This window comes from Ochotona curzoniae, unplaced genomic scaffold, assembly GCF_017591425.1.
Source record: "Ochotona curzoniae isolate NIBS_2020 unplaced genomic scaffold, NIBS_Ocur_1.0 contig_2861, whole genome shotgun sequence".
NCBI lineage: Eukaryota > Metazoa > Chordata > Mammalia > Lagomorpha > Ochotonidae > Ochotona > Ochotona curzoniae.
The window spans coordinates 2105964-2236674 of NW_024465620.1; the positions used below are offsets into that span (position 1 = coordinate 2105964).

A 130711-nucleotide genomic window follows, 5' to 3' on the forward strand; every position below is an offset into this window, starting at 1 on the left:
GTAGCCGGGCACAGGGGTAGCCGGGCACAGGGGTCGGTTGGGAAGCAGAGGGTGCCCGGGGGCATCAGTGAGAGAGACCCAGGTGAGAAAAGGGGAATTCGTGACACGTGGGCTGGGGGCAGACACAGCAGCTGGGTTGGCGGGGGACACGGGAGACATTTGGCACAGACGGATCAGGGCTGACAGATGGACAGGTGTCGCCCCGGTGCGGCAGGCCAGGACCCCGAGCCTGGCATGGTTCTACTCACCTGCGCTTATCCCTGCCGGGTCCTTGGAAGCAGCTGAGGCGGCGGCTGGCGGCAGCCCATGGGGGTTTGCAGGGCGGACAAGGGGCTGCAGACCCGTCCCCACGCGCCGGAAGGTGAAAGGGGGTCTGAGCTGAGGGCCGACGCTGGCAGAACGGCTCGGCTCAAGCCTCATCACATCGTGCCCCACGCTGCCAGCGGCCCGACCTCGAGCGACCCCCGGGGGCGTCCAGCAGCCCCACTCCCACCTGCGGTCCCCCACCAGCGCCTGTTAAAGCTTGGAGACTACAACTCCCAGCAGGCCTCGCGGTCTCACTGCTGCGGTTTCATAGACCCGATGCTGCAAGGGCTGGTGGGAATTGAAGTCTTTAATGCCTCTTCGGGCTGCAGAGAGGACGGGTTTCTTTCTTTTTTTTTTTTTAAGTGTGTGTGTGGGGGGGCGGGTAAGATGCCAGGGTCCCAAGACGCTGCAGGAAGAGGGGGACGGTGGGGGACCTCAAGTGGCCGCAATGCTGCGTCCTTAGGGGCCATGGATTGGATAAACGTGCCCCACGCCCTGGGGAAGGGTGGGCGAGGGGCGGAGTACACCCAGGTGTTTCGGGAACCCACCCCCACCTCAGCCGCCACTTCCAGGGCCACGTGCCCCTCCCCCGAGAGCGCCGCAGCGCGCCGGCTCCCCGCTCCCCGCGAGCCACGCGCCTCTGCAGCAGCTAGCTCCGCGCCCGCGCTCCGGGGCCGCCCGCACCCCCTGCACCCGGGGTCGGCCTGGCAGGGGGAGGGGAGGAGCGGACTCACCCCGAGCCGCCGCCGCCGCCGCCGCTGCCACCGCAGCCCCGCGCGCCCGCCGCGGTGCCACCCGGCTCCTCCCCTCGGCTCCTCCCCCTGCACCCCTTCCTCCCTCCCCAGCCTGGAAGGAGGGGAGTCCCCGGGACCCGGTGCGCCACCTCTCCTCCTGGGGCGGGGAGGGAGAGGATCGGGAGGCCCCGCTTGTCCCAGATGTGTGTGTGTGTGGGGGGGTCGATCCAAGCCCCCAGAACTCCAGGTGCGCCGACCTGGGATGCTCTGAGCGCTGGAGCGGCAGGAAGGAGAGGGCCAGGCTGGGCTGCGCAGGCACCTGCAGGAACCTGGATCTGAACCCTGTCTGGGTCACCCTTGTTCTGAGCCCCAGCTTCGGCAACAGCCAAAACGCAGTTGATAAACTTTAATTCCTAAAGGGATATGAAGTTGGAAAAAAAAAAAAATCCGCCTGTATAAACAAAGCCTTGGCCGAGCGCCTCTCCAGAGAAGCGAAGTGGTGGTTCTCGGGATATTAATAGCTCGCACTGCCCCTGACGGCGGCTGAGAAGTGGCCCTGGACGCAGTACTGCCCGTGTAGTTTCTCATTCCATCTCCGCTTGGGCCTTTGGAGATGCGTATGCTTATGCTTCTCCTGTATCTCGGAGGAGTATGTGGAGGTATTGGTTCGAGTGGGTTTGGCAGGGACCCCTCTGCCTTCCTTCCCCCAGCTCTGCTCCCCAAGCACCAGCTCTGAAATCAATATCGTCTATAAGTAAAACACAACTTCTAAAATAATTATTCATGTAGGTATGTCATTATTTGAAAGGCACAATTACAGCAAGGTCTTCCATCCACTGGTTCACTCCTAACCAGAGCCAGAAGCCAGGAACTTCTTCCGGGTCTCTCCTGTGGGTACACAGGTCCAAGGACTTGAACCATCCTCCGTTGCTTTCCCAGGCCATAAACATAGAGTTGTACGGGAAGTGGAGCAGCCAGGACACAAACTGGTGCCCATATGGGAAGCTGGTGCTGCTGGTGGAAGTGTGTTGTGCCACAGTGTCGCCTCCCTTCTTATTATCTATTTATTTATTCCAGGACGACAAGGGCTTGAAGCATAAGATTTCATCCCACTGAGCTGTTTTTGAGGATTAAATACAATTCATAGGACGTGCTGAGGGGGAAAAAATGTTCGGTATTGTCCAAAAATAGTAATTGCATGCATTGCCCCGTTGAATCTTTAACCACATCTGAGGGTGAGGGAATTGAGACCCGGGGAAGCGTGGGGGCTCAGATGCTCTGAGCCTGGAGCCTTTGCTCTGTAGCTCGAGTCCAGGATGCCCTCGCCGGGAGGGCACTGGACAGGGCAGCAGGAGAGGGAGCCCTCCCCTTTGGTCGTGTTCCCATTGAGTTGGTGCTGGCTACTTTCTGAGCACCCACTGTGCACCAGGCATGCTTCTAAACACCAGGGTTCCACTGGGAACAACACAGACAAGACTTCCAGCACAGTGCAGTATGGGAGGCAGATGAGCAATGAACCGACTGGGATGAAGGAAAGTCCAGAATGCTGGGGGGTCTGAGAAAGTGCTGGCCGACAGTGTCTGCTTGGGCTCAGAAGACTGAGTGGCCATGAATGGCAAGCGAGGGGAAGGCTCCGAGAAGAAGGAGTAGCTAGTGGGGGTCCCAGGGCAGGAGGATCCTGAGGACTGCTGGGCACACAAGCTCCACGAACGTGTCCCTGTGTTGTGTCCTTGCTGCCTAATACAGTGCTTTGGATGTGACAGGTATTAATAAGTGGGCAGATGGGGGATGGATGGGTAGATGGATGGGTGGGGTGATGCAAGGATGGATGATGGATAGATGGACAGATGAACAGAAGGGTGTGAATAGGTGGGTGGATGTATGGATAAGTGGATGTGTGAATGGATGGGGGAGTGGATGGCTGGGTGGGTGTATGGATAGGATGACAGAAGGATGGATGAGTGAGTGGGTGGGTGGATGGATCATGGATAGTGGAAGAACAGATAAAAGAATGGATGAATGAGAGTGAATTAATGAGTTTGGAGCAACACCCATGGCTTCACACTTAAACACACCTGCAAGTCAAGGCAGACACACCCAGAAACATGTACACTTGCCTGTTAACATAGATGTGTGCCCCTTCTGATGCTCACCCTGGCAAGAGCTGGGCTGAGCTGGGAGGCGGAAGGCAAACCCCTCAACCAGGGCTGTGAGCACATACACACATACCCCCCCACCCCATCACCACTGCAGCAGAACTGGAGGGAAAATGCTGACTCAGGGATGTGTGTCCCAAGCTGGGCACCAGGCCAGGGAGTGAGACTGAGACGGCCAGAGAGAAGGAGTGAACGGCCAAGGAAGACAGGGGTACAGTGCAGCAGAGAGACAGGCGAGACCAGGGGGAGAGAGACAGAGACACAGAGTACAGAGAGATGGGGATATAGAGGGATGGAGGCAGAGGCCAAGGGAGAGATGGACAGAAGCTCACAGAACAGCATGGAGCTGCAAGGAGCGGCAGGCACACACAGGCAGTGACAAGGCAGGCGCCTGGCTCACCAGTCATAACACGGTGCTTGACCTCAGGGTGACCCATCCACTGCCGCTTCCTGACCGCAGATCCTGCCACCGCCGATCCTGGGAAGCAGTAGGGTTGGCCCAAGTGGGTGGAGTCTTGGCTGTGTTCCTGGCTCCTGGCTTTGCTTGACCCAGTCCTAATCAGGCTATTGGGAAGCGGGTGGAGGGCTGGGATGGAATACACCAGTGGACGCAGGCTCTCTGTGTTATTTCTGCCTCTCTGATGAATTAATAATTGAATAAAAAAAAAAGTACAGAGATACGTGACACAGTAGCTCAGATTCAGATGCATGGAAAGGTGAGGCTGGACCTTGGGAAGGAGGCAGAAGCGTGAATAAGACAGCAGTGGATGCACACAGAGGAAGAGACGCAGGCCACAAACGAGCTATGGAGGAACCCTTTCTTGCCAACCCGGGGAGCGTTTCCCGCTGACACTCCCACTGCCCCAGGCTGGTGTTGCGGGGTTGTAGAACCTGACTTCTTGTTTATTTGAAAGACAGAACTATAGAGACAGAAAGACAGAGAAGGGGGGAGGTCTTCCATCTACTGATTCAATTCTGAAATGGCCACAACGGAGGCCAGGAGCTTAGAACTCATTTCAAATCTCCTAGGTGAGTGGCAGAGCCCATAGTGCTGGCTGGGTCAGCTTGCACTGCTCTTTTAAGCTGCATAAGGAGCTGGATGGGAAGTGGAGCAGCAGGAACTTGAGCAGGCCCCTCTATGGGATCCCAGGGCTTGCAAGGGGAGGATTTAGCCCATTGAGCCATAATGCTAAGCCCTCTTTTTATCTTTTTATTTGCTCAAGAGGCAGAGAAAGAGCATTCCCACCCACCGGTTTGCTCTACAATGCCCACAATAGCTGGGGTTGAAGTCAGGACTTGGAAATTAGACTCAGATGTAGCAGCACTCTCTCTCTCTTCTTGCAGACATGGAATGGAAGGCAAAAACATTTCCCTCTCTCCCAGTCCACTCCACCCTGGTCATGCCCATATGCCTCCTTCCTCGTCTTTTAAATAAACTACGAAATAAGGCACAGCTGTGAGGGCTGGCAGTGGGGTGCAGTGGGCTACGTGGCCTCTAGGGAACCACAGAGCAAAGCATGAGTGCCGCGGGCTTACCATCCAGCTTCGAGTGGCACACCCAGGAGCAGCAACAGATGGTCCAAACACTGGGGCACCCGCCACGCACAAGGGAGACCCAGATGAAGTTCCTGGCTTTAGCTTGGCCCAGCCCTGGCCATTGTGGCCACCTTGGGAAGTTGGGAAGTGACTCAACAGATGGAAGATATTGTGTGTGTGTGTGTGTGAGTGTGTGTGGGTGAGATTCTACCTTTCAAATCAATCTTTAACAACACACAAGGTGGCACAGGCCCTGGGTGGGATGGGTGGCAAAGAGTAGATAGGCCAATCTTGGATGCTTGTTCAGGACCTAGGCCACTGTCCAAGGTGCTGAAGGGTCTACCTTGACCCAGGAGGCTGGTGGGCAGGCAGGCGGGAGAGGTGAGACCTCCATGGCTGCTAGGGACTCTGGGAGAAGAACAGAGAGGAAGAAGTGCAAAGAGGGGAGAGGTGGCGAGACAGATGGGCGGCCTATGACCGTGGCAACCACAGAGAAAGAGTCGACACTAGAAACAGATAGGGGCTGCTTGGAGAAAGAGGGGGAGGAGAGAGTCCCAAGAGGGAAGCAGGACCCAGAAAAACTGAGTGGGACTTTTCTAGGATCTAGGTGCTGCAGCTCCATGTTCACCGCCTTTTTAAAAATTTACTTTTATTTCAAAGTCAGATACAGAGAGGAGGAGAGACAGAGAGGAAGATCTTCTGTCTGATGGTTCACTCCCCAGGTGGCTGCAACAACCACCGGTGCTGAGCCGATCCGAAGCCAGGAGCCAGGAACTTCTTCCAGGTCTCCCACGCGGGTGCAGGTTCCCAAGGCTTTGGGCCGTCCTCGACTGCTTTCCCAGGCCACAGGCAGGGAGCTGGTGGGAAGTGGAGCAGCCGGGATTAGAACCGGTGCCCATATGTTCAAGGTGAGGACTTCAGCCGCTAGGCCACTGCACTGGGCCCTGCAGCTCTGTGTTCTTCAAGAAGTGTGTGTAAACTTCCACTGCCTGGATGGTGACCTGGCGGCCTCCAGCAGCTTCAGCCTGGGCTACGGACACGTCAGGTCCTGAACCTGCCCACCCTGGGGACAGGGTGCTGAAGCTTAGTAGGGCAGAAACGGCAGAGAAAAGAGAGAGGCGTGGGGCTGACAGTGGCCCAGAAAGACGGGAAGACAGATGGACGGGCTTGGGGCACATCCAGCCCCCTCACTCACGGCTCTGGCTGGGAGCCCACGGTGGGCTCCCCTGCTTTGGAACCCCAGCCCCTCCCCCACCCCAGCCGTATCCCAGCAACCGGGTGCCTGCTCACCCAGAGCCCAGTTTCTGTTTAAATCTAGCCTGGGTCTACTCCCAGTGCCTGCGTGAGACAGGGCTGAGTGGAGGGCAAGTGGGACTAGGCAGGGGATGGCAGAGGGCAGGGGAGGTGGCTAGGAGAGGAGGGATGGAAGAGGGGGCTGTGGAGAGGGAGAGAGGCCTGGCTGGTTACGGCGAGGCACAAGGCCATGAGAGGGAACGGGGCACGGGGCTGGGGTGGTACTGGGGGAACTGATGGAGAGGGAGATGAGTGAGATGGAGCTAGCAAGCAGAGAAGCAGGGAGGAAGAAGGCAGAGAAATCAGACAGAAGAGGGGAGAGATGGGAAGAGAGAGACACAGAGAGATGGGCAGAGCAGTGGGGCGAGAGGGAGGCAGCGAGAGGGGAGGAGCAGTGGGGAGAGAGGGCTGGGGACAGGGGCTCCAGGAGGCAGGTGGCGTCACCAGGCAGCAGGGAAATCAGGCAATGGGAGGGCAGCAGCTGGGGTGGGCTGGGGTTCCCTGAGGTCAGGGGCACCCGCATGGCCACGTGGCCACAGCCTTCCAGCCCGGAATTTCCTGCCCCTGGCTTCAAAGAAAAGGAGGCCACAGCAGGGAGACGGAGCAGGGGCGGGGGCCTCAGCCACAGCCTCTCCGGCCACCCTCCTGAGACCTACCCCACCCGCCTCTCCAGGATGCAGCAAGAGGTGGGGACACTGGACTCCTCCACCCAGGGCGCCGGCTTGCACAGGGAGGCAGGTACTGAGCCTGGGTGAGTGGGTGGGGGACGCGTTCATCCAGCCATCCTGGCCCTCAGCGTGGCCTTGAGTCAGTCCCTCCCACGCCAAGTACCAGCCACTTCATGCCCCGTTGACAAGGTTCCTGTCTGAACAGAGACATCCGGAGGTGACCCTTCATTGGGCTTCAAACTATGTTTCCCATGAATCTCTGCAGAGATTTGGCCAGTATGCTTAAGTCAGAACTACATTTCCCATGAGCACCTTCATTTTTCCCCGGCCAATCAATACGCTGAGGCCAGAACTACATTTCCCATGAGGCTCGAGAATCTTAACTCCGTGGCGGCCAGATGGCTTCACTGACCTCCTACAAGCTGCTCGCTACCTCCCGCGTTTATCTGAATCCAACGGCTCATTGCCAACCAATCTCTCCTACCTTCCGTTAGCCCCCATCTTCCTGCCCTCTGCCTGGCTCCTTGGAGCCCCAGCAGGGTCCCACAGTCTCCTCACTTCCTGGTCTCCCATTTCAACCCCTTAATGGATTTGCATGATGATTTTAGTCAGAGATCCTCAACTCGGGCTGCACAACAAATAGAAAAAGGTGAATGGTTATTATTATTATTATTCTATTTTAGCAAAAAAAAGTATAAAACAACTTAAGCCTCAACCTACCTTAGATCCTACTTAATACGAATCCCAGCTAGAGGCCCCAGTTAGATTCCTCCCTCTCTTCCTCTCTTCTCTTCTGTATTTTTTATTTGAGGGGCAGCGTGTCAGAGCCTGAGGAGACAGGGAGGTCTTCCACCTGCATCTGATTGGCTCTCGGATGACTACAGTGGCCAGGGCTGGGCCAGGCTGGAGCCTGGAGCTCCATCTGGATCTCCCGTGTGGGTGACAGGGCCCAAGCACTGGAACCATCACTGGTGCCTCCCAGGACATGCCTCAGCAGGGAGCTGCAGCCAAGAGCTGCGGTCAGGAGCTGTATTGTAGGGTTGGGGTGTCAGCCAGCTCCTTAACTGCCAGGCCACGTGCACATCCACATGGGTGATTTTGTATCGCTTTGGAGGCTCTTGTCTAAAGTGGTTCCTGGTCCCAACTGGGAATGAGGCAGTTCCATGACTCTACCCTCTTCACAGACTGGAGGAAGGCCTCCCATTGGGGCTGCCAGAGTCCCAACAATTTGGACCACCCTCTGCTGCTTTCCCAGGCCATAAGCAAGCAATTGGATGGGAAGTGGAACAGGTGGGACATGAACCAGCAGCCATATAAGATGTTGGTGCTTGCAGGATTAGCCAGTTGAGCCATCACACCGGCCCCTCAGGTCCCTCTCCGTGATTGTAAAAACATCTCTCCACATTGTCTGCAACCCAGACTGAGGGGATTGCCCTCTCACATAGGCCCCAAGAAACTCAGCTTCCACATAGCTCCAGAAAGGTGGCATGGGGCTGGGCGGACCCATCGGCTGGTCTCGATGTACATCTGTGTAGCCGTTCTTTGTGTGGGCTGCAGGTCAGCCTGGGGGTCCCACACATCCATGTACACAGCCTGCTGTGGGTGAAATGATCCAGCCTGCTGTCCTGGGGGGGGGCGGGGCGGGGCGGGAAGCTGACGCTGTCTTACAGATGATCCATGGCCCAGGGATGCAGAAGCTGGGGATGGGGCGTCTGGTCACATGGGCTCTAGCGGGTGAAAAGCACTTTGGACTTGGCTTGCCCTGAGGACAAGGAGAAGCCCTGGGAAGGTTTTGGGGGAATGGGAGGAGGAGCACAGGATCAGATCGATCTCACCAATGGGGTGAAAATTCACCGTATTTATGTGAAAGGGGTGGGTTTCCTGGGAGTTAGCAACTGATGTCTTTTTTTTCCCCTTACATGGTCACGGCTGTAGGTTGGCATGGCAACGCTAAAGTGCCCTGCCATGAGAGGGGGAGTAATTTTCCCTATGTTAGTACACTGTGTGGAGGACATACATGGGTTCCAATCCCCCTGAGGTCAGGGCAGGTCCAGCTAGTTCGAACTGGTTCCTACGTGGGCACCTTGCTCTTCCTGTGCAGTTGCTGGGAGATTCTACTTTCTGTCTCAGATCCAGATGTGGAGTTCGACCCTGACCTTGTCATTGTGAGCTGTGTGACTTTGGGTACCCCCTGGGCCTCTTGTGGGGGACACCCTCAGTTGGACTTGGCCCCAGTTTTTGTGAGAGAATTTAAGGAGGAGGAGGCAGAGAGAGATGAGTGGAAAAGCAGGATTAACTTGAAAGCAAAGTGAAAGTGCACCTGCTCTGAGTGGAGTGCGGGCAAGCTTGGGTCAGAAGAAGCTGCAGTTTGCAAGATTTGGGGTCATGCTTTGGTATGATGGGTGGTGTCTGGGGAGATGCCTCACTGAGTACTCGGAAGAGGCAAGATATTTTCCTGAAATCGTAGAAGTGATGGGGACTGAGTTGCAGGTGCATGATGGGAGCAGGACATGCGTGGCTTGACCGGGACTGAAAAAAATAACAGGAAAAGAGAAGAAGGTTATAAAGAAGGGAAAGCCCTCTGGTGTCCATGCTCTGGGCACAGACCCCAGGGCTGTTATAAAGGAGAGCTGGAACTAACTGCCAGGTGCCAGGGAGCCTGCTTTGCTCCAGCATGCCCCACCGCACACTCTCCAAGCCAGGGGGATGTCAGTGTGCGCTGCTGTGCTGGGATGTGGCCATATGACAGGCACTTCCCCACAGAGCACCTAGGTCACAGGGGCAGGGCAAGTCCCTGCTACGGAGTCTTGGCTCCACGTGGCTCCTTGCCTCTGCTGGCATCTCCCATTGCATGGAGGTGGGAATCGACAGACAGAATGCACAGCAGAGACAGGAACCTGGAGAAGCCGAAGGTCGACAAGGTGCCCCGATTCTGCCTCCTGGCTGGCTCACCAATTCCCTTGTGGGGACAGGAGACCTCTGGCTAGCCTTGGTTCAGGTGTGAAAGGAGAAGGTGGACATAGAGCTGAGGGGAAAGGCAAAGGGAAGGTATTCATGTAGAAGTGTGGGCAGCCTCAGGATCAAATGAGCTCTAATATACAAGACACAAGGTTGTCCTTTTAAAGGCTTGGGTTGGTGCCTGGAGCAGCACTTAACTGAGTTTTCAAGAGAGATGGGGTTTGTGGCAGGACATCAATAACACACTGTGTCCCTTTTAAAAAAATCACAGAATTGTACTGTGATCTGATGCACAATGGGCATGGATACACCTGTGGTTTATGATGGGAAGTGAGGCTCAGGTGCATGATGGGAAGTGAGGCTCTGATGCATGATGGGGAGTGGGGCTCGGTGCATGATGGGAAGTGAGGCTTCGGAACATGATGGGAAGTGAGGCTTCGGTGCATGATGGGGAGTGGGGCTCAGCTGCATAATGGGCATGAGGGTGCCCATGGTGTATGACAGCGGCTGTTCCAAGGCTGCAGCCATGTTGGCGTTTTCTATATTCCAGCAGCTGTTTTTGCACAGAAGGTAATATGCATGGGACATTTATTTACTGCCACTATATGAGACAGAATCTTCCATCTACTGGTTTACTCCCCAAATGCCTCCAAGTATCAGGGCTGCTCCAGGCCAAAGCCAAGAACTGAGACCTCAGTCGAGGACTCCCATGTGGGTGACAGGGACTCACAGACTGGACCCGTCACTTCTGTCTCCCAGGAAGCTGGATTGGAAGTGGGGCTCAGGAAATCAAGCCAGTTCCTCTGACTGTGTGTGTCCCCAAGCAAGTACCTCGGCCACTGCACAGATGCCCACTCCTTGTCATGCTACCTTGGAAGGTCACCACGAGGCTGCAGTGGACAGTCCTTTTAAAGGCTGGTGCCAGAGTTGCTAGGGTATGGACAGATGTGAGAAGGTGACTGGGTTAGAGAGGTGGAGGCTGGTCTGGCTGCAGAAACACAAGTGGGGTCCATGTGGCAACTTCTCATAGACTCTGGGTGTGACATGATGGCTCAGTGGCTAAATCCTCACCTTGCATGAGCCAGCATCTCATATGGATGCTGGTTTGTGTCCCTGCTACTCTGCTTCCCAGCCAGCTCCCTGTTTGTGGCCTGGGAAAGCAGTGGAGGATGGCCCAAAGCCTTGGGACCCTGCATCCATGTGGGAGACCTGGAAGAAACTCCTGGCTCCTGGCTTTGGATCGGCTCAGCTCCGGCCATTGTGGTCACTTGGGGTGTGAACCAGCAGATTGGAGATCTTTCTGTCTCTCTTTCTCTCTGTATATCCACCTTTCCAATAAAAATAAAGAAATCTTTTACAATAGAAAAATAAAATGCAGTAGGTCTGGGCTGAACCAGAGGGTGCTTCATTTTTTTTTTTTTAAAGCTGCGAGGGAGGCTGAGGACTGGACCCAACCTGACCAGATTGACATGATGGGCCAAGCAGGGAGGCTGAGCTGAGCGTCCCGCCCCCGTGCCCCCTCCAGGCAGAGCCAAATAGGAGTCCAGCAGAGCTGGCTGGCAGGCAGGCTCTTCCTGGGGAGGGGCGGGAAGAAGCGTGGCTGAGTGAGTTCTCCATCCCCAGGAGCCCTCCTTGTGGACCCCGAGACCCCAGAAGAGATTCAGACCCGGAGTCTGGGCAGGCCCATCAAATCCTCGTGAGTAGCTCCTGGTCCCATGGCCTCTGCCCTCAACTCCCTGCAAAGATGCCCCACAACAGAGGGCACTGCCCCCACTTGCTCCCTGCTCCAGGAAGCAGTACCTGCGGCAGGTTATTGCTGAGTACGAGGCGCTGGACCGAGAGCTGCCTTGCATCCGCAAGTTTCCAGTGCCGCCTACTGCACAGCCCCTCTGCCTCTGCATGGAGACCTCGGTGAGCGCCCGCTCCCCCACGCCCCGCTCCCCCAAGCCCGCTCCTCCACGCCACGCCCCTTGGCTTCTGCTCAGCTTAGGGCCGGGTGCTGGGGAGGCCAGGGCTCCGCAGCTGATGGATTCAGCAAGCGGGCCATTCAGTGTCCTTCAGAAGGAGGTCTCTGTCAGGGTCCCAGGCACACAGGTGACCCATGGTCAGGCAATCCTAGCCCCCACCAAGTCGCTTCAGGGACCAGCCTCTGCAGTAAGGGACCGTCCACTTCCTTCTCACCCATTCTAAGTAGCACTGCCACCGCGCTGCTCAGCCTGGGGACCTTACAGGGTGAAGGCGCCGCGCCGACCCACCTCTCTGACCCCTGCCCTTCCTCAGGAGGATTTTACTCACCTGGACGTGCTGCAGGCGCTGGAGGCCGAGTTACCGGGGGCCATGGAGAGTGGGCACGTGAGCAGCATCCGCTTCGAGAACATGAACGTCATCTGTGGGACGGCTGGCCGCCGGGACCGGTGAGCCGGGGGCGCTAGGGGTGGGGCGGCCTTGAACACGGCCGAGGGGAGACGGGAGACCAGGCAGGACGCGGAATTAAGTGGGGAGGCGGACTCGGAGTGTCGGGGAAAAGCAAGGTAGAGTGTGCGTGTGTACCGAGCCTGGACAGGCAGCAGCTGCGAGGCGGCAGCTGCGAGGCGGCAGAGTGGACAGAACCCAAGGGAGGCACAAACTTCAAGGGATCGGGTGGGAAGCGCCCAAAGTGCAAGCGAGAGGGGCCTGGCACAGCCGCTGGGTGGGAAACTGGACAGGGCGTGATGCTGTGAACAGGCTGAGCGAGGCCAGAGCCTGCAAGGAGCCAGGCGGAGGCCAGGACTGACCTCTCACGGGCTGACCTCGTGAGAGGCAGGCTGGATGGGCGCAGGTTTGGCCATCAAAGGCTGGACTGTGGCCACCTTAGAGTACCCCCAAGCCCCGCTCCTTTCCTCTCGGCCTCGCTCTCTTGCAGGTGGCTCATCATGGTCGCGGACTTCCAGACGCGGTCGCGCCTGCTGCGCTCCGGGCTCAGCCCCCGCGGGCTCGCGCACCAGCTCGTGCGCCACGATGAGTTACTGCTGGGCGACTACCGCCTGCACCTGCGCCGCGCCTTGGTGCGGCGGCGCATGCTCGAGGCTCTGGGGGCAGAACCGACCGCGGAAGACTGAAGCTTGGGCCGGGACCGGGTGGGATGGGGTGGGGAGAAGAGGCCCCCAGGCTGTGCCTGCGCACCGCTCCATGGGCTCCGGAGAGACCCCCCCTCCCCTGCCCCCCAAAACCCCGAAGGGGAGCGGGCGTGGCCTCCCCAGGAAGGAGGCGGGGCCGGCTCGAGGGGGGTGGATACTGTGAGTTTAATTATAAAGAATGACCTGGTACAAAAGCCATTTCTCTCCGCAAAATCTTGGTGGGGAGTCGTGGGAGGGGGAGGGAGGTGATGGGGGGTAGGGACGAGCCCCCATGTGGTAACCCCGCCTCCCCAGTCATCAGCCCTGCAGATGGACGCCTGGGCCCCACTCCCTTGGATAAACTGAGGTCCGCGGAAGGGAGGACCCAGGCCTCAGGGCTTTTCCAAGCGTGCAGAGCCCCACTTGGACAGAACCAAACGCTTCATCCTCTTCTTCCTCCCTCCCCCCCCTTGGAAGACAATTCTCGGGCTTTTATTTCAGGTTTTTTTTTTTTCTGGATTTGTGAGTGTGTGTGTGTTCTAGGGTTTTGTTTCGTATTTTCATCTTTTGTTATCGTTTCTCTTTTTGCTTTGTCTCTCCACCCCGCGCCGCCCCCCCTCCAGACCCTCCCCCTTCCCTCCTAACCTCTCCTCCCCCCTCCCTGCCCCTTCTCCCCTTCCCTGCCCCGCGGCACCCATCCAGAATGAACAAGCCCTTGATAGACAGGCGCGCGCAGGCCCCCTGCGGACCGGGGGGCTCCGACAAGGGGGAGGGGGCGGGGAGGGGCTCAGCACGACCTCCGCTCCTCCCCTGGCCACCCCTCCCCCCTCCCGCAACCCTCCCACAAGGTTCCCCGCAGATCCCTGACGTGGTGAGGGGAGGGGACTGTCCCCTCCCCTCAAGGACTAAGCGCCCCCCCATCGGGGGTAGGGGGCAGCTGAGGAGGAGTGGGTTGGGGGAAAGGAGGGGAGCTCCCTTCTTTGGCAGCTGAACATGGATGGGGGACCTGAGCCCCCCTTGACCCACAGCAGGAGAGGGGTGGCTTCAAGTTCCCAAGCCCTGGGAATCAGGGGAAGAGGGAAGCGTGCGGGAGAGAGAGCCATGCGGGAGAGAGGGCGTCCCAGAGAGAAGGATTAGTCGGGTGAGGCGGTGGGTCCCCTGGCCCAGGGGCCGGCGGGTGGGGGGCTGCGGCAAGGACAGCGAGGGGGCGCAGGCGTGCCAGAGGGGGAGTGAGTGTAACAGGTGAGAGCAGAAAGGGGGACAGGGAAAGACTGGCTCGGCCCGGCGCAGGGAGGGACCCCAAGGTGTAATGAGTGGGGCACAGGAAAATCGCCCCGGAACTGAGGAGCCAGCGTGCAAGGGGGTGCAGGCGAGGGGTGGCGCGGGAGGAGGGGCGGGCCTTTCAGAAACGGTTCTGGGAGGCAAGTTTGCCCGAGGTGCGGCGAAAGTGCCAGTGCAATGCGATAGGCTCGCTGTGGGAGGCAGGGAGGGGCGGGCGCGGTAAGGAGTGGGGGTTTGCTCCAAGGCGAGAAAGCGGAAGTGAGCGCAGGTCCGCAGAGCGCAGGAGCGAGCAGGTGCGCCAGGGGCGGCGAGGGGTGGGCAGGGAGACGGGGATGGGCAGTGTGTCCCACGTGTGTCTGCAGCATGGGTCCAGAGAGAGCAGGGATGAGGGGAGGGGTATATGGAAAAAGACAGAGGGAGGAGGGCCCGCGGTGGAGAGGGTGGCGGAGGGGCACGGCAGCGAGAGTTGGAGCAGGGGTCCTGAAGCGAGAGAAGGAACTGCAGTGTGCGTGCGGGGTCGAGGACACTAGGGCTCCGCACGCTGTGAGCGAAGCGGCGTGTGCGAGCCAGCCAGAGAGCGAATGTGTGCAAAACTACAGCCGGGGAGGTGGGCAGCGGGAAGGGGCCAAGGCCGAGCGTGCCAGGAGCTGGGCAGCTGTGTGCGTCGGGCAGCAGGGAGCACGCAGGGGCAGGAGGAGGGAGCAGGAAGGGCGGCTGAGGGACGGCAGGTGGTGGAATGTGAGGGCACCCCCTTCTCCTGTGACCTGGGGGGGCGGTCCCCGTCCAGTCAGGCTCAGGGCTGACCCTCTATGGCTCTGTCTGTCCGCTCCCCCCCCAAACCACGACCCCTTCCTCCTCCTCCACTCCCCTCTGCTCCCAGACACACACACAGTCTGGTGTCAGCTGCCCCCTCCTGCAAGGTGCGAGTGTCCGGCCTAGATGAGGCCACCTGGTGACCGCAGGCCTGGGAGACGAGGGCAGGGCAGGGCGCAGTTTCCACAGAGTCCCTGGCCCCGGGAAGAAGTAGTGGGGGAAGGGCGGGGGCGTTGAGAGATCAGGAGCCCAGCAGGCTGCGGGTCCGGTGGCACGGGCTGGTCCGCCCAGGCCAGCCATCACCTCTCCAGGAAGAATTTGAGAGCCCGGTCGATGTTCATGCGGTGGCCCACCCTGGTCACGCCCAGGTCCACGTAGTCGTCCTTGGTCAAGGCGGGCAGGTGAGAGCCGTCAATCTCATGGTCCAGGAACCGGGCTCGGTGCTCAGCTAGGCCGAGCCACTCCAGCCAGTCAGCCACGTCGAACTTGGTCCAGAACCCCAGAGGTTTAGCGCCAAACGGCTTGTCGGGGGGCAGCGACAGCAGGCGGGTCGGTGAGAGGGAGCGAGAGGCCCCTGACAAAGCTCCTCCTAGCCCTCCGGAGATTCCGGGGTGCGGTGGCACGAAGACAGGGGCGAAGGGGTCTGCCGAGCCTCCCGCGCCTCCCGTCGGGGAGCCGCGGATGTCGAAGAGCCCCGGGTAGAGGGGTCCGGAAGGCAGGATGGGCAGCGACGAGGGCCTGGGCGCGGGGCTGACCTTGTGCTCCGAGGCGGGCAGCAGTGAGGGGCTCGGGGCCCGGCGGAGCAGCGGGGCCCGCATCTCAAACTCCACGCCCTGGAGGTGGCGAGTGGACCCCGAGGAAGAGGAGGCCGAGGGGGAGGTGGCCCCCGGAGCCGCTGCGGCAGAAGGGGAGATGGCGGTTCCGGTGGGGAGTGCTGGCAGAGGTGGCTTGGACCAGTTCTGAAAGAGGCCGCTGACTGGCTTGGACAGGAGTGAGGACTGGGAGTCTTCGGAGAGTCTGGAATGTGGTAAGGTTGGAGGGGAGGGGAAGGGCGGGTGGAGATGGCAGCAGGAGGAGAGGGTGGGGTGGGACGGGCCGGCAGGGGTGAGAAACAGGCGGGCGGTGAAGATACAGGGAGAGTGGCAGAGAGGCAGAGGGTACGGGTGGAGAGCATGGAGCCCCCGCAGATGAGGCAGGCGAGTGGACAGGGACAGGGCGACAGTTGAGAGAGATGAGAGAAAAAGAGACATTAAGTGAACAGAACCATCATCGCCACCACTCGCTGCCGCTCACGCGTGCCAGGCGTGCCAGGCATCGTGCTAAAGCGCGTTGCGTTCCCCCACGCCAGCCCTGACCACGTAGGTGACCCTTAGCAGTCAGCACAGAGAGCTGAAGTGACTTGTCTAAGGACACACAGCTAGGACGTGGCAGAGCCTGGGGTCACAGGGCCCCCGGATCCGAGCTCTCGGCCACTATGCTGCACCGCCTTTGGGGTCACGGCCAGTCGTAGCGGTGTGGGAGTCGGGCGGGCGACAGGGAGAGAGGAGCAAAGAGAGGGTGCGCGTCTGGGGGAGGGGGCAGAGAGATGGAGGGGGGGTAAGGGACACAGAGAGAGAGATGAAGAGAGGAAGATGAAAGAGAAGAAACAAGGGGAGAAGACGGTTCCCCTCATCCCTTGACTGCCTGGCCGTGCGTGCCCCCTGCCCCGTGTGCCCCCCTGCCCCGTGTGCCCACCCCGGCTGGCTGGCTCCCTGCACTGCTCCTTAGCCGGCCCTGCCTGCTGCTTCCAGGATGGTTTGCAGTGCTTTCCTCACAGACCCTTTTTGCTCTCCAGCACTGTGGGGGTCTCTCTTGCCCCCCATACACACAGCAGGGGAGAGTCCCAGGAAAGCACCCGCCAGAATACTCCAGGGTGGGTGGCAAGCCACGCCTAGACACCCTTCCCCACGCCAGGCCCCAGGAGCCTGAGTTCCAGCCAGAAGCACAGGCTGCCAGTTTCCAAGAGGGCACGGTCCACCTGCACGCTGCGCTCATGGGAAAAACCTCTTCCCTGCTCATCTCCCACATCCCCAAGCATCCACTACCCCCCTCAAGGTCTACAAAGAGCTGGGACGCCCCACTTTCCCATCTCCAGGGTGCTGAGGTCTCCTAGAGTGGGAGACACCCCGGTTTCCATGAAGATCTCTCTAGATTTTACCCATGTCCCCCACTTCCCAAGGACCCTAAGCAGCCTGTAGGGAACCCACGGGGTCTAACTAAGCCACTTCTGCTCTGGTGCTCCCGTCGCTAACAGCTCTGTGCTCTCAGCCAGTCTGTGGGGCGCCCTAGGGACCTGGCAGGGAATCAGGGAATAAGGGAATCAGAGGCAGTTTGGGGAGCCCTGTGCTTGCACGCATGCACGCCAGCTTGCCCTCCTTTCTCTTCTGCTGCCAGAGGGGTCAGGTGTGGGGAGGGTGCCCCGGCGCCCCCTCACCTCTGCCGCTGCAGCGAGGAGGTCCTCTCGGGGACGTAGCTGGCTCCCGTGTGGTGGCCGTCCCCGCTTCCCCCGCCGCCTCCCCGGGACCAGGGCAGAGCACCGCCGGCTGCTGAGGCGCCCCCGAACTGCTGCAGCTTGGAGCTGAGTTCGCTGATGATGCTGGCTTTGACGGTGGCCAAGGCGGAGGCCTGAGGCTGGGCCAGGGGTCCCGGCAGGGGTGGAGGCGGTGGGCCCGGGCCTTCCTCCCAAGGCAGCAGCTTCCGGGGCAGCGAGGAGGCCGCCGGCAAGGCCACCGGGGGCACTTCGGACTCCACGGCCACTGGACTCCCGACCACGCCCGCCGCCGAGGGTCCCGAGCAGCCGGTCAGGGCCAGCAGCCCCTCGGTTCCAGCCCCTGTCACCGACACGGTCGGGCTGGTGGGGGTGACAGGGTCGCGGAGGCCCCCCGTGGGGCCGGGCCGCAGGCCTCCGCCGGCCCCCAGTGCCCGGCCCCGCAGCTTGGAAGGCGTCATGAGCTGGGGCGGGTATGGCGGACCGGGGGTGCTGCCGCCCCCGAAGGCCTGGCCGTCCAGGTACGCCACGTAGGTGTCCAAGAGCTCGGGCCCACTGGCCACGCCGCTGCCCCCGCCGCCCGTGCTGCCGCCGCCGCCTTCCGCGGACAGGCTGCTGAGGGTGGACGCGCTGCTGATGGTCTCCAGCGGGTGGTCGCTGCTGCTGCGGCTGTCCACTTCTTCAATGCCCGAGTCGGTGCCCGGCGGAGGGTCCGGCCCGGGTTGCGGGGCGGGCGCGGCGGGCGCGGCGGGGACGGGCGGGCCCGGCGGGGGCGGCTCCCCGGGGGCAGCGGGGGCCCCCTGGGTCAGCGTGGCCACCTCGCTGTCGTAGGAGGTCAGGCTCGAGGCGGTGGAGTCCAGGGCGGGTGGGGCGGGGGCGGCCCCGGCCGGGGACGGCGCGGGGGGCAGGGGCGAGGCTGGGGCCGGCGGCTCGGGCAGTGGCAGCGGGGGCCCCGGCGTGAGCGGCGACTCGGGCTTCTCGAAGCTGTTGGAGAACTCCAGGGGCGGGGGCAGCGGCTCCACGAAGAGGAACTCGCCGTCCTCCACGTCCACGGAGGGTGCGGGGGGCGGCAGGACGAGCAGCGGCAGGCCGTTCTCCTCTCCGCCCCGCGGCGACGTGGGCGACGGGGGCACCGACCGGCGGGGGCTGGGAGGCGGCGGGGGCGCCCCGGGCCCGTCCTCGGTGGCCGGCGGTCCCCTGCCGCTCGCCGTCGGGGCGCGCGGCTGACAATTCTCCAGGAAGCGCACGTGGAGGGGCAGCCGCTCCGGCTCTTCGGGGGCCCCGGACCGCCAGGCCTTGCTCACGGCGGGGTGCGGGGTGGGCGGCTCGGGCCCCAGCTGCAGCAGGAGCGGCCCGACCCCGGGCCCGGCGGGCGGCAGGCGGTGCAGCAGCGAGCGGCGCGCGGCGGGCGGGCTGGCCGGGAGCGCCTTCTCCACGCCGCCCAGCCCTGCCCGGTAGCCCAGCTCCCGGCGAGCAGGGTCGGCTGGTGAGGCGCCCCAGAGGCGCAGCACGGGCTCGTGGTGGGCGTGGGGCGAGTGGTGGTGCGGCGTGGGCGGCGGGGCGTCGTAGCGGGGCGACGGGGGTCTGGCGGGGGGCTGCGGGGCGCCGCCGCCCTCCGAGGACTCCTTCAGCGCCCGCTCGCGCGCGGCCAGGGCCAGCCCGAGCGGCGAGGCCGGGTCCAGGGCCTTCCCCGTGAGCGGGTGCACCAGGGGCCGCGGCGGCAGGAAGCTGGTGAAGGCGCTGCTGCCGCCGCCGGCGCTGCCCGCGTAGGCCCGGCCCGCGGCCCCGTAGCCCGTGTAGCCCGCGCCGCCCCCCGCGCTCGCCGACTCCAGCCGGAGGTAGGGCTCGGCCGAGAACATGCCTTCGTCGATGGACTTGGAGTGGCGCAAGCGGGGCCCGGGGGGCGCGCCCGCGCCCATCCCGTCGCCGCCGCCCTCGTCGTCGCCCGCGTCGGTGGAGAGGAAGAGCGTGGAGCGCCGGCGCGCCTCGTTCTGCCAGCCGCCTTCCCTGCGCGCCGCGCCCACCAGGGCCGCGCCGAACTGGCTGGTGAAGTCCAAGGTGGCCGGGCCGCTGGGCGACGCGGGCGTGGGCACGGGCGACGGCGACGGCAGCGCGGGCGACAGGACGGGCGCGGGGCTCGGGGCGGAACCGCCACCTCCTCCTCCTCCGCCCGCCACCTCGGGCTGCGTGGGGGGCTCGGCCTCGGTGCTGCTGCCCTGGCTGCTGCGGCCGCTGCTGCTGGTGGACGGGGCCTTGATGATGATGGTGGGAATGGGGATGGAATTCTTCTCGGACGGCGCGGCCCCGGCCGAGGGCGTCGGCTGCGGGGACGCGGGCGAGGAGGGCGGCGCGCCGGCGCCCGGGAGGCCGCCCTTCTGGGGCTCGCCCTCCACTTTGGTCTGCTTCACCAGCGGGCCCTTGCGGCCGCGGCCCGAGCGCGCCGGCACGTACATGGCCGCGCTGGCGGCCCGCGGGGGCAGCTGGAAGTAGCGCAGGGCCGGCGCCTGAGGGGAGCCGCCGCCACCGCCGCCGCCTACCCCCGCGCCACCGCCGCCGTGATGCGAAGGCGACGGCGCCCCCGGGCTCGGGCTGGGCCCGCCGCCCCGCCAGCCGCGCAGACTGGGCTGCGGCCCTAGGGCCAGGCGGGGCGGGGGGTCGTCGGGGGCGCCGCCCGTCTCCATCTCGGGCGGGTGCGGGGGGTGCGCGTGGTGGTGGTGCGGGGGCGGGGGCGGCGCGTGGTGGTGGTGGTGGTGCGGCGGGTGATGGTGCGCCGGCGGCAGGGGCCCCGCGTGGTACAGGCTCTTGTCTCGGCCCCCGGCGGCACCGCGCACATCCGGAGGGGAGGGTCCGTCGAAGGACGCCGGGGAGGAGGCGGGCAGGGGTGTGTGCCCCGAGCTGGGGTTGAAGGGGCCTCCCCGCGGAGAGGGCGTAAGGCGGCCCGAGGAGGAGGGTGCGGGCGGGGTGCTGTAAGGGGGCTCTGGGGGCGACGTGGTGGGCGGCGGGGGAATGTCCTCGGAACCGGGCACGGACAGGCTGCGGCTGAACTTCATGGCTGGGGGCGCCAGGTAGGGTCTGTCGTCTTCTGCAGCCCCTGTGGGTGGTGGGTTGCGGGGGGAGATGGAGAGGGATGGAGAGGGAAGACGAGGGCAGGGAGGGCGCGTCACCCACCCCCAAACCCCGCGCCCTTCTCGCCTCTGCCGCACACCGCCTGGTTGACAGAGTGCCGGGACGTGCCAGCCAGGGGCTTTTAAGGAACCCAGCACGGCCAGGGCCATCCGCCGACGCAGGACCACGAGAGGGCGCCTTCTTGCCACCGCACCGAGGCGCGGGTTTATCTGTCTCTCTCCCAGGGCAGGTGTGAAATGCGGTTAAGAGCCGCCCTCGGTGCGTTACACCTGCGCCCGTCTAACCGAGGCTCTCGTTTCCAAGAGGGAGCCCGGGACGAGAGGGGGTGACGGCAGGTGGTTCTCCCAGAGGTGGGGTGCGGGCGGCTATGGGGTGCAGGGGCCGCAAAGCTGGGAGCAGTGGGTCCCGCAGCTGCGTCTGAGCCGCCTGGGCTCAGTCTCCAGACCTGGCCCGCTTCTGGGTGCCCTCCACCCGCACCCGCACGCACGCACGCAAGCACACATGCACCTGCTTGCGGGCAACGCACAGAATGCGCTCAGCCCAAGAGTGTCTGGGCTGCATGGGCAAGGCGGGGCAGGTGCTGTGCCCGACTCAGAAGCCCCCTGGGGGCTCCCGCGGGACCCTCGCTTCCCGGACGTTCCCTTCACATGCAGGTGATGCCAAAGTTTTCCGGCAGGAGGGCTCCTATGTTCAAGGACGCAACAAACTCCGTCCAATGTTTCCCACTTGGCCTGAGGCCCCAGGGACATGGGGGCACACACAGCCGGGACAGAGAGCAGCCAGGGCTCAGCTACCCAGCCACCCAGATGCACAGGTCCCACCTGCCAGGCCCGTGGCCTCCCCCTGTCCCCTACTCCCGCCCCGCCCCGCCACCGCTGCCGCTGGGACCTACCAATTGACTTCTGCCTGAGCATAAGTCCAGGTCCGGGAGGGAGGAATGAGGGGCGCTCGTAGCTGGGCTGGGAGCGGTGGTGGGGGTCGAAGCTCGACTTGGGGGCGGAGAGAGGAAACATGACAGAGGGAGAGAGCTCAGCCAGGGCCAGAGAGCCTGGCCTGCACACCCGCTGCCTGGCCACAGCCCCAGCACACCAGAGACCCACGCTCCTTTTCCTGGCTCTGGGCGGCCATGGCCACAGGAGGTGCAAGGCAGGCGGACTGTCCCCATGGGGCCAGGCAGAGGAAAGGCCCTGGTAGGCTCTCACTTCTGCTCTCCCCTGCTCCTTCAAGCCCTGGGTGCCACCCTCCTTCAGGCAAGCCACCTGCCCGCCCCAGTGTGAGCCAGCCCTGCCCTGCTGGAATCCCTCCCTGCTCGTGCCCTGCCACTGTCCACTTCCCCACATCATCTTGTAAGGGCAGGCGTTTTAGTGTATTAAAAACACACACACACACACACACACACACACACACACACACACACACACACAAGAGAAGAACTGGCACTGTGGCGTAGCAAGTTAAGCCCCCTGTGGAGTCAACATCTCATATGGGTGCCAGTTCCAGTCCCGGCTGCTCCGGTTGCAATTCAGTTCCCTGCCAGTGGCCTGGGAAAGCAGTGGAGGATGGTCCCAGGCACCACTCACATGGGACACCCAGCTCTAGCTCTGGCCTGATTGTTGCAAGTGTCTGGGGGGAGTATACCAGCAGATGGGAGGTCTCTCTGTCTGTCTGCATTTTTTAAAACTTTTTTTTTTTTTTTTGTATATTGGAAAGGCAGATTTACAGAGAGAAGGAGAGAGAAAGATCTTCCATCAGGTTCATTCCCCGACAGGCTGCAACAGCCAGAGTTGAGCTGATCAGACGCTTCTTCTGTCTCCCACGCAGGTGCAGGGTCCCCAGGCTTTGGGCCATCCTTGACTGCTTTCCCAGGCAACAGGCAGGGAGCTGGATGGGAAGTGGGGCTGCGGGACATGAACCGGTGCCCCAAAGGGGGATTCTGGTGGTTGAAGGGGGAGGATGAGCCCGGTGAGCAGAGGACATCTGGCACCACAACAGAGGACGAAGGACAGAACAAATCAGTCCTCTGCCCCAGCCATGTGTTGGCAGTTAAGAAATCTGGGCAAACGGAGACTTTACGGTGGATTCTGGAGAGATTCATCATGCTGGGAAAGCTGAGACTGGCAGCAATTCAGGACTGCTGAACTATCAAAACCACTTGAGGAGTGCTCTCGGAGCGTGCCCCACGTCGGGGACCTGAGGGGGACTGGGTGGGGCTTCTCCCTTTATCTCCCCCTTTACCCCAGATACAGAAAAAAATGTGGAAACAATGGTCTTACCCACTTTCCTATAGCCCTTGACTCTTTGTGTCCTAATCAACTATGTAAAGATTATCAAAATAAAAACATAAAAAAAATTAAATGAATATAATCGTGCCTAGGTTGTAGAAACATAATCATAAAATACACATTTTGGGGTTTCTGTTTAAGAAACTGCTTATAAGCACACAGATATGCAAAAGGCCCAGGCCTCTGGCGTGGGCAGCAGATGTGTCCAGCCTTGCTCCTCTGGGAACCAAGTACCACACAGCAGGTGCGTGACTCTCTCATCTCTCCCTCCCCACCGGAGACCCTGGGGATGAGACCCCGCCCCCGTGGGGTCTGGCACAGTCTGCAGCAGCTCCTCTGGCAAGGGACTGTTCTAGATGCTGCAGACACAACAGATCACACACACGCATCCTGGCCCAGGCGGAGGGCACACACTAGTGCAGGCGCTTCAGCGCCTGCCAGCGACACCTGCTTCCCATGTCGGAGTCCTGGCTGCTCCGCTCCCCACCCGGCGCCCTGCTAACGTGCCTGGGAAGGCAGCATAGTCCAGTACCTGAGCCCTTGCTGCCCCCATGTAGTAGGCCAAGATGGCGCTCCTGGCTCCTGCTTTGGGCCTGGCCCAGCTCCACCTGCTCATGGCCATTTGGGGAGCAAAGCAGTGGATGGAAGATCTCTGCCCATCCCTCTCCCTCTGTCAATCAGCCTTGAAAATAAGATTTTTTAAAAAGATTTTTTTTTATTTATTGGAAAGGCAGATTTACAGAGGGAAGGGATTGCAGAGAGAGAGAGATCCTCCATCGGCTGGTTTATTCCCCAAGTGACCGCAGTGGCCAGAGCTGAGCCGATCCGAGGCCAGGAGCTTCTTCCAGGTCTCCCACACGGGTGCAGATCCCAGGGAGGAGCTGGAAGGGACGTGGAGCAGCTGGGATACGAACTGGCGCTCATGTGGAATTCTGGTGCATGCAAAGCAAGAACTTTAGCCGCTAGGCCAGTGTGCCGGGCCCAAAAATAAATAAATCTGGGCCCGGCGGCATGGCCTAGCGGCTAAACTCCTTGCCTTGAACATGCCAGTATCTCATATGGGTGCCGGTTCTAATCCCGGCAGCTCCACTTCCCACCCAGCTCCCTGCTTGTGGCCTGGGAAAGCAGTCGAGGATGGCCCAATACTTTGGGAGTGTGCACCTGCGTGGGAGACTCGGAAGAGGTTCCTGGTTCCCAGGTTCGGATCAGCGCAGTACTGTCCGTTGCGGCTCACTTGGGGAGTGAATCATCGGACGGAAGATCTTCCTCTCTGTCTCTCCTCCTCTCTGTATATCTGACTTTGTAATAAAATAAATAAATCTTTAAAAGCAAGCAGCAGGCAGACGGACTGTGGTTGTGCCACGCGGCATCCCACAGGAGCAGGCTGGGTCCTGGCTGTCCCCCTGCTCATCCAGCTCTCTGACATTGCATTGGAGAAAGCAGATGCAGATGTCTGAATGCTTGGGCTCCTCCCACACGGGGACCCAACAGCAGTTGGAGACCTGGGAGAAACTTCAAGCGCTAGTTTTTAGTCTAAAGCAGCCTTAGTCATTGCAAACATCGGGGGGGGGGGTAGCTGCCTTTTAAATAATTTTTTTTATAGAATGGAGTGAGATGGAAGAGATATTAGTTGCATAAACTCCTGAAGGTGGGGGCGAGAGAGCCGTGCAGCAATGCAGGGGGAGAGGATTCCAGGCTGTGAGAGCAGCCGGTGGGGAGTCCCTGAGGTCAGCACGGGGTAGGCGTGACCAAGCAACAAGCAGGAGGACACTGAATCCAAGGCCAGGGACCCAGGGGCTCAGAAACTGGCAGTTGGCAGGGGATGGGGATAGTCTGCAAGGTTCTGCTTTAATTGTTATTATTATCATTAGAAAGGCAAATCTATAGAAAGAAGGAGAGACAGAAAGATCTTCCATTCACTCCCCAAGTGGCCACAACGGCCGGAGCTGAGCTGATCCGAAGCCGGGAACCTCTTCCGGGTCTCCCACACGGGTGCAGGGTCCCAAGGCTTTGGGCCGTCCTCCACTGCTCTCCCAGGCTGCAAGCAGGGAGCTGGTTGGGAAGTGGAGCAGCTGGGACACGAACCAGAGCCATATGGGGCCCTGGCTCTTGAAGAGGAGAGGACTGGCTACTGAGCCGTCACGCCAGGCCCAAGGTTCTGGCTTCTTACAGATCTGGCCCCAGCATTTCCTCCCCAGAGAACACCCTCCCTCTCATCGCCTCCTACTGGCCTGGCGGACGCTGGCTTGGGGCCATCAGTTATTCGCTTGCCTGCTGGCTGCCGACTCAGCACCCGAAGTAGACGGCACAACACCCACTGAGAGCCTTCCCTGCCGCTTCTCAAACCTCCCTTGCAGCTAGGTCTGACCACACGCGGGATGGGACGTGTTGCCGGTCACTGCCCGGAAGTCTCATTCAAAGTGGCATGAGAGGATAGTGAGGGACATCGTCTCTCGCCTTCTCGACGTTCAGCCCTCCTTATCCCTGTGAGCTGGCTTGCAGTGCAAGAGCTGGAGCCCCAGCATCCATCTTGGGCCCTGAGGTCCCTTGGCGGCAGGACACCCCAGAAGTTCAGCAGGGTTGTACCCCAGAAGTTCACCTCCATTGGGGCGTGCTGTGCTGCCGGAGGATCCCCACCCCACAGCACTGCAATACAGTGAAGAACCACAACTCTTGTTCAAGCTGCTCTTGTCTGAACAGTTCCCTCATTTACATCAGAACCCAGTTTGGCTACAACCCACCCACCCCAATGTAAATTCACTCAAAGAAGAGGCCTCGTCTTTTTGATTCACCTGGACCCCCTTCAAGCAGGTGCAGCATCCGGCAGGTAGGACATGGGATTGGTATCGTGGCAGAGTCGATTCAGCCATCACCTGCAACACCGGTATCCCATATAGGCACCGGTTCAAGTCCTGGCTGCTCCACTTGCAGCTTCCTGTTACTGCATGTGGAAAAGCAGCAGAGGAAGGCCCAAGGGCTCGGGCCCCTTGCCACGCACAGGAGATACCCAGAAGAGACTCCTGCTTCCAAGCCCAGCCCAAGCCACCTCAGCCATTGGCAGAGTGAGCCAGAGGATGGAAACTCTCTTCATCTCTCTCTCTGTAACCCTGGCTTTCAAATAAGCAAAGTCTTTTTAAGAAAAAGAGTTGGAAGCTGATCAAGACACTGACCAGATGTGGGACGACCCCTGAGGGCACACAGCCCCAGTCTGCCCGCCGCCCCCCAGCCCTATAGCGCAGCACAGGCCGGTTCCCAGTGCACCTGCTCAGCTCAGCCTCTGCCCTTCTCCTATTTTGCTCTCCTCTCCTCCCCTTCTCCTTAAAGCCCAAGCAAGTCCCCTGCTCTTTCTCTGCTCCTGCCGCAAACCAATCAGAGCACACAGTGTACCTGATGTCACCGGCTGCCAGGCAGATGCTGCCTCGGCTGGAGGGGTGCCTGGAGGCTGACCTGGAGGTGGTGACCCAGTGGCCCCAGGGCCAGGGCCGGAGTCTGGAGTGTGAGGCTGGGTATCCAGCCCTAGACACTCTGTGGACCATGGGTGTCTTAATGCCAATGCCCGCTCCTAGGCACATCTTTCCACTGCATTTTCCACCAACTCTTGGAGACAGATGGAGAGAGACAGAGAGACAAAGAGGGGCTACAGTGCTTGCTGGAGAGGCAGAAGCCTCGGGCAGAGTAAGGCCAGATAGCGGCTGGGGAGCTAAGAGGGCGCCAAGGGGAAGGCGGCTGGGCCAACACCGCCCCCAAAAAGACCTCGGGAGCAGGGAGTGGTGTGGAGCTGGGGCCGGGGGTGGAGTGGAGGGCTTCCTGGCATGAGGCCTTTTCCATGAAGAGCAGGGTAGAGGGTGGAGGAAGGCCTGGGATTTAGGTCACACCTACTGGCCGGCCAACAACAGGATTACAATATCAGCAGACAGTGGGGACGCTGGGGTGCACGCAGGGCTGGCCAGGTACCTCTGTGGGGTCTCTGGCTCCTATCCCAAGGGGCTCAGCATCCTTTATACGCCTACTGAGTTCATCTCACTTTCTCCTCCTCACAACTGGGCCAGGTCAGCCTTAGCCCCATTTCTGTGTCCTGGAAGGGGACAGGAGAAGCTGAGCGTGAGGAAGATGGGCTCACTGCTTCACACTAGGGCTGAGCCGGGCCAAGGCAGGGCTGGGAGGTCCATTCCTGGGTGGCCCTTGAGCCACTGCCCCTTCTGCCTCCAGGTGCATCAAGCAGGGAGCTGGAGCGGAGGAAACCAGGAGACAGGGACATGAAGTGATGTGGCTATCACAGAGTTTCCGGGGCACACCTAACCCTAGGTGGGCAGGGGGAGGGGACTTGCAGCCCCTAGGAGAGTCCAGAGAGGAGAGGTGGGATGAGAAGGAAGAAATGGGACTAGCCCGGGCTCCCCCTGCCCAGGCCTCTGGAGTGAACAAGCGATGACCACAGGGGTGCTTCTGCCCTGGGAATGTGGGGGCTGATCTGCAGACAGCCTGGGACCAGAGAACAGACGCTGCCGGACAGGGAGGTGGTGAACTGCCAAGCACAGGTGTCTCCCACGGCAGGCAGCCATGTACCCGTCCACCCAGGCACAGCTGGCTGTCCATTCGCACAGAGCCTGTCCTGTGGCTCTGGGGACCTGCTGTGTCAGCTCACACCTGGGCAAGCCAGTGTTTGCAAGGAGAATCAAGCTGACCTAGCCCCTGTCTGTCCCTTCGGAACCACCCGCAGGAGCTGGTGTGACGCCAGGGGCTGCTTGAAAAACAAAGGTATGAAGATGCCAGCCCCGTTGCCAAGGCTGGAGGGGAGGCAATGGGAGGGGGATGAAGGAAGATGGAGCTCAGAAGGAGAAACAGAAAAAAAAATGTGCAGTGCAGGGAAGGCAGGGAACTTTCTAGAAGCCAGCATGATGGTCCAGCAAGGTAAGCTACATCCGCTACCCTAGGATCTGTTTCAGTCCTACTGTGCTTCTGATCCAGGTCCCTGCTAATGGCCCAAGTACGTGGACCCGTACCACACACATGGGGAACCACACCAAGTTCCTGGCTCCTGCATTCAGTGTGGCCCGGCCATTTGGTGACTGATGGAGCAGATGGAGGATCTTCCTCCCTGTTTCTCACTACTGTGTCAGATTGTGGAGAGAGAGAGAGAGAGAAAAAAAGAAAGAAAGAAAGAAAGAAAGAAAGAAAGGAAGGAAGGAAGGAAGGAAGGAAGGAAGGAAGGAAGGAAGGAAGGAAGGAAGGAAGGAAGGAAGGAAGAAAGAAAGAAAGAAAGAAAGGGAGGGAGGGAGGGAGGGAAGAGAAGAGAAAGGAAAAGAAAAGAAAAGAAAGAAAAATCGTGCCCAGCATGATGTCTCAATTAGCTAATTATCTGCCTTGCAAGCACCAGGATCCCATATGGCACCGGTTCATGTCTCGGCTGCCCACTTCCCATCCAGCTCCCTGCTCGTGGCCTGGGAAAGCAGTGTAGGACGGCCCAAAGCCTTGGACCCTCAGGAGAACACGGGCATTCAACATGACTCTGAGATTCCCCAGGATTTCAGATTCCCCCAGAAAGTGGTGCCTAGCATGGGATTAGTACCACTGCCACTGCCAAGCCCAGGAGGTGGCTGGGGACCGCTGCCTCTGATAAGGCTAGGAGCTGGGAGTTGTGGGTGAGAAATGGGACTCCTAACGCTGACCCCAAAGTTGTAGACTAAACCTTCCTTGGGGGCATGGGGGTGGACATACTTCAGGGCCTATAGGCTCACTCATGGAAAAAAATCAGTGTCTTAATGATCACTGCCTTTGATGGCACAGTGGGTTAAGCCACCTGCTGTGACACTGGCATCCAATACAGACACTGGTTCAAATCCTGGCTGCTCTACTTCCCATCCAGCTTCCTGCTAAGATGCTTCAGAAAGCAGTGGAAAATGGTCCAAGTGTCAGGGCCCTTGCACCCAAGTGGGAGCCCCGGATGGAGCTTCAGGCTCCTTACTTCGGCCTGGCCCAGGTGTGGCCATTGTGGCCATTTGGGAAGAAAAACAGTGGATCAAAGACAGAGCTAATCTCTCCCGAATTCTGACTTTCTAATAAATAAATCTTTGAAAAGTTTTTTTTTTTCCTACCCTCCAACAACACCAAAAATCTTCTTTCCATTTAGAACACAGGTCCAGCTGTGTCCAGCTCCACTAGACCCAGCAGAAATTGCAAATACTTCCACACCCCGAGCCACCACCAGGGCCTCTGTGCCAGTGTGCATTCCCCACGGAGCCATGCTCTGTCTGAGTTTCAACTCAGAGCAGCCAAACCCTGCTGTCAGCCCGTGCTAGTGCGCCACGGAGAGGCTGTGACCGCACACGGTGGCACCCACGGTCTGCTCACCACAGCGCTGACTGGCTTGGGTCCCATAGTGATCTGCCGTGCCATACCTTAGGCACAGAGAAGCACCATTTTGACACAAGGAAGCCAAAGGACCCGGCTTTAGAGGAAGTGGCCCCTTGGCCACGAGGTAACCGGAGGACAGGCCTGAACAGAGGCACACCACTCAAAGGAGAGGCAGGGCAGGGGATGACAGCAATGGCCCAGTCCAGCATTGCCCAGAGAGGGGACGACGGGGTCCCACAGAAAGGCCAGGAGCTGGGCTTGATGGGACATTCAGGCACTTGACCACCTAGCCACCTACTTCTCTCTGTCCTGGTTTTGTCTCTGTGTCTCAGCCGCAACTTTCCCCTCTGCAAACGGGCTACCAGCCATGCACGACAACCAGACAAAACAATCCACCCAAAACAGCACCCAAGATGTGGCCTGTGCTCCCCCAGACAGCAGCCCCTGGTGTAGACGGGAAGTCGGCAGAGCGGGGACGGACAGCCAGTTTCTTTAAAACCACACTTGCTCTGCTGAGACACACAGGCCTCTGCTCAGGACGCCACCCAGCCTTCCCTGAGAGCCCTGGGGCAGGGCCGAAGGAGGTGGGGACAGGGGAGCTGGCGTGCGGAGGAGCAAGGAAACAAGAGAAGCGAGGCTTGGGGTGAGAAGAGGAGGAGGCAGATGGGCAGAAAGGAGGGCGGCGTAGTGCCTGGCCAGGAGCCGCTGCAGGCTACAGGGGACAGTGACGCGGGCCCAGCCCACCCACCCCCGGACGCCTACCTCGGTGGCAAAGAAGCCTTTGGGCCGGTGTTTCCCCAGGGATGCAAGGCCACCAGGCCCAGGGCTCTCACTGGCACTGATGGTCTGTTGAGCGGCGGCCAGGATTTCATCCAGTTTGTCTTTAAGAGAGGAGAGGGGTGGGAGTGAGGATGGGGGGCGGATTTGGGGCCTCCATCCTGGTGTTCGCCTCTTCCCCTGAGTCTAGCAGGCAGAGTTCTGCATGGCAGGGGTGAGGGCCACGGGGCTGGGAAGGTCAAGAGCCCACAGTAGGCTGGGGGCAGGGGTCAGCTTACTGAGAGCCATCTGATACACGGTCCGCTTCTTCTCCATGCTGGGTACCGGTGGCGGCTGCTGCTCGTATTCTGTGGGCAAAAAACACGGATGAAGCCTGGAGGTACCCTTGGGTGGTGGGGCAGAGTGGGTTCAGCCAGTGGGCATGGCCAGCAGGTGCAGGCCTGTGGGCATTGTGCATTGCCAGTGGGTGTGTGCACAGGTGTGAGTGGGACAGTGAGGGGCCCGGGGTGGGGTTGGGGAGGGGCGAGTCTGCTGGCAGCATTGGGAGCCGGGGCGGGGTGGGGACCCTCCCACCAGTCCTGTGCCCACTCACCACCACTCTTCTTCCTCCAGGGGGAGACTAGCCCGGGGGGAGGCAGGTAGAGGAGCCAAGAGTTAGGACGTCAGGGGGAGGTGAGGGGCCCCTCTCTGGAATGCCCGCCTCCCTCAGGGCCCTTCCCCGGGCAGGGTGTGTGTGTGGTGGTTGCCTGCTCTGTGCCCTGGATCCTCCATGTCCCCTCGGGCCTGTCTGTAAGGAAGGACTAGCCTTCTTCTGTTACTGAAGGTGGGGAGGGGGAACCTCAAGAGAGATGGAGAACAGGATTCAGGCAGCTGAGCCAGATGCAAGAAGGAGGAGACAGCAGCCCGCAGGGGCGGGGGACACACACAGACCCCCGGGGGAGCCCCCCGACAGAGAAATGAGACACAGGAGGACGAGCCACCCTGGACACACATCACACAGGCCGCAGAGCGCGACCCGAGGACTGGGGACAGCAGAGGGACGAACCCCCTGGCCACTGACGACATTAACAAGCCCAGGGAGGGTGGCCCAGCCCCCTCCCCTCGCCCTCCTCGGCCTCCCTCCCCGCGGGCTCACCCATCTCCTCCAGCTCTGAGGTCATGGACTTGGAACGCAGGGAGATGGCTGGGGGCGGGAGCCGCTTGGCCTGCTGGGGTGCTGCAAGGCGACGGGAGGCTTCAGCACCATGGAGAGTAGCCCCGGCCCCACCCGCAGAGCCGCCGGAGCAGGCGGGCAGCACGCCAGCAGGCCAAGCCCTCCCGGCCTGGGAGAACGGCTGGGGCAGGGGGCAGAGCGGGATGGGGGCGGTCTCCAGGGCTCCCTGAGGGTCACTGGCCTCTCGTGGCCAGGAACGCAGTGTGGCGGGGGGAGAGAAGCACCTTTCTTGTGCACGGTCTCATCCATGTCCGGGTGCCTGGTGACCATCACCACCTTGACTGTCAGCGTGTTGCCCCCCTGGCGGATCATGTTCACCACCTGGCGGTGGCCGACCTTCACCACGTTCTGCCCGTTCACCTGCGGCACAGGTGCGAGGGCGGAGGGGTTGGGCTTCTTACCCTGCACTTCCCGTGGCTGTCTGTGTTGATCTATCTTCCCCCCCCTCAAACCCCACCCCAGCCCCTCCACACCCCTCCCTGTAACTGCAGGCCCGAGGGCTGGAGGAACAGGATCCTGTCTCTCTGTCGTCCAGCGGTCTCTGTGTGCACAAGAGTGCCTGTGTGTGCGCGTGTGGGGACATGTCCATGCTTTCCATGTGGGCATGCGTGTGTGCGCTGTGTGTACACCCATGAGCGTGGACATGCATGTGTGCGTATGGAGGCTCAGAGCAGCTCCTTGCCACCCCTTCAAGAGACTTTGTAAAGGCCTGTGAAGGGAACTGCTACAGAAAGCCAAGGACGGCTGGTGGCAGCCAGGAGGCCTGGAGCCAGGCGCGCCTGCGGTTTGCCACCAGCGTTGCGGGGAGGACGACTCACCTCGATGAGGAAATCTCCCATCCGCAGCCCTGCTCGCCATGCCACGCCACCCTCGTCCACCGACTCGAGGTACTGCAGCGCCGGGAAGGCCGGGGTGGGTGTGAACTCCTCGATGGGGGTCTGCGCTGCAGATGGGGAGGGGCCGGCGGGGTCGGGCCGGGGTGGAGGGGAAGGAGGGCGGAGAGGCCGAGCAGGAGATGGGGCTCAGACCCAAGTCACAGAGGCCTGACCCACGTTGAGGGCCCAGTGCCCCGGCTGGGCTTGCCTCCCCCGCCCTCGCCACCCCGGCGGCCACTCACCCTTGGCCCCCCGGAGCACGAAGCCGAAGCCCTCGCTGTCCTTCTTCTGCAGCAGGACAGTCTTCTCCTTGATGATGTAATCGCTGGCGGGGAGGGGGCAGGGAGGGCGTTGTGGGGGAGAAGGAATCATGAGACACAGAATTGGGGGCCCCTCCTGAAGCCTGCTGAGCCTGGCCCCCATTCATGGCACCTCCCACACCCAGGGCCTCGCCCACAGACCCTCGGGCGCTCTCTCCCACTCACTCTGCCCTCATTCATCCATTCACCCAGGCACCCAGCAGCCAGCCATTCAGCAAGCTGGCACCCAGGGCATCAACAAACCACCCGGCTTTGTCCCTCCACCAGGCACTTTCTGCTGTGACCTTGAGCTTGGAGCTCTAGCTTCTTGCACCTCAGTTTGCTCATCTATTGAGGGGTACGGTCACACAGCTCCGTGCTTTGGTAGGTACGTGCTGCAGGGGTCACACACACACGCAGCAGGCGCCTGGCCCATGGTTCCAGCCCAGTTGGGTTCCCTCACTGTCCTCGGCTCGACACAGAAAGCCAACGGGTGGACACACATCCCACAACTCACCATGGCGTCGACCACAGGCACACCCGCCCAGCCCGAGGCCCCCAGCCCTGTCACGACACTGCCCATTCTAGCTACTCTGAGGAAATGTCACCAAAATCCAGCATACAGGTCCTTAGCCACAGCGGCTACCCTGCTTCCCCTGCGCCCAGCGGCCACACGTGGACAGAGCGGCTTCCACACCACAAGAATCATTCCTGTGGCCACAGGGATCCCTTGGCCTCCACTGGGCATCTCCTGGATGGCCCTGGGATCCCCTCAACATGTGTGGCCGATGCTGTGTGTTCAGCAAATGGTCATGATGCCCCCTGGATCCCAACCCCTGCCAGCAGACACTCTCCAGGTACACGGCAGAAAAGCAGCTCTGCTCCCTCCCAGGCACCCCACTCCAGGTACACGCTACAGTGCTGCCCCCGTCCCCCGTGCATGCCCCGGTGAGCCCCACGTGGGCCCTCACGTATGCCAATAATAGCCACGCGTGCTCCCCCAATTACCCACCCCCGGAGACTCAGCACGGCAGCCCTCAGCGGCAAATACTCCAGTATATTTCGGTGACGCCCCCGCACATCCCAGTATGCGCCAATAATAACTCCCCCGCACTCAGTTCTCTGTCTTCTCGCATAGCACGCCCCCTGAGCACCTCCCGGCACATGCCAATGATACCCAACCTGCTCCCTGCTGCATCTGGGAACCTCCCCCCACCCCAGTGCACACACACGCGCGCTAGTGTACACTGCCATGCCAGGTCACAGGGTGCTGCACGCTCTTCATCTCTGTCCCAGCAGATTCCCCCCGCAGCTGTGTCCCTGTGCGCTGAACAGCACGTGTGTGCATCCAGAGGTCACCGCGGTCCAGCTGATACAGCCACAGCACCCTCATCTGCCTCTCCCTCCAACCACCAACCCCACCCTGGGAAGCTTGGCCACGGGCAGCTGGCCACCTTGGCAGCTGGATGGAGCAAGGACAGAAAGGCTTGAAGGAAGGGAGACTGGGTGCCAAGAAGGTGCCCCAGACAGTGGGCAGGGCTAGTGGCGAGTGGTGGTGGGTTAAAGCTGCCTGCACCCCCATCTCTGTTCCATGCCACGTCCCTCCCATCGCCCCATGCCCTGCCTCGCCTCTCCTTTCCAGGTCTCTGGCCCCGCCCCCAGGCCCAGCCAACCATGCCCTTGATCTCCCCTTCATCGCTCACTCGCTGCCAGCTCACTTTCCCTCGGGCAAGGCCTTCGAACCTGCCCTTCCCCCACCCCAACCGCTCCCCCTGCCCCGGGGAAGTCTGTTAGCTCCACAGCAGCCTCACACCCCATGCACAAGCCTCTGCCCCCTCCACTCAAATGGACATGGTTCCCCACGCATGGCCCGCCAGGACTCCAGCCTGTGCCACGTGCGCCCGTAGGATCTGGAATCCTTGCCTGGTTCCCAGGCTCTGAGGAAGTGCCTGCAGCATCCTATGCCATGCAGACAAGGGAATGGGGGCATGCACAGGTGAGCTGAGAGGCCCAAGGTCATACAGGAAGGTGTGTTCTTCCACAGTCACCTACAGAAAACCCGCCGAGTACACATGCAGCTGCCCCATGACACGCGGCAGCAGATTTCACTCTCCTCGCTCTCCACCACCAGCGCCCAGCACACAGCAGCCACCACACGGGTCCGCTCCGCTCTGCTGCCAGCGCCCAGCACACAGCAGCCGCGGCCAGCCCCTGCACGGGTCCGCTCTGCTCCGCCGCCGCCCAGCACACAGCAGCCACGGCCAGCCCCTACACAGGTCCGCCGCCAGTGCCCAACACACAGCGGCTGCTGTGTGTCCCCTCAGAACTTAGAAGAGCTTCCCTCCACACACACCTGGTTTCCATTCCACAGCTGTGGAAACCGGGTCACAAAGAATCTACTTTGGGTCATGCCAGCTGGGGGGTGGGTATCAGAGCGAGTAAGACCCCTTCCTCTAGCGGCCGGCACACCAGTGTGCCCCAGAGCACCCCAGAAGCCCGTGCAGTCTGCTCTCCCCCCCCACCCAATCTGTCCCTGCTCCTCACTCCATCCAACCCACTGCCCCAGGGTGCCTCCCCCCTTCCCTCCACCTGCCCCCGCCCCCTCCCTGCTGTGTCCCCACAAGCCCCTTCCACCCGGGCTTCCTCTCCTCTCCCTACTTTAGCAGCCTCAACTCACTCCACACACGCAGCCTTCACTCGCAGCTGCATCTCATTACAGCCTCTGCATCCGCTCTTCGCGCTCCCGGGCACTGGCTCTATGCTGCCCAAGTCCCCGCCCCCCAAGCCCTCCTCGCATCCCCTGCACCCACCCCTCAGTAGCCCCCACTCTCCCAGGTTACGCGCTGTCCCTCCCCCCACTCGGCAATGTTCCCGGTCGCCCACGCGGCACCCCATTCATGTACTGGTGCGGCTACCTGCCCTGCAGAATCTTACACCACGCTCTCCCCCACGCCATTCCCCGGGCTGGCGGCCTTGGCATGCTCAGTGCCAGCTCTCATTCCCTGGATCCCACGCGCGCACCAGGGACCGCAGCGGCCGGCGTCCACTCTCCCCACCCCCCATCTGATTGTCCCTCTCGCACCCCCAGGAACCCACAGCCCAGAGCCTGCTGTATTGAACGCGGCGTCCTCCCTGTGTACCCAGCGCCTCAGCCTGCAGCGCACACCCCCACCCCCTGCCGCTGCCAGCACAAAGTCAGCCCCCTCCCCAGACACACACGAATCAGCGGAGAAGGCGAGGGCAGAGCCAGTGGACCAAGGTCCCTCCAGTAGGCACAGACGCCCATGGCGGCAGGCACTGTGGCACAGGGGACCGAGACGCGCAAGGATGGGGGAGGGACGGGCCAAGCACGAGAGAGTGGGTATTGGGAAACACAGCCGCAGTCTCCTGGACAGACCCACTCCATCTCTCTCTCTCTCTCTCTCTCTCTCTCTCTCTCTCTCTCTCTCGCACACACACAAACACACACACAAACACACGAGCGCAGCCTCCAGCCAGCCTCACTGGGGTTTCCAGTCACACACACTGCCAGCCACGGGCACCCAGGGACAGCAGATGGACCCTACTAGGGGGTGGGCTGTGAGCCCCCCACCTCTGTCTCTGTCTCTCCTGTCTTTCTCTGTCTCTCTCTCACACACACATGCCGCTGCAGACAGTCCCATAGGCGCAGCCACACGGACACACGCACCGCCGCACAGTGACACGCAGCGGAAAAAGGAGGAGAGGGGAGGCGGGGGGGGGGGGGGCGGGATGCGTGTGTGATGGAGGGATGGCTGTGAATGGGAGACGGGGCATGAATGGGGGAACGCGCAACTCCGCGAGAAGGTGTGTGTGCGGGGAGGGACGTGCGCAGCAGAGGGACGCGGCCTTGGGTGCGCGGGCCTAGGGCCCCCCTCCAACCGTGGCTCGCCTGGGGTGGGGGAGGGCTCCACAAGCCAGCCAAAATGGGGAAGCGGGGAGGTGTGGGGGGCAAGGTTTCGGTGCTACAGCTGAGAGGGTCCTGGCGGAGACCAAGGAGAGAGGAGGAAAAACCCCCAAGCCTGCGGTGGCGGTGGGGGCGCTCGGGGAGAGGGGCTCGGGCGGCAAGGCTTGAGAAGAGGGGGTCCGTTTCCCGGCCTCGCCAAGCAGAGGAGAGGGGAGGGGGCGCCTGGGGGAGGGGGAGGAGCCTGGGGGGGCGGCGGCGGGGGAGGGTCGCCCGGCGCAGCCCCGGCCGGCCGCGCGCTGCGTTTACCTGTAGATGTACCAGACGCTGCGCCGCCGGGGCCCCAGGGCCGGCCAGCTGGAGGAGAGCGCGGGGGGCGGCTGCGGCAGGGAGCCCCCGCCGCCAACGCCGCCGCCGCCGAGCGCAGACAAAGCCATCGCCGCCGCGGCCCCGGCCCCGGCCCGGGTCCCGCAGCCGGCCGCCCCCGCCGCCGCCGCCGCCGCCACGTCCCCGTCCCCGCTCGGCCGAACCCCCGTGTCCGGGCCCCCAGGCCCCGCCTCATGCTGACCCGCGCCGGGAGGGGGAGGGGAGGGGGCGCGCACCCCCCCGCGGCAGGGAGGGCAGGGCCGGGGGGCTCACATGCCGGGGCTGGGGGGCGCGGGGGCGCGGGGCGCGGGGTCGGGCCGCGGCGGGAGCGCGAGGACCGCGGACGGCGCTGCTTCGGCACCGCGGACAGCTCCGGAGGCGGGCGGGAGGCTTAACCCCTTGGCGTCCTGCGCCGGGTGGCGGAGGGGGCCGGGCAGGGGGGAGGGGAGCGCGGGGGCCCCCTTGGCGGGAGAAGGGGGAGGGGCGAGGCGCGGGGGGAGAAGGGAGGCACTTCCGGTCTGCCCCCCCCCGTTAACGCTCCTTCCCCCCCCAGCCCTCCCGCGCAGGTGCAGAGCGATGGAGAGCGGGCAGAGAGGGACGCACGGCACAGGGGATGCCTCGCAACCGCGTGCGGGGACGCGCGCACCAAGCCCATATTGCGAGCGGGGCCGCCACGGGTGAGAGGAGGCCCCCGGAGGGTCCACCCAGCCCACAGCCCCCTGCCCCTTTGCCCCCAGCCCCCCGCCCCCGCACGCCACGCACCCCAACACAGCCTGGAAGGGCCGGGGAGGGAGGGAGGCCCAGGCAGGCCCTGCAGCGGAGACATACCCCTTCTTCCCTGCGGCTGCCCCCCACCTCCCCGGGGGTGCAGGGACGAGGCCAGCCAGCCGGAGGAGGCATGGGTGCTGGGGCAGCCAGGGTGAGGGAGGGTCGGGGGAGGGGGGAGGGGGCAACACGAGGCCAGACAGCAAGCAAGGTGGTGGTGGTGGTGGTGGTGAAGCTGAGCGCAACCGGAACTGCCCTCCCCCCCAGGTGTCACAGCAAGAGACTACCCCAGCCCCCCAGAGCAGACCACAGCCACGAAGAGACCCCCGAGAGCCACGGATCAACACGAGAAGCCACAGCTAGGCGGGCAGGGCACCTGAGGGGCCCCGGCTACTCACCTGAGCCCAGAGCCTGGACGCATCAGGTGAACTCCAACAAGGATCAAGCGCCTCGGACCCTCAGGGCGCAGGGTGGAGCCCCTGCCCTTCCACCCGCCCCTGGCCCTCTCCCACAACAGCCCTACCCCCCTCCAGTGGCCAGAACACACACACACAGGTTTGGACACATTTAATGCGAGGAGCAGGAGGCTACGGACGGACAAGAAGAGCCTTCCCTGGAGTGGGTGCGGGGGCGGGGCAGTGGTCATCGCTCAGACAGCACAGTCCGACCCTCTCTGCCCCCAGCCCCCCACAGCTCTGTCCGGTTGGAGGCCCTTCACCCCAGGATCCTCCCCTTCCCTCTGGACATCCATGGTCCTGAATTCAGATCAGTCAGACAAATGCAAATGCATGCACCCCTGCACCCCCGCACCCCTGCACCCGGCACCCCTGCACCCCTGCACTCCGGCACCCCGCACCACTGCACCCCTGCATCTGACACCCCTGCACCCCTGCATCTGACACCCCTACACCCCGGCACCCCTGCACCCGGGACCCCCGCATCCCAGCACCCCTGCACCCCGGCACCCCTCCACCTGGCACCCTTACACCCCAGCACCCCAGCACCCGGCACCACTGCACCCCTGTACCCCGACACCCCTGCACCCCGGCACCCCTGCACCTGGCATCCCGGCACCCCTGCACCCCTGCACCCTGGCACCCCTGCACCCGGCATCCCGGCACCCCCGCACCCGGCACCCGGCACCCCGCACCCCGGCACCCCCGCACCTGGCACCCTGGCACCCCTGCACCCGGCACCCCTGCGCCCCAGCACCCGCACACAGCGACACACATGCACGGAGACACCCCTGCCCTGGACTGTACGTGTGAGTGGACACACGGACACTCTGGTCACGCTGACCCACAGAACCGCATCAGTCATAGCCACACATTGAGCAGGGGTGTCTGCCTAGGGGCCGCCTTAGGGAGACCCCACTCAGCCCACCTATGCATCCCCTTCCCCCCCTTCCCATCCTGATCCCGCCCCTCACACCTCCCTAGGCCAATCCCATTCATCAGGGTTCCAAAGCCAGCAGCCAGGGAGGGAGGGGAGAGGTGCCCGGGCTCCCTGCTCCCCCTCCCACCCCACATGCCCCACGACGTGCCAGCTGTGGGACACACACGATTCTGCTGCTGTGTGGGACTGCACGGGGACGGGCCACCTGGGGCCACGAGGCCGCCAGCAGCCAGACGCACCCTGACCCTACTCCTACAGGGTCTGCAGCCCCTCCCTTCCAGCACACCCGGCCCTAGCCCTGGAGGTCTGCAGCTCCTCTCCCCTCCCCAGCCGGGCTGTCTGCAGTGGCTGCCATGGACGATTCCAGGTGAGGCTGCCCCACCCCTGGCTTGCTCTGCCTTCTATCCCACCCCAAGAAGTGAGTTTTGAAGCGGCTGATGAGCCCAGAGGCTCGGAGGAATAGGAAAGAAGACACAGGAGTGCGAGCTTGGCGGAGGAGACCGGGCAGGGATCCAGGATGGCAGGGCATTTACCTGGGGGCGTCGAAGCTGTCGTAGGAGCCCACGGTGTAGTGCCGGAACAGCCTCTTGGCCTTGTCGCTGCGGCTTTCTGCTGTTGGGGGGAGGGGGCCTGACCTTGAGCCCTTGTTTCCAAGACCACCAGTCCAGCCAGCCCATCCTCCTGCCAGCACCCACTTCGTGCCCCCAGGGCCCCTCCTCACCTTGCTTGCCCTCCTGTGAGCGGTTGGCCACTTCCTCCAGGCAGTCCGAGGGGAACCAGCCGACGCGACCTTTGACCTGCCCCTCCCAGAAGCCTCCTTCTCCGATGCTGAGCACTGGAGGTACAGAGATGCAGCACTGTCTCCGTGGAGCCCCCCACCCTGACTTCCCGTGGCTCCCAGCCCCTGGGGCACCTCTGGGAAATGCCTGAGGAGTGGGCAGGAGGCTGGCAGGGGACGCGCAGCCCTGTGGAGGAAGGGGCGTGTCCTGTTCATGACACACACCTCCCAGAGTGTGTGGGGGTTCAGGACAGGTCAGTATCACTCTCCTCAGGTCTACCATTCTCCCTACACCGCTTTCAGGTTAAGCTGTACCCCGCCCCACCCCCTCACCTCTGCCCTACCAGCTCCCAAAGTGCCCTTGCCACTTAATCCTGGTTCACTTGCTCCCAGACCCCTCCCCTGGCTCAAGGATGGAGAGTCCAACCTCCAAGCTGTGTCTGTTCCCCTGCTCCATGTCAGCCATTTAGCAAGCCACATGCTTAAGCCAGAGGTGGACGAAAAGGCTAGTTGGTGTTTATCCAGCCCTGTGCTTGGCGCGGGCTGTGTGGAGAGAGGGTGGGCACTTTCATTATCTCCATTATAGAGATGGGAAAACCAAGTCACTGGGAGCCAAGGCCATTTGCTCATGGTCGCAGGGCTGGGAGCCGGCAAGCCCCAGTTAGCATGCAGCCCAAGCTGTTTCCAGACCATTCCCTACCCCAGGGCAGCCCTGAAGGCGTGCATGTCTGCTTCTCACATTTCCCCTGCCTGCCCCATCCTCAAGCCTCGCCAGGAGGCACCTGCTGGAGATGAAGCAGCTGAGGCTGACACACAGCAGTCCCGGTGCTAGAGATGGCTGAAGCCACCCACAGGGTGCTTCCCCCACTGGATCTGGGGAGGTGTTCTAGGCCAAGGCCTGCGTGCGTGGCTGTCTCTGCCACAACCGGCTGAGTTCACTGGTCGGGAGCCCACTGAACACACGCTGAGTGGGTGCTGCTCAGAGAAGTCAGGTCCCAGGGCGTCACTGCCCAGCACAGCTCTGCCTTCAGGGATCTCCTGGGCTGGCAGTAAGTGGAAGTGTGACCAGAGCAGGCCATCTACAGAGGATCAGCTGGGCAGAGGGGTGCTGGAAGGGGTGCCACCTGGTCCAACACCTAAGGGTCCCAGGCACCAAAAGCAAGAAAGGGCTCTGGCAGAAGGGACAGCAGGTGTGGGAGCTTGGGATGTGGAGGCGCCAAGAGGACAAGGTGGAGGTGAGAGCAGACAGGTCAGAGGTGAAAATGGGCAGGTGGGGGTGGGCACAGGTGAGAGCCAGCAGGTGGAGTGACAGTAGGCAGGTGGGGGCAGGCGGAGGTGAGAGCCATTTGGGGGCTTGATTCTGGGTGCAGGTGGCAGTGTGGGACTGGGGCCCTTTTAACAGAAGGGTGGCAGAACGGTGGGTCAGGGTGTCCCCTGCCCATGTGACAGTGCTGGGTTCATGGCGTGTGGGGACGCCGTGGCCTCAGTGCCCCCCCAACCCTGTGTTCCTCTCTCCAGGGGTGAGCAGCCAGGACACAGATCTGTGCTTGGCTCCCGTGCTGAGTTCCTGCACTTGGTCATCCTGCTCGCTCACTCAGTCCCTCCCTCAGCAGGTGTGCGCTGAAGGTGAAGGTGCTAGATTTGGGCCCGGGGAACATAGAGACCTAAACCTTTGCTTGCAAGAGAGACCACATAATACACGCCCCCAACCCTGAATCAGCCCTTCAAGCCTCCCCCCCAAGGCTAGGTGCGTCCCCCGCACCTTCTCTAGGCGCCAGCTGCAGGGCAGCTGGTGGCAGGACACCTGGCCCTCGGAGGCCAGCAGGGGCCAGTGGCTTCTGTAACGGGCTCCTCTACAGACCAGGTCGCCAAGGCCCAGAGAAGCCATGTGCCTGGGGCCACCTTGCCAAGTAGTGGTGGTGCCCAGGGTAGAAACCTGGCTGGTCCCTCTTCCGGGCAGCCTGGACTCTGGTAAGGATCCCTCCGTCTGTCCTCCCATTAGCTCCAAGATCCCATGCCACAAGGCACCCCTCTGTCCACAGCCCCCCGGAGTAGCCCCTTGGAGGCTCAGAACCTGGTTTCTCAGAGAGCTGAACCCTCATGGCAGGTGACAGAGCTTTCACCCAGAGCCCGGAGGAGGTGCCTGGGCTCCACCGAGTTGCCCAGTGGGGTCCGTGATCCCCGTTCCCCGCCCTGGGAAGGCCCACGGGGGCTCCTGAGCCCACGTAGGTGCAACGCGCCCACCATGGCCTGCTCTTCGGCAGGGGAAAGGAGAGCGGCTGCTCCACCCGCTTTGTCTGCACCCCGCCCACGCTGGTCACGCTCCGCCCAGGTTACCTTTGATCTTCTCGCCTTTGCTCAGTGAGATCTCTCCCTCGCCTTGGGCCTGGTACGACTTCACAGCCATGAAGGAGCGTCCGGGCACGGCCGAGTACAGCTTCCGCCGCCTGCCACGGCTGCCCAGGGAGCCCCCGGGACCCCCGGAGCCGCCGGTGCCCCCAGCCGGGCCTTCCCGGGGGGTCCCGCTGGAGCTGTGTACATAGAAGGCATGAGAGGCTGGAGGAGCCTCCGAGAGAACAGGGTGGGGGTCCTGCCTGCCTGGCTGCTCTCCCAGCCCCTTCTGCCGCCTCCCTGGTCTGGCTTCCAGGAGCTGAGATGGGCCCATGTCATCTCCTGGCTTCCGCTGGGCAGGGTCTAATTCCTGCACCCTGCTTTCCCCGACCCCCTTCCTTTGCCTCAGGCCAGGCCTGGAGGGACCCCCCTCCTCACTCCCCTCCCACCTCAGCCAATCCTCAGGGACCCATTCCCTGAGCTCTGTGGGATCTGGTCAAGGTTAGGGTGCTGGTGAGCCTGCCTCACCTGGGCCGCCCCCGGGGCTGCCTCTTGGCTTCCTCGGGGTGTCTTCCTCGGGATGGGGAGCGGGCACGGGCACCGCGAGGGCTGCTGGCGCTCCGGAGGGTCCCGCTGCTGACTTTGGTGCTGGGGGCTGAAGGCTGCGCTGGGCCCTGGGGTCCCGGAGCTGGGCCGGGGGCCGCCGAAGACGAGGTCCCCGGGGCTGAGAACACCATCCAGTCGGGCAGTGCCATGCTGGTGTCACTGTTGGCCCGTAGCAGGGCCGGGGGCACTGTCAGCCCTGCGCCTGGGGGGCCCCGCCGCCGCGCTGCGTACTTGGGGGACTCCTGGAAGGGTACTGGGAAGCCAGAGAGGAAGATGGGGAGGCAGGAAGGAGAGAGGCAGAGAAGAGAGGGGAGCCTGGGGTCTGGGTTGACTCCCCCGGACACCGCCCCACCCCGCCTTGCCCAGCTCCTGCTCGCTCACCCACGTCCTGTTCTCGGTGATTTCGGATCAACTCCCCCAACTCAAAATTCCCAGCAATGACGGCCACCTGAAGGCAGAGGGGACAGGGAGCTGGGGGTGGAGGGTGTGTGTGTGTGCCTGGAAACCCTGGGGTCCTCCTCGTCCCGCACCTCCGCCCTGCCTCCTGCCGTGTCCCCACCCAACCCAGACCTGGAAGGGAGTCTGCCCGCTATTGTTCTTCACGTCCTTGTTGGCCCCTCTGTAGAGCAAGATCCGGGCGCAGGTCTCCTGTGGTGGCACAGGACATGGGAAGGAGCCCGGGGTCAGTGTGCTGAGGGAGCTGGGAGGACCTTGGCTACACCTGCACTGCCCAGCGTGTGCAGGACACACCCTGGGCCTCCAGGACGGGGCGTGCAGAAAGCTTAGATATCCTAAGTGAGGCCGGAAGACTGTGGCTGCCACAGGTGCAATAATAAGAGCTGCTAGAGCGGAGGTCATGTGACAGGGCGTTAGGAGTTGAGGTCCCCTTGGGTGCTGGGGATATGGGTGCCCTGAGGGTATGGAGAGGCATTCCTGCTTCCAACCGCTAGAGGGCACTGCCGCAGCCCTCCGCTGGGAGCTGACCACTAGGGGTGCTTACCCCCCACCCCCAGGGAGGGCGGCCACCCCAGCCCCCGAGGGGCAGTGCACACTACAAACCCCGCCAGACCCACGAGATTGCAGCGACCTGGGTCCTTACACTGGGATGCACACATACACACACAGATACTCCAAGCACCCACGTACGGACCAGGTCAGTCCCACGGCAAAGCCTCAGCCTTGTCACTCTGCACACCACCTGGGGCCCCCAGCTCCATCCCCCTTCATGGACATCACTGCTGGACTAAACCCTTAGGTCTCGGACGCCCACCCAGCACGGCCTGGCCTTCACCCATCTTTGAAAGCATCTTTGCCACCTGCCCTGGTTCCCACGCTGGGCTCTGCCTTCCTCTGCAGGACATGCCCCAGGCCCTGCAGCTCGGCCTCTTCCCTCCCTCCCTCCCTCCCTCCCTCTCTGCACAGCTCGCTCACGCCTGTGCCATTTGTCCCATCTTCCATGCCATCTCTCTGGCACCTCTACCTGCAAGTGCCCAAATGAGGTGTGGAGGGTGGGGACGAGGTCTCAGGCTCCAGCCGTCAGGAACGTGCCTGGCGCCTTAAGGAGGAAACAATTTAGGGGTGTCCTCCCTGCTTGCAGGCCCCCAGTTCGACCCACTCTTCTGACTCTGAGCATGCTAGCAGGTGCCAGGCACTGGCTCCATCCCATCTGTATAGGACAGGTACAGAACGGGCTCCAGGTGCACCATGTCCAAACTGGCTTTGCAAACCCTGCGCTCCCTATGGGACCTCTGATGGCCAGGGTCCCTAACACTGGACAACACAGTGGGCATGTGTGTGCCTCCACGTGCACCTGCTGTGTTTTCACTTCTGGTTTTGCAGATGTGCCCACGGACACACACACACCCCCCACAGCAGGGTTCCCCGCTCCCCATTTCTGCAACCCGCTCTCCCCGTGGAGGAGAGCCCCTCCCTGGATGCCTGTAGAGCCCCGTGCTTCTGCCGCCCTCACACCTGCCTTGTATATCGCCACTTTGTTTACACGTCTGTCTCTTCCTCTCTCCTGCCAGACTGCCAGCTCCTTCCTCCTCCCCCCCCCCCGACTCCACTCTCCCCAGGGCGGGCGCTGACTCCGAGACCCACTCGAATTGGGCACTGAGCACACGGTACGTGCTTCAGAAAGGATGAGAAAGTGGAGTTGAGTCCGACCACATGCAGTCACTGAGTCGTTCAAGCTGCTGCAGCCAGCACACACCTGCTCAACGCGCATGGTCAGGTACCTGGTGCAAAGCACACACCTGCTCAACGCGCATGATCAGGTACCTGGTACAAACCCAAGGGCAGCTGATCAGCCATTCATTCACTCATCCATTCATTCAACAAGATGAATCCAGACCTACCTACTGTGTCCTCCTATAGAGGAGTCTGTAAGACGCCCCCGCCCCAGCCTTGAGGCACTCACAGCTTGGACATGGGCCTGGCTTTGTCATAGCTAAGACAGGTGCGCCAGGAAGTCAGGAATGGACAGAAAGAGAGGTGAGCTGACCCTGCCACCCCTTGTCCCCGGGGAACTGGACAAGGCTGGCGTGGGGGCACACACCGAGAGGCACAGAGAAGCACAGAGCCAGCTCCCTGCTGCTGTGCCTGGGAAGGCAGTGGAGCAAGGCCCGAGTGCCTGGCCCCTGCAGCCATGCGACCCCAGGGAAGCTGCTGGCTCCTGCCCTGATGAGCTCTGCCACTTGGGGAGTGAACCAGGTGGGACACGACAGATCTGTCTCTCCCTCTCTCTGTCCCTCTGCCTTTCAACTAAATAAACATATCTTAAAAAAAAAAAAAAACAAACAGAAGAAGATTACAATGTAGCCAAACAAACAAACAAAAAGAGATTACAATGTAGCCAAGGAGCTGGTGGAAGGTAGGGGGGTGCCCTGGGCAGGCTGAACCAGCCTTTCCTGCTGCAGGCACTCTGCTTCTGTTCATTTCACAGATCCCGGGAGAGGGACACCAGCGGTGCCTGCCCTGTGGCTGTCTCTGGCTCAGGTGAGCAATGCCAACTCTTTCTCCTGCCCAGCCCAAGGCAATGGTAGCGATGGCCGTCAGGGCCACCTCCCACTGCGGGAGAATGAACCTGGTGGGGGTGGGGTGGTGAGGGCCTGACCCGTGAGGTCTGGGGTGTCCTCTCTCTGGGGACTGGCAGCAGCAGCAGTGCTGGGGGTGGGTGGTGCCAGCACCCAGCCCTCCCTGGGTGCCTCCCTGAGCTTGCTGCCACCAGGCGCGCGTGGCGCCCGGCCAGCTCCTTGGCACTGCAAGTTCCCAGGAGGCAGAAGGGGGCCTTCCGGGAGGAGGGCGGCTGACGCGTCCCTGGAGCAGCTTTCAAGGACACAGCATGGAGACCCGGGTTGGGGTCACCTGCCACTGTAGGGGTTACAGAAGTCCTGGCCCTGCTGGTGGCTCAGCTCCAGCGGCTCAGGAGAACCCTCCTGCCTGTCTCTGCCCACCCCTTCCTTCCTGGAGAACCCCTGCTTGCCACCATTCAGGCTCCTGGCTAAAGTGCCAGCTGATGGGGGAAGCCCTGCCCAGCTCTGGTCCTTTTCAGGGGCTGTGCCTTCTCTCCTCTCTTCATGGTGGCTGTAGCCGATGGCTACATGAACAGATGGGAGTTCCCACAGGGGCTGCTCTGCATTAAGGGTAGGGATGGCGGCTACCCCAGCTCACCCTTGGGCCCCAGCACCCAGCCCTGGGCATCACCCCAGGGAAGGGGTTCAGTGGGCATCTGTGGAATTGGGGTGGGTGAGAGGATGGATGCGAGGATTGTAGGATGGGTGAAGGGGGGAGGAGAGACGGAGGGAGGAAGAAAGGACAGAGGAGGGAGGAAGGGATGAGTGGAGGAAAGGAAGAGAGGGCAGTGAAGAAGCAGGGGTCAGAGCAGGCGCTTAGCGCATGGCAGGTGGTTGGGCATGGGCAGTGAGGGTGGGCATGGGCTGAGCACGTGGGCTGGGCGTTGGGATGGGCAGTGGGTGGCGGGCAGGGGCAACAGGTGCGGGCTGGGTTTGGGGGGCCAACCTTGTTGTAGAGGGCACATATGTGCAGGGCCGTGTTCCCGGAGGCGTTCTGGGCTCCAGGCTCCGCCCCATAGAAGAGCAGGTGTTCCAGGTGCTGGGAGTGGCCGTGCTGGCAGGCCTGTTGGGGGAAGGCACTGCGTCACAGTCCCACCCCCTGGCATCTGCCCAGGTCCACCCCCAGGCACCCAGGAGTCCCTGCTGCTTCTTCCCCTCCTCTCTGGGGCCTTGTTTGCTGCTCTTGAGGTGATGGGTGGGTGGGCACCAGCCCAAATGCCCATCACTCAGAGGCCCAGGCAGGCCCCAAAGAAACCCATGCCCCCCACCTGTGTCTGCACCCCCCACCATCACCATGTTACCTTTGGGACCCAGCTGCCCCCCGCCCCACCCTGTGGACAGGCTGGGGTACCTGGTGGATCTCCTGCCAGCCATTCTCGTCGGCCACCCCCAGCTGGGCCCTGTTGTATAGCAGCAGCTCGCAGCAGCGGGGGTCCCCCCCAACCATAGCCGTGTGGAACAGAGGAGTCAGTCCCCGGCGGTCCTTGTAGTTGGGAGAGCCCCCGAGGTCCAGAAGTGCCTAGGACGCACGCAGGGGGACAGAAAGAGAAGGAGTGGGAACAGAGGATGCTCCCGTTAAACAGGAGTCCCGGGGACCTCGCCGGCCCATGGCACCTGCTTTTCCATGGCGCCCCTGTGCTGGGCCCTCAGCTCCCTGCCGTGGCAAGGGGCTCCAGAGAGCTCCCCGGCTCTGACCGCCTTCCCAGCCTCCCTGCCCACCCCCACCACCATGGAGCCCTGGGATGAGTCACAGAATAAGTCTGCCCATCCTGCAGATGGCTGTGGGGGACCAGCCTGAGAGTGGCATGTGGATGCAGGCAGGTACTCCTGCTGCTGACGTTAGGACCAGGAACCTCAGGGAAGGGGGCACAAGAGAGGGCACACTGGGTGATGGTGTGTCGGGGCCCAGCCTCGCTAGGGCTGGGGGCTCAAGGGGCAAGGACAGGCGCCCCCATCAAGGGCCAGCCCTGGGCAGCACTGAGCATGTCCAGTGCCAGCTGTCAGTGTCCCCAATGGCCTTACAAATGTACGGCCAGCTTGGAGGCCACATGTTCTGCCAGCCCCACTGGGTGCACCTGCCAGCCCGGAGACAGGAAGCTTCCGTCTTTGGGGGTTTTCACAGCACCACAGAACCCATGGCCACCAGGTTGGACAGGGTCGAGGGGCAGTTGGCTTAGAGTCCCAGGTTCCACCTGAGCCCACGTGCCTGCTGTGGGCTCAGCTGGACACCAGGGGGCAGTGCTGCTGGGAGCAGAAAAGGGGGAACTGGGCTGGATGAAGAACCAAGCCACAGGGAAGGAGGGAAGGAGGATGTGGAGGTGGGTGGCGCCTGGCAGCCTCACCGTGAGTGCGAGGCAGTGGCGGGCACACGCGGCCTTGTGCAGCGCTGTCATGCCATCCCGGGCCCGGAAGTCGATGTGGGCCCCGCCCAGGCACAGGGTTCGAATCACCTCCACGGAACCCTCAGTCTGGGCCGCCAGTGTCAAGGGAGTCTCTGGGGGTGGGAAACGCAGAGTCATCCACCAGGTCCTTCAAGTCCCAGGACCCACACCTGCCACGACCCCAGACCTGTGACCTTGCTATGGCAAAGGACATGGGGCAGGGGTTGGACACATCTGGAAGCAGCTGCTTCCTGGGTCTGCAGGCCACTCCCCCTACCTCCTGAGTCCGAGTCGTGGTAATTGGGGTCCAGCCCCTTGTCCAACAGCCTCGCCACCTTGTCGGATGTCCCAAGCTGCACATATTCTAGGAACTTCTTCAACCCCGTCTAAACCATGTACAGAGAGAGACAGGGAAGACAGGGTTGAAGGAGCTAGGGCGCAGCAAGCCAGAGGGCTCAGGAGACCGTGGCCAGGAGTAGCGGGGTTCATGCAGACGCCACCCCAGGTTCCGGGGCCAGTGTGGCCCTCAGGTCACCCACAGCAAGCTTGCTAAGGACAGCTACACACAGCCCCTTTGCTGTATGATCCTGGTGGGGTGGGGGCGGAGGGAGAGGAGGCGTGCATTTCACACCCGCATGACTCAGCCAGGACTGGCCACGTGGCACGTGTGGCAGTGTGGTGGGGAGAGACGGCAGCAGAGAGGGGGGACCGGGGCCCAAGGAACCTCTCTGACGGACTCCCAGTTCTCAAGGGGAGGCCCAGAGGTCAAGAACACTCGCACAGGTTCAGCTGGGAGACTCGGCCCACCCACAGGCTGGGCAGGTGCAGGCTGCCCAGGTATGGGACCTTTGGGCTTAAGGAAAGGACCAGGAGAGCAGAGCCGAAGGCCCATGCTGTGGTAGAGAAGGGGCCTCAGGTGCACAGTGGGGGACGGGCAGGCGAGGGCCGGGCAGGCGGGGGGCGGGCAGGCGGGGGCGGGCAGGCGGGGGACGGGGCAGGGCCCGGACGAGGGCGCAGCGGAGGGGCGGAGGGCCGCGTGGCACTGGGGAGTGTGTGGGGCCTCACCTTGGTGTGCAACTTGGCCAGCTGCTTCTCATCTAGGTTGGTCTGCTTGTACACTCGAGTCTTGTACCGAAACTGAGTTCAGGGATTGGAGTGGGGGGAGACACACAGGGGGGTGGTCAGAACGAGGAAGCCCGGGGGGCAGCGGGAAGGGTCAGAGTCGCTTCTGGCGGTGGGTGTGGGGTTGGCCTGGTGCCATGCCGCTGGACAGAGGCAGGGCCACTGGCCGTGGAGCCGCGGTGAGCCCTGGGTGGGGGAGGACGGGCTGTGGGCCTCACCTCCAGGTAGGGCACCCCCTTCTCAAAGGACTGAGGGTACTCTCGCAGCAGCCTCTCCTCCTCCAGGAAGTTGGCGTCGCGCCCCGAAGTGGCCGGCTGGAAGAGGCCATAGTTGAGCACGTCCTGGAGGCTCTCGCTCAGCGCACAGAGCACCTGCTGCTTGGCTGTCCAGATGGTAGCGTCCGGGTTGAAGCGCAGGCATTTCTGCGGGCGAGGGGCCGGGGAAGAGCCCCCAGGTGAGCCGGGCGGGCAGGGGCGGAGGCCGCTGTGTGTGCCGGGAGGGGCTCTGGGCTCACCGTCTGGTGCAGGTCCGGAATGCCGATCCTGAACACCATCATGCTGAAGTGGGCGTCGTTGGGGACAGACATGGAGCGACCTTGAAGGCCCCGAGCCGAGGCCAAGCTAGCAGGTGTGCCGCTGCTGCCCCGGGCCTGGGACCCCCGGGGGCCTCGCCCTGGCCCGTCTGGGGAGCTGTGTGATTCGGAGCCCCCGTCGGGACACTCGCTGGCGCTGTGGCCTTCCTCGTCCTCGCTTGTGGCGGGGCTGTGGGTCATCGTGGGGCCACGGGGCGATGGGGGACGGCAGCATCACAGGCGGCTGAGAAAGGGTGGGACACCCAAGGACGGCAGTCAGATGGGGGAGCACCCCTCAGGAGGCCTGGCCGTCAGGGTCAGCCTTCCCTCCTCCCTGGCTGCAGTGGACAGGAAACAGCCCCCACCCTCCCACACACACACACACACACACACACACACACACACCTGTCTCCTTTCCCTGCCCTTGGCCCTGCTCAGGGGGGCCCCCCTGCGCCCCATTTTGCCGCTGACCCAGCGTGGCCGTGTGTCCCAGAAACCCAAGAATCACCGCGGGAGCTCCTGGCCCACTTTGCGAGGCCACAGAAGAAACGTGGTCGGGGCTAAAATTAGCGGAGGGCAGCCAGGTGGACCGCGGCCGGCCCGCCCCTGGGCGCTCTGCCCTCCTGGCCCCGGCCTGGCGCCTGCTTCCGGGGAAGCCGGGATGCAGCGTAGTAAGGGGGAGATGTGGAGGTGTGACCAGCCCCGGGCTGGTGGCTGAGCACGTGGGCACAGGGGGAGACAGCGAGAGGGGGGCTGCTAAGTTGGGGGTATCCGCAGCAGCTCACAGAATGGCCAGGGGACACCTCAGGGCATCCCCATAGCCAGTGTGGCGAGGACAGGTGGCAGGGGTGTGTGCAGGGGCCTTCAGTGGCTGTCCTGCCCTGTGGGTGGCCATTCAGGGTGCCCTGCTGTGGCCAGGCTTGGTCCTCCCGTGGTTCAGTTCAGAGGCAGATTTGGGGGTGGGGCACAGGGTAGGAAGTAAGGGAAGGGCTGGGGGTGGGCCAGATGCTGGGGGGCCTCAGCCCTCAGGTGGCCCCTCGCTGTGGCTTCTGAGGGTGTGTTTGGGGGGTCTGCCTTCTTGCTGTTTCTCCCCCCATTCCCTGCCCCCCCCCCATATACACAGAGCACCGGAAACCAGAATGTGTGGTCTGGTCCCCCCCCACATGCCAGGCCCGGCTCCCGCACCGTTGCCATGGAGATGGGAAGCAGCAGAGGGGACTGGAGGGGACTGTTCACTTTGGGGGAGTGGGGACGGGTTGGGGGGGGAGGGCTGGGGAAGGGAGAGACCAAATGTGTGCGGGGAGGGGGGGAGGAGAATTGGCAGGGCCGTGGGCGAGCCACCAGCCAGCCACCAGCTCACGCGTGGCCGCAGCGCCGAGCCCGGTCCCCTCCCCACCTGGTGCCGCCCGAGACCCCGCCCGCGCCCTGTCCCGCACGCCACTCGCCCAGCGGGGCCAGCCGCCCCGCGGCCACTCCCCCCTCGGCCGACCCCGGCTGACCGCGGCCCCAGCCCCCCGTTCCCGCCCCGGCCGGCGCCCCTCCCCCTCGGGCCGCGGGAGGGAGCGGGCGCGCTCCGCCGGGGCGGCATGAATCAAACGTTCGGCGGCTAAGAATAGCTGGCACGCAGCTGGTACCGCGACGGGCGAGGAGGCGCGGGGGGTGCGCCCGCGGTGCCAGGGTGCCCCGCGCGCCTGCGGGGGCCGGGGGGCGGCCGGCGTGGCCGGGCGCAGGTGGGGGGACCCTTCCCGGGAGAATGAATGGAGGCGGGGAGAGGCCGGGCTGGGGCGGGGACGCCGCGGGAGAGGGGAGCGCCCCGCACCGCGGGAGGGGGCGGGGGCCCCGGAGCGGGCCTGGGGGAGGCAGCCGAAGGGGCGCGCCGGCAGCCGGGGCAGGCACGCGAGACGCGCGGGGCCGGAGGTGCGGGAGAAGGCAGGGCGGCTCAGGAGCCCCGTGGCCTGCGCCCCGGGCGCGCCGAGGGGCTGGGGAGGGAAGCGGGGTGACCTGGAGGGGGCAGGGCCCAGCTCCGCCCGGGTGGGCGAGGCGGGGGAGTGGCCGGGCGCCGCCAGGAGGCGGGCACCGCGACCCGGTCCTGGGCTTCCGAGCGACCGCAGAGGGCTCGAGCCGGGGCTGGGGGTGGGGGTGGGGGGCGCAGCCGCCCCTCCAGGCTGCGATCTGGGACGGGGCACAGGGGACTGGGGCGTAACCCAATTCGGCGTCGCCCGGAGCAACGCTGCCCTCTGCAACCGCACTTCGCCCCCCGCCCCATCACATACACCCCACACCGCACACCCAGGCCCCGAGCCCCGGCGCGGGGCCAAGGACATCCCGGGCGCCCCTGCCCCCCTCGCCCGCCGCAGCGCCCCCAAACCCCCTGCCCGCCCCCGGCTCCCCGGTCCCCCTTACCTGCCTGGCGGGGCTGCAGAGTCCCGGTCGGCGGCGCCCGCGGCCCCTCCCCCCTCCCCCCACCCCCCTCCCCCCCGGAGCCGGGGGGACCCTCAGGCCATGCCCCACCGCCCCGGAGGGCGAGCGGGCCCGGGGAGGGGGCGGGCGAGGGCCGGGGGGGAGGGCGGGGGGCCCGAGGACCTCACCCCCCCCGCGGGCCGGGCCGGGCCATCCGCAGAGCGCCCCCCTTGCGCCGCGGCCGCCGCGCCCCTCCTCGGCCGCCCCCGGCTCGGTCGGGCCGGCTCCGGGCGCCGCGTCTCCGCCGGCTCTTCCTCCTCCTCCTCCTCCTCCTCGTCCTCGGGCCGCCGCCGCCGCCGCCGCCGCCCGCTCCGCGCCTCCTCTGCCACCCTGCTCGCTCTCGCGCTCTCGCTGTCTCTCCCTCACCCTGTCTCTCTCTCCCTCCCTCTCTCCTTCCCTCCCCTCCCTCCGCCCTCTCCCCTCCCTCCGGGAGCCGGCAGAGGAGACATCGCCCCTCCCCGCGCCCCCAAACCTCGCCCATCCCGCCGCACCGCCGGCTCCGCCCCTCCTCCCCCACCGCCGGGTCCCCAAACCTGACTCCACCCACTCTGGTCCCTGTACCCCTTAACTATGGGGTTCTGCCCCTAAGCGTAGAACCCCAATACCACCCAGGACGCGCCCTCCCAGGGTGCGCCCTGCCCCCTTCACACACAGTTGGGGGCTCCTGGAAATAGATGTGGCCGGACGACACCCCCAAATGGGACAGAGAAGGTGGTGCGGTCCTGTCCTATCCACCCCCCCAAACTCCCTCTCTCTTCCCTCCCCCCACCCCGGGCACAGGGGCAGACGCATGTGGACACCTCCAACAGGCTCCCACTCCCCCCACGCAGGTGCGGCTACGAGCTGGCCCACCACTCAGGGCCATGCCCCCACATGCACGCATGCCCAGCTACACCCATGTCATTCCAGCCCGCCGCCCCCACCTACACCCGGCACCTCCGGGGTGGGGGGTGAGTGCCTGCCTCCCTGGCCCCCTCGGGCACTTGCAGGGCCACACCCCGTGCACCCACACACACCATGGCCATTCTCCAGATCGGAAAACTGAGGCGAAGTTCCTGGCAGTGCGAGGTCGCCTGGCTGCGAGGACAGGGTGCTGAGCACTCACCAGCCATTTCCCTGGGTCCTCAGCACACGTGTGTGCTGTGTGTGTGTGCATGCAGTCTGAGTCCGAGACACACCCACTGAGAGCCGGGGCAGCAGTGTCCCCTGAAGCTGGCTTCCGCCTACGGGCAGCACCTGCAGGGCTGCCAGCTGGGCACGGGCTCCTGCAGGGGGCAGGTGTGGGCTCACCTCCAGCTGCAGGCTGAGTGGGAGCTGGAGCCAGAGGCTGCCCAGTCTGGGCTGGAGGGGGAGGTATGGGAGTCTCCCTCCAGCAGCCAGCAGCCCAGGTGGGGAACAGCTGGGCCCCGGGCAGGGAGCATCTGCCGGTGCTGCTGGCACCTCGGGCAGCCATTCGCACTCCTGCCCTATGCCATGGCCCTGGGTGAGGGGGCTGCAGCCTCGCAGCAGGGGGAGGCACCTGAGACAGACAGACAGCACCCAGGCCCTGACAGCCCCCTCCCTGCCCCCATCTGGACTTTTCTCGGAAGGCTGTCCGGATGCCTTGGGCTCCCCCAGGACGTGTGCCCTGCTCTGAGTAGCAGCCGGAAACCCTGGCCAGCTGCCACGGCGCTGGGGACCTCCCGCAGGGCTGCTTCCCCTCAATCGTTGGCTCCCCGGAGCCCCACGTCTGCTGGCAGCAGCGGCCGGCTGGCCAGGCTGAGTGAGTTACTGGGGAGGAGTGGCACAGCTGCCCTGCTGCTCCCCTGCCTCTGGCTTTGCTGTCTCCCCTGGGGTTCCCCGGCCGCAGTCTCAGCCCCAGGGCCTGTTAGTCACCTTCCTCCTGGCACCTACTGTGCGGTAGCTGCTTCTCCATCTAGGTAAGTAGATTAAGCCGCTGCTTACGGTGCCGGCATCCTATAGGCTGCTCCACTTCTGGTCCAGCTCATGCGCATGGGGAAGATGAGGGCAGGCCAAATGCTTGAGTCCCTGCGTCCACATGGGGTCCCCTGATGGAGTTCCAACTCCCGCGTTCCCAGCCGGGCCCAGGCCTGGCCACCTGGGGGAGTGAACCCATGGACAAAGCATCTGTGAGTCTCTGTAATTCTGCCTTTCAAAGAAAGAAATAAATCTTAAAATAATAATAATAATAATAGAATCCCCGGGTTGAGTGTGGTACTCTAGCAGCTGACATGGGCGCTGGTTCTAATCCCAGCAGCTCCACTTCCCATCCAGCTCCTGCTTGTGGCCTGGGAAAGCAGTCGAGGACGGCCCAAAGCCTTGGGACCCTGCACCTGCGTGGGAGACCCAGAAATAGCTCCTGGCTTCGGACTGGCTCAGCTTCAGCCATTGTGGCCACTTGAGGAGTGAACCAGCAGATGGAAGATCTTCCTCTCTGTATATCTGACTTTCCAATAAAAATTAAAAAAAGAATTTTAAATAGAATTCCCATCTTCACTGGTAGCCGGTGCATGTAAATAAACAAAATGGTGCCTGTCTTGATCATATGGAAGATAAAATGGAGTGCTTTAAAACATTTTTGTCTGAAAAAAAGATTTAGAGGGCCCGGTGCGGTGGCCTAGTGGCTAAAGTCCTTGCCTTGCACTTGCTGGGATCCCATAAGGGCGGTTGGTTCATGTCCCAGTGCTCCACTTCCCATCCAGCTCCCTGCCTGTGGCGTGGGAAAGCAGTCGAGGACGGCCCAAGGCCTTGGGACCCTGTACCCGAGTGGGAGACCTGGAAGAAGTTCCAGGCTCCTGGCTTCAGATTAGCTCAGCTTCAGCCATTGTGGTCACTTGGGGAGTGAACCAACAGGAAGACCTTCCTCTGTCTTTTCTCCACTCTGTATATCCGACTTTGCAATAAAAAGACAAGGAGAGACAGAGAAGAAGATCTTCCGTCCACTGGTTCACTCCCCAAGTGACCCCAATGGCTGAAGCTGAGCTAATCTGAAGCCAGGAGCCAGGAGCCAGGAGCCTCTGCTGGATCTCCCACGCGGGTGCAGGGTCCCAAGGCTTTGGACCGTCCTCGACTGCTTTCCCAGGCCACAAGCAGGGAGCTGGGTGGGAAGCAGGGCTGCCGGACACACACCAGTGCAAAATGGAGTGTTTTAATGGAGTAACACGTGGAGGGGGCGGCGTGGTGGTACACTGCGTTAAGCTACAGCCCTTGATGACGTAATTCCATACCGTGAGGCCCCGTTCGGGTCTCAGCTGCCCTGATGGCCGTCCGTCTCCCTGCTCACGTGCTCGGGCCCTTGCACCTGCGTGGGAGGCCTGGCTAGAGCTCCAGGCTCTGCTTTTAATCTGGCCAGCCTCAGCCAGCGTGGCCATTTCGTTTTTTCACTCTGCCTTTCAAATAAATACATTACAATTAAGAAAAAAAAAAAGCATAACTTGTGGGATGAGATCCAATTTGAGGTGACTGTGGAGGGCCTGCAGAGGGGTGGGAGAGGGAGATCTTTCTAGAAGGAGGAAAAGAAGGCTGGCTCCAGGGTACTGAGGTGGAGAATGACAGACAGCAGCACCACAGAGAGGCTGGGCGGGGGCAGGGATGGGGTGTGCGGGGTGCAGGGGGCTTCCGGCCCAGCCCCCCACCCGGCAGGCTGTGCTGGCAGCCTCAGGCAGCAGCCTGGCTCCCCTCCTGCTTTGGTGCGAAGGTGGGGGAGCGACGGCATCTGATTTATGGTTTGGAAGGCCTTCTCTGGCGGAGGCAGGCTGCCGGGATCTGAGGGGCTCCCGGGAAAAGAGGGGGCAGGCAGGGAGGAGGGACGGCAGGTCCAGGCCAGGCCGGAGCGGGCAGAGGTGGCTGTCACCTTCTGTACTTCTCTCCACATGTGTGTGTGTGTGTCCCCAGCAAACACACACCCTCCGGGGCCAGGCGCCAGAGACTGGTCCTCTCCGGGCATGTGGGCGTCCAGCGGTCAAGGATAATAGTAACCCTGGGAGACCCTCAGACTGCTGCCTCCTCCCCCACCCCAGAGTGAGCGGGCCAAGCCCCAGCATCCACACCCCCCCCCCCCCCCCGGGCTGCAGGGCAGCGCTGGGGCTCCCTTAGGGAGTCAGATTTGCCCGGGGGGGGGCCCCGGGGGGGGGGGCTCCTTCCTGGTCTTCTGAGCTCTGTGGCAGGCAGGAGGAAGAGCTGGGTCCAGGCTGGACGTGAGCGCGCAGGGAAGCAGTTAACTGGAGGACTTTGGGGGTGGGGAGAAGTGGCAAGGCGGGACCCAGGCTTTGGAAAGTTGGAGTTTTCCGGCCACAGAAGCAGGGCCTCCTGGGAGCCAAGTGGGGCGGGGAGAGACACACACACAGCCGGAGGAGCCAGCCAGGACAGACGGGTGGCTAGTGACTGCCCCAGGGCCGGGGGCACTCAGAGAAGCCCCAACGACTCCCCCACATCTCGGTACCCTGGGAGCCCAGCCTGATGCAGGCAGCCTGGCTGTTGGGGGTCCTGGTGGTCCCCCAGCTCCTGGGCTTTGGCCAGGGGGCTCGGGGAGCTGAGCGGGAGTGGACAGGAGGCTGGGGAGGGGCTGTGGAGGAGGAACAGGACAGCGAGGCTTTGATGCTAAAGGTGAGAGGCGGGTATGCTGGGGTGGGGGGAGAGGGAACCAGGGTGGGGATTGGGTGGGAGGGCCCAGGGTGAGTGGGTTCAGAGACAGAGGGGACTGGGAGGCTGGGGTGTTCCAGGTGGGCAGGAGGGGGTGGGGGGAGGAGAGCAGGCTGGCCGCTGACCACTCCTCTGCTACGCCCCCCACCCTTCCAGCATCTGCAGGAGGCTCTGGGGCTGCCCTCCCATACGGGCGAAGACAATTTCACCGGAATCACCCTGGATGAGATCAGCCTGGATGAAGGGCTCTGGGGGCCCGAGGAAGAGCGGGGAGAGCCCAAGGGGAAGGAAGCTACGACAACACCAGCCCCCTCGCCCAGCCCCAGCCCGTCTCCTACCCAGGAGGACACGGTCACTTACATCTGTGAGTAACAACGAGCCTGGGACCCCCAGGCCCCAGCCTTGCCTCCGAGGGCCCCCGGCGCCCCGCAATCCCCCAGGTCCCCAGGTCCTCCAGCGGCGCGCCCTGTCCCTCCACAGTGGGCCGCCTGGCCGGCCTGGACGCAGGCCTGCACCAGCTGCACGTCCGCCTGCACGCGCTGGACACCCGCGTCGTGGAGCTGACCCAGGGGCTGCGGCAGCTGCGGAAGGCGGCGGACGACACCCGCGAGGCCGTGCAAGCCCTGCAGGAGGAGCAGGCCCGGGCCGGGCGCGAGCGTGGCCGCCTGGAAGGTGGGGGACACGAGGGCCTCGTGGGGGACGGGGCGTGAGTGAGTGTGTGGGGAGGACTAAGTTCCCCTGGACGGTCGGCTCTGCTGGCAGAGGGGGAGGCTCCCCGCTAGCAGGCCCGCTCCCCGGGGGGAGACCCGATTCTAGGCCTGGAGGACCCGGTGTGTCCAGCCTAGGCCGCGGCCCCGCCCTCGCCCCGCCCCCACCACCGAGGCCCCGCCCTCAACGTAAAGGCCACGCCCTCTCCCGCCCCAGCTCAAAGGCCCCGCCCTCGCCACTGAGGTCCCGCCCTCAGCACAAAGGCCCCGCCCTTTCCCCGCCCCAGCACGGAGGCCCCGCCCCGGGAAGAGTCTGAGCCCGCCTCTTTCCCACCTGGACCCGCCCACAGGCTGCCTGAAGGGACGGCGCGTGGGCCACAAGTGCTTCCTGCTCTCGCGCGACTTCGAGGCGCAGGCGGCGGCGCAGGCGCGCTGCGTGGCTCGGGGCGGAAGCCTGGCGCAGCCGGCTGACCGGCAGCAGATGGAGGCGCTGACCGGATACCTGCGGGCGGCGTTGGCGCCCTACAACTGGCCCGTGTGGCTCGGGGTGCACGACCGGCGCGCCGAGGGCCTCTACCTGTTCGAGAACGGCCAGCGCGTGTCCTTCTTCGCCTGGCACCGCGCCCCCAGCCCGTCGCCGCACCCGCTCAGCCCTAGCCAGCCCAATGGCGGCGCGCTGGAGAACTGCGTGGCGCAGGCCTCGGACGACGGCTCGTGGTGGGACCACGACTGCGAGCGCCGCCTCTACTTCGTCTGCGAGTTCCCGGTCTAGCGCGGCCCGTTCCCCGACCCCAGGACCCAGGCTGGCCCTGGTCCACCGGGCCCCGGCGCCCCCTCCGAGGCGCCCCTGGTGCAGCGTGCATGGGACGGGGCAGCAGCGGCCACCGGCCGCCTCCCCCTGCTCACGGGGCTGGCCAGCACGACCTGGCTCGCCCTGGAGCCCAGAACCTGGGCCTCGGCTTGGTTTGGGATCAAGGGATCCCCCAAAGACCAAGCGGCTTGCACCCCCAGGACCTTTCCCAGCAGGCAGGGCTGTCCCGCAGCTGCGCCCTTTCCCTCACGAGGCATTGGTGGGGCAGAGGGTCTTGGAGAAGTGTAGCCTTCCACGTGCATGTGTGGAAAGTCAGAAGGCACATGGTCCGTCTCACACACGTAGGTGCACTTCTCTGTATATCTGACTTTCAAATAAAAAAATCTTTAAAAATTGTTTTGAGTTATTAGGATTCCCATGGCTTGGAGGAGGGGGTCCCCGAATGCCGGTCGCCGTTGTCCACTGAGCCCCCAGCATGCCGCGGGCGTCTCCGAATGGCATGGCTGAAGACGAAATCTTGGCTGTTTTTGCAGTTTTTGCAGCAGCTTCGTGCTGGCTTCATCCTTGGCGCATCTGTTGACACAGCGAGCGCACGCGCACACACACACACCCAGTCTCCACCTGCCCCACTCCTGGCAGGGTGAGGTGATAGGACAAAATGGAAATGGACAGAGAGGTGCAAGGAGGGCGGTGGAGGACTGTCCCCTAAACCCTGCCTTGGGGGTCCTGGGGGGCCACGGCGTGGTGGTGGAGTGGGTGTGTGAGCAGGCAGGGGAGGTCAGAGGACTGGAGCGGAGAGGGAAAGCTGCAGGAGAACGGGAAGCACTGGGGACCTCGCGCCGCGCCCCTCGCCCCACGGTGGGCTCCACTGGGCTGTCCACTCTGCTGACCGCCTGGGAAAGGCGGTCCCGCACCGCCACCGTGTGGCCGGACGTGGGCTTACAGCTGGGCGCCCTTCTCCAGGTCGCAGGCGATAGAGGGCTGAAGTGCCAACCTGCTAACCGAGGAGGAGTCTGGCCTTTGCAGATACTGAGCTCAGAGAGCAAGACTTCTAAGTGCTGCAGAAAACAGGATAGGAGAGGCTGCCCCGCTGGAGCGGCGGAGAGGCAGGGCGTGGAGAGGGCTCTGGGGACAAAGGACTCCGGCCGCTATCCCTGGCTGCCCTCGGGGCCCAGATATCCACCTCCGCCAGCCTCAGAGTGAGGTGTAGGGGCGGGCTGAAGGGCTCCAATGCCATGCTCACCTTCTCTGCTTCGCTTTCGAACGCAGAGGCGAATCTCCATCCGCTGTTGCAGCGTTACCGACAGACGCATACTCATCACCAAAACCCAGAGATGGGCTGGCGCGGTGGTGCACCACATTGGGCCGCTACCTACCACGCCGGCATCCCTGCACCAGAGCATCCATTGCAGTTCCAGCTGCTCCACTGCCGGGCCAACTCCCTGCTAACACACCTGGGAAAGCAGCTAGGCACCATGTGACCGGGCCAACCCGCCATTGTGGCCATTGAGGAAAGGAACCAGTGGAAGGAAGCTCTCTTGTCTCTGTAGCTCCTTTCAAGTATAAATACATCTCAAAAATAAACAGATGCTGCATCCCAACCTTCACGGCTGAGTTTGGATCCCAGCCCCTCCTCTCTCACACCCAGGGGTCCAGCCCCTCCTCCCTCACACCCAGGGGTCCAGCCCAGCCCCTCCTCCCTCACACCCAGGGGTCCAGCCCCTCCTCCCTCACACCCAGGGGTCCAGCCCAGACCCTCCTCCCTCAAACCCAGGGGTCCAGCCCAGACCCTCTTCCCTCACACCCAGGGGTCCAGCCCAGCCCCTCCTCCCTCACACCCAGGGGTCCAGCCCAGACCCTCCTCCCTCACACCCAGGGGTCCAGCCCCTTCTCCCTCAGCTGGGATTCCTGGCCATGGCTGTGCGGAGGGGAGCCAGCTGGCACCATGTATGCTGCTGAAATCACATTTATTTGGGGTCAGAGCGGGAGCTATGGTTCAAGCGGAGGTGGGGCCGCTGCATTCTGGGCCTTCTTAGTGCTGAGCCTGCGCGAGGAGAGACAGGCATGCATAGAAAGAACGAGAAAGAAGGAGCTGGGTGACAGCCCCCTGCCCCGCCCCCTTGCAGCTCACCTTGTTGAAGAAGTAGATGGAGGCCAGGATGGTGAAGACGGCCATGGCCAGGGTCACGTTCTGCGGAGGGAGGGGCCGGAGGTTAAGACCCTTTCCCCCGGCTCTGCCCGCCTCACTCCCACGCTGGGGAGACCCCTCCTCACTTCTTGAAAGTTCATAGCCATGGGTACTCAGTGGGTGTTTGTTCCGCCTCTCCTCTCTCCCTCTCTCCGCTCTCTCTCTTCCTGGGCCTCAGAGGGGAGGAGCTGGTGGAATGGGGAGGGGCTGTCCGGGAGACCAGAATGGTAGCCATGGCTACCTGGGGAGGGCATTCTGGGTGGGGGACCTGGGAGGGGAGGGCCGGCAGGTGCCCGTGAACTTTAGGTTTCCCTGGGTTTCTGGGGGCAGTGGAGTGGCAGAGCCACCACGGGTGTGTAAGAACAGAAGCTGGGATTAGCACCAGAACCCAGGCACGCCAACATGGAGGGCGGCGTCCTCACCAGACGGCCAATGATGCCTGCCTTAACAGATGACTTCAGATTGTCAAGGAGACAGGGGCAGCTGCTGTCCCCTCACCTCCATCCCCGAGCCCGAGGTCATCCCGCCCCCTGTGGACAGACCTGCCCTGCCTGGCTGGGTGTCAGCTGGGGGCGGGGGGACCACAGCAGGTGCCCCTTTGCCTCTCTGAATTCTCCATGGCAGCTTGGGGGATGTGGACGCCCGGTTCTGGGCACCTGCTGGCCGCGCACTCATGCTGAATTGCCTTGGAAACGTGGAGAAAAGGGCCCAGGGTTAGAGACGAGGGTGGGTGTGCCTGCCGTCAGCCAGGTCCCCTCCTGCGGCGGTGGCTGCGATGGCCAGGGTATGATGAGTCAGCACACCCACCATTGCTCCTGGGGAGGAGATGGCCTCTTGTATTAACGGGCGTGTGGCCTTTTAAGCAGCCGACTTTATGGGGACACAGGGTGGGCGTCCCGCTACTAGTGAGACTGAGGGGAAGGCAGCTGATGATGCTTAACCCCTGCCAGCCACGAGCGAGACCCCAGTGGAGCTCCTAGCCCCAACCTGAGGCGCGAACTGGCGGATGGAAGACTTCTGTCCGACCCTCGGCCTTCCCCATTAAATAGACATCTATCATCAACGCTAATAGTCTTGTCAAGGAGGTGTCTGATGGCTGGAGTGCAGGGTGGCTTGCTTTGGTCTGTCTTGGTCCCACCTTCCTGTTTGTTAGAACACAACAGATACAGGGACCCAGAGAACAGGGGAACTCGGGTGACAGCCTTGGGGACCCCCGGAAGACGCCCACCCAACCCAGAGGCAGGAGGGACCTTGTCTTGCCATGGCCCGTCCTCCCGCCCTGGGGAAGCCAGCGCCGTGGACAGGTCCCCCAGCCTGCAGTGCTGCTGGTTCTGTCTGGCTCCAGGGTCCGGGTATTGCGTCCTGGGGGCCCTGCTGGCTCTAGGCCGCTTGAGGGGTTTAGGATGGGGAAAGAGACGGGCTACGGGTGTCGGATGAGTGGCATCTGGATTGACTGGGAATGTCCCCTGGCAGTCACACCATGCCGAGGTGGCCCATGGAAAATCCCGGGCTGCCAGCAGCCCGGCTGCCCCAGGGAGCTGGTGGTGCCCAGGGCGGGCTGGGGCCTGCCCCTCGGGAGGCAGGAGGCCCCCGGGTAATGAGTGGGTGGGGCTGCCGTACAGACACGGCTGAGCTCAGCGTCTGGCTGTGTGGACATGGCCGGGCCAGGGTTCGGGGGCCACCCCACCGGGCCGCTCCTGCCGCTGCTGCTGCTGCTGCTGCTGCTGCCACCCCTGGCCCTGCCGGAAGAACCCCTGGTTTTCGTGGCTGTGGTGAGCACCCCCCCACCCCTGTCACCCTCACCCCATCCCGGCCCCACCCTGCACCTGTCCTCCAGCCAGGCCCTGACTCAATCCGTCCCCCAGGTGTTCCGCCATGGTGACCGGGCCCCCCTGGCCTCCTACCCCACGGACCCCCACAAGGATGTGGTCTCCGCCCTGTGGCCCCGTGGCCTGGGCCAGCTGACCGGGGTGAGCAGCAGGGGTGGGGGCAGGGGTATGGGGGGAGGGCGGCTGCTGAAGCTCGCTCTGTCCCCAGGAGGGCGTCCGCCAGCAGCTGGAGCTGGGCCGATTCCTGAGGAGGCGCTACAAGGCCTTCCTGAGCCCGGAGTTCCGGCGGGATGAGGTACCGCATGTTGGCCTCTCAGCCTCGACCCCTACCTACCGCAACACTGTCCCCGGGTCTCGGCCTCTGGTCTCTGACCTCTGCCAACCAAGCCTTCACCTCGCTTAATCATCTCTGGCCTGAGTCATGCTTTGACCCCTGACCTTTGTCTGCTGGCCTCCACTGGATCTGAGCCTCTGGGCTCATGCAGACTCCCTCGCCTCTGACCCCGGAACTCCAAGGATTCTCTGCTGTTGATTCAATTGCCTTCCTGACTTGCAGCCTTTGACCTCTGACCTTCATCAGTACTGATCTGCTTTCATTTCCGCTGACATTCCCCAGTTAGGACCACTTCTCCTGAACTCTCATCTTTGACAAACCTGTATGAACTCTGACTGGTGTTTGACCTTGACCTCTCCCCTTCCCCCATTCTGACCCTCCCTGACTCAGCTGAGCCATGACCCGCATCCTCTGCCTTCTGCCACTGCGCTCTGACCTTTGATCTCTGACGGGAGAACCTGCTCCTCCCACACCTCGCGTGATCCCCACGCGCGCTCTCCCCACCCCGCACAGGTGTATGTTCGCAGCACCGACTTCGACCGCACCTTGGAGAGCGCCCAGGCCAACCTGGCCGGGCTGTTCCCAGAGGCGGCGCCGGGGCGCGCCGAGGCCGACTGGAGGCCCATCCCTGTGCACACGGTGCCCGTGGGCGAGGACAAGGTCAGGGGGCTGCCCGGGGCTGGGCCCAGGGGACGCGGGCTGAGTGCAGGGGGCGCAGGGCGCACGGGGTGCGCGGATGCCAGGGGCGCAGGGCGCACGGAGCGCGGGCTGAGTGCAGGGGGTGCAGGGCGCAAGGGGCGTGGGAATGCGGGGTGAGTAGAGGCGGCGCAGGGCGCACGGGGCACGCGGATGCAGGGGGCACGAGTTGAGTGCAGGGGCCGCAGGGCGCGAGGGGCGTGGGGATGCGGGGGTTGCGGGTGGAGTGCAGGGGCCGCGGGACGTGCATGGCACGAGGGGCGGCGGAGGGGACCCTGAGCCGCGCTGTTACCCAGCTGCTGAGGTTCCCCATGCGGAGCTGTCCGCGGTACCACGAGCTGCTGCGCGAGTCCACCGAGGCCCCGGAGTACCAAGAGGCCCTGGAGGGCTGGACGGTGAGCGGAGCCGGTGTGGGAGGGCACGAGCCAGCGCGGAGACCCCCGAGGCTCACGCGGCACACCCTTCCCTCCCACCCAGGACTTCCTGGCACGCCTGGAGAACTTCACCGGGCTGGCACTGGTTGGGGAGCCGCTCCGCAGGGCGTGGAAGGTTCTGGACACCCTCATCTGCCAGGTGAGCCTCCCCCACCGCGCCTCGGTTTCCTTGTCTTCCCCACGGGGGTGGAGAGAAGACCTGGAGCAGCAGATCGTAACTCAGGGGCAAGGGGGCGCCCTGGGTGCGCACCCCGGGTACCAGGGCAGGACCCCAGCTATGGGCGCACCGTTATAGCCTCTCTGACCCCTCTCGGCAGAGAGCCCACGGCCTGCAGCTCCCGTCCTGGGCGTCCCCTCACGTCCTGCGGACGCTCGCCCAGATCTCGGCCCTGGACATTGGTGCCCACGTGGGCCCACCCAAGGCGGCGGAGAAGGCCCAGCTGAGTGGGGGTGAGTGCAGGGCCAGTAGCCGGGCAGCCTCGGTGCGGAGCGGGGAGGGCGGGGTGCCTCGGCCAAGGGGCGCCTCGGTGCGAGATGGGGAGATGTTTTGAGCGCAGTTCTTTGCTCCCAGGGATCCTGCTGGACGCCATCCTGGCCAACTTCTCCCGGGCCCAGCGCCTGGGGCTGCCCCTCAAGATGGTGATGTACTCGGCTGTGAGTCCTGGGCAGGCGCTAGAGGGGTGACAGCGGACTTGGGGCCAGGGCTGTGTTCCCAAGCTCCCTCGTGCGGGGACAGTGCTGAGCGGCCAGCCGTCCCAGGCTGCAGCGGGTGGAAGGGTCTGGGTGGGAGCTGAGGGCCTGGGGGCGGGGGCTCAGCCATCCCAACGCCCAGTCCTCTGGTGCCCGCAGCACGACAGCACCCTGCTGGCCCTCCAGGGAGCCCTGGGCCTCTACGACGGCCACACGCCGCCCTATGCCGCCTGCCTGGGCTTCGAGTTCCGGAGACGCCTCAGGGACCCTGGCGCCGACGGAGGGTGAGGCCGGGTGGCTGGGGCGCACGGGGGCGGTCGCACTGGCCGGGCAGGCCAATGAGGAGGACCCGTCTCTCCTCTCCCCTGCAGGAACGTCACCATCTCCCTCTTCTACCGCAACGACTCCGCCCGCGCGCCCCTGTCCCTCAGCCTCCCCGGGTGCCCCGCGTCCTGCCCGCTGGGCCGCTTCCGCCACCTGACGGCCCCGGCTCGGCCCCCCGCGCAGGGCATCCCCTGCTATGGCGTCTATGAGCCCGCCACCTCCCCAGGTGACGGCCTTGTGCGCTGGGGGTGGGAGCCCGGGGAGGCCAGGCCGGCAGACTCACAGCCCCCGTGTTCCTCCCGCAGCCACCGCGGTGCCCCTGCTGGCTGGAGCCGTGGCCCTGCTGGCAGCGCTCAGCTTGGGGCTGACCTTGCTGGCGCGGAGACCGGCCTGCCTGCGGGCCTGGGGGGGTCCCGTGTGAGCTGGGAAACCAGGGCACCCCCTCCCCTTAGCTGACACTGGACCCCAACACGTGTGCTCCCACCCCCGCTGCCGTGGCTCCTGTGGTTCACTGGGGTCGGGGGACTGTGCGAGTGAGGACACGCATGGCCAGGGGGTCCCTGGGTTGGGGTCAGAGGTCAGGTTCACGTTTTGGGGTGGGGAGGGGGCAACAGAGGACATGGCCGGAAGGCTACAGCAGAGGGAGGGCAGCATGCCCAGCTCCCAGAGGCAGCTCCAGGTGGGGAGTGGTGGCAGGGGCTGTGTAGACCAGTCCTGGGGGGCTGGGCACTCATGGTCCCCCGTCTTCAGTCACTTCAGCAAGTGGGCTGGCCAAGGGATGGCCTCGCCTAAGGGTCCCTAACATTCCTGATTGTTGGCACCCCCACTGGGCTGTGGGCAAATCCCCTTGCCTGGACTTCAGGTCCCCTGTGTGTCCACCCCCAACCAGGACCCCGGCTGCCCCTCCCCAGCCGGGCACAGCAGGAGGGGTGAGCCAAGCAAAGACAGACAGCAGTGTTGGAACACGTTTATGCATTCAGAAATTTCCAGAACTTTCCCAAGGCTGTGAACCCGAGAAATGGGCCCTTGGGCTCCTGTGGCCACGCACGGGTCACGTGGGTAAGGACATCCCTCCGTGGTGTCCTGCAGTGGATGGAAATGACGGCAGCCTGGGCAGCTCCTCCCACAGGCCCGGCCGGCGTGGCTGCCCGACACGCAGGGGAGCCCCCAGGCCTGGGCTGGGCCCCGAGGTCAGTGCCGGCCCGTGAGGGCTGCTCAGGGTCTCCTGGGCTGTGGAAACTGGTGTCAGGGGCCAGCCCCCCAAGCTAGGGGACTGTGTCTTCATGAGGTTGAGGGGGTCTCATGCCTGTCCCCCAGGTCCATCTGGTGGCCATGGCCGTCCACGGCAGGGAACAGCGAGCTGCGGGCAGAAGGCCAGAGAGAAGGCGTGAGGTGCAGAAGGGCCACCCCCACCCTGCACCCTGGGGACTGGGACCCTCAGAACCCCTGGGTGTCAAAGGCCCAGGGAGCACAGCGTCCTCAGGAGGGGTCGGAGCCCAGTGCTGGGCATCATGGGGGTCCCCAGGCCCGGCCTGGCAGGTGCCCTGACCGCGGCTAGCCGCACGAGCCCCCGGGGCAGCCCGCGGTCTCACCTGGCATGGCACAGGAAGCTCCGGCGTCCACTGGGATCACCTGTTGGCAGAAGAGGGGGGTCAGCGAGGTGCAAGGTAGCCAGGGGTGTCCTTCCCTCCCCCGGGATGGCTGGACCCCAGTGCTGGCCACATGGGGACCGCCCAGCCTGCAGGGGTGTCACCCCGAGCCACGCGGCTCCTGCCCGCCTCCACCATCTAGAACATTCGGCAGCCCCTGTGGCGTGTCCACGGGGAGGTGGGCAGGCCTGCCCGCACACCGGAGCTGCAGCGCAGGGAGGACTTTGGGGGGAGCAGGGCCCCCGTACCCCGAGCTCGAGACTCCTCAGACCCCCGGGTGTCAAAGGTCCCGGGGCGCACTGCGTCTTCAGAGGTGGTCAGAGCCCAGTGCTGGCCATCACGGGAGCCCCGATTCGCAGGGACCCCCCACTTCTGCATCCGCTGCTGTGTTGGGGGTAGCTGCACGCTCCGCTACGCTCGGCACGGGAGGCGCCCGGGCCCGCGCTGACCCAAGGGCAGTAAGGCCGAGCGGACGCAGCCAAACCCGCCCTGCAAGGGCCCCCGGTCCCCGTCTGGGTCCCCCCAAGACCGGGCGCTGCTCCTCACTCATCGCCAAGATGGCGCCAGCCAGCCATGCCCGCTGAGGCGGGAGGGGAACCGCCAGCGCCGAGCCCCGCGACCCGCGACCCAGCCCACGGCCACGGCCGCCTCACCTCGCGCTCCACAAACCTCCACACAGGCAGCGAACCCCGAAAAGCGGCCGCACGCCGCAAGCCGCTCCCCTTTAATAGCGCGGGCTCTCGGCCCTGGGGGCGTCCAGGACGCGCGCCTGTGCGAAAACGCAGCTTCGGTGCCTGCAGGCGGCAAGGCCTCCTTTTTTGCCTACAATCTTCCCGAATAAGTGAGGAAATCATCTCTCTTCAGGCGAAAAATTATATATTTAAGAGTTATCCAGCACTGCTGCTTTGTCACTGGCATCAGGCAAATCTGAGGACAGCACTCCGGACGAGCCGGGACAAGAAAGGACCCCGGGGGAGGGGGCGGGGCGAGAGAGAAAGCGCTGGAAGGGCGGGCGGTGCCGGGAGGTCGGGACGGCGGGGCCGGACACTGGGAGGCGCCGTGCGAGCCCGGGGCGGAGGGCGAGCCCCGGCCGGGACGGACGCGGGGCCAGGTCCGCCAACCGGCGGCCTGAGCAGGGAGCAGCTGCGAATGCCAACATGGCGCCGCACTCAGCGCGCCCTCTCCCCGTGATGCACTGCGCGCCGCACTTCCCGTCATGCACCAGACGCCATGACACCTTCCTAGAGGCCCGCCACGTGCGCAGAAGCCCCTCCCCTCCCCGCCCCCTTGGTTAGGCCACGCCCCAAGCCTATAAAAGCGGAGCCCGCGGCTCAGTCCATTGCAAGCTCTTGCTTGGCTGTCGGGGTTTTGACTCTTCTCCGGCCGCTCGCTTTGGAATCGGCATTTTAAAACTTCTTCCAGGAACCGGGGGCCTCCACCCTGTGGTGTTCTGGGTCATTCTCCCCAGAGAGCCGAGTTCTCCGTGTGGTCCGCGGTCCTGCCTGGGAGCTGCGGGTCCCTGGGGAGAGGGAGGCGGTGTGGGGCGTTTCTGGGGAAGGAGACGTTACTCAGGGTTGTGGAGGGCAGGGAGGAAGCTCCCCGCGCTGGTGTGCCTGGGGGAGACCGGGAGCCCCAGCTCTTCGCCTCTGATCCCTTCCCGTCCCTCGCCGTCCGCTGCACGGAGCTGGAGGCTGGCGGCCCCACAGAGTGCGTCCAAAGTCGTACTTTCAAAAATACTGATTATTCCTCTGGGACGCGGGGACTGACAAGGAAACAGGACTGGCAGGTGCTTGGCGCGGCGCGCACGGAGGGCTAAGTCCAGTTGCCCTCGAGTGCCAAAATGAACCAGAAATTCATGTAATTCAAGTAGGACAGGAGACCTAGCGAGGAAGAGCGGGGAAGGTGAGACGCAGCTCTGCACCACACGTCCCACATCGGAGCAAAGCAAGCCGCACCCCGGCCCGCAGCCCCCAACTCACCCAGGCCACGCCCACACCACACAGCCCCGCCCACTCATCCAGACCACGCCCACCCATCGCCCAGGCCGCGCCCACACCACTTAGCCCTACACACGGCCCAACCCTGCCAGACCCCACCCACTCACCTATGCCACGCCCACCAGATCACGCCCACCCACTCAGCCAGGCCCTGCCCACTTAGCCAGCCACATAGGCCCCGCCCACCCGGTCCCACTAAAGCCCAGCCTAACCTGACCTCCCCGGCCCCGTCCCGCTTCTCTCGGCCCTGCCCACCTCCAGACCACGCCCACAGCCCCGCCCCATCCGTCAGGCCCCGCCCCACCCTGCAGGCCCCGCCCAGACCCGCCTGGCACTGACCGGCCAGCAGGAAGAAGGCGGCTCCGGCCCATGCCATGTAGAAGCTGACGCCCAGCCTGTAGGTCATGCCTTCCTGCAGGAACTGGCTGGCCTGCAGCAGGTAGAACAGCACCCCCAGCACCATGCTGGTTGCTGCAGGGGGCCAGGGGTTAAGTCACCCCATAGCTCCCACCCTTGGCCCTACAGGCTGAGCAATCACTGGGTCTCAGCCTGTCCCCCACAGAGCGGCACAGTCAGGGGACCCACCAGCCCCTGCGGCGGACTCCTCCGTCCCTGTTTATCGTGTCGGGTCTGCATTTTGAGGGCTTCTGTGTTAACTGGTTTTAAAACCAACGTGGTGTCTTCCCTCTCTGTTCTTGGGAAAAGCTACTAGGCCAGCCGGATGATATCCGTCACAAAGGATCAGGAAGTCAGAGGGCCTCGTGCTCACCCTCCATGGGCGAGCAGATGGGAGCAGTGTGAGCCAAGCTGCAGGGTGGGGCGTGCGAACAGTGTTAGAAGTCGAAGTTTGAGTGGCGACGTGGGGGTATTGGAGGCGGATGAGGGTGCAGTTGGGCACAGGGTGGGTGTTGGTTCTGAGAGTGAGGGTCGCAGGTGGTGGGGGCAGTGGGTGAGTGTGACAAGGGTCGGAGTTGGAGATTGGCAAGGGTCTGCGAGGCCCTGGGGCCCTGGATGAGGGACCCCTGCCCTAGCCCTGTGGTCCCTGGGGCCCTGGGTGAGGGACCCCTGCCCTAGCCCTCTGGTCCCTGGGGCCCTGGGTGAGGGACCCCTGCCCAGCCCTGTGGTCCCTGGGGCCCTGGGTGAGGGACCCCTGCCCAGCCCTGTGGTCCCTGGGGCCCTGGGTGAGGGACCCCTGCCCAGCCCTGTGGTTCCCGAGCGGAGTCTCTGGCGTGGCACCTGTCAGGATGCTGCTGAGGAAGATGGAGAAGTCGAGCACGGGCAGGTTGGAGGTGGTGAAGAAGATGGTGCTGATGAGCGTGAAGAAACCATAGATACTGCAGATGCTGGAGAAAACGAAGCAGGTCCAGGCCAAGTCCAGCAGGTCTGCGAGAGAGGCAGAGGTTGCAGGTGGGGCCTGGTCACCCGCCCTCCCCACTGCCCCACGGCTTCGCGGGTGGGCAGGCCATTGACGTTGGGGGTCTGCAGAGCTTGTCGGTGGAGGGCGGAGAGGACCCCCCCCAGGGATGGGAGGAGGGGGTCCTTACAAGCATTCTGGTCGTACTCGTGCAGGCAGGAGCTTTCCGGGCACTGTACGAAGAGCACCGTGTTGATAAGGATGCGTGGGGGGCTCTCCCGCTCCCTGGCAGGTCCCAGCGGCACCTGGAAGTGCATCCAGGGCTGGCCCAGAGACACAAGGGTGATGGTGAGGATGCCAGCCAGCGTCAGCACCAGGCTGGTGTAGCGTGTGATCCTCTTGGCGTTGTGCAGCAGTCGCCAGCAGACGGGGAACAGCAGCTGCTCATGGCCCTTGTGAGCCCTGAGACAGACTGCCCGTGTCAGCGCCTCGCCCAGCCCTCCCCCGGCCCCGTGCCCGCACCCTGCTCCGACCGTCTCACCGGGAGGAAGGGTCGCCCACTGAGATGGCTGCCGTGAGGCTCTGGTCGTCCTCCAGGCTGTCCTGGTCGGGCTGGAGGCTGTAGGACCTGTCCCCGAGGCTCTCCTGGGAACCCCAGATCACCACAGACTCCAGGTTGCTGATGCTGCTTTGGGGACTGTGAGTGATGGACGGGGGCACGTCAATACTGCACCGCGCCTGGGAAGCCAGGCTCTGTTTTCTTGTCTGCATTGTCAGGTTGTTGCGGGAACTGGCTGAGTCCACGCTGGCCAGCGAAGGGAAGGCTTGCAGACTGAAATGGCGCCTTTGCAAAGCCAAGTGATCATCTCGGACGCTGGCCCTCCGAGGGCTGCCCGACGGGAGGGGCTCCTGCACGCTGGCCCTCCGAGGGCTGCCCGAGGGGAGGGGCTCCTGCACGCTGGCCCTCCGAGGGCTGCCCGACGGGAGGGGCTCCTGGATGCTGACCCGGCGAGTTCTCAGAGCTGGTCGAGGCTCAGGGCTGCTGTCCTGAATAATGTCTGCAGTCTCAGGGGGTTCCTGGACGCCGGCCCTCCGAGGGCTCCTGGACGGGAGGGGCTCCTGGATGCTGACCCGGCGAGTTCTCAGAGCTGGACGAGGCTCAGGGCCGCTGTCCTGAGTGATGTCTGCAGTCTCAGGGGATTGGGATTCCTGGCTGCTGGACCTCCGAGGGCTGTCCGATGGGAGGGGCTCCTGGAGGTTGAGCCTGTGGTTGTAGGTGACTGGGTGAGAGACTGGTCCCCTGGCATGGCCTCTGTTGGGAGCTGCTGGCTGAGTCCCCTGGGGGTCAGGCCTTTGAGACATGGGCAGGTACCGGTGCTTGGATGTGCTCTGTCACCAATTGCCTCAGCCCCTCCTTCTGGCCACAGCCAGCCAGCCACAGCCCCTCCTTCCGGCCACAGCCACAGCCAGCCAGCCAGAAGCACAGTGGCCCCTCCTGGGACTCAGGCACAGTTCCTCACGTTGGCATCTTTGTTCCTTGTCCACGGCTTCTTGTTCCCTGTGGCTATTCCCCCAGCAGGGATCGGGGGCACGGCCCAGCCCGCCGCAGGGAAATTCCGTGGCAGTTGGAGGGTTCCAGGATGTCGGCCGTGGCCTCAGACTGCCCTGATTCCCTGCGTGAGTGACACGAGGCTGGGGCTGGGCCGGGGTGGCCTCGGTGCGCGGTCAGATGAAATCCCAATGAGGTACAGAAGGGCTTCGATTGGGCCAGGGCAAACCAGGTGGCACTAGGGGTCGGGGTTGGCGGGGCAGCGGCACCTCTGGTGTGCCTTTTCTTGGTGTAGGGAGGGCCTGAGCCCCGGGTCGTCCTCCCTGTCTCCCGGACCTTTCCAGGAATCGGGTTCATTCCTCCATTCCATCTCCGGTCTCATGGCTTTTCTTGTTGCCTTCTCCATCTCCGTCTCCCGTCGCCTCTCCCTGGCGTCTCAGGGACCATGAGGTTGCCCCCACCCCGGGCTCTAAGATGCCAGCTGAGGCTTGGCAGAGGAGGCAGAGGGTCCTTACGTCCCCCGGGTCCCCTACCAGTGTCTGGCTGCTCCACTTCTGATCCACGAGGCACCTGGGAAGGCAGGACTCCGGCACCCATGTGGGAGCTCCTGTCCGGCCCTGGCTGTTGCAGCCGTCTGAGGAGTGAACCATACGTACATATATATAAATATAAATAAATAAATAAGCAGCAGGAGTTCAGACACCCCAAGTCCTTTCTGTTATTTTTTAACATGCTCTTAAATTAAAAAAAAAAAAAGCCATACACACATCTTTTTATTTATTTTTTCTTGGCAAGGCAAATGTATAGAGACAAGGAGAGACAGACAGATCTTCTGTTGGCTGGTTCACTGCCCAAGTGGCCTAAATGCCCGGAGCTGAGCCAATCTGAAGCCACGAGCTTCTTCCAGGTCTCCCACACGGGTGCAGGGTCCCAAGGCTTTGGACCGACCTTGACTGCTTTCCCAGGCCACAGGCAGGGAGCTGGATGAGAAGTGGAGCAGTTGGGACATGGACCGTCACCTATATGGGATCCCAGCTTGTGGAAGACAAGAATTTAGCCACTGGACGTGGTGCTGGGCCCTCCACATGTGTTTTTTTTTTTTTAAAGATTTATTTTTATTATTTTTTCATTGGAAAGGCAGATATACAGAGAGGAGAGACAGAGAGGAAGATCTTCCGTCCGATGATTCACTCCCCAAGTGAGCGCAACGGGCCGATACTATGCCGATCCGAAGCCAGGAGCCTCTTCCGGGTCTCCCACGCGGGTGCAGGGTCCCAAAGCTTTGGGCCGTCCTCGACTGCTTTCCCAGGCCACAGGCAGGGAGCTGGAAGGGAAGCGGGGCTGCCGGGATTAGAACCGGCATCCATATGGGATCCCGGGCGTGCGAGGCGAGGACCTTTAACCACTTGCGCCACCGTGCCGGGCCCTCCACATGTGTTTTTAATGTCTTTAATTCAATAAGTATATGGTATGTTTTTTAAAAAAGCTTTACTTTAATTGTAAAGGTTTATAGAGAGAAGGGGAGACCGAGTGAAATGTTGAATCTGCTGGTTCACTGCCCTAAATGGCCGCAGTGGCCAAGCCCGGGCAGGCTGAAGCCAGGAGCTCTTCCAGGTCTCCCACACAGGGGTAGGGACCCAGGGCCTTGAACCATCCTCCACTGCTTTCGCAGGTACATCAACAGGGAGTGGGATGGAAAATGGAGCAGCCGGGACTCAAACCGGTGCCTGTGTAGGATGCTGGCATGGCAGGCGAAAGTTTTAGCTGCTGTACCACAGTGCGGCCCCCACGCTAGGATGGTTTCATGCACACAGAATATTACATTCCACAGACTCAAGGACACCACCCTGAATGGTGTTGGGCAGAGTGGTTTTTATGATGCTACGGTTGGGGTGGCTGTCATGACACAATGGGTAGGCTGCTGCTGGAGACACCTGAGTCCCATATCGGGTGCCTGCGTGAGCCCTGGTTGCTCGGCTCCTGAACCAGCCGTCTGCTGCTGAGCCCGGGAGACTGCAACGGCTGAAGCTGAGGTGATCCAAAGCCAGAAGCCACGAGCTTCTTCTGGGTCTCCTACACGGGTGTGGGGGCCCAAGCACTTGGGCCGGCCTCTACTGCTTTTCTAGACTGTAACCAAGGAGCTGGCTTGGAGTGGAGCAGCCGGGAAAGAAACTGGTGCCCAAATGGGATGCCAGTGCCACAGGTGGAGAATTACCTTGCTGCGCCCCTATGCCAGCCCCAAAAAGAAATATTTGAAACCATGCTACAGGTGGTATATGACCGCAGTTTCAGAAAAGGGTGCATTTTTGCATTAGTCGCAAAGTGCACGGTTCTCTGGAGGATTAGTTGAGATTCGTCTGGTCACCTGACACTCCTTGTCTGGCTCCCGTGGTCGGCTGGGCTGTGCGTGGCCTGCTGCTGTAGGCACTGGGCCACGGTGAATGCTGAGTCTCCCTCTGCCCCTTCCCGAGTGTGAACCGCTCTATGGCCAACCCTGGATCCTGTGGTCATGGAGCTGCAAGGGAAGTTGGGAAATGGAGCCTGCATCCCAGCTATGCTGGGCCCAGGTGGGTACATCAGGTCCTGTGTGCTGGTGCCCAAGGAGAAGGACCCGGTCTGGACCTGGCTAGCTGACCCCCTCCTGTGGCACGCTAACCGTATTCGGGCTCCCCCAGGTGCCATCTGCGTGGGGTACGCCTGCGTGGGGTACACCTGGACCGTCAGCCCACAGAGGGTCGGTGCTCAGTAAACGCTTGTGGGTTGGATCCGTTATTTTCTGCCTCCACCCATTCACTCACTCATTCATTCTTCACTTTGCTAACCAAGTGTGCTGAGCCGTGGGGATGCAGCAGGAAGACAAACAGATGTGTCTCGTGCCCTTGTGGGGGTTTGTCCAGGCAGGGTGGTGGGATCAACAGCCAACTGTGTTAACCAGCCCCAAGTGTGCGGTGCATGTCACCTGGAGGCCTGGCGGCAGTGGGGTGCCAGAGATGAGGGAAGTGCCTGGGGTCGGCTGGGCTGAGGGGAGGGACAGATCTGCCCCCTATCGCCCCGAGGGAGGAGCGGGAGGGTGTGAGATGACAGGGGCTAGGGGTCTGTCTTCACAAGCATGACTTGGGTGGCTTGGGGATGGCGCTGGAGGGGCAGCTGAGGCCGTCGGGGTGGGGGTGGCAGGACAGAAGCCGAGGTGGCTGGGGTTGGAGAGCTCGCTGTGGGGACCCGGCTGTGTTGGGGCAGGCCAGGATGCACGAGAAGTCTCTTCTTCCCTCAGAGGACCTCGTGTTTACCTGGGAGGAGAATCGCAAGTTCATCCTGCGGGGCTGGTCTCTCGCCTTCAGCATCCTGGCCACCGTGATGGTGCTCAGTGTGACGGACGGGCGCATGGCCTACTTGCAGGGCCCCCATACGGGCTACCTGGGCTTCTGGACTGACTGCAAGAGGCACCAGTGTGCTGTCAAGGGCCAAGTGACAGGTGAGTGGGAGCCGGCACAGCCCCAGGGGTCTCTGTGGGGTAGTGGTGGTGGGGAGTGGGTGGAGGTGTGGGGAGCCGGCACGGCCCGTGGGTCTCCGTGGGGTGGTGGCAGGGGTGGAGGTGTGGGGAGCCGGCACGGCCTGTGGGTCTCTGTGGGTGGCGGCGGGAGACGGGTGAGCTGGCCTGTGGTCTCTGTGGGGTAGTGGTGGTGGGGAGTGGGTGGAGGTGTGGGGAGCCGGCACGGCCCGTGCGTCTCCGTGGGGTGGTGGCAGGTGGAGGTGTGGGGAGCCGGCACGGCCCGTGGGTCTCCGTGGGGTGGTGGCAGGGGGTATCTTTGCAGCGACTTTGAAGGGTGTGTTGTGGAAGTGCTGCTGAGGGGACTCTGAGGACTCAGTGGGGGCCGACCGGGGCTGTCTGTCCCCCCAGTTCTCATCCACATGAGCAAGGGCTTCATGCTGCTGGCTCTGGCCACCTGCCTGGTCCTGCTGCCGGCCATGGGTGTCTCCTTCTGGCGGGCCTTCCGCAGCCTCAGCAAGATGGACCTGGTCTTCAGCTCCCTTAGCATCAGCATTGGTAATGGAGGGGATCCCCTTGGGGGTGCAAGGGGGTGCCCAGAGCTGGGGACTGGGGTCACTCCCTGTGCAGCCCCTTGCTGGTCTCTGGTCCCCATCCCAGTGCAGGCCTCTTGATTGCTGTCAGCCTGATCCTCTTTGCTGTCAACTGCGAGTCGCTGTACCCCAGGCCACAGGTGTCCTACCTGGTCACCTTCTACCTGAGCTGGTGTGCCAGCGCCTTGATGCTGTGGGCTGGTGAGGGTACCACCTCGCCTCCGGGGAAGGGGTGGGGAGGGGCCGGAGGCCCAGGAGGGCCTGGGCAGCTCCGGGGGTGGGGGGCGGAGGGTGGTAACCCAGGCCCACCTGGCCCCCTCCTGCAGGGGCCCTCTCCTACTTGAACCAAGCGGGCATGTGGAGCAGGGGGTCGCCCTCCCGCCGGCAGCAGATGAACTACCGTAGGTGGGCCTCGCTGCGCGGGGCCTTCAGGTTTGCTTCCGAGCTGCAGCTGGCAGCAGAGGTTGGCCCAGTACCCGGCCCAGACCCGGACACACCGACTGCCTGCACGGTCAAGGGCCAGCGCAGCAGTCCGTCTCGGACATAACACAGACGCTGCTTGTGACGACGTGGACCAGGGTCCGTGCCACATACCCCCCGGACCCGCCCGCCCTCGGTGGCTTCCTCCCCGCCCGTGGGTCCCACACCTCTACACTCGTGCTCCTACCCGGGACTCTGATGCCTGCTTCCTGCTCTCTCCATCTCTTTGGGAAGTTCCCTCCAGGGTCTCAGCCCGGAGTGACTCTCCATCCAGAGCTCTGGTCTGCTTCCCAGAGCCCCCATGCCCTCCGCAGGAGCACATCCACTCGCTGCGCAGGCTTGGGCAGGACAGGCCCCTCCTCAAGGGGGGCGTGATTTGTAAGCATCGGCTGGGCGTCTCTGGCTTGTCCCTCTGCCCACGCACCCCCAGCTTTCCCGGTCTGTAGCCTCACTTGCGGGGCGGGGAGGAGGGTCGGGGGGTCGGTCCTCGGAGAATGACAGACTTTAACCCGCTTCTGCTGTATGTTCTGTGTTTACTGGAGGCGGGGAACTGGCGGGGGAGGGCAGGGCAGACACGAGTCAGGGGTTTTGCGCCATGGTGTCCCGGATCCATTGCACGTAGGACAGCACTCGTGTGTACACGGCGGGTCTGTGGGGCTTGCCACAGGGCACGGGGCCCCAGGACACGGTTCCTTGGAGCACACCTTCGCAGACCAGTGGGCCCCCAGAGTCGCCCTGGGAGGAGGGAGAGAAGGAGAGAGAGTGACCACAAGGCCAGCTCCAGGGCTCATCCCAGAGAGGCCCGCACCCCTGCGTCCAGAATACAGGGCTAAAGGGGATGGTTGTGTGGAGGGGTGAGGCGGGCAGGGTTGGGGTCCCAGGAGAGGGAGGTGAGGCACTAGGGCCGGTGGGCTAGCAGCTGGGACAGGTGCACCCCCCAGGCCTGAGCCCTCCTCCCCCTGGCCCAGAAGGGGACACTGGGCTCACCAGACAGGTGTCCTTGCCGCCCTCTGGGTAGCCGGCACACAGCATGAATGGCGTCACTTTATAGGTGTGGTTTTTCTTACATTCGGCATTGCTCTGTATGTCGAGCTGCAAACACTGGAGTTCGTCTGGGAATGAGACTGGGGTGCCCAGGGAGAGTGAGGGCTGTGGCCGGACCCGCGCCAGGACCCTCAGCCCTCCCCGTAACACCCGGGCCCTAACGTACAGTTCTTTGGCGGCGTGGTACTGCCCCAGCCCGAGGTGAGGCAGGTCGTCCCTACCGGGACCTCGTGGGTGGGCAGCTTGAGCAGCTGCACGGCATCCGAGAGGGTCACGGGCTCGGCCAGCCGTAGCAGCATGATGTCGTGGCTGAAGTCCTCGTCCGGTTGGCGCGTGTGGTTTTCCAGGAGCGACATGTTGAAGCACGGGTGTGGGAAGCTGCCGGTGACCTGGGCGTACTGCGCTTCCGGCTCGTGCTCAAATAGGTTGTGGCGACCGACCCACAGCTGGTAATTTCTAGGCACAGGTGGAGGAGAGGTGGAGGAGGTGAGGACAGAGCGGTAGAAGGGAGGAGGGTAAGGGGATGGGGGGTGCTGGGAGAGGAGGGAGAGTGTGGCAAGCAGGGGCAGAGAAGCCAGGGATGAGAGGCTGAGGATGGCAGGGGAGGATACTGGACGCTGAGAGAAGCCGGAGGAATGGAGGCAGGGAGGAGAGCAGGGGGCAGGGCGGGGCCTGCAAGCTGCTCAGCTACAGCTGGGGCTGAGCTGCCGGTTCCCAGCAGCCCAGCCTGGCCCCCAGCCCAAGGTCAGTGCCCCCTCCCGCACAGGACCCAGACTCCTTGCTCTCCTCCCCCCTTCCCCTCCACCCCACCCCAGTTCCAGCTCAGCCCAGCCCTGCCTGCATCACTCCTTCCCTCCCACAGAGCTCTGAGGGTCCAGCAGAGTGAATAGGATGCACGCAGAAGCCCCCTTGGGCCCACACAGATTGGGGCCACTCCCACCCACACCCACTCTGGGGGTGCTGAGTGTGATGGGGGAGGGGCATGATGACCCCCAAGTCATGGACAGAGACAACAGGGTGGGAACAGGAAGGCACACAGTCCAGGAGCGAGACCCACAGCTAATGCAGGGCGCCAAGTCTGGTGGGAGCAGGGACGGTGATGGGGCAGAGGGTGATGGGGCGGCCCTGGGCCCCAGCTCTGCAGCCTGGGCCTTGTCATCCCAGCAATGGGCCTGGCTCCACCCTACTTACTCGCTGATGCAGTGGGCGGCTGTGAGCACCCACCGGGGGTCCACGAGGACGCCCCCGCACTGGAAGTCGCTGTAGTGGTATAGAGCTACCTGCCAGGGCTGGGAGTGCTTTGCACACGTATAGCCCCCTATAATCCGGGACTGCACAGGGGGCGCGGCGCCTGCAGAGTGGACAGGAAAGGTTGAGGGGGGAAGATGGGGGCGGGGGTGTGGAAGGGCTGGGAGAGGGAGCCCCACTGTGGGGGCAGGGATGGAGGGGCTGCCCCTGGGCTCAGTGGGGTCCTGGGAGGGGAGACTCCAGGGAGAGCAGCCGAGTTGGCCCAGCTGTCCGGGTGAGAGACGCAGGATGGGGTCAGGAGCTGGGGGGGCTGCTCAGGCCACTGGGGCGCTCTGAGGCCATGGGTTTGGGGGCACTAGAGACAGTGTGCTGGGGGAGTGGAGGACAGGTGGGATGGGGAGGAGTGGCCGGCCTGGGCCAGGCTGGGGACTGAAGCAGGCTGTGATTTCAGGGGGCTGAAGAGGACTGGGGGAAGGTGTCAGGCCTGAGCAGCTGTCACTGATTCCCGGGGGGGGGGGTTCTGGGACAGTTGGGGTTCTGGGTGAAGAAGGGTAAGGGCGGAGGAAGGACGTGGGCTCTGAGAATTTGGGGTTCTCTCTGCCTCCCTGTGAGTCTGGCGTGGCATCAGCGCAGGATGGGGTCCTCAGGGGCAGGTGGTTGACGGACACCCTGGGGCAGGGGAAATGCAGGCTGGGGCTGCTGCAGGAATTTGAGATCTTCTGAGCCCGGCACAGGGCGCAGCACAGGCAAGGGACTAAGGGCAGGCCAGTCCTGGAGCCGGGAAGGGTTGGCTGATTCTGCGGGTGGGAGCCCAGGGAGGGATGGGGCAGGGGCGGGAGGGAAGGAGGCCGAGGTTGGGGTTGTGGGGCTTGTTCCGAGGCAGAATTTCCCCCGCTGTGGAGTGGAATTTGGGGGCAGCAGTCAAGGCGTGGAGGACGCAGCTGGGAACTGACAGCTGGATATAGGAGGGGGTTCTTGGGGTCCAATCAGGGGGTCCTGGAGCTGGGTCACCAGGGGCTACAAACGACTGCGGGGTGGGGGAGATCAGGATCGCAAAGAATCATGGAGTCTGGGGGTGCTAGTGTGAGATAGGCCGATGGCCCCAGCTCTGCCCTTTGGTCAAGGGGGCGGCCGCCCGGTGTCAGCAAAGAGGGGAGGCTACCGAGGGATCAGGACCCGTGCCTCCTCCCGCAGCCCCTCCCCCCATCTCACCGGTCCACCCCCACGACAGGGCGAGGCACAGAACCAGGAGCCACATGGTGACAGAAGTGTCCAGGGCCAGGTCGGGCTGGGAGCTAGCAGCTGGGGACACTGCGCAGGGGAGCCCTTTAAAAAGCCTGAACGAATCCCGCCACCCCCCTGCCAGCTCCACCCCTGCCCTGCTGGCACCCAGGAGCCAGCTGGCTGCCAAGGCTCTGCCCCTCTTCTTGTGGGGGTAAGGGCACACGCACACCCCCCTCCCCCACGCTGTGGAAGGGGAGGGAGAGCCTGCACCTGCTACCCCACAGGTGCCTCCATCCTGCTGGACACGTTCCCAAGTGCTCGATCAGACCACGTGGGGTGGCACTGCGGCTCCTGGGGGCCTTGGCTGCGGGGCATAGAACTAGTGTAACCAGGCTGGGAGGCTGGAGGGGTGGAACTGCATGTACCCCAAGACCCAGAGGCCCCCCCCCCAATCACTTCTCAGCCGCCTGCTCCCCTGTGTTGCAAGCCTGGGCCTTCAGAAGGCCTGGGAGGACTTGGGGGTGTCTAGAGGCTCCATAGGTGTTCCTCTCACAGTCAGATCTGGGGGGCACCCTCAGGTCCAGGGTTCTGGCTGGGGCGAGATGGTTGACATTTCAAAAAAGAATGTCCTCGCCACAGAGAACAGGGTTGGATAGGGATGGGGGAAACTCAGCCTCCTTTGCCCATGTGGGTGCTCAAGGTCATGCCCTTCAGATTCCGGGGGACTTGGATGGAGAGCCCTGCCCGGCCATGGTCAGCACCGCGTTCTTCTGCATAGCTCCTCCTGCCCCCCAGCTCCGCCAGAAAAAGGTTAGGTAGGCACCCCCTCGCCCCCTGAAAGTAAAAAAAAAAAAAAACAAAGAAAAAAACAGACAGTGGAGTGGGGAGGGCAATTTGTTTCTGGATATCTGGCAGGTGGCATGGCGACGAGCATTGGCTCTAGGAATGGGGGCACAGTCATGGGTTTGTGGTGGTGGTGGCCCAATTCTGCCCCAGACTGTGAGGTGGGGTGCTCCCAGGCAGCCGTGGAGGGCGGCGGGGGCAGGGGGAGGCTTCTGCTCGGTCAGGGGGCCTGGGACAGCCAAGTCGTTGGATCAGTTCATCCTCATGGTCTCCTGGATCCACCCGATGTAGCGACAGACTTTGGTGTAGACGCCAGGCTTGGTGGTCGTATCACAAGGGACGTCCCCCCAGGACACAATGCCCTGTAGCGTTCCTCCGCAGATCAGCGGTCCCCCGGAGTCACCCTGTGGACGCGGGAATCTCCGATGGAAGAGACACCTCTTGGACACGCTCCCCTCGCGCCATCTTAATCACCCTTCCCTAAGTCAGCCCAAACCCTGTCCCTCCCCTCTCCTACACCACCTCCCACCTCCCTGACTCAACCCACCCGCACACCTCCATTCCACACAGGCCCGATCCTAATCCCCACGCCTTCCCCATCCCAACCAAAGCCTGTTGGGTCCCAGCAGACCTACGCATGCCAGTCCCAAACCAACTGTGCCACGCAATACCATCTCCGACCTCACCCCCATTTTCTCTGCCCTCGCTACTCCCATCTCCAAGCCTAAGCTTGGGTTCTGCCCCAAGCAGACACTGTTGGCAAGTCCCAAACCGCCCTGGGCTCTGACCTCACAGGAGTCGGTGCCTCCGCCCTCCACTCCCGCGCACACCATGGTGTCTGTCAGCCGCCCGGGGTAGTCCTTGTTGCAGGATGCTTCCGAGATGATGCTGATGTTGGCGCAGTGCAGCGTGTCCGGAGGGTTCACTTAGAGGGGCGTGGGGGAGGGGACACATGGATTCACTCTGGTTCGTGTCCCCCCCCCCATAGGGTCCTGCCCCGGAGCCCCGTCCTTGGACGCACCTTGTGAGTGGGGGCTCCCCGGAGTGTCAGGCTTACTGTTGGACACCAGGCCCCACCCGGACACCACGCAAGGTTCGCCTTGGTGCGGGCATTGCGTGGGCAGCGCCACGGGGCGCACTTGACGGCTCAGGCGTGCTGGGCGGGCCAGACGCACCAACATGATGTCGTGGAGATGGCTGCGCGCTTCGTAGCGCGGATGCGGGATGAGGCGAGACACGGCGATCAGCTGCTCCGGGCCATCGTGCCTGCGCAGGTTGTGCTCGCCCAGGCGTGCCCGCATGAAGCTGTGCATGTGCGCGTGTGGTGGGAGGCAACAAGCAGAGAGGGGTCTTGAGCGGACCACCCAGGGGCGAGCCACATCCTATTTTTCCTTTTGCTGTGACCCTGAAGCCCACGTCCTGTCCAGAGTCAGGCGCGCTCCTGGAACTCTGTCCCCAGTCCATCCTGGTGCAGAACCTAGGGTTCTCAGATCCGTGCGTCTTATCCTCACACCCAGGCCTTCTAAAGCCCGTCTTTCCGTTATCCATCTCCTTCCTCTCAATCCTCGTTTAGGGGTTTCAGGGCCAGAAAGCTTCCCGCCTCCACTCCTTTCCAACCGGGGGTTTTTCCTGCAGCAGGTCCCAACCCCAATCCAGCGAGGGGTCCGCCCTTCCGCGGGAGACCCTGCCCTCCTACCGGGTCTGGCAGTGGGCGGCGGACAGCACCCAGCGTGGAGAGATGAGGGAAGCCCCGCAGTTAAAGCGTCCACGCTCGAACAGGGCCACCTGCCATGGCTGGGAGTAGGGCACGCACTCCTCGTCTGTGGTCTCCTGGCCGCCGCCCCCTGCTGGACGAGGAGCCCGTGGAGGAGCCCTGAGCCCTGGGGTCTCCGGCAGCCGCTCCCGCACACCCTGTCCACCCTCGCCCTCCCCCAGCGCCGCAGGAGGCACTCAGCCCGGCCTTTGCAGGCTGTTACACCTGCTGCCCCTTGTGCAGCCACCTCCCCTGCCCCCCGCCCAACAGCAGCCCCCACCCCTTTCCACATTTGCCATCATGGCTCTGTGAGACAGAGAGAGAGGAAGGGCCAAGGGCCAAAGGTCAGGAAGTCCTCCACGATTGTAGGACGCCGGACCAGGGCTTAGATGGGGCTGCTTGGGATCAGTCCTTCAAAGTCACCGAACTGTCACAGATATCAAGTGGATGAGGACACTCAATACGTGTGACACACCTCCTGGCCAGAGTCAGGGTGGTGTGTGAGAGGCACTTAAGGCCGCACAAGGTCACGGCCGCATATGTGCAGGCACGAGCCGCCTGGCGGACGTCAGGAACCGACTGGGGGTGGAGTGGGCAGTGCCTGAGCTGACAGTCACTTCACAGGTGTTCACACACACACACATGCACAGAGCCAGCTGACACAAGCTCAGTCTCGGGAGCCTGGTTGTGCACAGGGTCTGGAAACAGGCTTGGGAGTGGGGGCTCGACCCTGGGCTCCGACGCTGGCAGTGCAACCCATCACAGTTATTGGACCTGCTGCGCGCACGAGCTGTTGAGTGCAATATTCATCATGGCCACGGAAGTACGCACGGCTTTATTTCTGGGAACGCGCACCTGCTTGGCCAGGGCCCTGGATGCAGAGGTGGCTAGCACAAGCCAGCCTCCTGCAACAGGCTCAGAGATGACAGGCAAGGTCAGAAATGAGATTCACCTGCCAGCCTCAGGAGACGGCCCAAGTTCACTGACTTGGACCGACCCAGTACGTCAGATTCCAGGGTGTCACTCAGCCGCAGGCCTGGGTGCTCAAGGTCAGGGACAAAGGTGCCCGGACAGGACATTATACCAGATCCTGGTGGTTCCGGCTACTCACCTGGCTTGGGGGTGGGGGCAGCACATAGACCCCAGGGCTTTGTACCTTGTCCCATTCCTCCCCCGGCCCCCAAGAGGCTGCCGGGCACAGGACATACTTAAGGACGTTTTGGGTTCGGGGCACCATGATGCCGAACACGTCCAGGCACGCACACTCATACATCGTGTGGGGACAGGAGACAGGATCTTTCACATGGCCAGGCCAAATGCCCACCGGGGGCAGGAGCCGAGCAAACAGGATAACGGAGCACATGTGGGGGGCCTGGGTCACAGAGGGAAGGGCCAGGCTGTCCTCTGTGTGTGTGTGAGGACTGGTCCAAGCCGGAGGAAGGCAGAGGCCCCAGCTGGGTGCAGCAGGCTAAAGGCAGGACGGGGGACAGCACAGTCAGAGCCCCAGGGGAGGCTGGCTGCTCGGAGCCGGGAGCTAGGGTCACGTGGGTCGAGAGAGGGGGAGCGCTGGGTGGAAGTCTACACCCCATTTCTCCGGGGCAGAAGTGTTGGGTTACAAGCTGGAGTTCACCTTGACCCAGTCAGTGGCTGCCTTTTACTGGGCTGCAGTCCCTTCCCGTGTCCTGCCAGGGCAAGGGCGCCCACCTAACGTAGACTCTGGGTGTCAGGGCTAAGTGTGCTTCTGGCACATTCCAAGGGTCCAGCTGGGGGTGGGCACCTGCCTCTCACACCCATGAAGGGAGGGACTGGCAGTGTCTTGTTGGGGGTGGGGCGACCCAAGGCAGGGGTACAGCTCGGGTAGCAGATGGCAGCGTCACGCAGGGCTTTGGGAGTGATGAAGACTCTGGCACCCGGTTGGGGACGTGGCACCCCCCTTCCCTAGGCCTTGGCTCCTTACCTGCAGCTGACAGCAGGAAGGTGAAGGCGAGGAGACACCACATGGTGCTGGAGGCGCTCAGCTGCAGACTGGGAGCGGAAGGAGAGGAGTGGCTGGAGCGGCCAGTGTGCCCCCTGCTCCCCAAAACACTGCCCTTCACCTTGGTCTGGACATCCCCTGGCCTGAGAGAGCCCAGCACCATGCCACCTGCCACCACCAGCTCCTGGACCTTCTGGCCTGGGCTCCGACCCTCCCCCTCCCAGACCCTGCCAGCGCCTCCAGATTCCTTTGCTGAGCCCATCCTACTGGGCTCTGCCTCCTCCCTCAGACCGGAGCTTGCGGAAGGCAGCCCTCAGTCTGGACTGTAGTAGTGGCTTAATGCCTGGGATGGCGGTGGGGCTTCTGGAAGCTTCCATCTGCATGCTGGTCCTTCTAGGCTCGTCTGGCTCTCCCCAGAGAGCCTCCAACCCCAGTAAAAGCTATGGGCCGGCTTCTCCATGTGTCCCCAGCGCCGCCCTTGGCCTGGGACCTGCACTGGGGCAGCCCCTGGCCATGTTCTAGGTCTTTCTGGGGACGGTCCCAGACACTGTCCCCGCCCCTCCCTCCCCATCCAGGAGCCTCAGGACGACATTGTTCTCAATTTGCTTCACGTGGGGGCATTCGCCACGGACACATGAACTTACCCAGCGCCCCCGAGGGTCATTTGTGCCTTCCCGTGGCTGCGCTCCCACCCGGCCACACGGATCTCAGTGCCTCCAGGTCCCCTCTACAGCCAGAAGAGGGGGAGCGGGTCCGGGGCTGCCTGCATTTATAGCTGTGCGCACCGCCTGGGTCTGGGGGCGGAGTGGAAGGTTTATAGGCGGGACGCCTGGGTGGCGAGGGGGCTGGGCAGCTGGGCCTAATGAGCATTTATGGGGCTGAGGCTCTTGCAGGAATCTGCAGGGTGGCGTTCGCCCCTTGGGGCAGGGGGGTGGAGGGCGGTGGAACCTACAGCAGAATCAGGGACCCAGAGTGGGCCGCTGCTGTCATCCTGGTCTCTGGCTCTGAAACGGGGAGCCTTGAGCTGGACGTTTGTGACCTCAAGTCTTAAGCGTGGATTAAAACACACACACACACACACACACACACAAGGTAAAAGACTATTTTTATTGGAAAATTACAGAGAAGAGAGACTCCTCGAATGGCCGCAATGCCTGGAGCTGGGCTGGGGTGAAGCCAGGGACCCCGGAGCTTCATCTGGGTCTCGCCCGTGGATAACTTGCGTCGCCCGCTGCTGACTTCCCAGATGTAGCAGCTGAGAGCTGGGGTAGAAGTGGAGCCGCCTGGAGTTGAACCAGCCTCTGTGTGGCGTGGGATGTCAGCAAAGCACGCAGAAGCTCAGCTTGCCACAGCGTCACAGCGCCGGCCCCTGTAGTGTAGATTCTCTGAGGTCTGAGTTCTGGATCCTGCCTGAAGCCACCAGCACGACCACTGGTGCTGGGTTCTGGAGCGTGCCACCTGCAGTCTGTGTTCTGGGGCCTGGAGACCAGCACCCAGGTCCCCAGGCTGGTGGGGGCTGCTGTAAGGGGCTCCCTCCTAGCGCTGGGGGCCTACCCACGGTGTGGGGAAGGGACCCTGGAGAGTCTTCCCAGGTTAGGGCTCATGTCCCCGCCTGAAGGAGCTGGGGGCGGGGGTAGGCTGAGGTGACGCAGAAGGCCACGGGGGGGTGGGGTGGGGGGCAGCAACCTAGCATTCACACACCAGGAGCCCGCCCAAGCCTCATCAGCCAGGGTCCACCGGCTGAGGCACGCTGGGGCGCAGCCCGCACTCCGCCCAGTGCATGCCCGGTAGGCACCATCCCCGCCCCGACGCGGTGACAAGTGCCCATCAGCCGCTGGTGGCGTCTCAGGGTGTTCTCCTAGGGTCCCCTGTCTGCCCTGTCCTCCTCTTTCCTTTCCTGACCCTGCCTGTGGCTCAGCACTCCATGCACCAAGCCCCCAGCCCTCAGAACCCCCAGACTCCTCTGTTGGAGAAGGTGCCTCTGTTGGAGAGGGTGCCCACTGGGATCCCCGGGAGGACCCCGCCCGTTCGCCTCGGGGTGCCCCTGGCTTTGCTGTCATTCCCTCCCATCTCAGCCAGCCTCACCCTCCCAGCCTTGTGGGAGCAGACGCGGCAGGGCGGCGGCGCGGGGTGCTCCTGGGAGCTGGCTTGGGTTCGGACCCCTTTCCAACTGTATACATCAGGGGACACCCTGGCAAGTGGCTTGGTTTGAAGACAACAAACGAGGGAATTTTGCAGGAAGGCTCAAGGGCAGTTGAAGCCAAGAGCTGAGAGAGGTGGCCCGGGATGGCTGCTGATTCTGTGCTGGTGACCTCTGGGGAGGGCAGCGATGCCTTGCCCATAAGGTCGCCCAGGCCGCCCTGGGGGTCGGGGGTGCAGAGAATGATACTGGGGGACCCGTCACCCCTTGGGTGGGCACCCGCCCTTTCTGGCCGTAGGGTTGCTCCTCTCTAAAGAGGTTAGAGTGGGGTGGGCGTCTGGCTGCTCATAAGGGCGTCTGTGTCCCATCTGGCTGGGCTTCCTCAGGTGGCATCTGGGTGCCACGTAGTCACGCTCCCATCTTCCACCCCAGGTGACTCTGGGAGTTCAGGGAGGCTGGCGGGGCCCAGGAGGGCAGTCTGGGTGGCCAGGGGAGGAGCAGGGCCAGCTCCAACGTCCCCCCTCCCCCAGGGATCATCCAGGTCCCCTCCCCCTCTGCCTACCACCTCCTCCCCTGGGGATTCATGGAGGCTGCAATCAAGGGCAGGGCAGCTCAGCCGTGAGGTCAGAAGGACCCGCTGGGGCCGGCTGGAGGAAGGGCTGAGGCTGGAGCGTGTGAGGGGGCTGAGGGGGTCATCCTGGTTGGGTTAGGGTTTCAATCCCGCCTGGCCCTTCTGACCACCTGGGGCTAGCTGTTTTCTTCACAGCCACCAGAGGGAGCCCGGTCCTGCTCTAATCTAACCAGAAGAAGTTCCTGGATACAAATTGTGTCAATGCTGGCCATTGTGACCACTTGGGAACCAGAGGATGGAAGATCTTTCTCTCTGTCTCTCCTCTTTGTAAATTTAGCTTTCCAATAAAAATAAATTAAGATTTTAAATTTTTATTGGAAAGAGAAGGAGAGACAGAAAATCCTCTAGCTACTGGTTCTCTCCCCCAGATGGCTGCAATGCTGGACACTGGACCAGGGCTGAGCTGATCTGAAGTCAGGAGCCAGGAGCTTCCTCTGGGTCTCCCACATAAGTGCAGGGTCCCAAGGCTTTGGGCCGTCCTCCACACCTTGCTAAATAAATAAATCTTAAAAAAGAATCCTACACACGTAAGAGGCATATTTGTAAACCGGCCCAGTGTCAGAGCTTGCATCTTTTATTGGCCTGCACTGGAAACAGGTCTACTCAGAGGGAATATAACATGTTTACTGTCCCAAACAGTGAAGGCGTTGGCGTAAGGGACATTATCTTTTTTTATTATTATTATTGATTATATTGCATTATGTAAGGGACATTATCTGTATGATCTAGGACAATGGGCAGTCCTGTTCTGTGGGCCAGACCAGACACTTAAGTCAGTGCCACCTACCGCTGTCAGGGTCTTACAGGGAAAGGAAGCAGAGGCTGACCGAGGCTGGGAGGCTGAGAAACCCGTTCCCTTGCACACACCTGCAGGCGCTTACCGACCCAGGCTCCTCCACAGCGGGGGTCACCTGCCCCTCACTCCGCACCTACGCTCAGGAGCCTGGCACCGCCCAGCCCTCAGACGACAGCAGGGCACGGCCAGAAGACCCCTTTACAGGGGAGGGTAGGGGGCGCCAGGAACTAGAGAGGAACTAGCTCAGCCTGGGGAGCTTTTCCATGGGGTTGGGGGGGTGGTATCTGAAGAACTTTAGGGAGAGCTGGAAATTGCAACAGAACCCCCTCCCTCCCTGGCCCCTCCCTCCCTGGCCCCTTCCCTCCCTCCCTGGCCCCTTCCCTCCCTCCCTCCCTGGCCCCTCCCTGCCTCCCTGGCCCCTTCCCTCCCTCTCTGGCCCCTCCCTCCCTCTCTGGCCCCTCCCTCCCTCCCTGGCCCCTTTCCTCCCTCCCTGGCCCCCTCCCTCTCTCCCTGGCCCCCTCCCTCCCTCCCTGGTTCCCTCCCTGGCCCCCTCCCTCCCTCCCTGGCCTCTTTACTCCCTCCCTGGCCCCTTCCCTCCCTCCCTGGCCCCTTCCCTCTGGCTCCAGCGGGCCAGGGCAGCCTCAGGCCCCCAAGCTCTGACCAGTTTTGGCCCAGAGAGAGACCTGACCCAGCTTCCTGAAGACTTGGCCTGTCGCGAACCCCCTGGCTCGGTGACCGAGGACTTGACTGGGGGCGGAAGGCAGGCGGGCAGCAGGGCCTTGCCGTCCACGTTGGCTCTCGCCCAGCCTGCCCCTCCATGCCCCTGTCTGTGTGCCCTTGGTCTCAGGGAGGGGACGCCAGCACCCTCAACACAGCCCTTGTCCCCCGAGGTGACGTGGCCTTTACTGCCCTGTAGGGAGGGACTTTACTTCTGTTGCCGTCCAGGACAGCAAACTAGCTAACTCTGGTGACACTTTTACTATCCTGGGGAGGCATGAAGCTGGCAGGACCGCTTTGTGGGTGGACAGCACCAGCCAGTGGCACCCAAAGGCAGCAGACACGTGGCTCACTGACCTGTAACGCTGCCGGCCGGTGGCTCTCAGACGGCCACAGCTTTCACCCTGAAGTTCACACAGCTGGGCCATGGTCACGTGTGAGTGGCTCTGGCTGCCGTCGGCTCCAGCCTCTGAGTAGCCACGCATGTCTCCGAGGACTCACACACAAACGACTTCACGTCATGGCCATGTCCTAGCAGAGCAGGTGCAGCCCTGCCCTGCTTAGCCTCTGCTTTCCCCACAAGGTCAAGCACCCAGAGCTCAGCCTGCAAGCGAGTGTGTTGGAGCTGGGGGCAGTGGGTAGGGGTGGTGGTCAGGCTCGGAACCCCTTTGTCTGTGTGTCAGTCTGAGGGGCCATTTTGACGACCCCTATCTTGTATCTTCCATCGCACTGGGTCATCTGTGGCCATGTGTATCCGACATGGGTCAGAGCTCCTACGTCCAGATCTCTGTGTGTGCCTGCGTGCCTTAGCTGCCCCTTCAGGTCCATCGCTGACCATGCCTGCCTTCACGGCGGACGCACATTCTCTACTTCCTCTCCCAGCGGCCTAGGATGGCGACAAGGGGCTGGGGATGAGGCTGGGCACCTGCTCCCCCGTTGCTCACCTCCAGCCCTGGAGTTATTCATTCATTTGAAAGAGTTACAGAGAGAGAGAAAGATCTTCCACCTGCTGGTTCACTCCCTGAATGGTCACAAGGCTGGTGCTGAGCTGGTCCGACGCCAGGAGCTTCGTCCAGGTCTCCCACCTGGATTCAGGGGCCAAAGCCCTTGAGCCTGTCCTCCACTGCTTTTCCAAGCCACCAGCAGGGAGCTGGGCTGGAGGTGGAGTAGCTGGGACATGAGCCAGCACCCACGTGGGGACCAGGCCAGGCAGATGGTGGCTGTACCGTCCACGTCACGGCGCCGGCCTCCAGTACACATTTGGCAGCACATCGTTTAGAATTGTATTCGACTACTGCGCGACACTCTCGCTACCTGTCACGCTGCAGGTGTCACATCCTGAGTACATGCAGTCCTCCAGGAACCTTTAAGGAGCATCTGCTCTGGAAGCTGCAGGCATGGAGGAGGGAGGGGAGCCCTGGGTGTGAGGGAGGAGGGAGGGGAGCCCTGGGTGTGAGGGAGGAGGGTCTGGGCTGGACCCCTGGGTGTGAGGGAGGAGGGAGGGGAGCCCTGGGTGTGAGGGAGGAGGGGCTGGGAGGAGCCCCTGGGTGTGAGGGAGGAGGGGCTGGGCTGGACCCCTGGGTGTGAGGGAGGAGGGGCTGGGCTGGACCCCTGGGTGTGAGGGAGGAGGGGCTGGACCCCTGGGTGTGAGGGAGGAGGGGCTGGGCTGGACCCCTGGGTGTGAGGGAGGAGGGTCTGGGCTGGAGCCCTGTGTGTGAGGGAGGAGGGGCTGGACCCCTGGGTGTGAGGGAGGAGGGGCTGGGCTGGACCCCTGGGTGTGAGGGAGGAGGGGCTGGGAGGAGCCCTGTGTGTGAGGGAGGAGGGGCTGGACCCCTGGGTGTGAGGGAGGAGGGTCTGGGCTGGAGCCCTGTGTGTGAGGGAGGAGGGGCTGGGAGGAGCCCTGTGTGTGAGGGAGGAGGGGCTGGGAGGAGCCCTGGGTGGGAGGAGCCCTGGGTGGGAGGACCTGCGGCTCTGAGGTTTGGCACGTGACGCTGTCGCCGCCGTCTCCCAGTCCGGTGCTGCCTGTGGTTAGTTTTCCTGGATGGTTTTCTGGATCCACTCGGTGAAGAGACAGAGGTTGGTGTAGACGCCGGGTGTGTGAGGTTGGCCACAGGGGGCTGGGCCCCAGGACACGAGGCCCTGCACGGTCCCATTGCAGACCAGGGGACCCCCAGAGTCTCCCTGTTGAGGAGAGAGTGAGTTAGAGACGTGCATGGATGAGGGGGTGGATAGAGACAGGAGAGAGATGGGAGGGAGCAAAGAAACGGGCAGGTGCAATCGGAGCCCTGAGCGGGAGCTGGACCTGGGCAACCCACTGGAGACACGGCCATGCAGCGGGTGTGGGCATTGGGTGGGTGTGGGCACTGGTATGGGCTTGGCACTGGATAGGCAGGACCCGGTGGCAGGGGTGGGCACTGGGTTGGCATGGACACTGTGTGGGCTGGACACTGGGCAGGCATAGGCACTGGGTAGTCTGGGCACTGGGTGGACAGGACCAGGTGGCAGGTGTGGGCACTGGGTGGGCATGGTCATTGGGCGGGCATGAGCTCTGGAGGGGCAGGGCACTGGGTGGTCATGTCTCCGGGCGCCTCCCCATGGCGGTCTCTTACACTTTCTTTGAGTCCTCAGGTCTCTCTGGATGCACCCCTGCTTTCCTCAGCACTGCCCCACCCCCGGCCATGTCCATTCTGTTTCTGTCCTGTCCCTGCCCCCAACTCTTACCTGGCAGGAGTCCCGGATGCCCTGGCCGCCTGCGCAGACCATGCTGGGGTGGTACAGTTTGGGGAAGGAGGCACGGCAGGAGCTCTCAGACATCAGCGGGATGGTGACGCATTGCAGGACTTGGGGGAAATGCCCTGTGGCCGGGGATAGGTACAAGGTCAGGTCAGGCTGGACCAGGGTCAGGACACCCGCTGGACTGGGACTGGGACAGCCAGCATCAGAGGTGGGCCCCAGGAGGGGGCCAGGTGCTGTACCACTCACCTTGCCGCAGCAGACCCCAGCCGGACACGGAGCACGCAGCTCCAGGGACTGGGCACTGGGAGGCGACGCCGATGGTGCGAATGGCATTGGACTCCATGGCCGGCTCGTTTAGCTTGATGAGCATGAGGTCGTTGGCGTGTGTGGGGTTGTTGTAGTCTGGGTGTTGCACGGAGAATGTGGCGTTGATGACCTGACTGCCTGGTTCATGGAAGGACAGGCGGTGGAGGCCCAGCCCTACGGTGTAGGAGCTGAGGACCAGCAGTGGGGTTAGAAACCATGACGACTCCTCAACCCCACGTCCGCAGACTTGAACCCAGCCCTAATTCCATCTTCCACTCAGCCCCGTGCCAGCTACAAACTCCATGCCCCAAACTCAACGCCATGTCAACCACACTCCCATTTCAACAGATCCCAAGTATTTTTTCCAGCTGCATCCTGAATTCTGACTTCCTAGACTGGGAGTGCTCAGGAACAAATCCAAGGGTGCCCCACACTCAGCCTTGTTCTCAACAGTTTAAGAAAATGAATGCTCTCCCCTCTCCCATGAAGGATGCAACATCAACAGTCTAAGTCCCGCCCAACGTTAAGCCACACCCACAGAAAGCGTCACCCTTCGCTAAGCCCCACCCACATCTCCACCCTCACCTAAGCCCCGCCCTCGGCTAAGCTCCGCCCTCACAGAAGCATCCATTCTCCTCGAAGCCCCCCCATCCCAGGCCCCGCCCCTCTGGGACCGCCCACCCTCCATCACCGTCCTCAGGCTCCGCCCAATCCCCGCCCCTGCCCCAAGCCCCGCCCTGCCGGTACCGCCCACCCTCCCTCACCGGCCCCAAGCCCCGCCCAGGCCCCGCCCCTCCCCTGCCCTGTCCGTGCACTCACTCCAGGTAGCAGTGTGCAGCCGACAGCACCCACTGCGGGTGCACCAGGACACCCCCGCACAGGAAGACTTTCCCGTCGAACAGGGCGGCCTGCCAAGGCTGCGAGTGCGGCCTACAGTCCCTGCCCCCGACGATGAGCACCTGGTGGCCGCTTGGGCCTGGAATCGCGGCTCCTGGGGGCGAGGGGTGCAGAATGGAGAGGTTAGGAGGCCGGGGCAGGGCCAGGGTCAGGCCATGGCCAGGGGCGAGACAAGGAAGACACCACCTGAGCATAGGCCGGTGCTAAGCCCCAGATGAGCCATCTAGGCCTGCTGCTCACCTCGGCCACGCTGGGGTGCTCCAACCCAAGCCCAGTGCCTGCCAGGGCCATCTGAGCCCACACACCGTCCTCCTGACCCCAGTCAGACCTCTGCAGGGGTTATAAATGCCAGTGGAAGCTACAGGTCCAGGTGAATGGCAGCGGGTCACTATAGGCCTGACCAGGGTGCAGGTGACCCCTCTGGGGGACCCCCTGGTTGTGCAGCCTCCACATGCCACACACACACACCACAGCCGAACACGCTGTACACAGCACAACACACACCCACAGGCGTGCCACTGTGGCTGGAGCTGGGTGCCCAGCCCCATCTGCAGGGCCCAGACTTGCACCCTGTTCAGGCTCTGGCATTTGCTGAGGTGGGGTGATACCATCAGAGGAAGGGGAGAAGTGAGTCCAGCTGGACCTGGGTCCTGTGGACCCTGCAGCACCTTAAGAGGTGAGAAACGACTTTGGCACGGAGCTCCCCTCCTGCTCCGCCCCGGTCCGTGTCTGGGCTTGGCTGGGGCAGCCTGAGCTGGCTCGCACACATGCACACACGCTTACCTGTGGTCACGTGGAGGACGCATCCCAAGAGCCAGGCTCGGAAGGCCACAGCTGCTGCTCTGTGCATCCCGTGGTCAGTACCTGTTGGAGCAGCGGGGAGAGGGACTTGAGAGGACTCTGCCTGCCGTGGTGGCCTCAGCCGTGTCCCCTCACATCTTCCCAGGGGCCCCTTGGCCAGGATCCGCTGGGACGACCCCAGCTCCGGGTGAAGGCAGTGGTAGTCACTCAGGAAGGGTGGATGGAGGCCCAGTGAGAGCAGGACATGGAGAAGCAGGTACGGCCGTGACGGGAGACGCCTGGGCTGAGCTGGGGTGAGCTGGAGACTGGGGTACAGAGGACCCCGAGCGTGACTGGGATGCTTGGGCATGACTCCGGGCCCTGTCTCTGCAAGTATTTACACAGCACCCCATTTTCTTGGGATAAAGTCAGATGCACAGAGAGGCAATGCGAATCATCTCCGGCCACACAGCCAGCAGGTGGGGTGTCGGAGCCCAGGCTCAGGCTGCACAGCCAGCAGGTGGGGGTGTCGGAGCCCAGGCTCGGTTAAGATCCTGGCTACCCACCCTCAGAGAAGGGCACTCACCGGGGATATGATCGCTGAAACCGGGAGCACGGAGCTCGGACAGGGAGAAGGCCTCTGGGCTGCTGGCTCCTGCACTGCACCTGGCCCCGTCTGCCACTGCCTCCTGGGGGGCCTTAAGAGCCTCTCGGCCCCAGTCCACCTCCCCCCACCCCCGGGGCACTGGACATTCCTCGGCTCCTCCCCTTGCTCGCCCCCTCAGGTTGTCCTGACACCTGATTCCCTAGGCCTGCAGGGAGAGCCTGGTCCACCGCCCCCCCCCCAATCCCTGGGGTGCCCTGGCCAGCAGCACCAGCCTCTCCAACTCGCTGTGGTTGCCTAATTCCCCCGTGAGCCTCCTCCCCTAGCCTGCCCACACTCCCCGGTGTGGCTTTGTCTTGCAGAGCCCTGTGCCACGTCGTCCGTGACCTAGGAGGCTCACGAGCCCCCACAGATGCCGCCTTGAGGGGTCCAGCTGCCCTGGCTGCCTCCTGGCTCTGCCACCTACTAGTGTGTGCCTGGCACCCTCCCCTGAATCCCCCAGATATAACTAGAACGCTGCCTCTGTTCTCGTCTTTGCTTCAACAGCCCCTTCCCTGGCAGCAGCCCCCGGCCGTCTCATTCTCCCCTCCGCCCTATTTATTTATTGGGCCTGACATGATGGCTCAATGGCTAAATCTTAAACTTGTAAGCGCTGGCATCCCGTATGGGCACCAGTTCAAGTCGCAGCTACTCCACTTCCCATCCAGCTCCCTGCCTGTGGCCCGGGAAAGCGGTGGAGGACGGCCCAAAGCCTTGGGACCCTGCACCTGTGTGGGAGACCCGGAAGAGGCTCCTGGCTTCGGATCGGCATAGCATCGGCTGTTGCGCTCACTTGGGGAGTGAATCATTGGACAGAAGATCTTCCTCTCTGTCTCTTCTTCTCTCTGTATATCTGACTTTGCAATAAAAAGAAATAAATCTTTTAAAAAAAAAAAAAAGCCCCTTCCCGTCTCTTCTTCCTCTGCAGTCCGCTCCTTCCCGTCTGTCCTTTCTGCTGCACGGGGAAGGGAAGCCCGTGACCATGGCTCCCTGAAATAAAGGCCACCTCAATTCATATATTTGGCTGTTATTCTTTCCCTGGTGGTCGGCGAATCTAACATTTTGGTCCGTGGCGAGGCTAACACTTACAAGTGGCACCTTTGCCCACAACGCCACCATGCTGGTGCCACATTCATTGACTTCTCACAGAGAGGGGGTGAGGTTCTATGCACAGAATCACACCCTGTAACGGTCACACACAGCCAGAGTCCTGGAACTTCACCCGGGTCTCTCCTGGGCTTTGGAATGCAGACGGAGGTCAGCACACACTTACGGTAAAGGCCGGGAGAGATGACATCAGGCTGAACGGCCCAGACAGTCTGGGGCTCAATTACGCTTCCCAGCCGCCCCAGCCGCCCCAGCCGCAGATAACAGAGGAAGCTGCCTGGTGCCAGTGGTGCCCGGAATGCTACCTGCAGAAACAGGCGGTGCGGGCAGGGGCCTGCAGCTGCAGCCTGCGCCTCCCCCATCCTGCCCTCCCACTGCACCCCTCCTTGGGCCTGTGTGCCAGCCAAGGGGCACGGTGCCCTCACAAGGAGCTGAGGCAGCTTCCAGGGCACCCTGGGGTTCCCCGGGGTGGGAGGGATGGCGAGCTGCCTCTCTCTCTCTGCCAAGTGCTCCTGCCCAGCGCCAGGACCCACTGACCTTGGATTTGAGGCTCTTAAATCCAGGCCAAAGACACCCCCGCCCAGATGGACAAGCCCACGGGCCGCAGGTGCTTTGCGGAGGCCGAGTTAGGGAGGAAGTTCACGGCCATCCAGGTAAACTGGGCAATGAGCACCATCACCATCTGGCCCCTGGGCACCTGGGCGGCCTCGGGGCTCTGCGCTGACCCCCTTGGGCATCAGAGTCCGGCACAGAGCTGGACTGAAGGGCAGTGCAGCCTCTCGGAGCTCCTGGGGCTGATGGGAACAGCCCACCCTGGAGTTCTGCAAGTGCTGAGCACACGAAAGCAGTTTGCCTGCTCCTAGAAAATCTGTCGTAAGTCAAGAGTTGTCATAAAAATGGCTCTGATTATCTGCTGCACTAACTCACTTTACAGCCCCATTTGTAAAAGCCAAATGCAGAGAGAGAGAGAGCGAGCATTTCCACCGGTTGGTTCACTTCCCAAGTGACTGCTGTGGCTGGAGTTGAGCCAGTCCCAAGCCAGGAGCTTCTCCGGGTCTCCCACGTGGGTGCAGGGTCCCAAGGCTCTGGGCCGTCCTCGACTGCCACTGCCTTCCCAGGCCACAAGCAGGGAGCTGGATGGGAAGTGGAGCAGTTGGGACGTGAACCGGCTCCCATATCGGAACCCAGTGCATGCAAGGCAAGGACTTTAGCCACTAGGCTATTATGCTGGGCCCTACATTTGGTCATTATTTCAAAATTTCCACTTATTCCCACACGCTGCCTGCTGAATTGGAGGCTGGGTGGGCTCCAGGTTTCCACACTCACTCATTTCACCATTCTTCCATTCAGGTCATCTGAGTCCCCCGCTCGCACAGGAAGTGTCCTGCGCAGCTCTGGCAGACATTTTCTGTCCTAGCTGTCCTGGGGACCGTGTGTCCCTGTCCCCTGCAGCCCCCGGCTCAGATTCCTGGTGGCAGCAAGCAGCAAGGGTCGCCTTCAGGCAGAATGGCCTCTAATGTCCTGGCCTGGTGTGTGAGCCCTGGGGTCCCACTGAGGCCCTTCCTGTCCCCTCAGGAACCAGCACACCCTACAGGTCACATGGCAGGGTCCCCTGCCCCTGCAACTTCCAGACTGTGGCCTCGGCCCTGCCCCTGGTTGATGGCCACAGACCCTAAGTCTTATGCTCGGGTAGCAGGCACCGGGCTCCTGGCTCCTGTGCCCAGGCTGCATGTTCCAGCTGACATCTGGTTAAACCCCCTTCATTTTCATCCACTTAACCGCCCCCTGCCAGCTGTTGCCTGTGAACTTTCCCCAAAGGAAAAAACAAAACCCCTTCTTTGCAGGGAATAGGAACTTTCATGGGTGGGGTTCAGGGTTCTACACTTGGAAATTATATGTATTTAAAGTATGATTAAGGGGCCACGCTGTGGTGTAGTCGGTGAAGCTGCCGCCTGCAGTGTCAGCAGCCTACATGGGTGCCAGCGCATGTCCTGGCTGCTCCATTTCTGATCCAGCTCCCTGCTTACGGCCTGGGAAAGCACTGGAGGACGGCCCGAGCGCCTGGGCCCTGCACCCGCCCGCGTGGGAGACCCCGAGGAGGCCGTCGGTTCTGGGCTGTGAGCTGGCCCAGTCTGGCTGTTGTGAGTCTGGGTGGCATATCTCTGCCTTTCTCTCTATGTGTGTGTGTGTAACTGCCTTCAAGTCAATCAATCTTTTTTTTTTTTTTTAAGATTTATTTATTTTATTGGAAAAACAGATGTACAGAGAGGAGGAGAGACAGAGAGGAAGATCTTCCGTCCACTGATTCACTCCCCAAGTGGCAGCAATGGCTGGCACTGCGCTGATCCGAAGCCAGGAGTCAGGAACTTCCTAAAGGTCTCCCACGCGGGTGCAGGGTCCCAAGGCTTTGGGCTGTCCTCAACTGCTTTCCCAGGCCACAAGCAGGGAGCTGGCTGGGAAGTGGAGCTTCCGGGACTAGAACCAGCACCCATATGGGATCCCAGCGCGTTTAAGGCGAGGACTTTAACCATTACACTATCATGCCAGGCCCCAAGTCAATCAATCTTAAAAATGATTAAAATACCCTTTTTTTTTCTTTTTTTTTAGTTAAAATAAGGATGAGATGCTCATTTTCTAGAGATTTCTCTTTATTGATTGGAAAGGCAGAGTTACAGAGCGAGGAGGAGAGAAATCTTCCTTCGGCTGGTTCACGCCGCCCCATGGCAGCACTGGCCGGGCTGGGCTGGGCTGAAGTCAGGCGTTTCTGGGCCGCCTTCCGCTGCTTTCCCAGGCACAGTGGCAGGAGCTGCCCAGGAAGCAGGGAAGCCAGGACTTGATGAGCACCTGTTCGAGCTGTTGGGTCCTGCTGCTCCAGCGTCGGCCCCTGCAATGACTGAGTGGTGAACCACACTTAAGCCTCCCTCGGGCGGGTGGCGGGCATGCTGGTGCGTGACCACTGGCTGTCCCAGAAAGAAGCCCACTTCAGACCGGTGACCAGACATGACACCTCTGTCCTGTCCCAGCCCTGGGGGTCCCGCTCTGGAACTTCCTAGATCCGGAATCCTGTGGCGTGGGCCAGCCCAGTCTGTCATTCAGCACAGCTAAGCGACAGCTGTGGCAGCCGTCAGTCACCCCTTCATCTCTGAGCAGCCTTTCCTGGCATGGATACCCAAGTTTGCCATCTGTGTGCCCATGGCCTCCTTCTGGGCACTGAGAGCTGCTGCTTCCTCAACATCTATCTATTTTTATTGGAAAAGCAGTTTTACAAGATAAGGAGACAGAGAGAAAAGATCTTCCGTCTATTTGTTCACTCCCCAAGTGGCTGCAACGGCTGGAGCTGAGCCAATCCCAAGCCAGGAGCCAGGGCCTCTTCCAGGTCTCCCAGGCGGGTGCAGGGTCCCAAGGCCTTGGGCTGCCCTTAACTGCTCTCTTAGGCCACAAGCAGGGAGCTGGATGGGAAGTGGAGCCACTGGGATTAGAACCGGCGCCTAAATGGGATCCCGGCGCTTCAGACAGAGAATTAGCATGCTATGCCACCTTTTGTTCCCAATCTATTTGACAGGCAGAGGATACGTGAGAGAATGAGAGTGAAAGCGCCCATCCGGTGGCTCATGCTCCGAAATGCCTCAAGCGGCTGGAGGCTGAACTGGAGCCAAAACCGGGAGCCAGGACCTCAATGCCAGTTCCCCTGGTGGGTGGCAGGGCGCTGCTGCTCCCCCGGCCCCGCGTGTCCCTCAGCCGGAAGCTGCCTCCAGTGGGTCACTCCCGTGTGGGGTGGAGGCGTCACAAGCAGCGTGGGAAACGCTGCGCTGGATGCCAGAGAGCCAGGCACTGTCATCCGTTTGCTGCCAGGGGCCTTTCTGTGTCTCCCAGGGGAGGGGACTGCCTGCTCGGGAAACCCATGGTCCCCCAGGCCGAGGCACCCATTTCTCAGCTGTGCAAACTGAGGCCGAGGAAGGAAAGCGAATGCCTGCGGCAAGGAGGACACTGTGGACTGCCCGGGCTTCTTACACTTTATTGTCCTGTCTGGGGAAAGAACCAGAGCTGCCCAGCCGGCCAGCTGCTCCACCCTGCAACGGCCTGGCCAGCCCTGGCCACTAGGGGGCACCGTGCGCAGCAGGAGTGTCTGGGAAGTGGGGTTTCCGGAGTGGCTGACGTTCTGGGGGTGGGCGGGTAGCCCTCCTGGCCGTCACTGTCCACCGCGGTCAGTCCTGTGGGACCCAGGGGCGCCCTCCGCCGTCCCGGCTAGCTGGTCCGGATGACACTGTCTATCCAGGCTCTGAACTTGTGCAGGTTGGTGTAGACGCTGGGCCAGCCCGGCTGGCCACACTGGGCTTGGCCAAAAGACACCAAACCCTGTAGGGTCCCCTTGCAGATCAGGGGGCCCCCTGAGTCACCCTGTTGTGGGGAGAGAAAGAGGAGTATGATGGGGGGGCCTGATGGCAAAGGCCGTAGTGCGGCCCACTGGGGTCTGAGCCCTGCCTCCCTCCCAGCCCCTCCCCTGTCTCGCTGGCCTGCAGCCCCCATCCCAGCCCCCTGACTCTCCACCTCTCTGTCCTGCCCCTCCCGGTGGCGTGCGGGCAGAGCTCACATTGCATGAATCCTTCAGGTCTGGTCCCCCGCCCGCGCACAGCATGCTGGGGTGGTACAGGCGGCCGTAGAACTCCTGGCACAGCTCCTCGGACACCAACGAGATGTTCACGCACTGCAACACGCCGGGCAGCATGCCTGGGGCGCACAGAGGGACCTCAAGCCCTCCTGCTGGGCAGACGACTCCCTGCGGCGGGGCTCAGGGCGGGGGCACGCACCCACATCCATTCCCCCAGGGCTCACCGTTCCGCTGCAGACCCCAGCCTGACACGAGGCACGATTCCCCTGCGACTGGCACCTGGGAGGCCACCCTGACGGTCCGGATGTTGGGCGACTGGACCACCGGCCGTTTCAGCTTGATGAGCATGAGGTCATTGGCCAGGAAGGGGCTGTTGTACTCCGGGTGCTGGATGGACAGGGTGGCCTCCAGCATGTGGCTGCCCGGCTCCTGCTCTGCCTGCAGGCTGTGCAGGCCCAGCCCCACGGTGTAAGCGCTGAGGACGAGGCTACGTGTTAGGCCAGGGCAGCGTCCAGCCGTTCCTTCTGCATCTGTGCCTTCCTCCACAAGCGACTGTGACCCTGGCGCCGCACCCCAGGGTGTCCACACCGTCCTCCCCAGGGCTCCCTGGACCCTGAGACCAGGCCCAGTTCCCTGGCCTCGCAGAGCCTTCCCAGCCCAGAGCTCGGCCTGAGCATCCCGGCCCCACGCCCCGCCCTCGGCCCCGCACTCACTCCTGGATGCAGTGTGCAGCCGACAGCACCCACTGCGGATGCACCAGGACACCGGAGCAGAAAAACTCGTTGTCAGCGAACAGGGCAGCTTGCCAGGGCTGTGAGTAGGGGTGGCAGTCCTCGCCATTTATAATCTGGCTCCCACTGCCGGAGACTTGGGGTCCTGGGGACGGAGTCAGAGTGTGGCTAGCTCTGGGGTTTGGGGTTCAGGGTTCTCTGTGGGCGTGGTTGGGGGGGCGGACCCAGAACCCCTGAGGGCTTTTGGGGTCAAGTTAGAGAATGGGGCAGATCCAGGGCCCCTCAGGGCATGGCCAGCACTTGGTGGGAGTGCTGAAAGGCTCTGGGGATGGAGTTGGAGGAAGGGGGTCTTTTTGGGCTCCTGGGTGGGGTCTTGGCTCTGGGGAAAGTGAGGGACCATAGGGGTGAAAGCAAGGGTGGGGGGTGGAGACCGCGGTGCAGAGCAGTTCTGGGGCTCACAGGGTTGGGGGTTCAGGCTCAGGAGGCGGGGTCTCTGGCCACCAGAGGGGCCTCACTTGGAGTCGCTGAGCTGCCCTGGGGACCACACTGCGTGCTTCTCTCTCACACGGGCACCGCTCCTGGCCCAGCTGACTGCTCTCACGGGGTGGCGGACCCAGGCTTTGGCGCGGGCAGACCATGGCGTGGTCCTGCTCGCCTTTGTGGTCACGCCTTGGCCTGCCCTGCCCTGCCCAGCCTGACCACAGCCACACCCTGCCTCCAGCCTCAGCACACAGACCCCTCGGTGGCCAGGACGAGGGAAGCCGTCACAGGCTCCCAGCGAGGGCGGCCCTCCCCAGCCTGGCACAGTGCTCCACTGATGAGCATGGCCAAGCTGTTGCCGGTCATGGTGGGCTCAGTGACGCCAGGACAGAGGCACGCCTGCACAAACCTATAACACACCTGTACAAATGCACACACAGTGACAGCCACGGCCCGGAGGGACGCAGTCACACCTGCGCAGTCACTGTGCCCTCAGACAAAGCATACACGCACACAGGTACCTGTGACACCCAGGGTGAGGAGGTACCCCAGGAACCAGCCCCAGGGATGTCGCACTGCGCCCATCACGTCGGCACCTGTTGCGGGGAAGAGGGGTGAGCACCCAGGGACGGCCGGGGACCTTCACCCAGCATCTCTCCAGCCTCCTCGTTCTCCCTCTCTTCCTCTCCTGGGATGCTGCAGGCCCTACAAAATCCCCAACCACCCCACTCCACCCCAGCCCAGACCCAGAATGTGGGGAGACAGCGTGATACAGCCCGAGAGAAAAGGAGGGAGGTGTGAGTGTGTGGGAGAGAGAGCTGTCGAAAGGGTACAGAACCCAAGAGTGGGGAAGGTGGGAGGGGCAGACAGGGACCCCCAGACAGGCTGACCGGCCTGGAGGAGCAGGTGGAGCCCGGAGGGCTGCAGGCTGCGGGCAGGCCATCCGTGGAGCACCAGGCCATCCGTGGAGCACCTGGGCCCTCTTACCTGCCACCTTGCCTCTGGCTTTCAGATTCTGCTTGGGGCTGAGTGATCAGCTGCTGCCTGCTGGGGCCCCATGGGGCTTATAAGCACCCCGCCCTGGCTGGCCTGCCCCCGGGGGTTGCATTCCAGGGGGCAGGTGTGGGACGCTCCAGCTCAGCTCTCCGTGGGGGTGGGGTCAGGGGGCCCAGGTAGGGAGTGCCCGGCTGGGAGCGAGGGCCCTGGTAGGGATGGGATGGGCAGCTGGGAGCAGGACCCCGGCGAGGAGACCCCTGCCCAGCCTCTGGGATCACGTCCCCTTATTTCCTTGGTTCTCTCTTCTGTCTCGCGTTCTCATTCTTTCTTGTTCGGGTCTTTCCCGGTCTCCTGTTCTGTCCAGTTCTCTTCCATGAACTCTCTCTGCTGCTCCCGCCCAGGACAGCCCTCTGCGGCCCTGGCAGAGTTCACCTGCCCTGCTCCAGCCGCTGCTGCCGATACTGGACACCCGGACGGGTGGAGCAAAGGCCGCTGCCCCCGTGGGCTCCCTCCCTAGTGGGGTGGCACACTCCATAATGACCCAAGAGCAAATAGGTCTCCAAGGGGGAGGGGGGGAGGCTGTCAGGGCGCGCCTTCAGTGAGGAAGTGCAAAGCTGAGCGCCGGCTGGCCGTGCTGCAGGGCACTGGGCCACTGGGCTGGGGCGCCTCTGCATGGAGCGGGTCGTGGGGCTGAGAGGAGCGGGTGGCAACTGCATGGCGGGTGTGGGGGTTGCGAGCTGGCAGGGGTCAGCGCCCTGGACCCCAGGGGAGGCGCTGCGGGGCCGGGATGGTGGTGATGATGGTGAGGGGCTGACATCACTGTGGAGTGGGTGTGTGGCAGGCCGAGCCCAGGAGGCACCGCGGGTGGGCGAGGTGCCAAGGCCCCCGGTTCTGTCTGCCCCACACAAGGCTGGCTCCATCTCTCTCTCTCTCTGTCTCTGCTCCCAGCGTCCCCAGTCTGCACTTTCCTGGGGTTCTGTCTGGGTCTCCACTGGCATTTCCCTCCCTTGTTCACCCTCGTTAGTGGCCACTCTGACCGCAGGTGTGGGGATGGGCTGGGTCCTCCCAAGCCGCCAGACATGACTAAGCGGGGGTGGCAAGAGGTTGGAGGTGGGGGCGGTGCTGTGAGGGTGGGGTGGCTGCTGTGGGGTCCCTCAGTCCCTGTTCTGTGGCTGCTGCCCTCCGTCTGCTGGTGCGGGCCTCTGGCTGCTGTGGATGGGCCATGAGGTGGGGCTGGGGTGCGATGGGGGTGTGATGGGCACTGGGGCTGCCCACAGCTGGAAGAGGGCATGGAGGGAGCCAGAGATAGAGGACAACGGCCACCGAGGGGACCAAGAGGCAGGTGCAGCAAAAAGCAGGGGTCGGAGCAAAGGAGCTTCCTCCTTCTTGCCCCAATTCGAGGTCATTTCTAGAGGAAGTCTTTCCCTGGACCCGTTCCCAAGACCACCCCGCAGCTTTGCCCACCCCCCATAGCCAACCACCAGCTTCCCAGGAGCCCTGGGCACATGGGACATAGATGGGACTGTTGTTGCTTTTTCCTCCCCATTCTTGGGGGGTAGAGTCTCAGTCTGTTGGGGGTCACTCTAAGGGTCTGGGGTGGAGGGTTGGGCAGAGATGGGCAAGCGATGCTGGCGGCTTAGCTGGCTCGCCTGAGTTTGCAGATACGTGTTAGGGCAATTTTCACACAGTGGAGGGTTTAGCATGGCTCCACTCTTGAGTGCCGACACTCCTCATAGCGGGAGAACTTGGGACCAGATGTGTGGGACTCTTCTTTCCAGATGTGGGATTCTTGCATGTGCATCATGAGACTTCTTGAGGCAACTGGACTCGTAGCTCAACCGGAAATTTACTACTGGTCTCTGTAGATCTTACAATCTTGTAGCCTCACAGTTGAGTTTGTAGGATCTTTGGAATCATCTTCTGGGTGAATTCAAGCTTCGGGCAGGGCGTTTCCCACTGGGGGCACTGGGAAGGGCTTCCCGCAGCTGCTCCCTGTGAGGTGGGGTGTTCTGGGAACTTGGCCTGGCGGATGAGGCACAAGCAGGATCGGAACCTCCCTCTGGGCCACAGAGGAGACAGGAAGACACTGGCAGGGAGGTGTGCTCCAAGGGGCCAGTGGCACTGGCATTCGCTGGCATCCCCTATGGGCGCCAGTTCAAGTCCCGGCTGCTCCACTTCCCATCCAGTTCCCTGCCTGTAGCCTGGGAGAGCTGCCCAGAATGGCCCACGTTCTCGGAGCCCCAAGGACTCATGTGGAAGAAGCTCCTGATTCCAGAGCTCAGCTCAGGCCTTTTGGGGGAATGAACCAGCAAATAGGACATCCCACGATCCTCTCTCTAACTCTGCCTGGCCTTGTTTCTTTTCTAAATATCAGATATACAGAGAGAGGGAGAGACAGAGACAGACAGCCACTGATTCACTCCCCAAGTGACTGCAACGGCTGATCTGATGCCAGGAGCCTCTTCCAGGTCTCCCAAGCAGGTGCAGAGTCTCCAGGCTTTGAGCTGTCCTCGACTGCTTTTCCAGGCCACGAGCAGGGAGGTGGATGGGAAGTGGAGCTGCCGGGATTAGAACCATCGCCCATATGGGATCCTGGCAGCTGCAAAGCAAGAACTTTAGCTGCTAGGCTACAGTGCTGGGCCCTAACTCTGTCTTTCAAATAGATAAATACATCATTCAAAAGAACAGAATATGCCAAAAAAAAAACATATGCCAGCAATTGTTTGTGACCCACACACATCCAAGGAACTGGGGCTGCTTCTGTTACATTTCAGTTGCTGTGATAATAACCCCATGAGGTACTCATTATTATGTAAGATAATTATTTACTTATGTATTTGAAAGGCAGAGTGACAGAGAGACAGGGAGAGAGCTTTTCTATCTGCTGATTCACTCTCCAAATGGCTGCAAGAGCCAGGCCTGGGCCAGGCCGAAGTCAGGAGCCTGTGGTCCTGCCATGTGGGCACGGGCATCCAAGGCCTTGGCTCATCCCGCGCTACTCTCCCAGGTGCATCAGCAGGGAGGTGAATTGGAAGCGGGGCAGCCGGGACTTGACAGGCACCCACATAGGAAGCCGGCGCTGCAGGCAAAAGCTCTACATGCTATGCCACTTGCGGTCATGCCCAGTTTTACGAAGCAGAAGGCACAGAGAGATGAGGGCATTTACCCGCCATCACGTGGCAGTGAGGCAGAGAGCAGGGCCCCCCTCCCGGCTCTGGGGACTGCAGGGCGCTCGTGGGAACGTGGAATTAAAGGGGAAGTCGTGTTTGCGGGATGTTCAGGAAGCTGACGGCAAAGCGGAGCAGGCTGTAGGCTCGGGGATTCCTACGGGTCTCCACTGTCTCTGAACTTCTGGACATTTCCTCTCAGAGTCAGACATGGCAGACCCGCCGCAGGCTGGCCGACCCCAGCGGACACACAAGCTGGGGACCGGAGCTGGCCGACCTCTGGTAGGTGAGCTGGGGCTGGCGGGAGAGTGGTTCTAGAAGCCCTCCCTTCCTTCCAACCCTCAGCAGTTGGCATTCCTACAACTGGCACGGCAACCCTCCCCCTCCCTCCTACGGCCTCCGCCACCTCGCCTCGGGGTGGCCCTGAGCTGAGAGGTGGTTATCAAGGACTCTGCCGGGAATGCGGTCCAGCCTCGGGGGCCAGGAAGCCCCAGGGATGGGGGAAATGACCCCTAGGTTTGGGGTCAGCCCAGGGGACACGGCAGGCTGGATTTGAACTTCCCTGGGTGGGGCTGGAGGGGGCAGGGCAGCACTGTGTACCCCAGACTGCAAGGGGGGCCTCCTGGACCAAACGCCAGGCCTTCCCCCTTGAACTTCCAGCTTCCAGCCGCCAGTCACCACCCTGTGTGAGGTGGGAATGGGTGGCTGGCGGATCACAGGAGGGTCCCGCGGCTGTGGGGAGTGGCTTAGGGCAGGTTAGAATGGCAGGTGCATGCCACGAGCCTGCTGTGCCATCCTAGTTCCTATATTGAAATGTAAACACAGGCCAGGCTCCTGGCTCCTTGGGCCCCCACCCTTACCTACCTGGAAGAGTCTAGGGTCAGTCCCTTCCCTGGGACCGATCCAGCTCTCTGCCAACGTGCCTGGGGAGGCAGGGAGGATGGCCCAGGTGCTGGGCCCTGTACCCACGTGGGAGATCGTGACGGAGATCAAATGTTCCAAGCAGTGGGATCCAATGTCCGGCTTGGCCCCGGGCACAGTAGTGCTCATGGGAAATGTCTGGGAGCAGAAGGGCCTTGGATTCTGTATTTCTGCTCATTTTGGAATATGTGCATATCCATTTTGAGATAAAGATGGAACCCACTGGCTCATTCTCTAAGTGGCGTGGACAGCTGGGTCTGGGCAGGTCCGACACCAGGTGCCCTCAACTCCATCTGCCCTCGCGGTGCATGGAGGCGCGGTTTCCTGGTGCTGTCCCGGGGTGCACATGAGCAGGGAGCTGGATCGGAAGTGGAGCAGCCGGGATGAGAGCCAGCATTCGTGAGATGCCAGCGCTGCGGGCCGCCCCCGTGCCCTGGCCTCAAGGTGCCCTGTAGGTTTAAAACAGACGCCAGTTTGGAAGTCCCACGCGGGTGCAGGGTCCCAAGGCTTTGGGCCGTCCTCCACTGCTTTCCCAGGCCACAGACAGGGAGCTGGATGGGAAGTGGAACAGCCAGGAAACAAACCAGAGCCCATATGGGATGCCGGTGCTTGGAGGTGGGGGATTAGCCACTTGAGCCAGCATGCTGGCTCTGTCGTGTAAGTATTAATGGTCACGAGTTATCTGAAGCACACAGAGCTAGCCCAGGGTTCCAGGAGGCAGGACTTCCAGCCCTGGCTCCCACGTGGGTGGCAGGGACCCGAGCCCTTGAACAGCCTCCTGCTGCCTCGCACCCAGGGCGCTCACTGGTGGGGAGATGTGGTCAGGGACAGGAGCCAGGACTGGAACCCCTAGGCACTGCCCAGTGGGACGTGTGAGTGTGAGCCTGTGTGTGAATGGCCAGCTCACACAGCTGTTTCCTTGGCTTCTCAGAAGGCCATCCTGACTCCTGTGTAGAGTGCATGCGTCTCTATTTAAGAAAAAAAAAAAAAGATTTATTAATGGGCCTGGTACAATAGCCTTGTGGGTAAATGCTCACCTTGAACGTGCCAGGATCCCATATGGACACCAGTGCATGTCCTGGTAGCCCCACTTCCCATCCAGCTCCCTGCCTGTGGCCTGGGAAAGCAGTGGAGGACGGCCCAAAGCCTTGGGACCTTGCACTCGCGTGGGAGACCTGGAAGAGGCTCCTGGCTCCAACTCTGGCCACTGCAGCTGTTTGGGGCTGTTTAGCCTGCTGATAGCCTGGGAGAGCATTGCAGGACATCCCAAAACCTTGGACAAGCTCTCCCCATCCCGTCCCAGGCCCAGGCCTCCGAGGCGGTTGTTATCTTTCATGCTGAGCAGGCCTGGAGCCTGCTCTTGTCACTAACTGGGGGATTGTGGGCACATGACTACATGTCTGAACCTCAACTTCTCATCTGTGGAATGGGAATAATTGTAGTGTTGGGCCTGCAGAGCAGTAGGAAGAGCTGATGAGCTAATTGCTATAAAACAGCTGAAACTGTGCCCCAGGGGTGGGCGCCGGGGGCACTGAGCTAAACTGCCCCTTGGGTGCTTGCGTCCTCCGTGAGGTTCAAGTCCCAGCTGCTCTGTTTCCCATCCGGCGAACAAGCAGAGGCTGGCTCTGGGGTTCCGACCCCCGCCAGCCACGTGGGAGAGCTGCATGGGGCCCGAGGTTCCCAACCGCAGCCTGGCTCGTTGCTGGCCATTGCAGCCATCTGGGGCAGCGAGCCAGTGGACGGAGGATCTCTCCCTCTGTCCTCCTTACAAATAAATGCATGGTCCTCTCTACAGGGCACTCCTTCACTGTTGCCTTATAATATCATCATAAATATTCTTTTGTAAAAAAGTTTTATTTTTTATTGGGAAGTCAGATATACAAAGAGAAGGGAACACAGAGAGGAAAATCTCCTGTCCACTGATTCACTCCCCAAGTGACCGCAACGTCCAGAGCTGAGCCGATCCGAAGCCAGGAGCAAGGAACCTCCTCCAGGTCTCCCACACAGGTGCAGGGTCCCAAGGCTTTGGGCCGTCCTCCACTGCTTTCCCAGGCCACAGGCAGGGAGCTGGGTGGGAAGTGGAGCTGCCAGGACACAAACTGGCACCCATATGGGATCCCAGACACAAGGTGAGGACTTTAGCCTCTAGGCTATTGTGCCGGGCCCCATCATCAATATTCTTATATATTCAAATAAATATTTGTTTTTATTGGAAAAGCAGGGTTACAAAGAGAGAGATCTTGCATCTGCTGTTTCATTGCACAATTGGCTGCAATGGCTAGAGTTGTGCTAAGCTGAAACTGGGAACCAAGAGCTTTCTCTCAATTTTCCATGTGGGTGCAGGGGTCCAAACACGTGGGCCATCTTCCATTGCTTTTCCAAGCTGTTAGCAGGGAGCGGGATGGGAAGTGGAGCAGCCAGGATTCGAACCCATGTGCCAGGGTTGCAGGTGGTAGCTTTCCTTGCTACACCATAGTGCCAGCCCCTACAGTATCATTCCTAAAAGGACCCATCTGTTGTTCACTGCCTCCACCCCAAACTGGTGCTGCGTAAAACGCAGTTCTGTGTGTGTGTGTGTGTGTGTGTGTGTGTGTGTGTGTGTGTGTGTCTTCTGTGACCATGAATGGTCAGGGGACTTCAAGCTTTGAGAAGGCTGCTGCATGGGGCCAGCCTGGCGCCCACGCGGCCACCTACATGACCGTGAGGAATCCCTTATCAGCAGCCCCAAGTGGCCATCCTGCAATTTTCCTTGGCTCACAGGTCAGCTGCTGTCTTCATTTGCATGACCTCAAGTTCTGGCTGTCACCCGTGCACCAGGGCGTGGGTGTAGGTCCCGGTGCCCGTTTCTGGGCCCCTCCTGGCGCCCTCTCTCCATCTTGCAGGAGGTGGGAGGGAAACCCAAGGCTGCAGGCTCCTAGCGGCACCTGCTGCGTGCAGCGTTGGGCGGCAGCGCCACCGCGCGGCCGCCGGAGACACGGGGACCCCGGGAGTGCGAGTGGGAGACGTCGCCCTGCCTTCCCGGGTGAGTCCAGAGCCACCCACCCGGCACCTGTGCACCCGAATCGTCCCAGACATTTCATGAACGCAAGCAGCCGGAGCGAGTCACGCCCAGCCAGGAGTGGGGAGCTCCGTGGGGGCCTCTCCCGTAGGTGGCAGGACCCGACTCCTCGGGCCCCCTGCTGCCTCTTGGGGTCGGCTCATCTTGGCAGGAAGCTGGATTCAATGGTTCCTAACTGGGTGCCAACTGCTTGCTCCTGTAGCGTGTGTGTGTGTTTCATGGACCTGTTGGAAAGGCAGTTACAGAGCGAAGGAGAGCCAGAGATCTTCCCAAATGGCCACAGTGACCAGAGCTCAGATAGCCCTCAGCCAGGAGCCTCTTCCGGCTCTTCCATGCGGCTACAGGATCCCAAGGACTCGCGCCTTGCTCAGCTGCTTTCTGAGACCACAAGCAGGGAGCTGGATGGAAGTGGAGCATCCAGAACTAGAACCAGTGCCTTTGTGGGATGCTGGTGTTCTCTGGCAGCCCCTGTGCCGGTGTGAGTTATTTATTGCATTTAATCTCCTAGGGTAGAATTATGAGACCGTCTTTAAAACATATTTGTTTATTTATTTGGAAGACAGACAGAGCCATCTTGAATCCATAGGTTTTCTCCCTCCTCCCTAATACTCCCAAGAGTCAGGCCTGAGCCAGGCGCTGGTCGCCCAGGTGAGTGGAAGTGACCCTGGCAGTCATCACTCCTGCCTCCCAGGTGCTCCTGAGCAGGTGGCGGGGGACAGGAGTGCAGCGGGACTGGGGCCCAGTTAATGATACAGGGTGCTAGGGTGTCGTGTTCCCCCAGGGGGCCGGAGCACGGAGTCTCCCTCTCTCGGAGTCCTCTCTCTCAAAGTTAGTCCGTCTCTGCCTTTAAAAATCTCTCCCAGGAGCCCCTTTTTTCTCTCTCCTCCTCGTTCCCTCCGCCTTCATTCTTCTCTTCTCCCAGCCTCCCCACACCACCGTCTTCCCCCACTGGCCTTGGCCCCCGCAGCCCTGCAGGCAGAGGCTCCGACAGCTACCCCATGCCCCCTATCCTGCCCTAGCCTGAACCCCTGACCGCAGGGACCACGTTGAACCCAGCCAACCTCCCTGGCACTGCCGTGTCACCTGCCTGGCCATCCTCCTGGGGTTGCTGTCAGGACAGGGAGAGGCAGGCACGCCATGAACGCAGCACGGGGTGGAGGGGGTCTGGCGCTTGCTAATAGCAGCTGTGTCATCATCTTTCTCATCATTACTCAGAAGCGCGAACCCACAGCGGCCTCTCCTCTCCGCAGCCAACAATTAGATGCTTATCTAGCCAGCGGAATGCACTGGGTGGGGACCCCTCCACCTACGAAATGGGGGGCCACTCCCTGGCCAGGGTTGCCAGCCAGGACCAGCCCTCTGTCATGAGAGCAGGGCTGGGTGGAGGATGTACCGCCAGCTCTGTCGGCCGCACCTGCTGGCACTTCCCACCCTTCCCGGGAGCCTCTCTGAGATTCCCCCCATCTCCAGGCACCCAGCTGTGCCTCTGGGCCCCATCTGTGCTCAGCCACCTGCCAGTTACCACAGGCACCGGCCACAGAGGATCTCCACGGAGACAGTACCCTCCCTCCTATCCCTGGTAAGGCCCACAGGAGGCACAGCCTCGGACGTGTTGCCTTGCAGGTGTGGGAGGATTCCGTAGGGCTGCGTGGCCAGAGGAGAAGGCCGAGTCACAGAGGGCGTATGCGGATGTGCTGTGGTGAGACAACCACGCCGGCCTTCCTATCCCACGGGAATGTCCTCGGGGCCCTCGACCCTCTCCCCAGCTGGTGGCATCAAGCCATCTCATGGCCCAGGACCCATTTTGCCCACTGCTGAAGCCCACGCACCTCGCAGGGCCCTGTGAGTGCTGGCCTGTGTCCAGCCGACGCCCACTCATGGCCGTGCTACCTGTTGCCAGCCCCCAGCTCTCCTTCCGACGTAACTTTGCTAATTCGTGTGCTTTCTCGTGATTCGTGCTGTTGGAATCTTCAGAAGTCCCGGGGAGCAACGGGCAGGAGACACTGTGGCATTGTGGGTCAAGCTTGACTGCTGTACAAGGCCAGGGTCCTTGGATGCCATGCGGGAGACTCGGGGCAGCTCCTGCCTCCTGGCTCTGGACTGGCCGTGCCCTGGTGGCCATTTGGGGGCGCAAACAAGCTGACAGATCTGTCTCCCCATCTCTTCCTTTCCCTGTGTAACTGACTTCTTTTTCCAATAAATCAATTCTGTTTTCTTTTCTTAAAGAAGCCCTTCCCTTCACCTTCCTCTGTCACTGTCTGGGTTGACCCTCCATCCGCTGAGTCCCCCTCCCCTTGCCTGGGGTCACGCAGGGACCAGGCTTAATCCTCTGTGTCCACTGCAGTGGCTTCCCTGCCAGCGTGTGCCAGCTAACTGTAATATATCAGCTCCCTGTATGTTGTTCCCATTCCCCTCCCCCTGCTGGTCCCACCCCTCTACCATGCTGGCATTCCGGGACCCCAGCCCCTCCCCCTACTCTTGCCGTGATTTCCGGGGAACGTGAGAACCCCTGCACCCCTCAGTGGGGACCGTGCACAGCACCTCTGTCCTCCTGGTGCCAGTGGTGAGCTCTGAGCCGGAGGAGGTCCACTCGGAGCTGGGGGGGAAGAGAAAGTCAAGATCGCTCATAAAATCTGCATGGTGTCCTAAGGGCGGAGCCCACTTTCTGGAAACTTCTTTCTCTTGCAGCATTTCCTCTCTGTTGCAAACCTGCCTGGGTACTCCTGGGCGAATCCATGAGACGGCTCCTTTCCATCCCAGCCCCATTGTGTGGCTCTCGGCGGCCGGTCCAGTTTGTGGCTGGTCCAGTTTGTGGCAGCCGTGTTTGCAAAGCAGGGGGATAGAGAAGACTCCCAAGCACCCGAGAATAACCCCCAGAAGCTCCTGCTGTTTCCTCCTAGCCTTTCTGCCCAGTGGTGGGCCACGTGGCCCCTCAGAGGCACCCAGCGCCCGTGCCAGCCCAGGCAGTGGTTGGACTTGCCTGGAGAGTCTGTCTCCACCAGACTTGGGTTATCCTGTGGCATGTCGGATCAGCTCAGAAAGTGCCAACCTCTGCCTCGTGGCCTGCACACCAGCCCCCCTCCTCCCTGCTCCTTGAGCTTGAACCTGACCTGCATGACATCTGGACTCTGCCCTCAGCCCGAGCCAGCTTGGGAACGGGGCTCGCCTCTCTGGTGGGTGGGCAGTGAAACACGCCGCTTCTCCCCAGCTCCTCACTGAGGTCATGGCAGAGTTCCTGACGGCATGGAACGTCTACGGCTGTAAGAGACTGGAGAGCTCAGCCTTGTGGCGTAGTGGGTAATGCCACCTCCTGTGACACTGGCATTCCATATGGACACTGGTTCGAATCCTGACTGCTCTACTTCCCATCCAGCTCTCTGCTTGTGGCCTGGAAAGCAGTGGAGGACAGCCCAAAGCCTTGGGGCCCTGCACCTGCGTGGGAGACCCAGAAGAGGCTCCTGGCTCCAGATCAGCTCAGCTCTGGCTGCTATGGCTGCTTGGGGAGTGAACCAGCAGATGGAAGATCTTCCTCTCTGCCTCTCCTCCTCTCTGTATATCTGACTTTCCAGTAAAAATAAATAAATCTATTTTTTAAGAGCCTGAAGGTAGGCCACTGCCACTCTGTCCCTCGCTGTTCCACACTGTTACCATGTGCCTTGCCGCCACCTCACCCTGTCTTCTGGCTGCTGCCTGAGCTCCCAGAGCAGGTGCTTCTGCTCTCTGTTCTGCCCCTTGCGGTCTCCCGGGGCCCCTCCCGCTACCCACCAGCCGCCTATGGAGATGACACGGGCAGCTCGCCTGAGTGACCCCCATATCCACAGCTGCAGGGAGAAGGCGCACACACAGCCAGCCTCGCATCTCTCAGCAGCTTTATTTCTGAGGCTAAGTGTGGGACCAGCACAGTAGAACGGAGATGTAGCCCCCTGCGTGATCTGCAGCACCCTAGGAGACGTCCTGGAGGTGGGGGCTGGAGAGGCCCCCCACGGGAGGGGTTGGGCTTGGGTCCCTTCAGGAGTGGGAGCTGGAGGGAGGACCCCGCCGTTGGAGAAGATGGGGCTGGGTCCCTGCAGGGGTGCGGGGACGCAGGTGTCAGTTGGAGCGAATGGTGTCCTGGATCCACTTGGTGAAGTTGCACAGGTTGGTGTAGACGCCCGGGCGGTTAGGCTGGGCACAAGGGTAGTCGCCCCAGGACACGAGGCCCTGCAGGGCCCCGTCGCATACCACGGGACCCCCAGAGTCACCCTGGCAGAGAGAGAGAGGCAGAGAGGCGTGGTGAGTGCAGGCCCAGCAGGAGGCGGACGCTCCAGGGGGGGACCTCTCCCCCTCCCCAGCCCCCAGAGACCACAGGGTGGGAGACGGGCGGGGGCGAGGTGGTCCGTGGCTCCAGCCCCGGGGCCTCTCAGCCAGCCTCCCGCCCTCTCGTGTGACATCATGGTTCCCTGCCTCAGAGTTCCTCGTGGAGCGTGTCTTTCCCTGGTCAGCGGTCTCTGTCCCCTGCGGCCTTTGCAGGTCCTCCTGGACCCCCTCCCGCATCCTGGACCCCCTCCCGTATCCTGGACCCCCTCCCGTATCCTGGACCCCTACACCTCCATCTCCCTCCGTGTCAACACTCACCCTCCCCTCGATCACCTGCTACTCATGTTCACGCGAAATACAGAGGTGTGTGGTTATGTAAAACATGAACGTAGATTCACATGTTGATGCAAAATATGGAGGTTGATTTGCATGTTTATGCAAATGATGCAGACTCAGCCAGTCTTAATTCCAGGGTCTCCTGGGGTCTGACTTCATCTTCCTGCCCGGGCAGACACATGCTGCGTGGCCACCAGACCCTCCGAAAAGCCACTTCCCTGAAGGTTCATCTGTCTTAGTTTTGTTGGTTGTCGGAGGCTTTTTTAAAATTTTATCATCAGACGGGTCATGGGTTAACTGCCCTGAGCCTGGGTTTCCTGTCCACGCTGCAGGATTAATGATGACACTGAAGGCGGTTAAGGAGGCCATGCAGGGCCCGGACCCGCCACGGCACCTGACGGAGCCCGGAGGCCTTGGGAGCCTCGTGCTGTGAGCACAGGGCTGCTGTGGCTTTCCAGCGCTCACACCCACGTGCACGGTGGTGGGGACAAGTGCATCTGGGGTGGCCAAACCAGCTACTAGCCAGCTCAGGCTACAGAGGGGAAAAGCTCAATGCCGGAAACTTCTGGAACCTGACTGGGCTGCCCATTTGTTTCACACGAGTCCTGACACCTGAATGTTTCTAAGTGGGCACCGGCAGAAGTTAGGATGGGAAAGTGGGGGTTCTGATGTCTGTCTGTGTGGGTGCAAGCCACTGGCGCTAGGCAGGCCCGGCTCTGCCAGGTCTTCCCTTCGGGCATCGCGGGTCCTCCTGTTGGACGTCCCCTGTCTCAGGCGCTCCTAGTCCATGCGTCTGGACAAATGCCCGGCCACTTCCAGCCTCGCCCCTCTCTGAATCGCTCCTGCCTGCAGAATTCCTCCCCTTCCTCCTGTTTTGTTTGTTTTATGTCTCCAGTCCATCTAATGCCTTTCTAACCTAGCTCCCGCAGGGTGCAGCCCTCCTGAAAAAAAAAAATGCCCTGTGTCGGGATAGTTTGCAGGTTTCCTCAGAATACGACACTTCCCGTGCCTGCACATGGTGGTCAGACAAGATGATATGAGTGCCATGGAGGGTGCCCCTCAGCTATGCCGCGATCACGCAGTGCCCAGCCTGCCCAACCACCACCAGCAGCCGCATCTCTCCTTCGAGGCGTGTGGTTCCCACGTTCCCGGGGCTGGGACTGGGGTGAGTGACCCTGGAACCCCTAATGCCTTACTGGAGTACCAGTTCGAGTCCAGGAGGTTTTGGAAGTAACTTTCTGTGAATACTCCCGCTGGAAGACGCCGGAAAGCGACCCACGTGCTTCTGGGAGACCCAGATGGAGTCCCTGGGCCCTGGCCTCAGCTGCACCGCGCCCTGGTTCTCGTGGGCACTTGGGGAGTGACCCGGTGGGCAGAAATCTCTCACTCTCCAGTCCTCGTTCTATTTTTCAAGTTGCTAAATCTTAAAGCGAGTCTTGTGTAGCACCTGGTTTGCTTGTCCTTTAGAGTTTTGTTTATATACGTATGCGAGGACTGCTGTCTGCTGGTTCCCTCGCTGCATGGCCGGATGCCAGGAGTGCCAGCCAGGTCTCCCACAGGGTGGCAGGGACCTGAGTGTTTGAGCCATGGCCTGCCTGCCGCCCGCAAGGTGCCTGTTAGCAGGCAGCAGGGAGTGGAACCAGGTCCTGAACCCAGGCGCTCTGCTGTGGGAGACACGGGCCCCAGGGGAGGCTTAAACTGCTGTGCCTGCTGCACCTGTGTGGGCCTGCCTTGGCATTCCAGGTGACTGGGGGGTGGGTGGTCCACATGCTGCACCAAGGGAAGCATCCGGAAGCTTCCGGAAACCTCACCTGGCAGGAGTCTCTGCCCTCCTCGTCGCCGGCACAGAACATGGTGCAGTCTATCTGCTGGGGGTAGGCGTCCCTGCACCGCTCCTCGCTCAGCACGGTGATATTCAAGCACTGCAGGGCCTTGGGGAAGGCGTCTGTGAGATGGGATGACAGTGAGAGGCAGAGAGAGCCAGGGAGGGCGGTGGGGACGGGGTGGGCACGAGGCGCAGGGGCACTCACGCTGGGCGTTGCTGGTGGTGCCCCAGCCCGACACGGTGCAGCGGGTCCCGGCGGTGGGACAGTGGGACGCGATGCGGATGGGTCTGACCTTATGGCTCTCCCGCACCTTGCGGTTCAGCTTGATGAGCATGAGGTCATTGGAGTGGCCGGGGTGGGCGTAGCCGGGGTGGGGGATGGACTTGATCCCCCTGAGCATCTGCTGGCCCGACTCGTAGACGGGGGACATGGAGTGGTGGCCCAGCCGGACCCGGAAGACACTGGGGGAGAAGGTGCAGCCCCTGGGTCTGCGGCCAGCCTCGCTGCCCGCTCCCCATGCCCATTCCATCCCTGCCTCACCCCAGACTCGTCCCAGCCCCCATCTTCGCTTCCACCACACCCAGTTCTAATTCCACCTCTGTGCCAAGCACAGCCCCATATCCAGCCCAACACTAACCCTCACGCCACCTCTCAGTCACCAACATCCGCTCCCCGCAAACCCACCCCTCACCTCCATGCCCACCCCACCCACCCCAAATCCAGCCATCTCTACCCTCTCTGACCCCTTCGTTTCCACATTTTTACTTCAAGTCCCCACACCCAGGGCCATCTTCCTGTCCACATCACCTCCAAGTGCAAAGTCAGTCAAAATCCCACTGCACCCCAAACCTTGGGATCTACTCTAGCGGCCCCCATACCCATCCTGCATCCTTAGTCCCCCCCCCAGGTCCCCTCCTCTCCCAGCTCCAGGCCGCCCCCGCCCAGCAGTCCCACTCACGGCTTCCGGCAGTGCGCGGCCGTGAGCAGCCACTGTGGGTCCACCAGCACCGCCCCGCAGTACAGCTGGTTGGGTCCCAGCAGCAGCGCGCCCTGCCACGGCTGTGTGTCCCGCTCGCAGTCCGACCCGTTCACGATGCGGCTGCTGCTGCCGCCGTCGGACCGGCTGCTCTCCCCGGGGCCCGAACCCAGGTCCCGGGTGCTCCCCGAGGGGTTGTCGCAGGAAGTGTCGTTTGCAAGAACAGGCTCTGGTGGGGGAGGGGAGAGGCGGTGGGCGGGGCGCTGGGGCGGGGCGTGGGCGAGGGGCGGAGCTTGGGCGAGGAGTGAGGCCAATCAGAGGAGGGCTGAGCCTCGGAGGGGGCGGGGCCGGCGCTTTGGGAGGGGCCTGGGTTTGGAGGCGGGGCCTGGGGTTTGGAGGCGGGGCCTGGGTTTGGAGGCGGGGCCTGGAGAAAGGCCGCCAAGTCGCTCCCGAAGGAGCCGCCAGGCCGCGCGTGCCCAGAGCGGGAGACGGGATTCTGGATGAACCGGAAGGGTTCGTGGGATGGGCCAAAGGAGAGCAGAATTGGGTACAGGAGCCCTAGGCAAGCCCAGGGAGGCAGTGTACGACCCTCAAAGCAGGGTCAGCGCTCCATGGGTGGGGTCAAGCCTGGAAGCTGCAGAGCCTGAGGGGTAGGGAGAGGTCAGTCCTACAAGGAGACCTAGAAAGAGACCCCGCTTGGGAAAGGGCGGTGGGGCCTGCCTGGCGTCCCTGACAGGAGAGCATCTGGCGAGGGAAAGGGCTCAGCAGGGCTGGCTCTCCCACACAAATGTGCGCCCTGAAGCCCCCTACCCCCTGGTCCTCTCCCATCAGACCTCAGACGGACATGCCCTGCGCCCTCAACCATGTGGGTGAGCGCGGCCACACACACACCGCAACACTGGCAGTGCCCTCACACTCACGCACCCTTCACAGTCACACACTCACGCATCCCCGGTACTGCCCCTTACCTGCAGCCCCCACAATCAAGGCTGTGATGAGGGCTCCGAGCATCCACGCCCAGGGGGCTCCTGCAGAAACCATGGCCGCTACACCTGTGGGGAGAGTCAGGGGATGGGGAGGCCTTAACCCCTGGTAAACCCTTAACCCCCTCCTCTCCCCTGCACCCATGACATGGCCCCTCACCAGTGTTAACTGTGGCCCAGGGAGGCCTCCCTGAGGTCCACGCGAGGAAGGAGGACAGAGAGGGACCAGGGACACTTCTTGCTCGCCCCCTCTTCCCTTCTCCGGTCTCACCTGCTGCGTTCCCCCTGGCAGGGGTCTGGGGGACCCGCTCCCTGCTCGGCCAGACACACGCTTCTGAGGTCCTTGCCTGCCGCCTGCCGCCTCCCGGGCTCTGGGCACCAGGCCTGGGTTATAACCACCCACTGGTCCCTGGGGCACATTCCCAGGGAGTGAGGCGCCCTGTCTATCGGGCCCTACCAACCGCTCCTCCTGCCGCCCCCCACCTCCACCCCCGGAGCTCCCCCCACGCCCAGTTCCCAATGCCACTCCCTCCCTCCCTGGCCGTGGGCATGGGGAGGGTCTGCAGAGGCGAGCCTCCACCACGAGCCTCTCTCCATGGGTATTTCTTCCTGCTGTTGGGCCTCTTGGTCCTTCTCATGCTCCGACCTTTCCGGTCAAGACCCTCTGGTTCTCCCTCTCCTCCTCACCTCCCTTGCGGCTGTTCCCTGCCCCTTCACCTGTGCTATATTCATCTGACCCTCGTGCTGCCTTGTGTCTGCCCAAGTCTTTTTGGACGTGACCAAGGTGCTATAAACAGCACCTGTTACGGCAGCCAGGTTGCTGAGGTCCCCGGCAAAGGGCTGCCAGCTGCGACCCCAGGCCCCGCCAGCCCCTGTGTCAGCCTGTCTCCTCTGTGCCTCCTGCATCGTTTAATCTGCTCCCTTCTCATCAACGCCGCATCTCCCTGTCTCTCCAGCTCCCTCGCCCAACTCCTCCCACCCCCACCCTGGGGCCCATGGGATCCAGTCCGGGGGTCCCCTGCAGGTGCTTGGCCTGCCCTCCCACAGGCAGGTGTGGGCGTGGAGGAGAGAACTGGGCAGGTCCATCTGTCAGTAGGAAAAGAGGTCAAGAGGCCAGGAGATGGGACGGGCAGGTCCTGGCTGGGAAGTGGGGCGCTGGGTGGGAGCCCAGAAAGTGGCTCCTCCCCACCCAGTTCTGGGCTGTCTGAGTGGCCTGGCTAGGTCCCTTTTCCACAGGCTCTCCCTTCTATCTGTCCACCCCGCCCCTTGCATCCTCCCCCTTGTTCCTTCTCTGCACCTGTCTCTGACTTTGTCTCCCCGTCCGAGCCCACTGCCTGCTTAGTGGAAGGCGTCACTGTCCTAGAGTCTGGCTTTAGCACACAGGAAAAAGGAAAAATCCCAAACACTGGCCTGCGACATGGTGCAGTGGGTTAAGCTGCTGTCTGGCTTTGCTGGCCTCCCACATGGGCACGGCTTGAGTCCTGGTTGTCCCACTCCGGATCCAGTTCCCTGCTTGTGGCTTGCGAAAGCAGTGGAGAATGGACCAAGGCCTTGAGTTCCTGCTCTCACGTGGGAGACTGGGAAGAAGCCCCTGGCTCCTGGCTTCAGATCAGCTCAGCTCTAGCTATTGCAACTATTTGGGGAGTGAACCAGGGGATAAAAGAGCTTTGTCTTTTCTTTCTCTGTAACTCTGACTTTTGAGAAAAATAATTTTTTTTTTTTTGGAAAAATCTACTTAGATTAATATTTCGTTAATTAATTCATTGTTATTAGAAAGGCAGATTTGCAGAGAAGAGATACAGAAGGGTCTTCCATCCATTGGTTCACTCCCTAAGTGGCCACAATAAGTGGAGCTGAGCCATCTGAAGCCAAGAGCTTCTTCTGGATCTCCCACGCAGGTGCAGGGTCCCAAGGGCTTTGGGCCGTCCTTGACTGCTTTCCCAGGCCAGAGGCAGGGAGCTGGATGGGAAGTGGAGCAGCTGGGACACAAACTGGTGCCCATGTGGGACAACAATGTTGCAGGCAGAGGCTTAGCCCACTGTGGCATAGCATGGACCTCCAGCAGGGCTTTCTCACAGGTGTCCCCATGCTGATTAAACTCAATTACACATCTGACAAATGACAGTAAGTTGCATGTTTCAAGCTGAAGTCCAGGACTGTGCTCGGGTGTCAAATATTCAGACACACAAGTCTGATGGCAGATTTTTTTTTTTTTTAAGATTTACTATTTTTATTGGAAAGACAGATCAGATATACAAAGAGTTGGAGTGAGAAAGATCTATCCACTGGTTCACTCCCCAAATGGTTGCAATGGCCAGAGCTGAGCTGATCTGAAGCCAGGAGCAAGGAGCTTTTTCCGTGTCTCCCAGATGGATACAGGGTCCCAAGGCTTTGGGCTGTCCTTGACTGTTTTCCCCGGCCACAGGCAGGGAGTTGGATGGGAAGTGGGGCAGCCAGGGCACGAACTGGAGCCCATATGGAATGCTGGTGCTTGGAGGTGGAAGACTAGCCAATTGAGCCAACATTCCTGCCCCAAAGATTTTTTTAAATTATTGTTATTAACCACAAATTATTTTTAAGAAAATAACCCCCCCAGTGCACCCCAAGTCTGGGCTCTTAAAGGTGTCTGTGCCCCATTCTAACACAGCAGGAGTGAAAATAGACTTTGACCTGGAGGTGTGAGCAGGGGCCCACCTGGAGCCTCTCTCAGGGGCCGGAGTGCTGGCTGGGCTTCAGCCACTCCACAGGCCCTCAGTGGGGCCGTCTGTGAAATGGGAAGCAGAGACTTGCCTGGGGACCATGGGAGTGAAATGCCAGTGGCCTTCCTGGAGGTCACGGAACACGAGGAAATCAGCGTGTAGGGAGGTTTCATGACAAGGTCTGGGTCTGCCCCCGTGTCTCCAGGTGCCTGCCCACACTCCCATGTTGCCCAGCACTGGGCCTGGCACTCTGCGTGTTTAAGGTTATGTTGTCCTTAGCGTTGCCATGATGGTTCTTGTTGAGCAGCTGCCTCTCCAGTGGCTGCGGAGCGTTGATCTTGGCCTGCAGAACCGTCCCTGGCTGGGCTCCACTTGCCCGCCTTGGCGAGCAGCCGGGCTCTGTTTATCATTCATGATTTCTGGGGAAGGCTGGCCCAGGCCAAGTCAGGCCACACCTACGGCTTCTCATCACAGCCACTGCCTCCTCCCAGCACTGGCTGCATTCCCATGATGTGATTTTTAGAAAGATTTGTTTATTTTTATTGGAAAGGCAGATGTACAGAGAGAAGCAGACACAGAGAGGAAGATCTTCCGTCTGCTGGTTCACTCCCTAAGTGGCGGCAACGGCCGGAGCTGAGCCAATCCGGTGCCAGGAGCCAGGAGCTTCTTCTAGGTCTCCCACGTGGGTGCAGGGTCACAAGGTTTTGGGACAGCCTTGACTACCTTCCCAGACCACAAGCAGGGAGCTGGATGGAAGCAGGGCCGCTGGGATACGAACCAGCGTCTATGTGGGATCCTGGTGCACTCAAGGTGAGGACTTCAGCCACTGAACTAGCACGTCAAGCTCAAGGTTTTTTTTTAAAGATTTCTTAATTTTTATTTGAAAAGCTGATTTACATGCCTGGCACTGTGGCCTAGTGGCTAGAGTCTTCTCCTTGAATGTACCAGTATCCCATATGGGTGCCAGTCCTAATCCGGGCAGCCCCACTTCCCACCCAGCTCCCTGCTTGTGGCCTGGGAAAGCAGTCGAGGACAGCCCAAAGCCTTGGGACCCTGCACCTGCGTGGGAGACCTGGAAGAGGTTCCTGGCTCCTGGCTTCAGATTGGCTCAGCGCCAGCCATTGCAGTCATTTGGGGAGTGAATCATCTGATGAAAGATGTATTTTATTTTTATTGCAAAGTCAGATATAGGAGGAGGAGAAGCAGAGAGAAAGATCTTCCATCTGATGATGGTGCAGCGTGCAAGCACTCGGACCAGCCTCCATTGCTTTTCCAGGGGCGTGGGGAGGGAGCTGAATGGGAAGCAGAGCAGCCCACTTGCGTGCCAGCACTGTAAGTGGCGGCCTGACTCACTGAGCTGCAACGCTGGCTCCTTCTTGGTTCTCAAGGTCTTTCCACGTCCAGTCCAAGTCTCAGCACCAGCTCCCGCACCGCCTTCCACTGGGGTTCAGCATCCCACACCGCCTTCCGCTGGAGTACTGGGTCCCTGTAACACCTTCCATTGGGGTTCAGGGTCTTGCACCTCCATCCGCTGCAGCCACATCCAGTTCCAGCTGTGTGGCCTGCTGCTCCTGTTCTGAACCCAGTCCTCCGGTGGCCAGGACAACATGCACAGGTGTCCTCCCGTCACGCGTCAGACCCTGGCTGTGCCTGCGCCATGTCCAGCCTTCTGCTCCGGCGCTCCTGGCTTCAGCCCCGGCTCAGCCCCACACCGTCACCTCAACCTCCTGTGTGGCCCTTGGCTCTAGCCTCTCACCCCTGCCGGTCCCAGAGCTGCTCATCAGCTTGCCAAGACTCCCCAGTGCCCTCAGGGGAGAGTCCAGCTCTCCTGCCGCTGTCCCAGGTCCCTGGAGACCCTCCCCTGCCAAGCTGGTCTTTCTCACCTCCTGCCACCCCTGCTGTCCATACAGGGCCCCCCATCCCTTTCACCTCCCACTTTTGGCTGCCACAAAGGGAGGAGAGCCAGGTCACTGAGCGAGCGAAGGTGGGGGTGTCGATTGGAGGGACTGGTTTTGTGGTGTAGTGGTGCAGTGGTGCCAGTTCCATCCAGCTTCCTGCTGATACATCCTGGAAAGCTGCGGAGGACAGCCCAAGTGCTTGAGCGCCGGCACCCACCGTGGAGATGGATGAGGTTCCTGACTTTGACCTGGCCCAACCCCGACTGTCGGGGCCATTCTGGAGAGTGAACCAGCAGGTGGGGGATCCCTCTCTCTGCTTCTCCTCCTCTCTCTGCTTCTCCTCCTCTCTCTGCAAGTCTGCCTTTCCAATGAAAATAGATAAATGGTGTGCGCTGGTGTGTGTGAGAGAGAGAAAGGAAAACGCAAGATGTCTGGGCCTAAAAGAAACAGAAGGGAAAACCACTCTAACATAATTCACACTTCACCAAGCACATGGTGGACTGGGAGGAGAGAGATCTTCCATCTGCTGACCCACTCTCCGAATCGTGCAGGACCGTGTCGGGAGCCAGGAGCAGGAGCTTCTTCCAAGTCTCCTACAGGTAAGCTTACAGGAGACTGGGCCGTGCTCTGCGGCTTTCCCGGGCGCGTTGGCAGGGAGCCGGATGGGAAGTGGAGCAGCTGGAATTGAACTGCAGGCTGTGGCTGAACCCACCATGGCCTGGAGTGTTGCCCAGATAAGCCCAGCCCACACTGTGAATGAAGGACTCCCGGGCGCGCCGCAGCTGCAATACCAACTTGGTTTGCCTGAGTGGCAGCTGACTGCTTCTCTGTGGGAAGACCTCACCCCTGCGGAGTGAGCAGCCTGCAGGAATGGCATTGTAACACAAGGCAACAGTGTCTCAGTGTCACTGCCTTTATTAAGCACCAGGGGTTAGGTCTGGGCAGGTGCGAGGTCTGGGGGTTCAGGGGCTGTGGGGTGAATGGAGACACAGGTGAGCGTGAGTCTGGAGCCAGCCAGTGAGGTCACGCAGGTCAGGGTCGGGCCTGGCGTCAAGCTCAGTGGGTGTAAATCGTTCTTTGGATCCAGCTGATGTATCTGCAGACATCAGTGTAGACGCCTGGCTTCTCCTTGGAGCCGCAGGGGACGTTCCCCCAGGACACAAGGCCTCGGAGGTGGTCTCCGCACACCAGCGGGCCTCCGGAGTCGCCCTGCGGGAGAGACGAGGCAGTTGGGACTCTGCAGCCCTGTCCCCTTCCCCATCTTGGCCGGCCACGTGGGAGCGCCGGGCAGAGGGCTTTGGGCTGGCTCAACCTCAGGCACTGTGGGCATCTGTGGCGTGCACCGCAGCTGGACTCTCTCTGGACCCTGCGAGGCCCGGCTGCCTCACCTGGCAGGAGTCCCTGCCGAACTTCTTGTCGCCCGCACACACCATGTTCCGGGTGATCTGGCCGGGGTAGGCGCGCTGGCACTCGTCATGGGGCACCAGGTGGATGTAGGCACACTGTATGGTATCGGGGAAGTTGCCTGGCAGGGGAGAGATGGCCCGCTCTCACCCCAAGCCTTCCTGTACCCCCGGCTGGCAGCCCTCCACCCTGTCCGTCTTTGGCTCACTCCTCTGTCCCCCCACTTTTTCTGTCTTTGTTGGCACCCATGCCCATCATTCCTGCTTCCTGATTGGTTCTCTTCCTTCATCACATCCTCTTCCACGAGCTCCTGTTTCTGTTGACTTTCCTTCTCTCTGAGGCCCTGTCTCTATCCGTCTCTCTGGCTGTCGTCCCTCTGTACCTGCCCCGCCGCTGAACTCTTCTTGCCCATTGGTCCATTCTGAGGGACAGACATGCTCCTCTCCTAGCTGGCCCCTTCCTCCCCTCCTTCCTGGCTCTGCATCCAGGTGGCCACTTGTCCCTTCCTGCTGGCCCACTGGGCTCCATCTGCTCCCAGTAGCTCTGCCCCATCTGCCATCCCCTTGATCCTCCTTGCAGCTGCCCGGGTACCCCCCGACTCGTGGGTCTCCTTCCTGGCTGGCCTCCCCTTGTCCCTGACCCTTCAAGGTCTTCCCAGTCCCTGTCCAAACTCTTCTTTCTCCCTTGGCTGTGAGCTCATGATCCCAACTCCCAAACTCGCCTTCCCAGCCTCTCGCCTCTCACTCTGTCACCCTTGGTCCGCAGCCCCATTCCCCTCCCCGCAGCCTGCCTCCCTCAAATTGTTCTCCTGAGCTGACCGTCGGCTGTCTTGCCCCAGCCCAGGATGTGGCAGCTGCTGGGCCCCTCCGTGCAGTTCCTCTGCAGGGGCAGGGGCTGGATGTGCTCGGAGAGCCGGGCGGGCTGCGCCAGGCGTAGCAGCATGATGTCCTGGTCGTGGGTGGCGGCGTTGTAACCCGGGTGGACCACCATCCGGACGACGGGGTTCTGCTCCTGGGAACTCTCCCTCTGCTGGAGGTTGTGCTTGCCCAGGAACACCTGCAGCTTCCTGGGGAGGAGGAGGAAGAGGAGGAGGAAAGCTTGGGCTTGTTGGCCTTTTGCGGATCTGACTGCCGACCCCCTTCCAGTTTCTGCTCCACATGGTCCATTTAGGTGGCCCCCAGACTCAGGTGGCTCCGGGGTACCTGAACCCCATGTGTTCAGCTGTAGGCGGCTGATGGGACAGTGGGGGGTCAAGGTAGCAAATTCTGCTCTACTCCGGCACATGCCAGCTGTTCACAAATGTTTCCGACACCCGTGGGGCACTCAGAGCACCCCCAGACTTCCCGTGGTCCCCCAGCCCCAGCTCTGGAACCCCAAGAGGCCAGGCTCCACCAGCGTCGCTGTGACCTGGAAGCCTTCTTAGCAGGCTCAAGACCTCAGGTGCTGCTGCCCTCGGTGGGGGTGCTTGGCTGCTGCACCCCCTCTGCCTCGCAAGCTCCTTGCCCTCCCTGTCTGGATTCCGCCTCTTGCTCTGGCTCCTTCCCCTCACTTGCCTCCTGCCCCCTTGCTTAGGCCTTTTTTGCAAAGTCCTGCCTGACCTTCCTCTCTCTCAGATGTCAGCTCCCTTGTTCCTCCCCTTATTGGGTGATCTGCAAGTGTGTGTGTAGGGGGGCAGTGTCTTCAAGGTCCCTGCCCCAGTGAGTGGTCACTGCCCAGCTCGGCTCCGGCTCGGCGTGGGTTCACTCAGTCACTGGGCATCCTCACTGAGTGGTGAGGATGATGGTGGCGGTTGCAGGAGGGGACCCCTAGGACTTTCTGAACTTGGAGATCAGCCTGAGGGTCCTGGGGTCCTCACCAAGGGGTGGCACCCATCGCGGTCTCCAGACCCTAGCCTTGTATCCTTTGTCCAAGAGGCCCTTACTGTGGGAGACGGGGATTGGACGGCCGGCACGGAGACTGCTTCACTCAGTACCAATCACGGCAGTGCCCGCGGGTGGTGCCCTGGGGCTCACCCAGTCCCTGTTCACTCACGATGACTTCCAGCATGCCCTCCCCACCCCGCCAGGCATCTCTGCCTGGACATCTTCCCAGGGCGAAGTTCATGGGGCCGGCATGCAGTGTCCCATGCTGTCCTCTGCAGACTCAGCCTCCCGGCCCTTCTGCCTGCTTAGGCTCAAAATAGCCCCTCGGTTCTGCTGCCATCAGCCTGGCCAGAGCGGTGGCCACAGCTCTGCAAGGCTCTGCCTTCACCTGCTTTGCCTCTGGCCACTTCCCACATAGCAGCCAGGGGCTCTTAAGCATGGAAATAAGTGGGTTTGCTGCCTGCATGGCCAGCATCCCGTCTGGGTACCGGTTTGAGTCCCGGCTGCTCCACTTCTGATCCATCTCCCTTCCTGGGACCTAGGGAAACAGTAGAGGATGGCTCAAGGCCTGGAATTGCTGTACCCATGAGGGAGGCCCGGACGGAGTTCCGGGCTCCTGGCTCTGGCCTGGTCCAGCCCTGGCTTTGGCAGCTATCTGGAGAGTGACCCATCGATGGCAGAGCTATCTCTCTGTTTCCTCCCTTCTCTCTGAGACTCTGACTTTCAAAATTAATGAATGAGTCCTTGAAAAGGGGAGTGGGTGAGAAGAGTGGAAATCGCTGATACTGCTGCCTTAAGTTAAAGCTTGCAGTGGTTAGAATCCAACACCAAGTCTTACCTTGTCCCACGACGCTAGGGGACCTGATTCCCTCAGGAAAGAAGCTCGTAAAAAGAGCCACTTGCGTCTCTCTCTGCCTTCCCTTGCCATGTCCCCAGGGCCTGGCGTGTACTTAGTACTTAGCACTGGCCAAATGAGCACGGTGATCGCATGGCTTCTGCTGGGGCTGGGGCGGGAGGACCGTGTGTGTGGCACCTGCCCCCTGGGACTCTGACCACATGGTGGAGTTGAGGGCAGAGAAGAGGCAGCTGCTGCCTGGGCCTAACAGTACCACTGGCTGCTGTTGGCGGGGCGTGGGGACTCACTGTTTCCTGCAGTGGGCCGCCGTGAGCACCCACTGTGGGTGGATGAGGACACCGCCGCAGAGCAAGTGGCCGGAGGTGTAGAGTGCCGCCTGGTAGGGGTGTGACGTGTTCTCGCAGGGCCCACCGTGCACCACCTTGTCCTGCTCCTCGGCCCAGGCTGAGGGAGATGAGGTCTGGATCAGGGGGGTTCAGCCCCCAGGGGCTAGTCCCGACGGAGACCCGCTCATTCTCCCACTGATGAACCTCACCCACCCAGCCCGGTGCCCAGGTGTCCATCAGCAGTCCTGTCTGAGGTCCCCCCTCCCCCAGCCTGTTCCCTGTGCACCTGCAGCCAGGACGATCAGCACCACTGCCAGCTTCATGGCCGCGCCTGCAGGGGGAAAGGGGGGACATGAGCCTGCAGGTCGTCTCCCCAGAGATGGCTCCCTCCTCCCCTCTCCTCGCCTTGATCCTGCCGGTCCGGCCACCTCAGCCCCTTCTGTTGAAGGTCAGGTGCAGGAGGGAAGCCTGGAGCTCCGGTGTGTATGCCGGAGCCTGCAGTGCGGCTCTGAGCCAGGCCTGCTGCAGCAGCTGGAGGCAACCCTTCGCCCTCTCCAGGGACCCCTGCCCTGCGTCTTGGCTCTGTGCCCACTTTCCCCTGCCTGTGGGCTCCCTTACCTGCTGGCCTCAGGGGCTCTGGGTGGGGTGAGAAGGGGCAGAGTCGGCTCTGCTCTGCACACACAGGGAGTCAGCCCGGGCAGGGCTGCAGCAAATGCTCCCTCCTGCGGCGGCCTCCCGGGAAGAGGCTGCCGTGGCCCCAGCTCTCCTGGCGCTGCCTTTTAACCCTTGTATCCCCAAGTCCCTGAGCCAGGAGGCTGCTCCACCCTCTTCCTCCTCATCCCAGCCTCCCACACACACATTCCTCCTCCCCCACGCCTTCTCCTGCTGACCCCTGACCCGATCCAGGAAGAGAGCTCAGCCCCTGGGGACCCAGGCTGCTGGTCTGAGGGAGGAGGGGGCTGGGCTGGACCCCTGGGTGTAAGGGAGGAGGGGCTGGGCTGCACCCCTGGGTGTGAGGCAGGAGGGGCTGAACCCTGGTGTGAGGGAGGAGGGTCTGGGCTGGACCCCTGGGTGTAAGGGAGGAGGGGTTGGACCCCTGGGTGTGAGGGAGGAGGGGTTGGACCCCTGGGTGTGAGGGAGGAGGGGCTGGGCTGGACCCCTGTTCGGGGGAGCGGGGGCTGGGGTTGGGTGTGAGGCAGAAACTGAAGGTGGGCCCTTCCTTCCTGCTCTGCAGCCCAGCCATCCACGGAGCAGTTATCTTGACCCTGTCCCCACCCCCTCCCCAGGCACGACCAGCGGCCCAGGCCGGGTGCTCAGGCGGCCGCCCCAGGTCAGAGGGGTTGGAGTGACTCACCTACGCGTCAGTCCCTCCGTGGGTGCTGCAAACCCTGTGCCCAGGAGACCGCAAGCAGCCGGCCAGGGAGCGCAGCCCGCCGCCCCGCCCCGGCTCCCGGGGGAGGGGGCCTGCACAATCGCGCTTTGTGCGCCCGGGCACCTCGTGCCATGCCCGCCCGCCTGCCCCCCACCCCCGCCTGCCTGCTCTCTTTCTCAAGGTCTCTTCCCGGCACTGCGGGTGCCGCCCTGCCCCAGCGCCCCTTAGTCCCGTGTGAGTGGCACCTCTTGGGAGCTTAACCTGCCCCGTCCCTGTCCCCCAAGTTGTCCCCCACCCCGGGGAGCTCTTCAGCTCCATGTGCAGTCCTGCGAGGGCTGGGGACACAGGTGCACACAGGTGCCCTGTGCCTTCCAGAGGGAGCTGATGGGTGGGTCGGGGAGGGGGCTGCCTGGAAGCTACCAGATGGGGAGGGGCCAGCCTGGGACTGGCCAGGAGGAGGCACGTGAAGCCCCTGCCCCAAGCATGGGGCAGGGGGCGGGAGGATGGGAGCACTGGGTGCTGAGGCATGGGGCATGGTGAGGTTGGGGTTGTTCTGGTCACAGGGCAGGCAAAGGCAGCTGGGGTCCCACATGACCGTGAACCTGGCCTGTCCCAGCATTGCACCAGGGCCTCAGATGGCTGATCCCCTCCCTGTCAGTCACTGGATGATGGTCAAGGGGGACCTTCCACCAGTGCCCCCTAAGCCTGGTCCCACTGCATCCCCAACTCAGGCCTGCTGTTTCCCACCTGACCCTCGCCATTCCCTCCCCTAGCTCCCAACTCCTCCCCCCCACAGCCTCCTCCTGGGATCCCAACCTTCAGCAGGGACACAGGACCATGCCCATGTCCACATTCCCACTGATGTTTTGTGGTAGTTGCCATTCCTTTTTTTGTTGTTGTTGTTTTGTTTTTTAAGATTTATTTTTATTGGAAAAGCAGATATACAGAGAAGAGAGACAGAGGGAAAAATTTTCCACCTGCTGATTCACTCCCCAAGTGGTCGCAACAGCTGGAGCTGAGCCAATCTGAAGCGAGGAGCCAGGAGCCTCTTCTGGGTCTCCCATGCAGGTGCAGGGTCCCAAGACCTTGGGCCGTCTTTGACTGCTTTCCCAGGCCACAAGCAGGGAGCTGGATGGGAAGCTGGGCCACAGACTGGCCTCCATACGGGATCCTAGTGTGTAAGAGGCAGGGACTTTAGCCACTAGGCTACCGTGCTGGACCTGCCATTCTTAAAGCAGGTCAATTTCCACTATTTATATACCACACACAGAGACAAAATCATCTGAGGTCATGTGTTTGTAAATAGCTGGGTTTTGCCATTTCACCATGTAGATACCCATAGAATGGGACTTCACAAAGTTCCTGGTCAAATGGGATTAAAGTGTGAGCAGGCACCTTGGCACAGCAGGTTAAGCCTCTGTGATACCAGCATTCCATTTGGGTGCTGGTTCGAGTCCTGGCTGTTCCACTTCTCATCCATTTCCCTGCTAATGAGTAGGGGCAGCAGCAGAGGACGGCGGGGGTCTTGGGCCCCTTCCCCCATGTGGGAGACCTGGAAGAGGCTCCTGGCTCCTGCCTTTGGGTCAGCTCAGCTTTGGTCACTGCAGCCGTTTGAGGAGTGAACCAGTGGATGAGAGATTCTCTGTCTTTCCTTATCTCTCTATTATAACTCGGCCTTTCAGATAACCGAAAAAAAAAAATTAGAAAAAGGTAAGTTTATTTGATGGTGAAAGAATTGAAATCCTGATGTATAGTTTTCCACAAACTGTTTTTTTAAATGTAAGGCAGAGCGAGAGAGAGATTTTCCACCTGCTGATTTGTTCCCCAAATGGCTGAAATGGGCAGGGTTGAACTAGGTGGAAGCCAGGAGCTGGGAGCTTCTTCTGGTCTCCCTCTTGGGTGCTGGGTCCCATGGCTCTCAGTCTCCCCCTTGGGTGCTGGGTCCCATGGCTCTCAGTCTCCCCCTTGGGTGCTGGGTCCCATGACACTCAGTCACCTGCTGCTGCTTTCCCAGGTGCATCAGCAGGGTGCTGGACCAGAGTGCAGTTCACCCTGTAACACGGGGGCAGGTGTCCTAGTCAGTGGCTCCACCTATTGCCCCACACCTTTCTGGAGGATGCAGGTACTTGTTTTAGCAGAGAAGGTGGTGGTGGTGGTGGTGAGGAGGGTGAGGGAGAAGCAGCAGGAAGGTGGGCTCCAGTGCTTTGCTGAGTGCCATGCCCCCAGGATGCTGTGGGCAGAAGTGAGGGAGACAGGAACGGGCATTAGGACGGATGCTCTCAGGCTGCTTGGGAGCCCCCTCCCTCCACCAGGGTTCCCGGGCTGGAGTCCTGGCTCCGTTCCCAACACCAAGCTTCCTGCCAGGACACACCCCAGGAAGCAACTGGAGGTGACTCAGGTGCCTGCCTTATGGGAGAGTCCCCGGCTACCCAACTTCCCAGCTCTGGTCTGGGCCTGATGCCAGCTGCAGGGGGCCTTGGGGAGGGCAAGCTGGGGACAGAGGGTCTCTCCCTCTCTCTCCCTTCCACATCTCTCCGCCTCTCATTGCTGCCTGATGCTCAGTGAGTTGAGCTTTTGGAAGAATTTGCCCTCATGTGCACCTGTTTGTCTGTAGGGACCAGCCTGTCTCCCGCCAACAGGAGGAGCCCGGGGCGGCTCTACCCAGCTACCCGTGTTCTCCAGCCCCCACTTCACATTGCCCTGCACCCCCGTCTGTGCCCTGGGCCTCGGGGTCACTCACCCCAGAGGCCACCTCTCCTTAGCATGCCCTTCCCACCCTTTCCTGCCAGCAACTACCTGTCCTTCAGGTCTCAGTTGAGACAGTCGCCTCCTCCGGGATGCCTTCCCTGAACACCACCCCACCTGTGCCTTGCTGCTGTAGGCTTAGTAACTCCCTCCTCATGTGGGCTCCCACGGCAGGCGCCTCCCTCAGGTCACCCTACGTGGGTGGCGGGGGCATGGAGATGGCACCTATCTCCTCTGCTGGGGACGGGGGGGGGGGGCGGGGGACCTGGTGCCCTCCTGCTGTCCCTGAGGGCACGGGCTGGGCTGACTCATCCCTGATCCGCACAGGACCTGTGAGTTATTCCTGGTTTCCAGAGGATAGGAGCAGAGTTCAGCCAACTAGGCAGCACAGCACTTAAGGTCAGCCCCCTGCCCCAGGGAGCGGCGGGGCTGAGCTGGGCCTCGGGGCTGTGACCCCACAGAGCTGCCCCACAGCAGCACCAGGCACGCAGGTGCAGGGGGAGAGC

General features: G+C 62.3%; 11 protein-coding genes and 2 non-coding genes across 14 annotated transcripts; 3 read left to right on the top strand and 10 right to left on the bottom strand.

Annotated features, from left to right (window-relative positions):
- The first annotated feature begins 6546 nt into the window (after positions 1-6546).
- Positions 6547-12749, top strand: CUNH19orf81 (chromosome unknown C19orf81 homolog). The gene is made up of 5 exons (XM_040978210.1): positions 6547-6763; positions 11275-11347; positions 11442-11562; positions 11932-12065; positions 12554-12749. Exons 1-5 carry the CDS (start codon positions 6547-6549, stop codon positions 12747-12749), a joined length of 741 nt encoding a protein of 246 aa, XP_040834144.1.
- Positions 12750-15139: 2390 nt separating this feature from the next.
- SHANK1 (SH3 and multiple ankyrin repeat domains 1) lies at positions 15140-49802 on the bottom strand. 2 transcript variants are annotated; one of them, XM_040978335.1, is made up of 24 exons: positions 49545-49802; positions 49249-49452; positions 48974-49045; positions 48186-48294; positions 47870-48021; positions 46879-47046; positions 46474-46590; positions 43024-43101; positions 42835-42901; positions 42376-42706; positions 41854-42047; positions 39460-39573; positions 39272-39347; positions 38775-38801; positions 32234-32316; positions 31935-32059; positions 31341-31476; positions 31039-31119; positions 30499-30522; positions 30182-30250; positions 29889-30007; positions 21386-21482; positions 17314-20458; positions 15140-15857 (listed from the first exon to the last, which is right to left on the bottom strand). In XM_040978335.1, the coding sequence occupies exons 1-24, from the start codon at positions 49800-49802 to the stop codon at positions 15140-15142; spliced, it is 6564 nt and encodes a 2187-aa protein (XP_040834269.1). The 2 variants fall into 2 exon arrangements, with proteins under 2 accessions (XP_040834269.1, XP_040834267.1); XM_040978333.1 differs by lacking the exon at positions 30499-30522.
- A 6717-nt stretch (positions 49803-56519) lies between these two features.
- CLEC11A (C-type lectin domain containing 11A) lies at positions 56520-58945 on the top strand. Its single transcript, XM_040978337.1, has 4 exons — positions 56520-56666; positions 56859-57066; positions 57183-57374; positions 57760-58945. The coding sequence occupies exons 1-4, from the start codon at positions 56520-56522 to the stop codon at positions 58179-58181; spliced, it is 969 nt and encodes a 322-aa protein (XP_040834271.1). The 3' UTR covers positions 58182-58945.
- Positions 58946-62063: 3118 nt separating this feature from the next.
- Positions 62064-65136, top strand: ACP4 (acid phosphatase 4). The gene is made up of 11 exons (XM_040978336.1): positions 62064-62180; positions 62274-62378; positions 62446-62532; positions 63085-63231; positions 63564-63662; positions 63745-63840; positions 64019-64151; positions 64273-64355; positions 64551-64675; positions 64763-64941; positions 65021-65136. The coding sequence occupies exons 1-11, from the start codon at positions 62064-62066 to the stop codon at positions 65134-65136; spliced, it is 1287 nt and encodes a 428-aa protein (XP_040834270.1).
- A 1009-nt stretch (positions 65137-66145) lies between these two features.
- On the bottom strand, positions 66146-66236 carry LOC121155189. The gene has a single exon (XR_005883632.1). It is a non-coding gene; the product is annotated as a small nucleolar RNA SNORD88 (small nucleolar RNA).
- Positions 66237-66622: 386 nt separating this feature from the next.
- LOC121155188 lies at positions 66623-66713 on the bottom strand. Its single transcript, XR_005883631.1, has one exon. It is a non-coding gene; the product is annotated as a small nucleolar RNA SNORD88 (small nucleolar RNA).
- A 1463-nt stretch (positions 66714-68176) lies between these two features.
- LOC121155029 lies at positions 68177-71243 on the bottom strand. Its single transcript, XM_040978211.1, has 6 exons — positions 71236-71243; positions 70257-70979; positions 69906-70177; positions 69598-69744; positions 68701-68832; positions 68177-68244 (listed from the first exon to the last, which is right to left on the bottom strand). Exons 1-6 carry the CDS (start codon positions 71241-71243, stop codon positions 68177-68179), a joined length of 1350 nt encoding a protein of 449 aa, XP_040834145.1.
- A 5160-nt stretch (positions 71244-76403) lies between these two features.
- KLK1 (kallikrein 1) lies at positions 76404-79374 on the bottom strand. The gene is made up of 5 exons (XM_040978338.1): positions 79329-79374; positions 78060-78219; positions 77035-77324; positions 76812-76948; positions 76404-76559 (listed from the first exon to the last, which is right to left on the bottom strand). Exons 1-5 carry the CDS (start codon positions 79372-79374, stop codon positions 76404-76406), a joined length of 789 nt encoding a protein of 262 aa, XP_040834272.1.
- A 1060-nt stretch (positions 79375-80434) lies between these two features.
- KLK15 (kallikrein related peptidase 15) lies at positions 80435-83936 on the bottom strand. Its single transcript, XM_040978212.1, has 7 exons — positions 83847-83936; positions 83048-83308; positions 82401-82515; positions 81880-82027; positions 81205-81488; positions 80972-81108; positions 80435-80587 (listed from the first exon to the last, which is right to left on the bottom strand). Exons 1-7 carry the CDS (start codon positions 83934-83936, stop codon positions 80435-80437), a joined length of 1188 nt encoding a protein of 395 aa, XP_040834146.1.
- Positions 83937-90223: 6287 nt separating this feature from the next.
- Positions 90224-95346, bottom strand: LOC121155032 (kallikrein-4-like). Its single transcript, XM_040978213.1, has 7 exons — positions 95263-95346; positions 94831-94969; positions 92918-92998; positions 92057-92228; positions 91178-91425; positions 90917-91050; positions 90224-90376 (listed from the first exon to the last, which is right to left on the bottom strand). Exons 1-7 carry the CDS (start codon positions 95344-95346, stop codon positions 90224-90226), a joined length of 1011 nt encoding a protein of 336 aa, XP_040834147.1.
- Positions 95347-98909: 3563 nt separating this feature from the next.
- On the bottom strand, positions 98910-101069 carry LOC121155146 (kallikrein-4-like). The gene is made up of 5 exons (XM_040978339.1): positions 101006-101069; positions 99987-100149; positions 99498-99748; positions 99256-99392; positions 98910-99062 (listed from the first exon to the last, which is right to left on the bottom strand). Exons 1-5 carry the CDS (start codon positions 101067-101069, stop codon positions 98910-98912), a joined length of 768 nt encoding a protein of 255 aa, XP_040834273.1.
- Positions 101070-112715: 11646 nt separating this feature from the next.
- KLK5 (kallikrein related peptidase 5) lies at positions 112716-117101 on the bottom strand. Its single transcript, XM_040978340.1, has 5 exons — positions 117029-117101; positions 116043-116289; positions 115289-115545; positions 115070-115203; positions 112716-112868 (listed from the first exon to the last, which is right to left on the bottom strand). Exons 1-5 carry the CDS (start codon positions 117099-117101, stop codon positions 112716-112718), a joined length of 864 nt encoding a protein of 287 aa, XP_040834274.1.
- A 5595-nt stretch (positions 117102-122696) lies between these two features.
- Positions 122697-126411, bottom strand: KLK6 (kallikrein related peptidase 6). Its single transcript, XM_040978341.1, has 5 exons — positions 126375-126411; positions 126050-126206; positions 123863-124110; positions 123029-123165; positions 122697-122849 (listed from the first exon to the last, which is right to left on the bottom strand). The coding sequence occupies exons 1-5, from the start codon at positions 126409-126411 to the stop codon at positions 122697-122699; spliced, it is 732 nt and encodes a 243-aa protein (XP_040834275.1).
- Positions 126412-130711: the final 4300 nt, after the last annotated feature.

What these genes read in the sequence shown, in the direction of transcription:
- KLK5 (XM_040978340.1), bottom strand. Translation starts at nt 117,101, where the DNA reads ATGGTTTCTGCAGGAGCCCCCTGGGCGTGGATGCTCGGAGCCCTCATC. An exon ending in CTTGATTGTGGGGGCTGCAG is followed by an intron (nt 116,290 to 117,028) that starts GTAAGGGGCAGT and finishes CTCCCCCACCAG; the next exon opens with AGCCTGTTCTTGCAAACGAC. An exon ending in AGGGCAGAGACTCCTGCCAG is followed by an intron (nt 112,869 to 115,069) that starts GTGAGGTTTCCG and finishes TCTCTCTGCCAG; the next exon opens with GGTGACTCTGGGGGTCCCGT.
- CUNH19orf81 (XM_040978210.1), top strand. Translation starts at nt 6,547, where the DNA reads ATGGCCACGTGGCCACAGCCTTCCAGCCCGGAATTTCCTGCCCCTGGC. An exon ending in GGCAGGCCCATCAAATCCTC is followed by an intron (nt 11,348 to 11,441) that starts GTGAGTAGCTCC and finishes TCCCTGCTCCAG; the next exon opens with GAAGCAGTACCTGCGGCAGG. An exon ending in ACGGCTGGCCGCCGGGACCG is followed by an intron (nt 12,066 to 12,553) that starts GTGAGCCGGGGG and finishes GCTCTCTTGCAG; the next exon opens with GTGGCTCATCATGGTCGCGG.
- KLK6 (XM_040978341.1), bottom strand. Translation starts at nt 126,411, where the DNA reads ATGAAGCTGGCAGTGGTGCTGATCGTCCTGGCTGCAG. An exon ending in GCGGCCCACTGCAGGAAACA is followed by an intron (nt 124,111 to 126,049) that starts GTGAGTCCCCAC and finishes CCTCCTCCCCAG; the next exon opens with GAAGCTGCAGGTGTTCCTGG. An exon ending in TCGGCAGGGACTCCTGCCAG is followed by an intron (nt 122,850 to 123,028) that starts GTGAGGCAGCCG and finishes TCTCTCCCGCAG; the next exon opens with GGCGACTCCGGAGGCCCGCT.
- LOC121155032 (XM_040978213.1), bottom strand. Translation starts at nt 95,346, where the DNA reads ATGGTGATGGTGCTCATTGCCCAGTTTACCTGGATGGCCGTGAACTTC. An exon ending in GCTGCACACTGCTACCTGGA is followed by an intron (nt 91,426 to 92,056) that starts GTGAGTGCACGG and finishes GCTGGTCCTCAG; the next exon opens with CTCCTACACCGTAGGGCTGG. An exon ending in GCATCCGGGACTCCTGCCAG is followed by an intron (nt 90,377 to 90,916) that starts GTAAGAGTTGGG and finishes TCTCCTCAACAG; the next exon opens with GGAGACTCTGGGGGTCCCCT.
- LOC121155146 (XM_040978339.1), bottom strand. Translation starts at nt 101,069, where the DNA reads ATGGGCGCAGTGCGACATCCCTGGGGCTGGTTCCTGGGGTACCTCCTC. An exon ending in CCTCACCCTGGGTGTCACAG is followed by an intron (nt 100,150 to 101,005) that starts GTACCTGTGTGC and finishes CTCCGTCCCCAG; the next exon opens with GACCCCAAGTCTCCGGCAGT. An exon ending in ACCTGAAGGATTCATGCAAT is followed by an intron (nt 99,063 to 99,255) that starts GTGAGCTCTGCC and finishes TCCCCACAACAG; the next exon opens with GGTGACTCAGGGGGCCCCCT.
- CLEC11A (XM_040978337.1), top strand. Translation starts at nt 56,520, where the DNA reads ATGCAGGCAGCCTGGCTGTTGGGGGTCCTGGTGGTCCCCCAGCTCCTG. An exon ending in GGACACGGTCACTTACATCT is followed by an intron (nt 57,067 to 57,182) that starts GTGAGTAACAAC and finishes GTCCCTCCACAG; the next exon opens with TGGGCCGCCTGGCCGGCCTG. An exon ending in CGAGCGTGGCCGCCTGGAAG is followed by an intron (nt 57,375 to 57,759) that starts GTGGGGGACACG and finishes ACCCGCCCACAG; the next exon opens with GCTGCCTGAAGGGACGGCGC.
- KLK15 (XM_040978212.1), bottom strand. Translation starts at nt 83,936, where the DNA reads ATGTGGTGTCTCCTCGCCTTCACCTTCCTGCTGTCAGCTGCAGGTAAG. An exon ending in GGTGCCACGTCCCCAACCGG is followed by an intron (nt 83,309 to 83,846) that starts GTGCCAGAGTCT and finishes TCTGTGACCCAG; the next exon opens with GCCCCCCACATGTGCTCCGT. An exon ending in GGGGAGCCCCCACTCACAAG is followed by an intron (nt 81,109 to 81,204) that starts GTGCGTCCAAGG and finishes CGCCCCTCTAAG; the next exon opens with TGAACCCTCCGGACACGCTG.
- ACP4 (XM_040978336.1), top strand. Translation starts at nt 62,064, where the DNA reads ATGGCCGGGCCAGGGTTCGGGGGCCACCCCACCGGGCCGCTCCTGCCG. An exon ending in GACCCTGGCGCCGACGGAGG is followed by an intron (nt 64,676 to 64,762) that starts GTGAGGCCGGGT and finishes TCTCCCCTGCAG; the next exon opens with GAACGTCACCATCTCCCTCT. An exon ending in TGAGCCCGCCACCTCCCCAG is followed by an intron (nt 64,942 to 65,020) that starts GTGACGGCCTTG and finishes TTCCTCCCGCAG; the next exon opens with CCACCGCGGTGCCCCTGCTG.
- KLK1 (XM_040978338.1), bottom strand. Translation starts at nt 79,374, where the DNA reads ATGTGGCTCCTGGTTCTGTGCCTCGCCCTGTCGTGGGGGTGGACCG. An exon ending in GCCGCCCACTGCATCAGCGA is followed by an intron (nt 77,325 to 78,059) that starts GTAAGTAGGGTG and finishes ACCTGTGCCTAG; the next exon opens with AAATTACCAGCTGTGGGTCG. An exon ending in GCGGCAAGGACACCTGTCTG is followed by an intron (nt 76,560 to 76,811) that starts GTGAGCCCAGTG and finishes CCCTCCTCCCAG; the next exon opens with GGCGACTCTGGGGGCCCACT.
- LOC121155029 (XM_040978211.1), bottom strand. An exon ending in GTGGGCGACCCTTCCTCCCG is followed by an intron (nt 70,178 to 70,256) that starts GTGAGACGGTCG and finishes AGTCTGTCTCAG; the next exon opens with GGCTCACAAGGGCCATGAGC. An exon ending in CGAGTACGACCAGAATGCTT is followed by an intron (nt 69,745 to 69,905) that starts GTAAGGACCCCC and finishes CCTCTCTCGCAG; the next exon opens with ACCTGCTGGACTTGGCCTGG.
- SHANK1 (XM_040978335.1), bottom strand. Translation starts at nt 49,802, where the DNA reads ATGACCCACAGCCCCGCCACAAGCGAGGACGAGGAAGGCCACAGCGCC. An exon ending in TTCCGGACCTGCACCAGACG is followed by an intron (nt 49,453 to 49,544) that starts GTGAGCCCAGAG and finishes CCTCGCCCGCAG; the next exon opens with AAATGCCTGCGCTTCAACCC. An exon ending in CAAAGGCGAGAAGATCAAAG is followed by an intron (nt 39,574 to 41,853) that starts GTAACCTGGGCG and finishes CTGTACCTCCAG; the next exon opens with TGCTCAGCATCGGAGAAGGA.